The sequence below is a fragment of the Bos mutus genome, chromosome 1, assembly GCF_027580195.1.
Source record: "Bos mutus isolate GX-2022 chromosome 1, NWIPB_WYAK_1.1, whole genome shotgun sequence".
Lineage (NCBI taxonomy): Eukaryota > Metazoa > Chordata > Mammalia > Artiodactyla > Bovidae > Bos > Bos mutus.
The window spans coordinates 1-129,036 of record NC_091617.1 but is presented as its reverse complement, the minus strand read 5'-3'; the positions used below and the strand labels follow the sequence as shown (position 1 = coordinate 129,036).

Sequence of the window (129,036 nt, the reverse complement as noted above, 5' to 3'; positions counted from 1 at the left end):
CGTATATTGTCAGATATAGGCGCAATAAGGTATTGAACCAGACCCCGATTAACAATACCCTCCTTTTAGATTTTTAGCTTATTAGTCATTATATCATTGTTCACAGAAGTAGTCTTTGAATTACTGCTATGAACCGAGTTCCTGCGTGCGTGCTAAGTCGCTTCAGTGGTGTCTGACTGCATCCCTATGGACTGCCAGCCTCCTCTGTCCAAGGGATTGGCCAGGCAAGAATACCGGGAATACCGGAGTGAGTTGCCCTGCCCTCCTCCAGGGGACCTTCCCCAACCAGGGATGGAACCCAAATCTCTTTGCGTCTCCAGAATTGGCAGGCAGGTTCTTTACTGCTAGCGCCACCTGAGAAGCCAGGTGTACAGTAGGAGATAACAAAAGCAACAAAATCTTGGTCCTTGCCTTTGGGGAGTTTATGGACGCGGGAAAAAAAGGTCTTTAAATAAGTCTCTTTCTCCCTCTCCCCCCGCCCCCTCCCCCTTTATTACAAAATAGGTAGAATTTCTTCACCGTAAAGGGCAATGTGGTTCAGTGAAAATTTGGGTCTAAAGAAAATCCCATGGACGGAGGAGCCTGGGAGGCTGCAGTCCATGAGGTCGCTAAAAGTCGGACACGACTGAGCGACTTCACTTTGACTTTTCACTTTCGTGCATTGGAGAAGGAAATGGCAACCCACTCCAGTATTCTTGCCTGGAGAATCCCAGGGACGGCGGAGCCTGGTGGGCTGCCCTCTGTGGGGTTGCACAGAGTTGGACACGACTGAAGCGACTTAGTAGCAGCAGCAGCAGCAGCAAAGTCTAGCTTTGCCCTTAATTACTTGGAAGAGTAGCCTGGATTTCAGTTTCCTCATCTGAAAAATAAGATCATATATGGCAAGTATCCTGTAAGGGCGCAATAAGTGGGATTTCTGTCTAGAGGTCTTTGGAAGATGTGAAATTAGACCTGTACTTTCTCCTAAAGCAAGCCTACCCTCTAGTTTGAAACTGTAAGTGATTATAATAAAAAAAGTTCATCCAACTGACAAGTGAGATTTGTTCAGAACCTGGCCTGTGCTGTGATTGCTATTTTTACAGCCTCAGTGCAGTTCATGCCCTCTAGGAGTTTAAATCCAAGAGGAACAGTGATACACATGGCAGAGACAGCTTATAAAATAGAATGTCATTTGAAGGTCTCGAGAAATTGGACCGATCACATATTGCTGGTGAGAATGTAAAATGATGTAGCCATTTTAGAAAAAAAATTGGCAGTTACTCAAAAACTTAAACACACAGTTGTCACCTGACTGAGTAGTTGCTCTCTTGTGTATAGACCCATGAAAAATGGGAGTATGTGTCCACACAGAAGTTTACACAGGAAGGTTCATAGCCCTATTATTCACAATAGCAAAAAAAGTAGAAATAACCCGAATGTTCATCAAATGATGAATGGGTAAACCAGATGTAGATCCATGCAATGGAATATTATTCAACCATAAAAAGAGATGTACTGATTCATGTACATTCATGTACAACATGAATGAACATTGAAAACATGATAATGAAAGAAGCCAGTCACAAAAGTCCAGCTACTCTATGTTTCCCTTAATATGAAGTGTCCATGCATGCGTACTAAGTCACTTCAGTGGTGTCCAACTCTTTGTGACCCCGTGGACTGTGGCTCGCCAGGCTGCTCTGTCCATGGGATTCTCCAGGCAAGAATACTGGAATGGGTTGCCATTTCCTTCTCCAGGGGATTTTCCCAACCCAGGGATTGAACTCATGTTTCCTGCATTGGCAGGCAGATTCTTTACCACTAGCACCACCAGGGAAGCCCATAAAATGTCCAAAATAGCCTAACTGACAGAGACAGAAAGTACGTAGCAGTTGCCAGGGAATGGGAGAATAAAGAAGGGGAAGTGATAAATAGAATATTACCTGCCAGATTAGTAAACAAAGAATGTCACAGTCATCAGGAATGCAACCACCACCTGCAAGTGAATTGGTGAGTCCTGAGCAAAATAGAGGAAAACAACAGAATGGGAAAAACTAAAGATTTCTTCAAGAAAATTAGAGAGATCAAGGGAACTTTTCATGCAAAGATGGGCACAATAAAGGACAGAAATGGTATGAGCCTAACAAGCAGAAGATATTAACAACAGTAGCAAGAATACACAGAAGATCTTCATGAACCAGAATACAAAAAAGATCTTCATGACCCAGATAATCACAATGGTGTGATCACTCACCTAGAGCTAGACATCCTGGAATGCAAAGTCAAGTGGACCTTAGGGAGCATCACTATGAACAAAGCTAGTGGAGGTGATGGAATTCCAGTGGAGCTATTTCAAATCCTAAAAGATGATGCTGTGAAAGTGCTGCACTCAATATGCCAGCAAATTTGGAAAACTCAGCAGTGGCCAAAGGACTGGAAAAGGTCAGTTTTCATTCCAATCCCAAAGAAAGGCAATGCCAAAGAATGCTCAAACTACCACACAATTGCACTCATCTCACACACTAACAAAGGAATGCTCAAAATTCTCCAAACCAGGCTTCAGGAATACATGAACTGTGAACTTCCAGATGTTCAAGCTGGTTTTAGAACAGGCAGAGCAACCAGAAATCAAATTGCCAACATCCATTGGATCATCAAAAAAGCAAGAGATTTCCAGAAAACCATCTGATTCTGATTTATTCACTATGCCAAAGCCTTTGACTGTGTGGATCACAACAAACTGTGGAAAATTCTGAAAGAGATGGGAATACCAGACCACCTGACCTGCCTTTTGAGAAACCTATATGCAGGTCAGGAAGCAACAGTTAGAACTGGACATGGAACAACAGACTGGTTCCAAATTGAGAAAGAAGTACATCAAGGCTGTATATTGTCACCCTGCTTATTTAACTTCTATGCAGGGTACATCATGAGAAATGCTGGACTGGATGAAGCACAAGCTGGAATCAAGATTGCTGGGAGAGATATCAATAACCTCAGATATGCAGATGACACCACCCTTATGGCAGAAAGAGAAGAACTAACAGCCTCTTGATGAAAGTGAAAGAGGAGAGTGAAAAAGTTGGCTTAAAACTCAACATTCAGAAAACTAAGATCATGTCATCTGGTCCCATCACTTCATGGCAAATAGATGGAGAAACAATGGAAACAGTGACAGACTTTATTTTCTTGGGCTCCAAAATCACTGCAGATAGTGACTGCAGCCATGAAATTAAAAGACACTTCTCCTTGGAAGAAAAGTTATGACCAACCTAGAAAGCATATTAAAAAGCAGAGACATTACTTTGCCAATGAAGGTCCATCCAGTCAAAGCTATGGTTTTTTCCAGTAGTCATATATGGATGTGAGAGTTTGACTATAAAGAAAGCTGAGCACCAAAGAATTGATGCTTTTGAACTGTAGTGTTGGAGAAGACTCTTGAGAGTCCCTTGGACTGCAAGGAGATCCAACCAGTCCATCCTAAAGGAAATCAGTCCTGAATATTCATTGGAAGGACTGATGCTGAAGCTGAAACTCCAGTACTTTGGCCACCTGATGGGAAGAAGTGACTCATTGGAAAAGACCCTGATGCTGGGAAAGATTGAAGGTGGGAGAAGGGGATGACAAGGATGAGATGGTTGGATGGCATCACTGACTCAAAGGACATGAGTTTGAGTAAGCTCCAGGAGTTGGTGATGGAGGTAGGCCTGGCGTGCTGCAGGCCATGGGATCGCCAAGAGTGGAACACAACTGAGTGACTGAACTGAACTGAGGGAACTCAGAAAAGAAAGAATACCTGCCGTCTAACAGCCACCAGACTGCAGCCACTCCCTACACGGAGCCCTGAGGAAACTCAGGGTGTGAAAACACAAGGGGCTGGCCTCGGAGAATTGAAGTGCATGTCAGAGGAATGATTTCAGTGAGCCCAGACTCTTGGTCTTCTCATATATTAAAAAATGCTAAATTCCTTAACTTGATATATCTGGTTTTCTTTAATTAGCAGTAATGTTTTGATGTTTAGACTACCTACCCTTTGTTGCAAAACTCTGGCTTCCTGACTTCACCTCCTTGGATGAGTTCTCCAAGAAATACATGAGGTGCTGCCTCCCAGGCTTGAAGTTGTAAAAATTCCTGCTGTATAAAGATTCTCAACTTTTAGGCTGTGGATAACTTTCAGTTGTGAATATTTTTTAAGTCGACAGAAGTCTGCTAAAGGGCACAAGTTTTCTTTGTGGGGTGAAGAAAATGCTCTAGAGTTGGATTGTGATGATGTGTGTACAACTTCATGAATATACCACCCATCACTGAATTATACTTGAAAGGGAGAATTTTATGGTACATAAATTATATTTCAATAAAGCTGATATTTACAAAATGAGACTGTGATAAAGGCCATGAGGGAAGAGATGGAGTGTCACAGAGTGGGTGACATCACAGTGAAAAACCCACTGAAAACTCAGCCAGATATGAGGGAAAAGGTAACAAAGTGGCTGAGACACCAGTTTTGAAAAATTACACCCAGCTGAGTTGTGGTTAGGTCTGTGTGGTCATTACCCTTAGGACAGCAAGCTCCTTCAATCCTGCCTTACCTGGACCACTGACGGCAAGCAAACTGGACCTTCTGGACAACAAGTGCAAAGGAAAGAAACTAAAAGAGGAAACATTACTGAATTCAAGCTCTGACAGCTTACCACACAATAATCGAGAGATGAGATATTGAGGCAAGGAATAGCCACTTTATTTAGAAAGCCAGGTGTCTGAGAAGATGGCACTCTAGAGTACCATCTTATTGGGGTCTGGATACCAGTTTCTTTTATAGAACAGAGAGCAGGAGGAGGTGAGGAAGTAAAGTAAAAAGACCATTAGTCTTGCAAAATATCTCCTGGCTTGGCCAGCATTGGGATGAGGATCTGTTAATTCCTTCTTTTCTGTAGCCATTCACAGGTGGGCAGGTTCCCTCCCACCCACACAGGCCATTGTGAGTGTTTGCAGCTATAGACAGCATCCTTCCATTGATTATAATAAAAGCAAGGAAAAGCAAGGTTTAAAGTAAGAGAAATAGAACCAACCTGGAGTCAGATTTCACTCTTCCCTGTTACAAAAAGAGCAAGTTCCACCTCAGGCAAGTGGTGAAGACAAAGTTACCTGTAGTTGACTATGGAATGTGGTGAATCATCACTAAGATACGATGTCACCCAATCCTTCAGTGATTTTAGATTCCTGTCTTTCTCTCTCTCCTCTCCCTTGTAAAGAGGGTATCACTGTGGAGTTGTTTATATGACTCCAGTAATGACATCAATTTTATTTGGGTGGATCTTAAATAGTTAATGAGATGAACCTAAGCCAGTTCACCAGGTTCTCACAAACAGTTTTTATTACTCCAGGTTCGTAGAACTGGGGCTCAAAGAAATGGAATGACCTTCCCACAAGCAAACACACAGCAAATGGCAAATCAGGACATGAGCTTCTTTTCTCACATCCCAGCACTGCCTCTGCCTTTTGGGACTATCACTTCAGTTCAGTTGCTCAGTTGTGTCTGACTCTTTGCGACCCCATGGACTGCAGCACACCAGGCCTCCCTGTCCATCACCAACTCCCGGAGCTTGCTCAAACTCATGCCCTTTGAGTCAGTGATGCCGTCCAACCATCTGATCCTCTGTCGTCCCCTTCTCCTCCCACCTTCAATCTTTCCCAGCATCAGGGTCTTTTCCAATGAGTCACTTCTTCCCATCAGGTGGCCAAAGTACTGGAGTTTCAGCTTCAGCATCAGTCCTTCCAATGAATATTCAGGACTGATTTCCTTTAGGATGGATCTCCTTGCAGTCCAAGGGACTCTCAAGAGTCTTCTCCAACACCACAGTTCAAAAGCATCAATTCTTCAGCACTCAGCTTTCTTTATAGTTGAACTCTCACATCTATACATGACTACTGGAAAAACCAAAGCTTTGTCTAAATGGACCTTTGTTGGCAAAGTAGTGTCTCTGCTTTTTAATATGCTTTCTAGGTTGGTCATAACTGTTCTTCCAAGAAGAAATGTCTTTTAATTTCATGGCTGCGGTCACTATCTACAGTGATTTTGGAGCCCCCCAAAATAAAGTCTGTCACTGTTTCTATTGTTTCCCCGTGTATTTGCCATGAAGTGATGGGATCAGATGCCATGATCTTAATTATCTAAATGTTGAGTTTTAAGCCAACTTTTTCACTCTCCTCTTTCACTTTCATCAAAAGGCTCTTTAGTTCTTCTTCTCTTTCTGCCATAAGGGTGGCGTCATCTGCATGTCTGAAGTTATTGATATTTCTCCCGGCAATCTTGATTTCAGCTTGTGCTGTAGGGACTACAGAAAAAGGAAAGGAACCAAAGAAACATGGCAGAGAAAAGTAGAGGACATGGAAAATAAAGAGAAGGACAGAGAAAAAGAAGGGGAAAGAGAGAGGAAAGGAGGTTGAGAATAGAAAGTAAGAGGTGGTGTCAGTTCAAAGTAATGATGCCAGAGAGAGCTGGCCAGGCAGGGCCCATTCTCACAGATGCAGGGCCAGCACTGGGAGAGCTGGTTGAGGCAAGAAGTTGTTCTTATTGTTTTTCAGTCGCTAAGTCATGTCTGACCTCTTTGTGATCCCATGGACTGCAGCACACCAGGCTTCCCTGACCTTCACTATCTCCTGGAGTTTGCTCAAACTCATGTCCATTGAGAGAGCTGTCGATATATCAGTGAAATAATGGAAGGTCTGTGTTACTGGGCGGGGCAGGCGGGGGGAGGGGGCTGGCGGGAGGGAAGCACAGCCTAAAACTTGAGAATTACGTTTTATTCAGTGAACACACTAAGGATTTCAGCCAGGGAGACAGCCTCTCAGATTGCTCTGAGAGACTGTTTTGATGAGAGATAAGGGAGGAGCCAGAATATAAAGGAGTCTTTGAAAAAAAAGATCAGAGAGATATGATCTCAAGTGGCCTCCACTTGCAATGACTTGGAGCAGGGCTTGGGTTCCCAACCAGAGATTGAGCTGGGTCACAGTGGGGAAAGCACAGATTCAGGTTCTGGCCTTCAACTTCCACACTCTTATGTAAGCAGTGCTGTTGGCAGCTCACGTTTTCTGTTTTTTTCCCTCCTTGGGAGAGACCATTGATCACTGTTAATTTTTAGAGTTGGTGGTGAAGGGACAGGCACAGTGTCTACCTTTCTTAAAGATGTAAGATACTTTAAATTTTTATTTTCTAGTTTCCACAGAGAAGAGTTTCCACAAAGACAGAAAGTAGTGAAGCAGGTAAAGTATTCATTAAGAGGAAAAGAGTACAGTACATGTGGATAGACACATGGGCAGACTCAGAGGGCGAGTTCCTGAGTTGCTGAGTCTTGCCTTTGTGGCAGTTTGGGTTACTCTCATGGGGCATTTCCTCCGAGTTTTCCTTTGGTCAATCATTATAATTAACCTGGTTCACAGTCCATATTTGGTATGTCTCAGGGTCCTTCCATGTGTGCACACACGTCTCTTAGCCAAGATGGATTTTACCGAAAAGGCATCTGAATAGAACACCCCTTGACATAACTTCCCTTTGACCTGCAAGGAGGCTTTTCTGCCCATGTGTGGTCAGGGAGGTCTCCTGACTTCGAGAACAAGAAATAAGTGGTCCGAGTAGGGCCCAGCCTTCTCTCCTTAACTGTCCTACTATTCTCATCTTGGAGTTTTGATCCACAGGGAATGACTCTCCAATTGCTTTACCCTGGGTTGGGGGTGGGGGGCATCTACCTCCTTCCTCAGTTGAAACATCAAAAGATTACTGCTGTTGAAGAAAGAAAACCAGACCTCTTAAGTTAATGAGCTGAGCATTTTTCTGTGTATGAGAAGATGCAAGTGACTCTGGGCTCCCTAAGATCATACCTTTGATATGCACTTTAGCTATCTGGGGCCAGTGTACTGTGCTTTCTCATCCTGAGTCTCCTCAGGGCTCACCTTTGGGGTGGCTTGGTGGTTGCAGCATCCTTTGTTTACTGATATGACAGGCAACTTTTTTTCATTGACACTCTCCACAAATAGGATTACTGTCATGCCTTCCACATCTGGGTACCCAAGGTTCTTGCAGGTGACATCTTTAGTAATAAAAGGTCAAATACTTCTTTCTGTCTAGAAAATAAAAATTTATAGTATCTTACATCTTTAAGAAAGGTAGACACTGCCTGTCCCTTCACCACCAACTCTAAAAATTAACAGTGATCAATGGTCTCTCCCAAGGAGGGAAAAAACAGAAAACGTGAGCTGCCAACAGCACAGGGAGAAACTAAGCAAAACAGGCTGCTTACATATGAGTGTGGATGTTTATAAGGATGAAATCAATTAAATTTGAGAGTGATCTTTTAAAAGCTATTTCACCATAAAGCCAGTATGAAATTCCTAATGTATCCTTTGGGAATTCATTGCTGTGTCTCTTTTTTGAGCAGTGGCAGTGGAATCTAGGATCTATCCTTGCCTCCTGCTTTGGACTGTAACTAGGGAGACTTCCCTCCTCATTGGTTCAAAGTGTTAGGGCAAACACTGACTGAAACCACCCACCTTGACCATGTACCATGGTAACCATTCCCATGAGTTATTATACATCAGGAGGTCCTGATAATGAAAACAGAATGAATAAGCCACCATCAACTGGAGTAGTTCAGAAAATGTCAAATGGAGACACCAAGTGTCCTACCACCTCTCAGAATCCTCCTCACTGACATCCATTTTGGCTGAGCAATACACACACCACCAGGAGGGACCCTGAGTCAGAATGATTGGCCAGAGGCAGCCTAGAAACTAATCCTGTCACCATAAAAGCCAAGACTGTGAGCCACGTGGCACAGCAGTCCTCCTGGATGCCCTGACCCTCCTGCTCTCCCTCCTGCCCCTTCCCAATAATGTCTCTTGCTTTGTCAGCATGTGTGTCTCCTCAGGCAGTTCATTTCCGAGTGTTAATCAGGAGGCCCCCTTTGGGCCCTGGAAGAGGTTCCCCTTTCCTGCAACAGAAGGAGCAGATTTGATCTAAATCTTCAGATACCCAGAGAGGAAGGTGTCGACTAAAAAGTATTTTCACAACCGAAAAGTTGAGTTCTGTTTCATTTGGCAGGAATTTTTAGGACTTCAAGCCTGGGAGGCAGCATCTCAAGTAACCCTGAGAGAACTGCTCCGAGGATGTGAGGGAAGGAGCCAGGTTATATAGAATTTTTGCAACAAATGGCAGGTAGTCTGAGCATCAAAAGATGATTGTGAGTTAAAGAAAACCAGATATCCCAAGTTAAGGAATTGAGCAGTTTTCTATGTGTGGGCTCACTGAAATCCCCTTTGATAAGCACTTCAGCTCTCTAGGGCCAACATCCTGTGTTTTTACATCCTGAGTTTCATCAGAGCTCACCGTTGGGAGTGGCTGCAGTCTGATGGCTGCTAGATGGCAGGTATTCCTTCCTTCCTGAGTTCCCTCAGGGCTCACCAGCTCGTCCAGGGGTGGCTGCAATCACTGCTAACTGTGACGTCCTTTGTTTACTGATCTGGCAGGCAATATTCCATTTCTCAAGGAGAACCAACATGAGTAAAGAGTTGTTTTTAGTGATTTTTGTCTTTTTGAAATGGGTGCACGTTTCAATGAGTGTATCCCACCACCTCTCACTCATGTTTCTCCCCTCACACTTCCTTCATGTCAGCCTTCACAATTACAAAACACAGAGAAGATGAAGAGGTGCTGAGAAATCCACCTTTGGTTCTTTGTGTTCTTAGTACCTGTCTCTTATCTCTGATTGCAGACTGGTTACACAAAGATGCCTGTGTTTATAGGCAGATAGAGCAGCCTATTCATTTGCCATGTGGGAAAGTTTAGCTGTAGGACACTTGCTTGAGATGGCTTCTATACTGTTCTGGAAATTGAAGGGGGCTCTGTGCAGGAGGCACCTGCTGAATGCTTATTAAATGAACCAAAGGCATTTCTGCACATTCTGGGAAATTACATACAGGTACTTAAAAGAGTAAAGGTGAAAGTTGCTCCATAATGTCTGACTCTTGGCGACCCCATGGGCTATAGCCTGCCAGGCTCCTCTGTCCATGGAATTCTCTAGGCCAGAATACTGGAGTGGGTAGCTGTTCCCTTCTCCAGGGATCTTCTCAACTCAGGGATTGAATTCAGGTCTCCCACATTGCAGGCAGATTCTTTACCATGTGAGCCACCAGGAAAGCCCTTCAAAACTTAAGATAGAAGGCAAATAGCTGACTTTCTGAGTGTTTGCTTTTACAAAAAATACAATTTTCCAAAGACTGCTCAAACGAGTAAGCACTTTAAATAACCCAACTGAAAGTGTCTGTTTTATTATTATGTCTTGTCAAATGAATGAAAATACATATGTTGTTGTTGTTTATTTTAGAGAAATGAATGTTTTTCCTACTCAAGGTTCATTCTTAAAATCCCCTCTTAAAAATATGTTATTTTTTAAATTATTGGTTATGTGCACCTGGTTTGTACAATATATCCTTGTAGCTTATTTTGTACAAGATAGTTTGTACTTCTTAATCCCTTAAAAATCCTTATTTTTTAAATGGTCTTCTAAGTGCCTTTTAAATCAGAAAGCCAGAGTTATAAATCATGTTTTGGAGAAAGGAATTTGGTTACTTTGCCTTTCCAAGCTTAGAAAGAAATTTCAGTGGACTTTCAGTTCAATTCAGTTCAGTCGCTCAGTCATGTCTGACTCTTTGTGACCCCATGAATCGCAGCACGCCAGGCCTCCCTGTCCATCACCAACTCCTAGAGTTCACCCAGACTCTCGTTCATCGAGTCAGTGATGCCATCCAGCCATCTCATCCTCTGTTGTCCCCTTCTCCCCCTGCCCCCAATCCCTCCCAGCATCAGAGTCTTTTCCAATGAGTCAACTTTTCGCATGAGGTGGCCAAAGTACTGGAGTTTCAGCTTCAGCATCATTCCTTCCAAAGAAATCCCAGGGCTGATCTCCTTCAGAATGGACTGGTTGGATCTCCTTGCAGTCCAAGGGACTCTCAAGAGTCTAAGTTCTCTTTTAGAAGTACTGACACTCGTATGCCTTTTATGTGAATTAGGATTCTTGTGGTTGCAACTAACCAAAACCCATGGAGCTGGTTTAAATTCAGGATGTTGGGCATCTCAGGGTAGCCAAAGGCAAGAATGCAGCCAGGCCCTGGGAAGGTCCTGGAAACCAGACCTCAGTGGTTATCCAGTAACCAGGCTGCCATTGGGGGCCATCTTGAGGCCATCAGAGATGGGGGATGGACACTTAAGCAAATGTGTGTCCACTTTTGAAAGTTCACATGTTGTGTATTTTCAGTGAGCACTCATGGTTCAAAATGTCTCCCTTTGTGTTGATGTAAAATGACCACTCCTGTAATAATATCACACAGTCTCCTCTATAGCTCCAGACACCAGGTAGATCTGGTCTAAATTCCAGTTCTGTCCTTTATTTATTATCTCCATGGTGCTGGGGAAGTCACCTGACTTGTTGGAGTCTCTGAATTCTCTGGTATAGAAAAGCAATGGAAATTGCTTCCTTTCAGAAGTGTTGCATGGGTTAGATATCTTGTGCAGCCTCTTCCTGACACATGGAAAGATCATCGTTTTACCCTTGATCTCCCACTTGGAGACCCCTTTCTCTTCTGGGTTAAAATCTTTTAACAAAGGGCTAACAGGTAAATCACTCTTCCCCTCTGGCCAGCTTCTAGGGTATGAAATCAGGGCAGGGGCTGGGTCTAGGGACAAGTTACCTGTTATGATTGATATGAGTCCTTCTTTAGACCATGAACTGGATGGAACCGGATGGTACATTAACGATTTGTTCCACTTCATGCCCAGTCTATCGAGAGCCTGTCCTGGTGATCTTGGAGAGGCAGCTATGAGCCGTGGCTTGAAGTGAGATCTTAATTCCCTGCTTAGAAATTGAACCTGGGTAGCCTGGATGAAAACCAGGAATCCTAGCCACTAGACCACCAGGGGTTAGAGGCTAGAAGCAAACTCCCCCTGACCCTTGTCCTCATTGAAAAATGCATTTCTTAAGGAGGCAAAAACTGTAAAAGCAGGTACAAAGTTTATTATTAGAGACACAGCACAAGTGGGAGAGCACACAGAGAAACAGTTAAGACAGAAACAAGACAGAGATGCACACCCAGAGAGAAAGGGTATGGGCCTCCCCGCTAATGAGGAGAGCAGTAAAGAGGCGATTAAGTCGTTTATATAGGGCAGTTTTTCTGGCTCTTTGTTTACCTTTGGCCAATTCTGTGGTTTCTTTTTCCATACCTGCTGGCCCTAGGACCCTCCCCAACATGTGTGTACAACTTTTTCCTGAGATGAATGCCAGCCCAGAGGCCTATGGGATGGCCCTAGCATCACATATTATGGGATGGTGCCCCCTCCTTTTTGACCCCCAAGGAGCCTTTCCTGTACCTGTGCAGTGTCTCCCTTGCCCCAAGGAGGGGAAATATGTGACCACTTTATCTTCTACTCAGACAGGGTTTAGCCTCTCTGTCTCCGCTAAGACTGTTATCGTCAAGTGTCCTCAGGAGACAAAGCCTGGCTATTCACCCTGTTCCTGTTGTTATTTCTATTTTGAAATTCAAAACAGTTAGCTGATTGTAAACACCCAGCCTCGAGCCCACCTGCCTCCTTCCTCAGGAAATGTAAACAGGAGGCTGATTATAAATGCCTCGCCTGGAGCCCATCTGCCCCCTGCCTTACTGGGAAGCCACCTGTGTGCGCAAGCCTGTCCTGAGATCTAGCTGGCATCATCATTTTTTGTTTTAGCAGTGGGGGTAGGACATCACTGTTGTCTCTCCCAGTGCCCTTTCTCTGGGCTGGTCTGTTAGGTAGTTAGAATAAGAAAAAGAAGTTCAGAATGGCTTGGCTAAAAGACAAAGAAGGGAAAAGCCTGGGAGAATAGAACAAAGGAAGGTCCGAGGACTGGAGTGAGGACCTCAGGTAAAACATACAGCCTCCTGGCTAGCCCAATTTACATAGGGCAGGCCGAGGGAGAGAAGAAAAGAACATATAAGAAGAGGAGCCAAAATTGGGCTGGGGGGCTTCTCTTCTCTTCCCAGCTCTTGGGTCAGCCCCTCTCCCCTCACCACGAAAATGTATTTTCCTTTACTTTCTTTTTTTTTTTTTTAATTTTATTTTATTTTTAAACTTTACATAATTGTATTAGTTTTGCCAAATATCAAAATGAATCCACCACAGGTATACATGTGTTCCCCATCCTGAACCCTCCTCCCTCCTCCCTCCCCATACCATCCCTCTGGGTCGTCCCAGTGCACTAGCCCCAAGCGTCCAGTATCGTGCATCGAACCTGGACTGGCATCTCGTTTCATACATGATATTTTACATGTTTCAATGCCATTCTCCCAAATCTTCCCACCCTCTCCCTCTCCCACAGAGTCCATAAGACTGTTCTATACATCAGTGTCTCTTTTGCTGTCTCGTTCACAGGGTTATTGTTACCATCTTTCTAAATTCCATATATATGCGTTAGTATACTGTATTGGTGTTTTTCCTTCTGGCTTACTTCACTCTGTATAATAGGCTCCAGTTTCATCCACCTCATTAGAACTGATTCAAATGTATTCTTTTTAATGGCTGAGTAATACTCCATTGTGTATATGTACTACAGCTTTCTTATCCATTCATCTGCTGATGGGCATCTAGGTTGCTTCCATGTCCTGGCTATTATAAACAGTGCTGCGATGAACATTGGGGTACACGTATCTCTTTCCCTTCTGGTTTCCTCAGTGTGTATGCCTAGCAGTGGGATTGCTGGATCATAAGGCAGTTCTATTTCCAGTTTTTTAAGGAATCTCCACACTGTTCTCCATAGTGGCTGTACTAGTTTGCATTCCCACCAACAGTGTAAGAGGGTTCCCTTTTCTCCACACCCTCTCCAGCATTTATTATTTGTAGACTTTTGGATCGCAGCCATTCCGACTGGTGTGAAATGGTACCTCATAGTGGTTTTGATTTGCATTTCTCTGATAATGAGTGATGTTGAGCATCTTTTCATGTGTTTGTTAGCCATCTGTATGTCTTCTTTGGAGAAATGTCTATTTAGTTCTTTGGCCCATTTTTTGATTGGGTCATTTATTTTTCTGGAGTTGAGCTGTAGGAGTTGCTTGTATATTTTTGAGATTAGTTGTTTGTCAGTTGCTTCATTTGCTATTATTTTCTCCCATTCTGAAGGCTGTCTTTTCACCTTGCTAATAGTTTCCTTTGATGTGCAGAAGCTTTTAAGGTTAATTAGGTCCCATTTGTTTATTTTTGCTTTTATTTCCAATATTTTGGGAGGTGGGTCATAGAGGATCCTGCTGTGATGTATGTCAGAGTGTTTTGCCTATGTTCTCCTCTAGGAGTTTTATAGTTTCTGGTCTTACGTTTAGATCTTTAATCCATTTTGAGTTTATTTTTGTGTATGGTGTTAGAAAGTGTTCTAGTTTCATTCTTTTACAAGTGGTTGACCAGATTTCCCAGCACCACTTGTTAAAGAGGTTGTCTTTAATCCATTGTATATTCTTGCCTCCTTTGTCAAAGATAAGGTGTCCATATGTGCATGGATTTATCTCTGGGCTTTCAATTTTGTTCCATTGATTTATATTTCTGTCTTTGTGCCAGTACCATACTGTCTTGATAACTGTGGCTTTGTAGTAGAGCCTGAAGTCAGGTAGGTTGATTCCTCCAGTTCCATTCTTCTTTCTCAGGATCGCTTTGGCTATTCGAACTGATGAACATAGATGCAAAAATCCTTAACAAAATTCTAGCAATCAGAATCCAACAACATATTAAAAAGATCATACACCATGACCAAGTGGGCTTTATCCCAGGGGTGCAAGGATTCTTCAATATCCGCAAATCAATCAATGTAATACACCACATTAACAAATTGAAAAATAAAAACCATATGATTATCTCAATAGATGCAGAGAAAGCCTTTGACAAAATTCAACACCCATTTATGATAAAAACTCTCCAGAAAGCAGGAATAGAAGGAACATACCTCAACATAATAAAAGCTATATATGACAAACCCACAGCAAACATTATCCTCAATGGTGAAAAATTGAAAGCATTTCCTCTAAAGTCAGGAACAAGACAAGGGTGCCCACTTTCATCATTACTATTCAACATAGTTTTGGAAGTTTTGGCCACAGCAATCAGAGCAGAAAAAGAAATAAAAGGAATCCAAATTGGAAAAGAAGAAGTACAACTCTCACTATTTGCAGATGACATGATCCTCTACATAGAAAACCCTAAAGATTCCCCCAGAAAATTACTAGAACTAATCAATGACTATAGTAAAGTTGCAGGATATAAAATCAACACACAGAAATCCCTTGCATTCCTGTACACTAATAATGAGAAAACAGAAAGAGAAATTAAGGAAACAATTCCATTCACCATTGCAACGGAAAGAATTAAATACTTAGGAATATATCTACCTAAAGAAACTAAAGACCTATATATAGAAAACTATAAAACACTGGTGAAAGAAATCAAAGAGGACACTAATAGATGGAGAAATATACCATGTTCATGGATTGGAAGAATCAATATAGTGAAAATGAGTATACTACCCAAAGCAATTTATAGATTCAGTGCAATCCCTATCAAGCTACCAACAGTATTTTTCCTTAACTTTCTAAATAAAACTGAGCTGTAACACGGGGCTGTAACACTGCTCCGTCCATCACTTCAAATTTTTGTTGCGATGGGACAAAACCAAGGAAATTACAAACTTCCCCAACAGTTTTAACCACTGTGATGGGTTCCCTGTACTGTAGGAGCCATATGATATTTGCCTGTGACATCTAACAGTGCCTGGAGTGTAGCATAAAGCAACTGAGTGTTCAGGATTCAGGAGCTCACCAGGAGGAGGGCTAGAGGGACAGCACCAAGCCATCTTTGTTCAGGCCCAGTCCCACCCTTACTTTGACTCTGGGGGCTCCCATTCTCATTGGGGTGCACACAGCACAGACAAAAAACCCCTCTGCCCTCATGAAATGTACTTTCTAGTGGTGATCTTTTTTTTTTTAGGGGGAGGGGTGGGCAGTAAAGAAGATATGTAGAGAAAACATGTAGTTGTTGGTTATAAATATAACATGTAAGCCATCCAATGATAAGTACTAAGAAGCAAACAATGCAGCAGGAAGAGGGGTCAGAAACTGTGTGTAGAGATGGGGGACGGAGGAAAGGACCTCAGCTAGGTCAGCCAGGGAAAACCATGAGTAAAGAAAGGGAGAGGGTGTGTTGATGGCCGAAATCTTGGCTTTCTCTGCCTACTGAAGAGGAATAAAAAATTCAGAGAGAGTTTGGAGGAAATAGAAAGGTGACTTTAATTCTCAGCCAGCAGAGAGGGGAATACAGTAGGCTCATGCCTCAAGAACTGTGCCCCCCCCCCCCACACACACACACCGCCCATTAGGAGTCTACAGGCTTATTTAAGAAGAGGGCTCACAGTCAGGAGTCGGTGATAAGGAACAAAGGTGATAGGATCTTGATTTCTTCCTCTTGCATAGTTTCAAAGACAGTCATAGACTGGCATCAGCAACCCGGTCATGGAGTCTGGCAGTTCAGTGGCTCTGCAGCCTTCTTTCTGATCTGTAACTACAAGGAGAAGGGTAATGTAAGGGTAAACACCAGATAGGGGATGTATTTAGCATAGAGTCAAAGGAAAATAGGTGTGAAGTGTAGCTCCTGCAGAGTTAGGCGGCAGAAAAGTAAACTTCATTACAGACATGCTGAGTTAGGAGCAGTTAAAGTAAAAAAAAGTACAAAAAAGATCTTCATGACCAAGATAATCACAATGGTGTGATCACTCACCTAGAGCCAGACATCATGGAATGTGAAGTCAAGTGGGCCTTAAAAGCATCACTACAAACAAAGCTAGTGGAGGTGATGGAATTCCAGTTGAGCTATTTCAAATCCTGGAAGATGATGCTGTGAAAGTGACACACTCAATATGCCAGCAAATTTGGAAAACTCAGCAGTGGCCACAGGACTGGAAAAGGTCAGTTTTCATTCCAATCCCAAAGAAAGGCAATGCCAAAGAATGCTCAAACTATCACACAATTGCACTCATCTCACACACTAGTAAAGTAAATTTACTAGTTCAAAATTCTCCAAGCCAGGCTTCAGCAATATGTGAACCGTGAACTTCCAGATGTTCAAGCTGGTTTTAGAAAAGGCAGAGGAACCAGAGATCAAATTGCCAACATCCACTGGATCATTGAAAAAGCAAGAGAGTTCCAGAAAAACATCTATTTCTGCTTTATTGACTATGCCAAAGCCTTTGACTGTGTGAATCACAATAAACTGTGGAAACTTCTGAAAGAGATGGGAATACCAGACCACCTGACCTGCCTCTTGAGAAACCTATATGCAGGTCAGGAAGCAACAGTTAGAACTGGACATGGAACAACAGACTGGTTCCAAATTGAGAAAGGAGTACGTCAAGGCTGTATATTGTCACCCTGCTTATTTAACTTCTATGTCTACATACATCATGAGAAATGCTGGGCTGGAAGAAACATAAGCTGGAATCTCAGATATGCAGATGACACCACCCTTATGGCAGAAAGTGAAGAGGAACTCAAAAGCCTCTTGATGAAAGTGGAAGTGGAGAGTGAAAAAGTTGGCTTAAAGCTCAACATTCAGAAAACAAAGATCATGGCATCTGGTCCCATCACTTCATGGCAAATAGATGGGGAAACAGTGTCAGACTTTATTTTTCTGGGCTCCAAAATCACTGCAGGTGATGATTGCAGCCATGAAATTAAAAGATGTTTACTCCTTGGAAGGAAAGTTATGACCAACCTAGATAGCATATTCAAAAGCAGAGACATTACTTTGCCAACAAAGGTCCGTCTAGTCAAGGCTATGGTTTTTCCAGTGGTCGTGTATGGATGTGAGAGTTGGACTGTGAAGAAATCTGAGCACCAAAGAATTGATGCTTTTGAACTGTGGTGTTGGAGAAGACTCTTGAGAGTCCCTTGGACTGCAAGGAGATCCAACCAGTCTATTCTAAAGGAGACCAGTCCTGGGTGTTCTTTGGAAGGACTGATGCTGAAGCTGAAACTCCAATACTTTGGCCACCTCATGCAAAGAGTTGACTCATTGGAAAAGACTCTGATGCTGGGAGGGATTGGGGGCAGGAGGAGAAGGGGATGACAGAGGATGAGATGGCTGAATGGCATCACCGACTCGATGCACATGAGTTTGGGTGAACTCCGGAAGTTGGTGATGGACAGGGAGGCCTGGCATGCTGCAATTCATGGAGTCGCAAAGAGTCAGACATGACTGAGTGACTGAACTGAACTGAAAGTAAAAAAAAAAACTAGTAATATTCAGGCCAATTCACTGTTCACTTTGTCTTCTTTGTTCTTAGGAAAGGGAGAGAGAAAAACTCATTCTTTTTTTTTACTTTTCACTGCGACAGATGCCATGCCCACTTCTAGGAGAAAGCATGCCAGGCAGAGGGGCAAGTGCAAAGGCCCTGGGGCAGTGGCTGCTTAGGCTGTTGAAGGGATCATTCAAAGGCCAGTGTGGCTGGAGTGAGTGGTTGGGGCATGAGTAACGCTGAGGTCAGAGAGGTGGAAGGGTCTGATTCTAAAGGGCTTTGTTGCGCACAGTGAAGATTCTGGCTTTCACTCCCATTGAGAGAGAGAGCTGGTGAAGAGTTTGAACAGAAAACAACTAATGTGATCTGACTTTCTTTTGACTGTCAGAATGGCTCGCTCAGGAGTTACGTGCCCAGTTCCCTGTGTGGGGAGAATGGTGGAAGCTGGGGACTAGTCAGGAGGCTACTGCAATAATCCAGGTGAGAAGTGATAGGGATTTGGATAAGGGTAGGAGACCTGAAGTGGTGAAAAAGTAGTAAGATTCTTGCTTTATTTTAAAACTTCAGTTCAGTTCAGTCACTCAGTCATGTCCGATTCTTTGAGACCCCATGGATTGCAGCACGCCAGGCTTCCCTACACATCAGCATCTCCCAGAGTTTACTCTAACTCATGTCCATTGAGTCAGTGATGCCATCCAACCATCTCATCCTCTGTTGTCCCCTTCTCCTCCTGCCCTCAATCTTTCCCAGCGTCATGGTCTTTTCAAATAAGTCAGCTCTTTGCATCAGGTGTCCAAAGTATTGGAGTTTCAGCTTCAGCATCAGTCCTTCCAATGAACATTCAGGACTGATTTCCTTTAGGATGGACTGGTTGGATCTCCTTGCAGTCCAAGGGACTCTCAAGAGTCTTCTCCAACACCACAACAGAATTTCCTTAGTTTATTCCTTCCCTATTGATGCTGTAACAAAACACCACAAACTTGGTGGCTAAACAACACCCCCAAATTATTTTACCATTCTGGAGGTCAGACCTCTAAAATGAGTGCTTCTTCTGTAGGTTCTAGAAGGAAATCCATTTTCTTATCTTTTCCCAGTTCTAAAGGCGACCACACTTTTTGGCTTCTGACCCTGTGTCACTCCAAGTTCTGTATCTACCACCACATCTCCCACTCTGACCTTCACCCTTTGGTCTCTCTCTTACAAGGACCCTTGTGATAACATTGTGGTGTCCACCTGAATTATCTATACAGATCCTCTCCCAATTTTAATCGCATTTGCAAAGTCCTTGTTGTCTGAAAGGTAACATAGTCACAGGTTCTGGGTTTGTGCATCTGGAAATCTTTTTGGGGGACCGTTATTATATCTACCACACTAGGAGAAAGGAAGGAGTCAAGGTCAACCATAAGACTTGTGGATTGCCCAACCATCAGGAAGGAACTAGCTCTAGCCCTCGAGTGTGTTAGTTTCTCAGTCCTGTCCAACTCTTTGCAACCCTATGGACTGTAGCCCATCAAGCTGCTCTGTCCATGGGATTTCCCAGTCAAGAATATTGGAGTGGGTTGCCATGCCTTCCTCCAGGGGATCTTCCCAACCCAGGGATCGAACCCAGATCTCCCACATTGCAGGTGGATTCTTTACCAGCTGAGCCACAAGGGAAGCTCAAGAATACTGGAGTGGGTTGCCATTTCCTTCTTCAGGGGATCTTCCCAACACAGGGATTGAACCCAGATCTCCTGCATTGCAGGCAGATTCTTTACCATCTGAGCCACCAGTGAACCAGCCAACCTTAGGGAGGGAAACATTTATCAGGAGCTCACAATGGGGCAACTTAGCCTTGAGAGACCACTTAGACCTGAAAGGGAAGGTTGTCAAGGAGGCAGTTGGGTAATGAGTCTGGAGTTCAGCAGGAAAGGCTGAGGTCTTGCACTGGGGAATGCAACTCTAGGTGGAAGGTAAAAGGATGAGGCTGTCCAGAGAGACTGCCTCAGAGTGAGGCTAGAAGTGAGAGCTCAGTCATCAGTCAGCAGGTGCCCAGGGAGGCTGGTCAGAGATACAGGAACCACCCACAGGTGGGGTGTCCTGGCAACCAAGCCAGAGAGGGCTTCAAGCAGAGAAAGGTCCTCCGTGTCCAAAGCTGGCTTGCTGGCTGACCTTGAGAACCCCTGGGAAGTGAGTGAGCTTTGGATTTCACAGTTTGGAAGTCATTACTGACCTCAGCAAGAGAAATTTTGGCAAAATAGTGGGAAGTAAATGCCCTAAAGAGTGGAAAGTAAATGGGCTTCCCTGGTTGCTCAGTCAGTAAAGAATCCGCCTGCAAGGTAGGAGATGCAGGAGAAGAGGGTTCGATCCCTGGGTCTAGAAGATCCTCTGGAGAAGGAAATGGCAACTCACTCCAGTATTCATGCCTGGAGAGTTCCATGGACAGAGGAGCCTGGCAGGCTACAGTCCATGGGGTCACAAACAGTTGGACATGACTGAAGCGACCGAGCATGCATGCACAAATGCCCTAGAGAAGAAGAGTTGGAGGCAATGACTTTAAGTGACTCAAGAGGTTGTGCTGTTGAGGGGCACAGAGAAATGGGACAGAAGCTGGAAGAAGTGGGAGGAGGGGAAGAGGCTTTGGTTGTACGTTTACACATGGGAGAAGAAACCCCAGGTTTGTACACTGACTGGGTGGCATGGGATGGGAGGGTTTCTGAAGCTTTCTCTGTGCAGATAGGAGGGGAGGGCACCTGGAACAGGAGTGTAGAGGCAGGCCCTGGATGGAAGACTTGCTTCTGTTCACTGTTGTGGAAAGAAGGCAGCAAGCTCAGCACAGATGCCTGGTGGCTGGTGGCTGGTGATGTGATATGGTGAGGATGATGGGGATGGTGAGGGTTCTCTGTGGATGCTTTGATCTCTGTGAAATAGGAAGCAATGCCATCAGCTGAGAGTGAGGATGAGGATGAGGCATGGAGAGTTTAAGGCATGTTAAGAAAAGGTGGAGAATTCTTCTAGGTGGGAGAATGAATGGACTGGGAAAATGTAGGAGGATTGCACATACACACAGATGTAGTATAATGTAAATTACAGTATGTAAATACATATGGACAATTATAATATGTGTTAATATAAAGAAATGTAGTATTTATATCTAATATATAATGTAGCATGTAATATAAAATTATCACAATCAATATCTAGTATATATTATATGAAATACTGTATGTGAATATATGTTCCTTCTTCATCTATGCATATAGAAACACATGCAGATAATGTGCATAATAATGTGTTACTGAGCTGTGTATGGACTTCCCAGGTGGCGCTGGTGGTAAAGAACCCACCTGCCAACAGAGGAGATGCAGGAGATGCAGATTCGATCCCCTGAGTCAGGAAGATCCCCTGGAGGAGGGCATGGCAAACCCACTCCAGGATTGTTGCCTGGAGAATCCTCATGGACAGAGGAGCCTGACGGGCTGCAGTCCATGGGGTCGCAAGAGTCAGACATGATATAGTAACTAAACAACAACAAAGCTGTATGTTATATACATTTAAAAACATTTATTTGTGAATTATCTGTCTCCCCAACTCTATCCATGATACATGTTATGCATATCATAAAATATACACAGAAATAGAAATTTTAAAAGTATGAAAAAAGGAGTAATAAACACAGGTTTAAATGTCTATTATATTTTTTTCATCTTCATCTCCTCTAGTTTGGAAGATAAACGAAGGCAAAGCCTTTACCAACAATCAAAATGATTTTGTTTTTTCAAAAATCTTCTATTACTTTCAGTTACTTTTAATAATGTCTAAGAGATGGGCACCAAAATCTGTTACCAAAAGGATTGTGTGGGTCAGGCTGCTTGCTGCTCAAAAGCCCATAAAGAGGCCAGGTTGGTGGAAAGGAAGGTTTGCTTTATTTCAGACGCTGGCAACTGAGGCAGGGGGATGTCTGTCCAAAGGCCCACTCCCCCATCCTGACAAGCAGGAGGCGAGAGCTCCTATAGACAGAGGGGGCAGGGGGCTACGTGCAGAAACACACAGTCGTCTCTAGCAGTCATCTTTAAATCGGTCATCAGTGGTCTCACCAGCATCAGCTCGTTTCAGGTACAGCTAATCTTCAGTTCCAGGGTGCACTTCCCCCCATTTCTTTACGATGCGATCAGTTCTCGGAATTGCGGCAGCTCGTCTCCTGGGTACCGTCTGGTCGTCATGTAGTTAGCTTCCCCACCCGGTGTTTTGGTGTCTATAAGACAGCTCCCAGGATGTGGCGCAGAATATTATCTACAGCCCTTGAGAGGGAACTAAAGGTCCTTGACTGCGCTTAATGACTACATTGTTATCATTTAGTCTCTTTTGACTGTTTCGTTTCTGCATTTCTCACTCCTCTGATCAAACTTGCTCTGTGACTAAAGCTTTGCACAGACAAAAGGCAGGCAGGAGACATGGTTGGGGTCAAGGACCACAGGGCCCTGCTTCATTTCAGTGTGATTGAACATGCTTCATCCTTTTGGAAAACCATAGTGGGTATTGTGTGCTCTGCTTGTTAACTCAGAATATTCAGTTTTCAACCCCATCTCCCAAGTATGCAAAAGTTTATTATTATTATTGTTGTTGAGGTGCAGTTAGTATATTTCCATGCTCTTTGCTATCAGAGAATGGTTCTTGCAAATTAATAGGAAACTCTGTTTTTATATGTTTCACAAATGGGTTTTAAAACCCAGAGAATCCCTCAGAAGCTTTTTAACATATTAGAAAGTCGTGTTTCCAAGTTTTAAAATGTGAGATATGAGAGTTTTTATAGATTCACACTTCGTTTGTCTGCAATAAAATCACTTAATGATAGAAACCTTTCCCAATTTCTTTTTCAGAGTATTCTCATCCTAGCACATGTTTCTGGCAGTGGTTACTTTCTCACTCACAGTGAAGTGTCACCTTGACCTTGAATGTATGGGTTAAACCTGTTCATTTATTTAAAACTCCTGTCAAGGTTCAGACTTTCTAAGTTGGCTGGCGGTGGCTCATCCCTGGAGTAGAAAAGTGCCAGCCCTCCCCCTTCTTGTCCACCTCTGCGTGCTGCCTTAGCAATGCCTTCACGCCCTTGTTCAGTGGACATCTTTGTCCATTTTCATGAGGATTCATTTAGTTAAAAGCTAGATAATACAATCTGCACATTCTCTTCATGGGAATTTGGAATCTTCAATAACAGCAAAATTCTGGAACAAGGAAGGTTTGAGAAGTGGCATCAATGCACACCACCTGGAGCTCCCATCCAGGTGCCTGGCGCACCCCATGACACCTGCCAGTCTGGCTCCTGCAGTGAGAATGTGCGCCTCGGTCAACCCACATGGCAGATGGACAGAGCACACTTTTCTTTTTCTCTCCTTTCTTCCTTGCTCTTTCCTCCCTCTCTCTCCTTCCTTCCTTCTTCTCTTTCTTTCAAGATAGAAACCAACAGAACAAAAGTTCTAACACTTTTCATTCAGCCCTGGGAGTTGTCTTGAACCAGCAGGGCAAGTCAGCACAATGGACAAGACCCCTTCCACCTGGACCGTCTCCCTGTCTCTGTGACCCAGGACCTGTGACTTTTGATCATGGGGCTTACTGGGCTTTACTGCTGAGTTCTGCTCCCTTCACCCTCACCCCTCTTCCCAGCTCATCACCGAGGGTCAGAAACAGGCTAGTCTTCAAAACACTTCAAATTCAAAAGGCCAAAACTTAAGTCCTCCCCTTTCTCATCGAACATGATCATCCTACTCTGCTCTAATTTGCATCCTGCATGCAATCTTCCTGGTGACCAGGGAGGAAGTCAGGAATCCCACAGGCTGCCTGCTCTGTGTTACACACACACACACACACACACACACACACATCCCTAACCCATCCCTCACTCCAGATGACCAATCACCAAGTCCTGTCTGCTTTTCCTGTTGAAATCATCATGTTAAATTAATCATCATATTAATGTTGATTAATTTATAATGTTGATTAATTAACATATAATGTTAATCATCATATTAAATTTAGTTAATAATAATGTGTCAATATTGACTTGTCAATAGCAACAAATGTACCTCACCAGCGCAAGATGTTAGCAATAGGGGGACTGGGCTGTGTGGAGGTGATTTTAAGTGATAAGAGAGAACTCTCTGTCCTTTCTGATCAGCTTTTCTATAAAGGTAAAACTGATCTTAAAATAACATTTTTTTTTAATTGCCTAATAATATGGACACAAAGCACCTGATTTAAAGCAAGAATGTCAAGTAAACTTGCCAAAACACAAGTTGCAAATTGTACTTCTCTGGGATAATATTGGAAAACATAGGTCAAAGGAATCATCTGGTTTTAGAGTAGCTAATTGTGAGGGGGGGGTCTCTCCCTCCTTAAATACCTGAAAACAACCTCCTGTGTCTGTGGGAGCGTTTCTAGCAAGTTTCAAGGTGAAGGGGGCTTCCCTGGTGTCTCAAAAGGTAAAGAATCTGCCTGCAGTGCGGGAGGCCTAGGTTCAGTCCCTGGGTCAAGAAGATCCCTTGGAGAAGGGAATGTCAACCCACTCCAGTCTTCTTGCCTAGGGAATCCCAGGGACAGAGGACCCTGGCTGGGTAAGGGACAGCAAGCCGTGGAAACACTGCCACCTAGTGTTATGTTATGGACTTGCAAAAACGTGGCCAAGGGCTTTGCACAGGTCAGATTCTGCCATGATATTACTAACATTGACTGGGCAAGGGCCCACACCCCTTTATAAAAACTGGGAGAGAGAAGAAATGGGGGAAGGGAGAGTGCAAATGTGAGGGAGAAAGCAAATGTAAAGGACAAAGAGGCCCTCCGGGACTGCCCACCTGGTCAGGTACCTAGCGTTTTCCATCAGACTGATCAAGCCTGGCAGAAGGATCAGTTCTGGGGAACCCAGAGGCTCCTGCACAGATATCAAAAGTGTTAGTCAGCCATGTCCAACTCTTTATGACCCCATGGACCGTAGCCCGCCACGCTCCTCAGTCCATGGGATTCTCCAGGTAAGAATACTGGAGTAGGTTGCCATGCCCTCCTCCAGGGGATCTTCCCGACTCAGGGATCGAACCCAGGTCTCCTGCATTGTGGGCGGATTCTTTACCATCTGAACCACCAGGGAAGCCCTACACAGATAAGAGTGATTTAAAAGGCACTGCAGGATCTGCTTGCTTAAAAACATCTCTGCCACTTAGTCCTGGCTGTCTGCACCTCTTGATGTTGATGCCCACAGGGTGCAGAAGTCCAAGAGGCAGGGCTACCCTTCATTCAGTAGGTCTCTGTGTGCGTGCTAAGTCGCTTCAGTTGTGTCTGACTCTTTGCAACCCCATGGACTGTAGCCCACCAGGCTCCTCTGTCCATGGAGTTCTCCAGGCAAGAATACTGGAGTGGGTTGCCATGCCCTCCTCCAGCAGATCTTCCCAACCCAGGGATCAAACCTGCATCTCTAGAGCACCTATTCTGGGCCAGGTACTCTTGTGGGCTTGTTGGGGGTGGCGATGTTAAACTCAGATGTCCCGTGTCATCTGAGAGCAGGTACCTTTCTGGTGCCAAGAGATGTGTCCCTTTGACTACCAAAGGGGGTGTAGGAATGGAGACTTTGGTGGGATGTTCTGGAGCTGGGCTTCCCGATGGCTCAGTGGTAAAGAATCTGGCTGCAATGCAGAAGACTCAGGAGACCCAGGTTCCATCCCTGGGTCGGGACGATTCCCATGGAGGAAAAAATGGCCACCCAACTCCAGTATTCTTGCCTAGAGAATCCCATGGACAGAGGAGCCTGGTGGGCTACAGTCCAGGGGGTTGCCAAGAGTCAGACACGACTGAGCACCCCCTGGACCAGACTCTGAAGCTAGATGAAGGGGAACCAGGACTTCTGGCCAAGAGGAAGTGTAGAGGGACCCCAGTTACCAGGGGCAGGGGAGACCCACACAGTAAGAAGCAGGAAGACAGTGCGAATACGAGTCAGCCACTCCCTGGCTTTGCTTCCAGGCAGCAGAGTTCAGCAGCCCCAGTGAAACGTTTTAGCTGGTGAATGGGAGGCTGATTCTAGGCAACCTGGCTTTTAGTGGAGGAAAACTCCTGTTATGAAGGGACTGCAGGAAGAGTGTCATCTTTTGTTGCTCTTTTCCAGGTTGCCCTGTGTATCCATTTCCAAGGGCTGCTGACACGAAGGCTTATGACACCAGCAATGTGCTTTCTCACCATTCTGGAGGCCAGAAATCAGGCTGTCGTAGGACCGTGTTTGTTTTGAAAGCTCTAAGGGCACGGTCTTCCCTGCCTCTTCCAGCTACCGGTGACTCCAGACGCTCCTTGGTGACTGCCCGTGTCTCTCCAGCCTCTGCCTCCGTCTTCACCTGGCCTTCTCTTCTGAGTGTCTGTCTCTGCATCTCCCTTTTGGAGCAGCATGGAAACATACAGTCCCATGTGTAGAGTAGCCAGTGGGCGTTTGCTGTATGATGCAGGGAGCTCACCGCGGGGCTCTGGGATAACCTAGGGGTGGGGGATGGACTGGGAGGTGGGAGGGTGGTTCAAGAGAGAGGGGATGTATGTACACCTGTGGCTGATTCATGTTCTGTATGGCGGAAACCAACACAATACTGTAAAAAAATGTCATTGCATTGTTGTTGCTGTTCAACAGTTGCTAAGTCATGTCCGACCCCATGTGTGCCAGGCTCCCCTGTCCTTGACTCTCTCTCAGAGTTTGTTCAGATTCACGTCCACTGAGTTGGTGATGCTATCTAACAGTCTCATCCTCTGCTGCCCCTTCTCCTTTTGCCTTCCGTCTTTCCTGGCATCAGGGTCTTTCCCAGTAAGTCAGCTCTTCACATCAGGTGGCCCAAGTATTGGAGCTTCAGTTCAGCATCAGTCATTGCATTCAGTTCAGTTCAGTCACTCAGTCGTGTCTGACTCTTTGTGACTCCATGGACTGCACCATGCCAGGCCTCCCTGTCCATAACCAACTCCTGGAGTTTGCTCAAACTCATGTCCATTGAGTCGGTGATGCCATCCAACCATCTCATCCTTTGTCGTCCCCTTATCCCACCTTCAATCTTTCCCAGCATTTTCAAATGAGTCAGTTCTTCATCAGGTGGCCAAAGTATTGGAGTTTCAGCTTCAATATCAGTCTTTCCAATGAACATTCAGGATTTATTTCCTTTAGGATGGACTGGGTGGATCTCCTTGCAGTCCAAGGGACTCTCAAGAGTCTTCTCCAACATCACAGTTCAAAAGCATCAATTCTTCAGTGCTCAGCTTTCTTTATAGTCCAACTCTCACATCCATACATGACTAATGGAAAAACCATAGCCTTGACTAGTCATTGCGTTCGGAGCCCCTAATCCCATATGACCTTGCCTTAACTCGATTACACCTGCAAAATGTGACCCTACTTCCGAATATAAGATCACATTCACAGGGAAGGAGACTTAGAACTTCAACCTGCGCTTTTTGGGAACAGGTCATCTTTCAGTCCACAGCACTCTGCCTGAGTTGCTTTATAGAACAGTCCATCAGGAATGATATCCTTGCCCTGTGCACTAGAGCTGCATTTGGTCCGGTGTGTCTGTGACTTTGGGCTCCATTAAGTTAGGGAGGGTCTCTGCTCAGTTGTTTCTGCCCCAATCAAGGGCCAGCTGCTGAAAGTCTGCTTGTCTGCAGCCTGTTGTACAGTTTTCCCGTTACATCATTGATAACCAGAATGGTTGTCCCCCTCAGTCTGGGGAAAAAGAGGTGGCTGGATCATGCTATCTGACTCTGGAAAGTTAGGGCTCTATTCTCATGACCTCATTTTACTTTGTGCTCAGTCGCTCAGTCATGTCTGACTCTTTGAGGCCCCAGGGACTGTAGCCCACCAGGCTCCTCTGTCCATGGGATTTTCCAGGCAAGGATACTGGAGCAGATTGCCATTTCCTTTGACCCAGGGATCGAACTTACGTTTCTTATGTCTTCTGCATCAGCAGGTGGATTCTTTACCACTGAGCCACCTGGGAAGCTCATATTCTACAATCAGATCAGATCAGATCAGATCAGTCACTCAGTCGTGTCTGATTCTTTGTGACCCCATGAATCGCAGCATGCCAGGCCTCCCTGTCCATCACCAACTCCCGGAGTTCACTCAGACTCACGTCCATCGAGTCAGTGATGCCATCCAGCCATCTCATCCTCTGTCGTCCCCTTCTCCTCCTGCCCCCAATCCCTCCCAGCATCAGAGTCTTTTCCAATGAGTCAACTCTTCACATGAGGTGGCCAAGTATTGGAGTTTCAGCCTCAGCATCAGTCCTTCCAATGAACACCCAGGACTGATTTCCTTTAGGATGGACTGATTGGGACTCCTTGCAGTCCAAGGGACTCTCAAGAGTCTTCTCCAGCACCACAGTTCAAAAGCATCAATTCTTTGGCACTCAGTCCAACTCTCATATCCATACATGACCACTGGAAAAACCATAGCCTTGACTAGATGGACCTTTTTTGGCAAAGTAATGTCTCTGCTTTTGAATATGCTATCTAGGTTGGTCATAACTTGCCTTCCAAGGAGTAAGTGTCTTTTAATTTCATGGCTGCAATCACCATCTGCAGTGATTTTGGAGCCCCCCAAAATAAAGTCTGTCACTGTTTCCACTGTTTCCCCATCTATTTCCCATGAAGTGATGGGACCAGATGCCATGATCTTTGTTTTTTGAATGTATAGCTTTAAGTCAACTTTTTCACTCTCCTCTTTCACTTTCATCAAGAGGCTTTTGAGTTCCTCTTCACTTTCTGCCATAAGGGTGGTGTCATCTGCATATCTGAGGTTATTGATATTTCTCCCGGCAATCTTGATTCCAGCTTGCGCTTCTTCCAGCCCAGCATTTCTCATAATGTACTCTGCATATAAGTTAAATAAGCAGGGTGACAGTATACAGCCTTGACATACTCCTTTTCCTATTTGGAACCAATCTGTTGTTCCATGTCCAGTCCTAACTGTTGCTTCCTGACCTGCATATAGGTTTCTCAAGAGGCAGGTCAGGTGGTCTGGCATTCCCATCTCTTCCAGAATTTTCCACAGTTTATTGTGATCCACACAGTCAAAGGCTTTGGCATAGTCAATAAAGCAGAAATAGATGTTTTTCTGGAACTCTCTTGCTTTTTCAATGATCCAGTGGATGTTGGCAATTTGATCTCTGGTTCCTCTGCCTTTTCTAAAACCGGCTTGAACATCTGGAAGTTCACGGTTCACATATTGCTGAAGCCTGGCTTGGAGAATTTTGAGCATTACTTTACTAGTGTGTGAAGTGAGTGCAATTGTGTGGTAGTTTGAACACTCTTTGGCATTGCCTTTCTTTAGGATTGGAGTGAAAGTTGCTTCAGTTGTGTCCAACTCTGCAATCTATGGACTGTAGCCCACCAGGCTCCTCTGTCCATGGGATTCTCTAGGCAAGAATACTGGAGTGGGTTGCCATGCCCTCCTCCAGGGGATCTTCCCAACTGAGGGATCAAAACCATGGCTCCTGCATTGGCAGGCAAGTTCTTTACCACTAGCACCACCTAGGAAGCCCTCCCTTGGTACAATAAATGGCAATAAATAATGAATGAAATGATGAGGATGTCAGGATATGCTGGCTAGACTGCCCCCAACACCTCCATGAAGTGGTGTGGCAGGTGTGATCTTATTCTTTCATCCCACCCTGCTTCCACTGGGCTTTTCTTTTCTGCAGAGGCTGCAGAGGCTAAAGCTGCCTTTGCCAGCCTGCCTTGCCAACAGGCCTATGAACATGATTCATGAGGTGCAGATTAGATGGGGCTGGGAGAGAGTTGAATTTTGAAGAGGACTAAAGGCACAGAGAGGCAGCAGTCGGGTGCACCTGTTTATTTATCTATTGGGTGCTCTGTCCCTGGAGGCGGAGGTTCCCATACTGAGAAGCCTCCTGATTCTGGGACTTCTGCTGGATGCCAAAGAGGCCGCTCCCTTGGTGGGTTAGTTCTCTGAGTCATTCCTGGGAACCTCACCTGCTGCCTCTTCTGTAGCCGTTCTGAAAGTTCTACAAGCACATGAATCGGCTAATAGATCTATCTCTGCATAAAATAGCTAGCCTGGTTCCTACCACTGCAAGGGGACGCTGCCTGAAACAGATGGGGATTCTCACACCACTTGCCCAAAAGACATCTGGGAAGATGAACAGCTACCCAAGACCTAGAGGTCTCAAAGGCCTTCCCCGGGTGTCTTAACCTGGGCATGGCCCAGTGAAGGAGGGGGAGGATGGAGCAGAGGGGCATGTTTACACAGTGCTGTGGTCCCTGAAGACTCAGTGGCAGAGAGGATGAGTCAGTGAAGGGAAGACAGCGGCATGTGGAAGAGAACGTCTTATCTATCCCATATCTTAGAGGAAGTGATATGCATGTATTTACACCCCACTTTCTTCCAATGGGATTTAAGATGTTGGCTCTATCACAGTAGATTGTATACAAAAAAAAGGGAAAGTGTAAGTCACTCTGTCGTGTCTGACTCTTTGCGACCCCAGGAACAGTAGCCCACCAGGCTCCTCTATCCATAGAGTTCTCCAGGCAAGAATACTGGAGTAGGTAGCCATTCCCTTCTCCAGGGAATCTTCTTGATCCAGGGATCGAACCTGGGCCTCTCTCATTGCAGGCAGATTCTTTACTGTCTGAGCCATCAGGGAAGTAGATTATATAAACTTCACTAAAAAAGTAAAATTTCTCACCTACTTTTTTCCCTTATTTTTCCCCCTCAATACCTTCATTTTGGATTTCTAGCCTCCAGAATTCTGAAAGAATCTATTTCTGTGTGTTTATAACTGCAGTCAAATATCCGTAGCATTTATCACTTTAACAATGGATAGGTAAGCAATGGAAAAGACCCTGATGCTGGGAAAGACTGAAGGCGAAAGGAGAAGACGACAACAGAGGTCGAGTTGGTTGGATGGCATCACCAACTCAATGGACATGAATCTGAGCAAACTCCAGGAGATAGTGGAGGACAGAGGAGCCTGGTGAGCTACAGTCCATGGGGAAAGAGTTGGACATGACTTAGTGACTGAACAGCAACAACTATACAACCCATTGGCAGTACGTGATTGCACAGTGTTGTATCACCAGCAGCATCGTCTACACCTAAACGTTTTCATCACCCCAACATAAACTCTGTATTCATTAAACAGCAAATCACTCTCTCTCTCTCCCCCCAGACCCCGGTAACCCTTCTTGTCCTTTCTGTCTCTGTGAATTTGACTATTCTACGTATTTCACATGGGCTTCCAGGTAGTGCTAGTGGTTAAGAACCTGCCTGCCAAAGCAGGAGAAAAGAAGAGATGCAATTTCATCCCGGTGGGGAAGATCCCCTGGAGAAGGGCATGGCAACCCACGCCAGTATTCTTGTCTGGAGAATCCCATGGACAGAGGAGCCTGGCAGGCTACAGTCCATGGGGTCGTGAAGAGTCAGACACAATTGAACAATTTAGCACTCACACATGCACGGTACCTCACATAGGTGGAATCCCACAATACTCCCAGCTGAGGCAACCAGGCATGTTGGCTCCTTCCTCCACCTTCTGTTCTATTCAGGCACTCAGTGGACCCGGTGATGTCCACCCACACTGGGGAGGACTGTTTGCTGGGACTGGGTGAGGTCCACCCACTGAAATGCTAATCTCATCCAGGAACCCCCTCACAGACACACCCTGAAATAATGTTTGAGCTGGTCACCCCATGGGGAGTCAACCCACACATAAGATTAACCATCAGAAGGACTCAAATTTCTCCATCACTTAAGAAGAAACTTTCCTATTGATGTATAGTTGACTTAAAATGTTTCAGATGCAGAGCCAAGTGACTCAGTTCTATCTGCACATGTATATTCTTTTCCACGTACCATGATTATAAGACACAGAATATTGTTTCCGATGCCAAGGGTCCCCAACGAGGTGAGCGTCCCACCATTGAACTCAGTCCTGACACCATCTACTAAAGACAGTTTAAAATCCCACAGGTTAAGGACTCAGTGTTGCAAGACTCCCCTCCCCCTGCCCTAGCTCAGATGCTAATAACAAGTCTAGGTTGTTACCAGCGCCTCTGAACTATCAGTTAATTTGTTAGAGTTGCTCACAGAACTCAGGAAAAGTCTACTTACATTTGTTGTTGTTTAGTCAATAAGTTGTGTCAGACTCTTTGGTGACCCCATGGACTGTAGCCCGCCAGGCTCCTCTGTCCATGGGATTTCCCAGGCAAGAATCCTGGAGTGGGTTGCCATGTCCTCCTCCAGGGGATCTTCCCCACCCAGGGATCAAACCTGAGTCTCCTGCTTGGCAGGCAGATTCTTTACCACTGAGCCACCCGGGAAGCCCTTACTTACATGCACTGGTTCATTATAAAAAGGATATGATAAGGGATATAGATGAGCATTTGGATGGAAGAGGTTCATAGAGAAAGCTGTGTGAGGGGAGGGGGTCTCGGGGTCCCTGCCCTCTCCCAGTACCTCCACGTGCTCACCAGCTCAGGTGCTCTCTAAACCTCCTACCATTGGGATTTCATGAAGCTGCATCATATGGGGATGATTAATCATTAATTTCACTTTCAGCCCTTCTCCCTTCCAAAGAGAATGGAAAGTGGTGCTGAAAATTCCAAGCTTCTCATCATGGCTTGTTTTTTTTTTTTTTTTTTTGTGATGACCATCAGTCACCCAGGAGCCTCCAGGAGCCCACTTAGAGTTGCTTCATTAGAACAAAAGACACTTTTAGCACCCAGGAAATTACAAGGGTTTCAGGAGCTCCGAGGCAGGAACCAGGGTGAACGACCAGTATTTTTGTATTATTTCACACCCTTTAATGAAAAAAAAAAATTACGCGATGGAAGTAAGCTTTCAGTTTCCATTACAGGTTTTTTTCAGCATGTCTGTGAAATTGTTGTGGTTGTTATCGTTGAGTTGCTCAGTTGTGTCTGATTCTTTGCGACCTCATGGACTGCAGCACACCAGACTCCTGGGTCTTCCACTATCTCCTGGAGTTTGCTCAAACTCATGTCCATTGAATCGTCTTTGTTGTTGTTTAGTCGTGTCCGACTCTTGGCGATCCCATGGACTATAGCCCACCTGACTCTTCTGTCCATGGGACTCTCCAGGCAATAGGACTGGAGTGAGTTACCATTTCCTTCTCCAGGGGATCTTTCTGACCCAGGGATTGAACCTGCATCTTCTGCATTGGCAGGCAGACTGTCTACCACTGAGCCACCAGGGAAGCCCTTTGAATTGTCTTTACTAGGCATGAAAACAAGCCAATTTGGCTACTCCCTGGTTAGGTACTTACAAAGGTGCCCTAATGCCATATCTCCAGTATTAGTGGCTGATAGTCTCAGCATCATAAAAACTATCACACTCTGAAATTATTTCAACAAAAAAAGTTCATGCTGTCTTCAGGGGGAAGGATACTGGTGCTAGAGTGTCCCCTAGTCACCTTATGTGTCCCTCAGGTCCTACACAAAAAGGAGATGCTCTCCTGCTCTGGACACTGAACTCCCTTCTGCATCAGGTCCCCTCTGTGCTTATTTCCATGGGTCCAGCCAGCACGCTGAATCCTCCTCGATCACATCACCTCCAAAGACAGCCAGCTGAGGTCCAGCCAGCTGAAACTGTGGGAAGGGTTTTGATTCCTTTTATCTGGGTGTGGTGGAGGCATGCCTGCCTGTCTGATACAGACTGGTGCGTCATAAGTTCCATGGGCTGCCCCTCCACATCAGGGAGTTGGGCCCCTTGATCTGGGACTTCGGATAGCAAGTAGAGGCTTCAAATTCCTTTGGGGAGTTGATCACCTGCCAAAATCCCCTTTACAGGTAAACGTGTCCTGAAAGGAGGGCTTACACAGCTCAGATACGTGATCCACCTTCCTAATGAGCCAGCGGCCTCTAAAAAGGCGTAGGAAGGGACAGAGGCAAGTGGAGGAAAACAGGGAGCCTTGAGCTCTCAGCTGCCTGTGGGTACCAGGAGGGATCAGGTGATTGATTCATTCAGAAGCTTCCCAGGAGGGATCCGGTGATTGATTCATTTAAAAGCTTCCCTGTAGAATAAATGTGTTTCACAGGTTAGTCCTGAAACAAAAGAAGATTCACTGAAACCAGACTATTTGGCTTAAGGAAAGATTGAGCCAAAGGTTGAGTCTTTTACAGGAAATTTGGAGCACATGCACTGTGTAAATTTCACAGGGAGGGAATATCAGCCCGCGTGATATTTTGAGAAAGATGCCACCGATTTATTAAAAGAAAAACGGTCTTCAGAGAAACCTGGCTTTTACAAATAAAGTCCAGAGGGATAGAAATTTGGCAATCTGAATTGCTTATCTCTATTTAAAAAACTAATTTAAAATCTCTGAATTGGCAACAATAATTTTTAATATTTTCAATTTTAAACATAATAAATTGAACATAGAGGAGTCAATAGTCAAAACCACGCGTGCATGCTCAGTCACGTCCGACTCTTTGCTGACCCTGTGGACTGTAGCCTGCCAGGCTCCTCTGTCCATGCGGATTCTCCAGGAAAGAATACTGGAGTAGGTTGCCATGCCCTCCTCCAGGGAATCTTCCCAACCCAGGAATCGAACTCATATTTCCGGGGTCTCCTGCATTGCAGGCAAGTTCTTTAACTACTGAGCCACTGGGAAGTCCAGGCAAAGCCATACCAAGCAAGTATTCAGAGAAACAACTCACTTCCACCCTGACGCTCTCATCTAGTAACTGTCTATTGCTATTTTTCCTGCACTGAGACACCAGCCAGCCCTGGGAATGTGGGAAAGCAAAGAAGAGAAGAACTTGATGAACTAACGATCCTTTCCATCTCTGGCCAGGAGACAGCATCTTTAACCCAGGCTCCCTTCCACTGGTGGGGGCACAGGGTTCCCCTCACTGTCTGCCGAGCAGACTCCAGCCGAAGTAGAGTGAGTCCCTAAGGCCGTGATGGAGGCGGACCCAGGCTGATTGTTGGAAACCTACCTTCTATGCACAGCCGCTTCGAACCCTCTTTACCGAAAAAGTTCCCAAGAGAAGAACTTCAATCTGGGGAGAGTAGAAACCTTTGGTCTAAAAAAAATGTTAAAGATTTCCCAGGCAGACCAGTAGTTCAGAATCTGCCTCCCTATACTATTTTTGTTTAGGTTTATGAAGGAAATCATGCCTCACCACAGTTATATAGTTAGAGAAGGGAGGAATAATTTCATACACTTTTTACTGTGGATATTCTTCTTTGACACTAAACCCAAATTTGACAGAAAGTAGTTTTTCTAAAGGTCATTACAAAGTGGAGTCTGAAACCATGTGAATGAAATTTTGTGTTCTGTTTAGGTTAAGAAAAAAAAAATTGCCTTCCAGTGCAGGGAGCATGGTTTCAATCCCTGTTTGGGGAACTAAGATCCCATGTGCTACAAGGCATGGCTAAAAATTAAAAAGAAATTAATTAATTTAAAAACTTTTAAAACATTGAAAGAAAAAGAGCAACTTCCCAAGTCACCCCATTTCAGAGTCCATGCTAACAAATAGACCATAGCCAAAGCAAAAGTGTTCGATGATGCACCTCAAACATTTTATGAGCTTTTGTACTCCCAATATCCTAATTCATGTAAGCATATTAACTTAAAAATAGCCATGCATTTGCATATTTATTTTATTAAAAAATTCCTTTTTATTGAAGTATAGTTAATATGCCACGTTGAGTTAGTTTCTGCTGTACAGAAAAGTGGATCAGTTATACATACACATTTTGTTGTTAATCAGTCACTCAGTCGTGTCTGACTCTGCGACCCCATGAACTGCAGCAGGCCAGACTTCCCTGTCCTTCACCACATATCTACTCTTTTTTTAAGATTATTTTCCATATAGGTGATTTCAGAGTATTGAGTAAAATTACCTGTGCTGTACTGTAGGTCCTTATCATTTATCTGTTTTGTATATAGTAGGGTCTCTATGTCAATCCCAATCTCCAAATTTATCCCTTCTCCCCCTTACCCTCTGGTAACTATAGTTTGTTTTCCAAGTCTGTGAGTCTGTTTTGTAAATAAGTTCATTTGAACCCATTTTTTTAGATTCCACCTATAAACAATATCATACGATATTTGTCCTTCTGCCATTTCTGATTCTTTGTGACCCCATGGACAGTAACCCATCAGACTCTTCTGTCCACTGGGATTCTCCAGACCAGAATACTGGAGTGGGTTGCCAAGCCCTCCTCCAGGGGATCTTCCCAACCCAGGGATCAAACCCAGGTCTCCAGCACTGCAGACAGATTCTTTACCAGCTGAGGCACCAGGGGAGCCCAAGAACAATGGGATACAATTATGTTTTTGATTATGGTTTTTCTCTGGATATAAGCCACGTATTTGCATATTTGCTTTACTAATAAATTTTATATATTAGTTATAAAATATTACACTCTAAAACATACACAAAAAGCAGGTATTAAGAGTGTTAATACCAAAAAACTCTGAATATGTGCTTTTATTTATTCCTTTGTCTCTGGGGTGTAGACACCCTACCCTCTTGCGGACCACTGGTCCTGGAGGGAGAAAGGGAGTTAGATGAGAGATCCCCATCTCAGATGCCTTCATCTCCCATCCCAGACTCATGGAGCAAGGGAAGTGGGGAAGGGCTGAAGCTGACCAGCCATCATTGGTCAGCACACAATCAGCTCATTTCATCCTGGATCCAGGGATCAGCCTCTCATATATCAGACTAGGCTCCCTGGTGGGTGCAGGATCACCCAGTCTGCACGGGCTGGACCAGGGTGTGACCCCACCCCTATGCAGACCTACTCCAGGGAGTTAGGAAACTGAACCCAGGACTTAGAGCCTGGCACAGGGGCTTCCTAACATTTTATTTTCTTTATTTTTTTAAAGCACTGTTGGAATTTCTTAAAACCCTTGTTTCATTTCCTATTGAAGTTAGCCACTTCAGAGAGCCCTGTTTCTCCATCTTTGTCCCATGGGACACTTGTGAACTGCTCACGGGTTGCTTTGTGTGGGTCATCTCTTTGGCCTGTGGTTTCTCATTGTGGGCACATTTGCAGTCTCTGGCCTGGGATGCTGTCCTGTGTCTTGTAGGATGTCTAGCAGCACCCCTTGGGGTTCATCCACTAGATGCCAGTGGTACTCCCCTAAGCTTTCACAACCAAAATACCTCCAGATTTGGCCAAATGTCCCCCTCAGTGGAGAACTACTGCTTGGAAAGTCACAACCCTACAGTTGGGTGGTTCCTTTTCAGGAACCACACCCCTGCCCGGTGACTCTTTGCTGTGGAGCCTGGGGCTGCCATCAGAGTCCTGCATTTCATGAGGTCGGACCCTCCACTTTCCAGGAAGCAGTTGCATGAGATATAGAGAGTGAGAGCCAGGGCCTTCCCCTGGGCCTCAGCCATGTCCTTCACACTCACTCACCTCCTGCAAGTGACACCTCCCTCCTTTCTTTTTTCCCTTTGCTTTTCTCTTCTCTTCATTTTTTTTTCTTTGCTTTTGCCAGTTAAACTTCTGTTCTTTTTTCTGGTGAATCTTACACCTGGCCAAGCCTCCAGTTCAGTTCAGTTCAGTCGCTCAGTTGTGTCTGACTCTTTGTGACCCCATGGACTGCAGTATGCCAGGCCTCCCTGTCCCTCACCAACTCCCGGGGCGTACTCAAACTCATGTCCATTGAGTTGGTGATGCCATCCAACCATTTCATCCTCTGTCATCTCCTCTTCCTGCCCTCAATCTTTCCCAGCATCAGGGTCTTTTCCAATGAGTCAGTTCTTCACATCAGGTGCCAAAGTATTGGAATTTTAGCTTCAGCATCAGTCTTTCCAATGAATATTCAGGACTGATTTCCTTTAGGATGAACTGGATGGATCTCTTTGCAGTCCAAGGGACTCTCAAGAGTCTTCTCCAACACCACAACTCAAAAGCATCAATTCTTCGGTGCTCAACTTTCTTTATAGTCCAACTCTCCATACGTGACTACTGGAAAAACCATACCTTTGACTAGATGGACCTGTGTTGGCTAAGTAATGTCTCTGTTTTTTAATATGCTGTCTAGGTTGGTCATAACTTTTCTTCCAAGGAGCAAGCGTCTTTTAATTTCGTGGCTGCATTCACCATCTGCAGTGGTTTTGGAACCCCCCAAACATAAAATCTGTCACTGTTTCCATTGTTTCCCCAACTATTTGCCAAGCCTTACTCCACATCTATTCAGCCCCAAGTAAGGGTCGGGTACTGCTCATACATGCTCCTAGATGGGCTGCCCTCTCCTAATACAACATTCACTGCCTCCCTCCCCGACTCTGCTCTTGCCATTACTGGGCTAACAGTCTGAGACCTCCCAGGAGTGTGGCTCCTTCAGGGCTAAAGCTGTGTGGCTTTGTCAGCCCTGTGTTCCAGCTCCAGCACAGTGACTGGCACGCCGGCAAGTCTTAGGGCATATCTCCTCAATACATACAGGTGACTGGCACCAGGTCCATGCCTCCCAAGTATTAGGAAGGGTCAGGTTCATAGGATTAAGTTCACTGACTGGAGCCAGGCTGTCTAGGTGCGTCGCTGAGTTGTGCTGCTTTCCAACTGGGTGCCTTTGGGCAAAATACTTACCCTCTCTATTCCTTCCTCTTGACTAGATGGACCTTTGTTGGCTAAATAATGTCTCTGTTTTTTTTTTTTTTTTTCTATATGATTCATTCTTTTTTTTTTTTTTTTTTAATTTTTTTATTTTTAAAATTAAAAAATTTCAGGTACACACGTGCTCCCCATCCTGAACCCTCCTCCCTCCCCCTCCCCATACCATCCCCTGGGCCGTCCCAGCGCACCAGCCCCAAGCATCCAGCATCGTGCACTGAACCTGGACTGGCATCTCATTTCATACATGACATTTCACATGTTTCAATGCCATTCTCCCAAATCTTCCCACCCTCTCCCTCTCCCACAGAGTCCATAAGACTGTTCTATACATCAGTGTCTCTTTTGCTGTCTCGTATACAGGGTTATCGTTACCATCTTTCTAAATTGCATATATATGTGTTAGTATACTGTATTTATGTTTTTCCTTCTGGCTTACTTCACTCTGTATAATAGGCTCCAGTTTCATCCACCTCATTAGAACTGATTCAAATGTATTCTTTTTAATGGCTGAGTAATACTCCATTGTGTATATGTACCACAGCTTTCTTATCCATTCATCTGCTGATGGACATCTAGGTTGCTTCCATGTCCTGGCTATTATAAACAGTGCTGCGATGAACATTGGGGTACACGTGTCTCTTTCCCTTCTGGTTTCCTCAGTGTGTAATATGCTGTCTAGGTTGGTCAAAACTTTTCTTCCAAGGAGCAAGCGTCTTTTAATTTCATGGCTGCAGGAGTGTGGCTAGTGTGGCTGACAAAGCCACACAGCTTTAGCCCTGAAGGAGCCACACTCCTAGTCTCTTCCTCTTTTGTGCAAGGTAGTAATAACAGTATTTATCTTAAGAATTATTATAAGCACCATATACCTGGTAGGTCAGACAGTAAAGAATCTGCCTGCAGTGTGGGAAACCCAGGTTGGATTCCTGGATAGGAAGATTCCTGGAGAAGGGAATGGCAACCCACTTCAGTATACTTGCCTGGAGAATCCCATGGACAAAGGAGTCTGGCAGGCTTCAGTCCATGGGGTTGCAAGAGTCAGACATGACTGAGCAACTAACACTGTTACTACTACTACTGCTGCTGCTGCTAAGTCGATTCAGTCGTGTCTGACTCTGTGCGACCCCATAGACAGCAGCCCACCAGGTTCCCCCATCCCTGGGATTCTCAAGGCAAGAACACTGTAGTGGGTTGCCATTTCCTTCTCCAATGCATACGACTACTACTACTGCTATGAGTTAATATGGAGCTTCCCTGGTGGCTCAGGGGGTAAAGAATCGGCCCACAATGCAGGAGAACCATGGGGTCGATCCCTGGGTTGGGAAGACCCTCTGGAGAAGGGAATGGCAACCCAGTCCAGTATTCTTGCCTGGATAATTCTGTGCACAGAGGAGCCTGGAGGGATACAGTCCATGGGGGTGTTGCAAGAGTCAGACACGACTTAGCAAGTAAATCACCACCACCAGCAGCAGCAGCAGACGGTTAGCACTAAATAAGAGCTTGCTGTTAGTGTTTCTGAACACTTATTAGAAATCACTCACACTAAGGGGGATAAGATTTTGCTTTGAAGGAGATGTAGCTGATTGGAATGAAGATAGAGGCAGAGACATAGAGGCTCTGGAGTCCCTCATGTCAATAAAGGAGGAAACCAAGAATCTGGAATTGTCAGGAATGACACTAGGACCTCAGAGAGGAAGCAGAAGAGGTGGTGAGGATTCCAGAAACTCACTCATTTTGTGAGAATGGATGGCCTATTGGTTTTTGGTCCAGGAAAGAAGAATGTAACTTTCTTAACTTGTTCCTCTGGTGTTCAGCTCTCCCACCCCCGGACTCACAGGAGGAACTGTCTCTGGATACCTAATTGCCATTTATCACAACGTGTCCATGAGAAAAATGCTTCTAAAACTCCTCCCTTTGGCTTGTCAACACATCCATTAGAAAAGATGGGGCTACCGATTATGTAAAACCATGGCAGTTTCTTGTTATCAAACATTTGGTTGAAATGGAAATTTCCTGTCTGTGTTGGGGGATATTTCTAATGTTTTGTATTTATGCCATGGGTTAGTTAACCAAAATCTGAATCTTTATTTTTTAAAAATTGAACTGTAGTTGATGTACAATAGGTGGCTTGGTGGGTAAAGAATCTGCTTGCAATGCAGGAGATGTAGGAGACAAGGGTTCGATCCCTGGTTTGGGAAGATCCCCTGGAGCAGGAAATGACAACCCACTCCAATATTCTTGCCTGGAGAATCCCATGGACAGAGGAGTATGGTGAGCTACAGTCCATGGGGTTGCAAAGACTTAGACATGACCAATGGGACTCAGCACAGCTGTATGTAGTTGACTTACAATATTACAAAGCATGAATTCTTCATCCATATTTTCAGTTTTACGTTCACAGGTGTAAAGTCATAGAGAAGTCACCTGGTGTGGTGTTAAGTCTGGGTCTTGGTGTCTAAAGGGGAAATGACTTTGAACTTCTGAACAAGGTTATCTCCACTTGAGGAGAAGTCAAGAACAGGAGCATTTTCTTGACCCTCGATTGTGCAGCCCATCAGCTCACGCTGACCTTTACTGACTATTTGAGCTCAAGCAGCTTGAGAATGCGGTGGGAGCTGTTGAGTTAATTTGGTTGTTTAAACAATTACATCAGACAGGCAGGCAGCCAGGCAGACAGCAAATATTTGCCTGACCACTGTGCTAGGCACCTGGGACAAGGCAAGGCTGACGGTGACCCGCTGTAGCGGTCCCCAGGGTTGCCCACGTGTCTGAGGGATCCGGCTTGGATCATTGGCTCCATTGCTTTCCAGATTTATTTGATACCCTGAATCTCAATCTGCCTATCTTTAAAGTGGGCATCATAATTTCAGTTACCTCATAAGGCTCTGACAGGATGGAGCGAGATAAGCCACCCGCAGAGTTTAGCTCATTCACGTGTCATTATTCATGTTACTGCCCCTGTTTCATTCTCCAGCAGATGGGATGATCCTATCAGGGGAGAGAACTGATTAGCAAAAGCACCCCCGATGAGCCATTTGGGTTGGAACAATAGCTCTCAGGACATAGGCAGATTGGGTGAGGAATGAAACAGGAGGATGGCTAAATCACTGTGTGAGCAGTTAAGGTGGAGACGGAGAGTGGGACCCCTGTTACAGGAGTAATTCTTGGGACCAGGAATTGCTAAGGGCCTTAAGAATCTATATGTCTAATCTTCAGTTTTTGTCATTTATTTCCTTCTTGTGGTTCTGATGTAACCAACTGCATATGATGAGCCGTACAACTTAAGTAGACATCTCCCACACCATGGAGCCAGATTGCCAGGACAATCTCATGGTTTATACCTGTTCAGTTCAGTTCAGTTTAGTTGCTTAGTTGTGTCTGACTCTTTGTGACCCCATGGACTGCAGCGAGCTTACTCAAACTTATGTCCATTGAGTCTGTGATGCCATCCAACCATCTCATCCTCTGTTTTCCCTTTCTCCTCCTGCCCTCAATCTTTCCCAGCATCAGGGTCTTTCCCAATGAGTCAGTTCTTTGCATCAGGTGGCCAAATAGTGGAGTTTCAGATTCAGCATCAGTCCTTCCAAAGAACATCCAGGACTGATTTCCTTTAGGATGGATCAGTTGGATCTCCTTGCAGTCCAAGGGACTCAAGAGTCTTTTCCAACACCACAGCTCAAAAGCATCAATTCTTTGGTGCTCAGCTTTCTTTATAGTCCAACTCTCACATCCATACATGACTATTGGAAAAACCATAGCTTTGACTAGATGGACCTTTGTTGGCAAAGTAATGTCTCTGCTTTTTAATATGCTGTCTAGGGTGGTCGTAACTTTTCTTCCAAGGAGCCATATACCTGTAGCCATAGCATAAAAACTTCGTTTTCAAAAGTATCCAAGTTTGGGCTATAAATTATGTCCCAGTTATGCCAACTACTTTCTGTGAGTTGCTATGTTTGAAAAAACCAAGGGAAAGAGGCTGGGCTGAGATGAGGAAATGATGGGAAAGCAGCAGGTAGAAATGGGATGGACGTGGGACAGACACAGGCACTCAGAGCCAGAAGGGACCATGTGCAACTGGGGCAGAGACAGAGGAAGAGATGCTGGCTTGCACTCTGTGATTATGGGGTATCCAGCCACCCACCTCTTTGGGGGGAGTTGGAAGATAGAGATATTCATGAAACTAGCTTTAGGTTATATTTGCAGCACTATTAATTGCAGGTAAATTAACATGCATTGAATTACAAAAATTCCATCAGCCCTTGAAAATCTCCTGTGCCCTTTGTCAGCAATTCTAGACTCTGTTCCCTACCCTTAGCCAACCACTAATCTGTTTTGTGTTTGTCTGTTTTTGACTTGGACATAGTGTCATGTAAATGGAATCACGGAGTCTGTGGCCTTTTTAAGTTTGGCTTCTTCCAAATTTCACCATGCATTCGAGATTCATCCATGTTGCTGCATGTTTCAGTAGCTTATTTCAGTAGCTTCGGAAGTATTCCATTGTATGGATGTACTAGTTTCTTTGGGGTTTCCCAGGTGGCTCAGATGGTAAAGAATCTGCCTGCAGTGCAGGAGACCCAGGTTTGTTCCCCGGGTCGGGAAGATCCCCTGGAGGAGGGCATGGCAACCCACTCCAGTATTCTTGCCTGGAGAATTCCATGGACAGAGGAGCCTGGAGGGGCTACAATCCACGGGGTTGCAAAAGAGTCAGACACGACTAAGCATGTACACACCAGTTTCTTTATCCATTCCCTAGTTAAAGCACATTTAAGTTGTTTTCATTCACTATAATTTTGACAAATTAAATACACCTGTGTAACTCATATCCCTGTTGAAGAGAATTCAAGAATAAGAACATTTTAGGATGTATAGGTTTCATGTGAAATAAATTCTAATTCAAGGGTTCTTAACCATTACTGAGCTATGGATCCCTTCGCTGGTCAGGCGAACTCTTCTCTGAATACTGTTGTTAATGTATTGATATAGAATAAAATGCATAGGATTATCAAAGAAAGCCAGTTATCAAACTGAAATACAGTTATCAATTATTACAAAGAAATATGTGATTAAGAAGAAATATTAAGAAGCAATGAAGTAATATCTGTATTCCTTTATGGACACATCAAATAAAGCCCAGAAACAGATCTAAGAACTACTGAAAGTTTGAAGTTGTGAGGAGCACATGTGACACTTTGAGCTCAGTTACACCTGGTGGCTCTAGTGGTAAAGAACCCGCCTGCCACTGCAGGAGACGTGAGACGCAAGTTTGATCCCTGAGTCGGGAAGATCCCGTGGAGGGGGGCACAGTACTCCACTCCAGTACTCTTGCCTGGAGAATCCTATGGACAGAGGAACCTGGTGGTTACAGTCCATGGGGTCACAAAGAGTCAGACACGACTGAAGCAACTTAGCTCGCACATGCACAACTGGAATGAGATGTAAAAATATTTGTGATTTTAACTGGGGACACAGTCACAGATACAATCATTACCATTTCCCCTTCATTCACAATTGAAGGAAATGCAAATTTCAATCTGAGTTTCATGAATATAAAAATAGGAATTTTCCCCAGGAATCTCTTGAACTCCATCTTTGAGGACTTGGATTGCATGTGTGTGTGTGTGTGCGTGTGCGCGCGCGCGTGCACATGCATGTGGTCAGTTGTGTCTGACTCTTTGTGAACCCACGACTGTGCTAAGCTCCTTTGTCCATAGGATTTTCCCACTGGAGTGGGTAGCCATTTCTTTCTCCAGGAGATCTTCCCAACCCAAATATTGAACCCTCGTCTCCTGCATTGGCAGGTGGATTCTTTACCACTGAGCCACTTAGTAAGGTCCCATGCTGTAATTAGACCATTCATCCAACTCAATTTTGTTGCTGACACCTAGTCCCACCTAGGTTAAAAGGGTAGGTGGGAACTCATTTTTGCCAACTTTCACATCCACCAAGATAGATCCAGGTCTTTTTCTCTGCTGACTCACAGCTGTTAATTAGTGCATAACCTGCCTATTTCCAGCAGGTATGTGATCCTTGGTCTTTTCCTGTGACTTCAGAAACTTCTCAGCTTACTTCCAGCCATCTAACAATTATGCCTTCAAATCCCGTGGCAGAAACTTGAACAAAGCCCCCAAAGTCCTCAGTCAGGTGAAATGTCTGGCTTTATCCCAACCTAGGAGAACTACCACCTGAATTTATAGCAACGTGACACACTTAGAGTGAAAGGAGGGGGGGAAAGGGCAAGACAAGTCTTAGCCAGGAATAGAAAAATACAGCCAGTATTTTGCAAGCTCTGAGTTTCTGTTGAAACATGAGCCAGTTTGATTCTGGGAAAATTCAACTTCCTGGTTTGAAGACAGGCTTACAAAAGAGCTTTCAAGTTTTTACATATATCAAATGTAATATGATTTCTACACTCACCCAACAGGATTTATTTTCAAATGGAGTGGATATAAGTGCACCAGAGACATACAGACCAGTAATGCCTTAAAAATCAATTAGATTTATAAGGAGAAAAAATCTATATATTTAAAAAATCTCCAAATAAGTTTGCTTTGGAGTCTTTTCGTCACACTTCCATTAATAAAAATAGGACTTTCCCCCTTGCTACTGTGTGCCCAAATTGTTTTTAGACCTACCAATTTCCTTATTGCTCCTTCACTATGAAAACACATATGATTCTTTATTTTTCTTTCACTGTCTGACTTACTTCCTTTAAATGTGGAATATAAAAAGAAATGATACAAATGAATGTATTTGTAAAACAGAGAGTGTTGTTAGTTCTCAGTCCTGTCAGTCTCTTTGCTATCCCATGGACTGTAGCCCTCCAGGCTCCTCTGTCTATTGGATTTCCCAGGCAAGAATACTGGAGTGGGTAGCCATTCCCTTCTCCAGGGGATCTTCCCCATCCAGGGATTGAACCCAGATCTCTTACAGTGCTGGCAGATTCTTTACCACTGAGCCACCAGGTATAAAAAGAAATGATACAGCTGAACTTACTTATAAAACAGAGATTCACAGACTTTGAGAATGAATTTATAGTTGCCAGGGGGAAGGATGAGGGGAAGGGATAGTTAGGGAGTTTGGGAGGGACATGTGCACACTGCTGTATTTAAAATGGATTAACAACAAGGACCTATTGTATAGCAAAATAAATAAAATAAAATAGTAATGAAACCAATGAAAAGATATCTGGTTCAAATATAACATTATATTCTTTTGACAAAAGTCCCACCTAGGTTAATTTCAGGGAACTACCTGAAAAAATAGCTTTCTCACTGAGTTGTGGGTATAGACAAAATGACAGTGAGCATAAAGCTTTTATTTCTCAAATAGAGATAGGACTTCATGTACAAATATTCTTTGGAGTGGTATCTCATTGATCCAAGTTCCCATGAAAGTATGATGCTTCATCTTTGAGCCTGGATCTTTCAAAACCTGGAAGAGCATGAGATATCCCTTCAGCATCTATGGAACAGACACCAGGACTTCAAGTCTGATGGACATAAAAAATCCTTTCTGGAGATAGAACTTGTTGTTGTTCAGTCCCTGTGTCATGTCCGACTCTTTGCAGCCCCGTGGACTATAGCACACCAGGCCCCTCTGTCCTCCACTGTCTCCTGGAGTTCTCCCCTGTCATTCTGATGCACGCTGGGGTCCGACTCCACTGCCTTCATGGACCGAAGGTCTAATGAAGATGCATTACCTTTGTGTGTCCACGGTTTATGGGTTCCATTCACACAGACGCCTTGTTCAGTCCTTAGATACCCTTGTAAGAACAGGACAGGGATCACTTCCCAAAAGTACAGCTTGGGAAACCAAGGACTGAAAGTGTTAGGGGACATATCCAAAGACACCCAGACACCAAGGGCAAGGAAAAGAGACAGATGGAAGGGCTGGACCTCCCCTTGGCTTGTTTTAAAATTTTATTGAAGTCAGTCCTCTATATTCATAAACGTCATGAGTGGCATCTGTGAAATCAGGGATGTAAGTATGAAACGGAGTTTTTTTTTTTTTTTTTAATTTGACTGTATTTAGTGTTAGTTGCAGCTACATGTGGAATCTTCTGGGACCAGGGATTGAACCCGGGTCCCCTGCACTGTAAGGTGGATACTTTACCACTGAGCCACCAGGCTACTCTGAAATGGAGGGTTTTTTTTTTTTTTTAAGTTTTCATTTACAAATGTGGTTGGGAGCCTTCCAGAGGGGTGTCACAATGGAAATTAAAGTGTGCTTCTTTTATTTTTCTTGGTGAGAGAAGCCACCATCTACCTGTCAGAAGACATAGGGCTGGTCAGTCTGGTCAATTGTTTTTGACTCATCAAAAGCCAGGTGCAGGCGGGGTTGCCCTGGGTTACCAGGGAAGGAGTAGAGTTGGCATGTTTCTGTTTTGAGGCTAAAGAAGAAGTTACCCCACACTAGCGAGGCAGGGTGGAACTGAACAGTGTCCCAACCTCAGGCTCTTGGGGGCAACTTGGGAAGCTCCCCAGATGGGAGCTGGGAGTGAAACCCGCTGGGGGTGAACCTGTTGGGGACTACCTGTGAGCTGGGATGTACGAACTCATCCGGGAGAACTCGGGGTCTTGGAGTTGTCTCCTCTCCAAGCTTTAGCCCCTGGGGCTGTGTGGGAACTGGGATGAGGCCTCCCTGAAGAGAGAAGAAGGGCCTCTGGCTTGACCATCAGCACCGGGTGAAGGTGGGAAACCGGAGATGCTTTTGCCCCCAGTTGGCAAGAAGAAATGTCTGGGGTTCTGGGCAAATCAAAAGAAGCAGATAGTCTCAAGAGGAAGACACTTGGCTTCCTTTTAATGAGGCAAATGAGTCTGTGGGAAGAAAAATGAGGTGGTTACATTTCAATCTTGACTTTGTAGACAGTTCACCAAGTTACTAGTTCACCTCTACCTGAAACTCCAGCACTTTGGCCACCTCATGCGAAGAGTTGACTCATTGGAAAAGACTCTGATGCTGGGAGGGATTGGGGGCAGGAGGAGAAGGGGATGACAGAGGATGAGATGGCTGGATGGCATCACTGACTCGATGGACATGGATCTGAGTGAACTCCGGGAGTTGGTGATGGACAGGGAGGCCTGGCGTGCTGCAGTTCATGGGGTCACAAAGAGTCGGACACGACTGAGCGACTGAACTGAACTGAACTGAACTGAACCTGAGCAGGAACTACAGAGTAACTCTGCCAAGTAAACCATGTTTGAGGGACCTCCCTGGAGGTCCAGCGACTAAGACTCCACACTTGAGGTCCCACTTCAGGAGGCTTGAGTTCCATCCCTGGTTGGGAAACTAAAACCTACTTGACGCGACTAAGAGTGCCCTCAGCGCAACAAAGGTTGAAGATCCCGTGTGCCAAGATCTGAGATCCTGCGTGCTACAACTAAGATCCTGTGCAACAAAATAAATTTTTCTAAAAATCTATTAAAAAACATATCTGATGGCTGGCTGACTGAGTAGGACATTTATTCCCCTAGAAAAAGCCCTGGCTGTGCAAACAGTCCAAAACCATCCAGTCAACTTGGATAGCAAGTCAAGTCAATTCAGTCAAAGTAGCATTCGTTCACCTAACACAGGATGATCAAGATCGTCCTGGACTCCAGGCGCCATTCCGGGTGCTGATGAAACACTAAGGAACAAGAGGCAGGCTCCTTGCCCTCCTGGAGCTTCTGTCTTGGGGGGGTCAGAAATCAGACAAATAGAACAGAGCTGAGGAAGAGGATGGAGAAGAAGGGAGTGAAGCTGTTTTGCACAGGACAATCAGGGGAGATGGGCTTGAGGAGGTGACTTCAGCAGGGACCTTACCGAAGTCAGAGTGTGAGCTATGTGAGTTGAAGGCAGAGTGTTTCATGTGGGGGTCCTGGTTTAGATTCGTGTGGTGAGGCAGGAGACGGAGGTTGGAGAAGGAGTGGAGATGACTGTACATACACCGTCAGAGTTTCCAGAAGAGCTTCAGATCTGTTCTAGGTGTAAAGTGAAGCCAGTGGAAGGATTTGAAGGGAGTGGTATTATTCAGCTAACATTTTTAAAAAAGATGACTTAAATTGCCAAATTGAGAATCTATCCAAGGGGATGAGGGGGAAGAGTCAGGATGCTACTGCAGTGCTCCAGGATAGAGATGGAGGTGGCGCCATTCACTACATGATGAAAGTGAATCAAGGCAATCTTTAGATGATGTGTAGACAGTACATTTCTATGGGGTTTTTACAGCTGACAATCTCTGTTAACCCAGTAACGCTGACTACAAGAATTTACAAATAACAATCAATTTTTAGGTCTTCCCCACTGGCTTGGCAGTAAAGAATCCTCCTGCAATGCAGGAGATGCAGGTTTGATCCCTGGGTCAAGAATATCCCGTGGAGAAGGAACTGGCAACTTACTGTAGTATTCTTGCCTGGGAGATCCCATAGACAGAGGACTCTGGTGGGCTACCATCCATGGGGTCTTGGGAGTTGGACATGACTTAGTGACTAAACAACAACAACAATAATTTTGAATTATTTACAATTAATTTACAAGTATTAGTTTACAAATAATAATGATTAAATGGTGATACTCCCAGGGCATTATGCTATGTCAGGTATCCTTCTAAGTATAGCTGATTCTTACTTTTCATGATAGTTCTATAAAGTTTCCATGAATACTGAATTAGAAAATACAGAACAACTAACACTGGAGAAATACAGGGTTGAGTTCGGTTCAGATCAGTTCAGTCGCTCAGTCGTGTTCAACTCTTTGTGACCCCATGGACTGCAGCACTCCAGGCCTCCTTGTCCATCACCAACTCCCAGAGCTTACTCAAACTCACGTCCGTTGGGTCAGTGATGCCATCCAACCATCTTATCTTCTGCCGTCCCCTTCTCCTCCCACCTTCAATCTTTCCCAGCATCAGGGTCTTTTCCAGTGAGTCAGTTCTTCGAATCAGGTGGCCAAAGTATTTGAGTTTCAGCTTCAGCATCAGTCCTTCCAATGAATATTCAGGACTGATCTCCTTTAGGATGGACTGGTTGGATCTTCTTGCTGTCCAAGGGACTCTCAAGAGTCTTCTCCAGCACCACAGTTCAAAAGCATCAATTACTCAGTGCTCAGCTTTCTTTATAGTCCAACTCTCACATCCATACCTGACTACTGGAAAAACTATAGCTTTGACTAGATGGACCTTTGTTGGCAAAGTAATGTCTCTGCGTTTAAATATGCTTTCTAGGTTGGTCATAACTATTCTTCCAAGGAGCAAGCATCTTTTAATTTCATGGCTGCAGTCACCATCTGCAGTGATTTTGGGGCCCCCCAAAATAAAGCCTCTCACTGTTTCCACTGTTTTCCCATCTATTTGCCATGAAGTGATAGGACCAGATGCCATAGTTCCTACAAGTCTTTGGTCACAACTTTTTCATAGGCTAATCAAATAAATAACCTTGTTTTAAGTGTGTTTCTTTCTCTGTGTGTGCTTAGTCACTCAGTCATATCCAACTCGTTGCAACCCCAGAGCCTGCCAGGCTCCTTTGTCTATGGGGATTCTCCAGGCAAGAGTACTGGAGTGGGTTGCCATGCCCTCCTCCAGGGGATCTTCCCGACCCAGGGATTGAACCCAAGCCTCCCACATTGCAGGCAGATTCTTTACTGTCTGAGCTACCAAAGACATTATTTCACATATATTGTGCCTCAACAAATCTTAACACATGTATTTTCTCTAGCACATCTGAACCTTCTTGTGCAAAGGAACACTAGACGGTAGGTCAGCACTGTACTTGGGTGCATTTTGAACAGTAAAATCAACAAAAAGCACAAAAACCTTGGCGTTGAATAGACTATCAAAAGGACACTTGTTTATAGCATGAGACTTGGAATAAGAAGGCAGAGTCATAGCCTTATACAACCTCAGTTGGAAACATGTACATTGGGCGACTAATTTTTTGCTGCCCTATGTATATATCTGAGGATGACCACAAAAGTCCTGTGGAATGAAATCCCCTGGTGGTCCAGTGGTTAAGGATTGTCTTGCCAATGCAGGGGACACGGGTTCGAACCCTGGTCCAGGAAGATCCCATATGCCATGGGGCAACTAAGCCCACGTGCCACAACTCCTGAGCCCACATTCCTGGAGCCTCTGCCCCACAACAAAGAGTAGCACCCGCCCATAGCTGTTCTGTATTTCCTAATTCAGTATTCATGGCAACTTTATAGAACTATCGTGAAAGCTCGCAGGTAGCAACAAAGACCCAGTGCAGCCAAAAATTAAATAAATAAAAATGTTTTAAAACCCCACTAGTGTGTGTTGATTTGGGGTTACAAATAATTACAATGTAAGTGGGACTGTAAGTGTACAGAAATAAAAAGATTTTTTATCAAGTCTTCAAAAATTCGAAGAACGAAGTTGACTATATTTTATACCCATTGACTCATAACATCCCTCTTGTGGGGTGGGAAGATGAGTCCAAGGCACAGAGGGGTGAATTGAGTTGCCCCAAGTTATACAGCTGGTAAGAAGGCAGCCAGATCACACACCAGAGCCAGTGTTCCTCAGAACCCCACCTGCTGCTCTTCTGACAGGTAAAGAGTGCAGACACCACGGAGACCTTCACATCCCTTGGTTTTCAAATTCTCCTGCCAGGAACACCTCTGGCATGGGCATCTTTCCACAGCATTTTTTTGTTGTTTTTAGTGCTGCAGTATGGGGAGTGGGGAAAACCCTGGAGCCTCTCATCACTGCTCTGTGTGGGGCAACTGTTACCAAGCTTGAAGAACAGGGCCTCAGATTCTGGGGCTACCAGTAGACCCTGTTTTCAAGAAGAAAAAAATAACAACAAAAGAAAAGCCAATTTAAAGGAGAACAAAATTTAGCAGCAGTATTGGGAAGATGGCAGGGGTGGGGGTGGGACTGGGGCTGTAGCCATCAAGGTGAACCTGGGTGATGGAGGCTGTGACCCAAAGCCAGCCTCCTGCACAGAGGGAGCCAGGCTTCCAGGATAGAGTTCTACGTAAAAGTGGACCCCAGTAACTTCTATATGTAATCCAAAAAAGTAAGCTCATAGAAACAGTAGGATGGTGGCTGTCATGGGCTGGGGTGAAGGAAACAGGAGATGTTGGTCAACGGGTACTGGTTTTCAGTTACAAGATGAAAGTGTTCCTCAGGGCTAATGTACAACGTGGTGACTATAATGAACAAAACCGGATTGTTATACTTGAAAGTTCCCAAGGGAGTAGATCCTAAATATTCCCAACATACCCAAAATGGAAATTATATGAGAGGATAGCAGGATTAAGTAACTTCCTTGTGGTAATCATTTTGCAATGTGCATGTGTTCCAGATCATCGTAACTGAACACCTGAAAGTTACATGTTGTTATACGTCAATCATACTCAATAAAATAGGGAAGGAAGTGGAGCATGAAAACTTATTTCATGATTGTCAGAGATTATTACTATAAGCATTTTATCATAAGGTCCAAAAGTGATCAAGCTGTCTTCATGGGAAATATTTCAGGAAAAAATCATGTTAAAAGAGTCAGTTTTTCACAACTCAATTTATTGTTGTTGTTCAGTCGCCTAGTCCTGTCTGAATCTTTGCAACTCCATGGACTGCAGCATGCCAGGCTTTCCTGTCCTTCACTGTCTCCCAGATTTTGCTCAGATTTATGTCCATTGAGTCAGTGGTGGCATCCAACCATCTCATCCTCTGTCGTCCCCTTCTTCTCTTGCCTTCAATCTTTCCCAGCATCAGGGTCTTTTCCAATGAGTCACTCCTTTGCATCAGGTAGCCAAAGTATTAGAACTTCAGCTTCAGCATTAGTCCCTCCAATATATATTCAGGGTTGGTTTCCTTTAGGATTAACTGGTTTGATCTCCTTGCAGTCCAAGGGATTCTCAAGAGTCTTCTCTAGCACCACAGTTCAAAAGCATCAATCCTTTTGTTGCAGGAAGGGGGACCCCTTCCAGGGCCCGAAACTGGGCTCTTGTCTAACACTCGGAAATGAATTGTCTGAGGAGACACGTGTGCTGACAAAGCAAGAGATTTTACTGGGAAAGGGCACCCTGGTGGAGAGCAGTAGGGTAAGGGAACCCAGGAGAACAGCTCTGCCACGTGGCTTGCAGTCTCAGGTTTTACGGTGATGGGATTCGTTTCCGGGTGGTCTCTGGCCAATCATTCTAATTCAGAGTCTTTCCTGGTGGCGCACGCATCGCTCAGCCAAGATGGATGCTAGCGAGAGGCATTCTGGGAAGTGGATGGACACGGTGTCTCCTTTCGACCTTTTCCGAACTCTTCTGGTTGGTGGTGGCTTATTAGTTCCATATTCCTTATCAGGATCTCCTGTCATAAAACAACTCATGCAAATGGTTATTATGGTGCCTGGCCAGGGTGGGCAGATTCAATCAGTGTGCTTCCCTTAACACTTTGGCGCACAGTCTTCTTTATTGTCCAGTTCTCACATGACTACTGGAAAAAGCACAGCTTTGACTAGATGGACCTTTGTCGGGAAAGTGATGCCTCTGCTTTTTAATACGCTGAATCCAGTTCAACTCCATGCTGTTTCACTCTATGGCATCCCCCACTTTTGCTGCAGGGCAGTGACCACCTCCCAGGATTAAAGAGAACATTAAATGATTTAAAAATAATACCTGTGTGTAAGAACTTTATAGTGGCAAAATGCAAAACATTCTATTTACAAGAGGGAGCTAGATGGAGTACTCTTTAAGGTCTTTTCAAGATTTGTGTTCTAAGCGGGTGTGAGATCTTTACTGTGCGCTTGTTATACATATAGCATGTGCTTGGCCATTAGAACACACCTGCCTGGAAAGCGGCAGGCAAAAGTTTAAGTGCTATCCCTGGGGACAGGGGGCCTCTTCCCCTCCAGCACCTTCAGCGCTGGGATCTATTCATTGCGTTTTTTCTGTTTAACTCCACTGACAAGGAGTCAGCTCCCTGCCATTCCTGCAAAACTAACTTTAAATGAACAAGAACTTTATTATTATTTCTGGAAACCACACCAGGAAAAAAAAATTATGAAAGAATTGAAACCTACTTTAGACTTCAATAAAGAAGAGAAATTATAGGACCACATAAATTTCTAGTTGATGCAGTTATGCCTTATATGGGCTTCTCTGGTGGATGAGACAGTAAAGAATCTACTTGCAATGCTGGAAACCTGGGTTCAATCCCTGGCTCAGGAAGCTCCCCTTGAGAAGGGAATGGCTAACCACTCCAGTATTCTTGCCTGGAGAATTCCATGGACAGAGGAGGCTGGCAGGCTACAGTCCATGGGGTCACAAACAGTCAGACATGGCACACACATGTGCCTTATTTGCAATATGGGTAGTTGTAATATATAATAAATAGTTATATATAATTCATTTGTATTAAATTATTCCACCTGAAATATTCACATATGGGGCTTTGCCTCAATATTATTGTGCTAATTCATAAGTAAATGTAATAAAATAAAGCAAAATATTTTTGTTGTTTTCCTCCCAATATTCACAGTCACCAGTTTGCTTTTAAGATTTTTGCTTGTTGTGTGCCACACATATAGAGGCTCTTTCTTTTCTTCCTTCCTTCCTATTTCCCTTTCTTTTTCTCTGTCCTTCTTTCCTCTCTCTTCTTCTTTCAACGAATAAGTCATTTTCTTGGCTCATTTGAAATAAAGGAGTAAACCTTATCAATACCTGATGCTCTACCCACTAGAAGCCAGTAGCACCCTCCTATCTACGACAACCAAAAAAATGTGTTCCAGACATTATCAAATGTCCCACGACAAAACTGCCCCCAGTTAAAACTCAGTGATCAAGATCAAGCTCTGTTTCTTCAGATCACATCCGTCACCATTGATTACAGGGTTCTGAAGTTCTGGAGACAGGAGATCACAAACGCAGGGTTCGAAAGAGTTAAAAGAAACTCAAGTTTCTAAAAGAGTGAAAAGTGAAAGTGGCTCTATTATAACCCCGAAATAGAATGTGATTGCGGGTGTGTATGTTACTTGCTCAGTCCTGTCCAACTCTTTAGTCCATGGAATTCTCCAGGCCAGCATGCAGGATTGGTAGATCTTCCCAAACCCAGGGATCGAATCCAGGTCTCCCACATTGCAGGTGGATTCTTTACCAGCTGAGCCACCAGGGAAGCCCAAGAATACTGGAGTGGGTAGCCTAATCCTTCTCCAGCGGATCTTCCTGACCCACTGAGAGGGTAACAGGCAGGAAGGCCAGGGGTCTCCAAATGGAGGAAATAGCCTGCAAGTGTCAGACATTTTTATCTCTCTTAAGCGGCAGGAGGAAACAAACTAGCTATATTTTTTCCTTCTCTATACAAATTTAAAAGAAGGTTTCTCTTAAAATACTGTGTTGCCATAATGACACCTGGTTTCACCTTAAGTTAACTATTCTCAAACCTTGAGTTAACCAATGCATTTTTCTTATGGAAATGTTTGTTTTAAGCTATGTTAATATACTATGCATTTACCCCAGACTCTGTCTTCAAGTCGGTTCTGCCTAATGGCTCAGAACCTACTTGACAAATCAGTATGTTACACTCAGACATTGTTCCCCTAACCTATGTAAACAAAACTATTTGTATAGTAATCTGCCCTTCTACAAGATTCAAGCCAATCGTTTTATGGCCCGGGATGAATCATCTGGTGCCAAGATTACCCCAAAATGCATCTTATGGGTGAGGGGCCTGGTGCCATTCTGAGTTTTAAGACATTCCTTTCTTTCTCTGACAGACTGCTAGTGACTATATAATATCCAGCTGAAGACTAGCAGGGGGGTACTCTTTCTGCCTCCTTCTGATGCCTATGTCGGAAGCTTTCTCTATCTCCTTTATACTTTAATAAAACTTTATTACACAAAAGCTCTGAGCGATCGACCAAAATTCTAAGAGAAACTGTACAGATAGAGGTGGGAGATTTTGAACCGACTTTTGTTCTTAAATTCTAGTACTATTTCCATCTCCACCAAGATTGTTACTGCTCCTTCTGGTGTTAGAAGTAAAGGTGACGAGAATGAGAGGTTCAAACTACAGTCACCAGGACCCAGAAGCTAGCTCAGCAGAAGGTTTCTGTACCTTTTCTCCCCTGCCCTCCCCTTGGGCTGAACGTGTTTCTACCAATCATCCTTCCAGGTTATGAACTAACTTTGCAGCAAGACTTTCAGCAGGTGGTTTGTAATAAAAATTGGAGTGCTTCCCCCTCCTCTCCCTCCCCTTCTTCCTTTGCTTCTCCTACCTCCTCTTCTCCCTTTTTAAAATCTTTTATATCATCCAATAAGTATTTGCTCAGAATCTAGTTTGTTTTAAAAATAGTGCAAAATCACATGGAAAGAAAACAGAGGAAACTCCCAGCAGTTAGAAAAGTTCAGGGTGAAAGTCAAAAGTGTTAGTTGCTCAGTCTTGTCTGACTCTTTGTGACCCAAGGACTGTAGCCTGCCAGGCTCCCTGTCCATGAAATTCTCCAGGCAAGAATACTGGAGTGGGTTGCCATTCCCTTCTCCAGGGGATCTTCCTGACCCAGAGATCAAACCCCAGTCTCCCGCACTGCAGGTGGATTCTTTGCTGTCTGAGCCACCAGGGAAGCCCTCAAACCAAGACACTTCCTGTGTGGGGGGTGGGGGGAATCCTCTCATCGTCTTGGTGGAAAGAGCAGACATAACCTGGACCATCACAGGCTAAGTGGGATGAAGTGTCATCCTAGTTTTCCATGGCTCTTCTTGCCCTGTAATACACCGTTCTGTCCAGATGTGACAGCTCTATCTCCTGAGACAAGTACAACAAGGAAATTGTAGTGTTTACAAGAATCAGTGCTGTGCTGAGTATCACACATACTTCCTCTGATTCGAAGCTCACAATGACAATAATCCTCTTATGCCCACTGTTCTAGATGAAAAACATCCTCAAGATCACACAGTTAACAGGTGATAAGGTGGGATTTAAGTCAGGCAAAGTGATCAGAGAAACTACCTGTTTCACGTGACACAATTCGTGTTGGTTTGTGTGATGTTTTCACTGGCTTACAGGATGCTCTACCTGTGCTTAAATTCCTGCCTCCTAGGTGAGGATGATTTGGTGGCAATATCCTTCCTTTTTTTGTTTTTTTGGCTGGGCCACATGACTTGATCAGGCTTGAATCCAGCCTGTCACAGTGGAAGTGTGGAGTCTTAACCACTAGATTACCAGGGATATCCTGAGATACCCTTCTCTAAACTGAAGTAGGAGAAGGAAATGGCAACCCACTCCAGGCTTCTTGCCTGGAGAATCCCACGGACAGATGAGCCTGGCGGACTACAGTCCATGGGATCTCGCAGAGTCGGACACGACTGAGTGACTAACGACAGCAACAAACTGAAATATACCTATCTAAGTGATGGAGCACAGCCAGGCTTGGGGCCATTCTTAGGTGAGGAGGAGGAGGTCTTTGAGGAGAAATCAACCCAAGGGGGACGTCTTGTTTGGCCACAGTGTAGCCTGTGGCCTGAATGTTCTAGATACACCATCTTCCCAAGGGCTCTTCTGAAAGGAGCAGAGACCTGCTGGAGAAAGAGAGGGTCTCTGTGGAAATGAGTCTGCTCGTTCTGAGAAAACAGTAAAAACAACAAACCTTTATATTATTTATTTATAAGCCCTTGAGATTGTTTTTGTAATCCCTGAGTTACCCTGCTTCGTGTTTCCTCATAAAAGATGGTAGGAAAACTCTAAAATTACTAAAAATCGACTTAATTATCAGCACTTTTGCCTTTTCCCTCCCATCCCTGAATTCCTCACCTCTGTTTAACCCTCCTTGGTATTTAAATAGCTAATCTGGTGCTGGCCAACGGAGTCAACACTGCACAAATCTCTAAGTGACTTCACAGTGACCTTCACAGCTCGATTTATTTGGCATTTCCTTTGTGTTCCTTTATACCAACTGATTGACCTTTGCTAGTAATTAAAAGTATTTACTGAAGTACTCACCAAAGTCAGTAGATAAGATTTTCTGTGTATAGCCTGTCTCATGACATTAGCTTATCCCCCAAAGTATAAAACCAACTGAAAAAAGTGTATTTGAAAACTGGCTCAGATTGGGGACTTCCTTGGCACTCCAGGGGTTAAGACTCTGCGCTTCGAATGCAAGGGGCAGAGGTTTCATCCTGGTCAGGGAACTAAGATCCCAAATGCCATGTGGCATGACCAAAAAAAATTATATATATATGTGTGTATGTGTTTGTATACAGGTTGATATATATGAAAGCATGCATGCATTCACTAATTCAGCATTTATTTACTGAGTGCCTATTATGTGCCCAGCTTCACAGAACCACCATCCCGGTGGGGTGGGATGAAGGAGACAGATAATGAGTAAGTAGAATACCTTATGTCACAAGGAGATAACTGCTATGGAGAAAAACAAGGCAGAAAAGGGCGACTGAGAGTAGAGGCTGTGTTTGAAAATAGACTTATCCTTGTTCACTGCAGCTGTACTTACAATGGTCAAGATATGGAAACAATCTGAATGTTCTTCCATGGGTGAATGGATAAAGCAAATATGGTAGATACAGACAATGGGATGTTATTCAGTCTTATTAAAAAAAAAAAAAGAGGAAAATCCTGCCGTTTGTAACAATTTGGATAAACCTGGAGGGCCTTATGCTAAGTAAGATAAGCTGGAAAAACAAAAACAAGTACTGCATCAGCTCACTGATAGGTAGAATCTAAAATAGTCATAGAAAGAGAATAGAATGGTGGTTGTCAGGGACTGGGGCGAGGGGGAATTGGAAAGGTGTTGGTCACGGGTACCACGTTTCACTTATGCAAAAGATGAGTAAGTTCTGAAGATTTAACGTACAACAATGTGATGATGGTGAACAATATTGTATATTGCTAAGAGGGTAGGTCTTAAGGATTATTCCCATAAAAATAAAATTAAAACATAAAGTAAAATAAGTGCTTTGAGAAAAGAGCTTGTGAAAGATCTCAAAAGGTAAAGAGTGATCACTGAGGATACGGGGAGCATTCCTGGCAGAGGGTTGCCCGGCAAGTTCCAGGAAATAGCAGAGAGGTTGGTGTGTTAGAAGCCGGTGAGGCCAGAAGAGATTAAGGTGCCTGGTTTTATGGAATCTCATACTTGATGTGTAAGGACTTGGCTTTTTCTTGACATGAGACAGGAAGTCTTTGAAAGGTTTCAAGCATAAAAGTGGCATGGTGGACTGGTGATTTCAAATGAGGATCAACTGACTGTGGAGAACAGCCGATATAAGGGTGAGGGAAAAGCAGGAGAACCAGTTAGGAGGTGATGGCTGCTTGGACCAGTCTGGTAGCAATGAGGGTAGAGAGAAGAGGTTGCATTCTGGATATACTTAAAAAAAAAAACAAACAAAAAAACAGATAATAGGATTTCCTGGCAGGTTGGATATGGGGGTGTGAGATACAGGAGCTAAGGTTTTCTATATGTTCATGTGTTTGTGTGTGCTTAGTCGCTCAGTCGTGTCCAACTCTATGTGACCCCATGGACTGTGGCCCGCCAGGCTCCTCTGTCCATGAGATTCTCCAGGCAAGAACACTGGAGTGGGTTGCCATTCCCTTCTCCAGGGGATCTTCCCAACCCAGGGACTGAACCCAAGTCTCCAGCACTGCAGGCGGATTCTTGACCGTCTGAGCCACCAGGAAAGCCCTATTCCAGTATATATGTCTATATAAAACTCCAAAGGTATCTGGTTTGATTATTTTTTGTTGCTGTTGTTCCACCTCAAAGCTCTGATAATGGGAGGAAACTTCTCAGTCTTGTTCACTGCTGTATACTCAAAGTCTTGCTCTGGCCTCCTAGCACCCAGCCCCCAGGCCACCCCACCTCCTTATTTCTCTCTAAAATAAAGTGTTTATTGTGGGTGTCGACTAAAAAATATGTATAACTTGAGACTTGTGAGTTCAGTTTTATTTGGGGCAAAGGGAAGACTGCAGCCCTGGAGACAGCACCTTACTTAAATCTGAGAGACTGCTCCAAGGAGGCCGGAGGGGAAGTCAGGCTATGAACAAGTTTAACAAAGGGACTAGGCAGTCTGAGCATCAAAGATCAGGTATCAAATTCAGGAATTTAGCATTCTAAGTCTGGGAAGATGCAAGCCTCTGGGCTTACAGAATTCATTCCTTTCATATGCACCTCAACTATCTGGGGCCAAATCCAGTTTCCTCGTTCTGCTTAAACAGAGGTAGATGGCTGCTTTTTGTAATTCCCCCAGCTCCTCAGCAGTCATCATGGAGTGTGGTGGCATCCCCTGGATTGCAGTTTTGGGAACCCTCAATCACATTTGGAGGCCAGAAGTCACTGATGGCTGTGACATTTCTTGTTTACTGACATGGCAGGAGATATCTTCATTTAACATGGGTAATGAGATTACAGAAAATTTTTCAAGAGCTGTTATTTTCTAGCTACCCTATTTTCAGCATTGAGCCTGTATTCATTGTAAAATGTGTGTTTTAGTCGCGCTCAGACTCTTTGCAACCCCATGGACTGTAGCCCGCCAGGTTCTTGGTCCATGGTATTCTCTAGGCAAGAACACTAGAGTGGATTGCCATTTCCTTCTCCTGGGGAATCTTCCCAACCCAGGGATCAAACCCTGGTGTCTCACATTCCACGCAGATTCTTTACCATCTGAACCACCGGAGCTAGAAATAATGCATTTTAAATTACAGAAAATCAAAGAAAGATGCAGAATTATACGATAGATTACATGATACAGCTCCTCTCCTTCTATATCGGGGCCTCTGGAACTTCTCAATAGGCCCCTGCAGAAATCAGAAGGAAAGGGTGCTGCCCTGCCTTCCTTCTTCCAGGATGTATCCACCTGACTCGTAGGCACTGAGGCATTTCAGGGGCACCTGCAGTTGCGCAGCTGCTGAAGTTTAACACTTGACTCCTGGGAAAGTGGGGATTAGGTGTTTGGGCGTCTGGGGGTGATTTTAATGGCTCTGGAACTTGAAGCTGTTCCAGAAAGCTCCCAAGCTGCCGGCAGGATCAGGATCTTTTCACTGAAATCCACAAGGGCCGCAAGAAAGGCTGTCGTCATTGGCCAGGCTCTCAGGCCACCCACGTAGGGGGAACCGAGGGGGATGCAAACCCCGCCCAAGCCCCAGCGGGGATGGAGGTGGCACCGGGCACTCCTGGTCAACCTCCGAACGCCGAGCCAGGCACCTCCACGGGTGCAGGCGCTAAGCGGCCCTCCCCAGCCGCGCACTGCACCCCCGCGGGCGCCATTCCAGGGAACCAAGGTCGGAATTAGGGGTACAGGTGGGAAGCAGACGCGGAACCAGGGAGAAACAGGAGCGGTGAAAGAACCCAGAGAGCTTAAGCCCGGGGGAAGGGGCGCGGCGTCTTCTGACTAGAGGATTTCGCCCCGCGCGCCCAGCGCACCGCTCAGGCGCCGCTAGAGCCCGGAGCAGGGGTGTGTTCTCCGAGGGGGTGCAACGGTCCCCCGCGCCGTGCCCTTCGCCTATCGCCAACCGGCTCCTCAGCAGAGTCCAGGAAGGGTCTCCGGTTCAAGACAGGGATCTACGGCCATGGCCGGGGTCGCGGAGCTGGAGGGGGGCGCCCCGCGTCCTCGGAGCCCGTCCGGGGGCCCGGCGCTTCAGGCGGAGAGGCGGGACGAGCCGGAGGCCGCCTGCCCGAAGGCTCAGCGAGAGGAGGCTAGAGAGGGCCCCGCGGAGGCGCCGGGGGGCGAAGGGGCGGGCGCAGCCGCGACGGCCGCGGGGCCCGAGGGAGAAGGCCCGGGACCGGCCGGAGGGCGAGCGGGCGGGCTGGAACCTGGCTCCGGCGGGGGCCCAGGAGCCGAGACGCGGGGCGGGAGCGGGGCGCAGGGCCAGGCCGAGGCAGGGGAGGACGCCCGCGAGGGAGAGGGGCCGACAAGCGGCGCGGAGCCGGAGAAGGAGGCGAGCCCCGGGCCAGGCGCGCAGGGCGAGGAGCCGGGGGAGGTTCAGGCGGGGGCCAGGGATCCCGCTGCCTTGAACGCGAAGGAAGAGGCGGGGAACGGGCCGGGGGAGCCGGCCGGCAGCGCGCCTGGGGCGTCCGGGGCGCTCGTGGACGCCCCGGAGTCGGTGGGGGAAAGCGTGGTAGCCGAGGGGTCGATGGGGGCCCTCGTGGACGCCCCGGAGTCGGTGGGGGAAAGCGTGGTAGCCGAGGGGTCGATGGAGGCCCTCGTGGACGCCCCGGAGTCGGTGGGGAACAGCGTGGACTCCGAGGGGTCGGTGGGGGCCCGCGTGGACGCAGAGGGGCCGGCGGGGGAGAGTGTGGGAGCCGAGGAATCGATGGCGGATAGCACAGATGTCGGGGGGCCAACGGGGGCCAGTACGGATGTCGGGGTGCCGACGGCAGGAGCGCAGGGCTCCGAGGGTGAGTCCCGGGACGGAGGGGACCGCAAATCCCAGTCCCAGGCAGAGGCGATTGAGGCCCCAGCGCCGGAGAGCGCGGAGTGCACCCCCGGGGAGCTTGCGCGGGGGCCTCGGGGCTCAGCGGAGGAGACGGGCGACCCCGAGGGAGAAGAGGCGGGGGAAGCGGCCCCAGGGGACGCAAGGGCAGAGGCCAGTGAGGACGCGGACCAGGGTGGGTCCTTGGGGCAGGAGGAGGAGGCCGAAGAGGAGAGGCCGGAGCAGTGTCTCCAGGGGCCAGGCGAGGAGGCCACGGCCGGGGGCGAGGAGGAGTCCCCCGACGGCACCGCGGCTGGAGAGGCGATCCAGCCGGCGGAGGTCGGGGAGCCCCAGGCCGACCTGAGCAACCACCTGGCGGACGAGCGCAGCGCTAAACGCGGCGGCGGGATAGTGCCAGAGAACGGCGGCCAGGAGGGCGGCGAGGCGTCCGAGGAGGGGGCCCCGGGGCAGGACCACGACATCACCCTCTTCGTTAAGGTAAACCTGGCTTCCCGCAACTCCCGGGAAGCCCCCTCCCAGCACCCTCAGTCGTGTCTTTTCAGATCTGATCCCAGAGGGACGCTCAGGGATCATGCTCTCGGCGCCCAATGGTCACCGAGCCCTCTGTCCGCGGGAGCCAGGCAGGACAGCCTGCGTTTCAACGAGAAGAGTTAAAGGAGCGTGGTTGTTAAGTCGCTCAGTTGTGTCCGAGTCTTTGCGACCCCATAGACTCTAGCCCTCCAGGGTCCTCTGTCCATGGGATGTCCCAGGGAAGACTCCTGGAGTGGGTTGCTATTGCCTTCTCCAGGTGATCTTCCCCACCCAGGGATCCAACCCGCGTCTCCTGCTTTGGCAGGCGGAATTTTTTTTTTCCCACCGAGTCGGGGAAATCCAAAGGAATGTGACGGGGAAGAATTGAGGGTTTGGAAACAAAGAGGTTGGGATGGGGATGGTGGGAGGTAGGTTCAGCATTCCACCGGCCTTTGTCCTGAAAATCCTAACTGGCCCTTCTAGTCTGGAGGTTCTCAAAGAACCTACAGAACAAAAGCAAAACCCCGACAAGCCCTATTGATGTTCCGAACAATTTCTGCCAAAGGAAACGCTAATACTTAAAGTGAAAAAATGCTAACAGATAGGTTGTAAAGTGAAACTGTATACTAGGACTCAAATCTCAGAGGCCCAGACCTGGCCCAAATTTTCAACTCCCAAAACCTCTTTCGTTTTGGGAGAATCAATAACGTATGTTTGGGAGGAAAATGGAAGTTTATTTAAATATGGTAATATTTATGGAACATTTTAGCATTTTTTTTAAGAGGCATGCAATATGCTGATAACCATTGTTTGCTTCTTTGTCTTATTTTCAGCCTTACTTCAAAGAGTCAAAGAGGACAAAGATTCTGTAGAGATACAAGTGAGGTAGTTTTGAGTTTAAATAGGGATTCCTATAAGGCATCACAAATAAGGACCAAGGTCCAGGAGCAGGTTTTTTGTTGAAAAAGTTCTTCCCAAAGACCTTTGGCCAGACCGGGAAAGCAGCAGATAATAAGGTCAAGAATGTGCATTGTATGTTAAATCATAATCCTTGCAAAATATTTCCAGGCTTATAGAGGCCAGTTATGACCCAACCTCCTTGAGAGAAATGTAAGCAAATTTTAATAACTGGAAAAAAAAAAGGAAATAAGGAAAAAAAAAGTTCCCAACATGATTAAGATCAGAATTTCAAGAATTCTTTGAGTGGCAAGAGAGTTTGGGAAGGATGGGCTTGCTTTTATTCATTGTGTTGTTCGGGGCAATTTTTAAGATGCTGAGACTTTTCAGATCGTGTATTGGGACATAATCTGAGGGTACAAACCCCAAGGAGGGTTCCTGGAGCACGAAGACTTCAGGGGAGTTAAGGGAGGGGGAACCTGAACACGGCACTGCTGTGCGTGTTCCAGCTCTGCTCCTTGGTTTAAGAAATTTCCCCCTGGCTCTGGTTTCTGGGCTATAGGATACCAGTCTCTCATTACAGCTTGGAAACAGTTTCCTAACTGGACTCTGCTTCCATCCTTGGTTTTCTCCAGTCTAGTCCTTCGTCATAGCCAGTGAGCTAAGGAAGAAAAGATCTGATCATTTTGTTTCCTAGTATAAAATTCCTCAGTTGTTTATGGCAGATAAATCCCCACTCCTTAGCCAGATCACGAGGCTCTCTGGGATGTGATTCCTGTCTCCTTGGCATTGCCTGGGTGCCCCCTCACCCCCACCTCTTGATACCACTGTGCCGCCAAATTAAACTACTTACTGGTCCTTGGGAGAACCACATTCTTTTCTGCCTTGAAATTTTCCATGTGCTCTACCCGAATCAAGTTTCTTCCCCTTCATCCCTCTCGCCCTCCCTTGCCTGGTTATCTGCTTGTGTCCAAGGTTCAGCGTGGCCATCGTCTCCTCCGGGGAGGCTTTCCCAACCCTGATTTGGCTTGGGTACCCCCTCTCAAAGCTCCACTCACACCACCCTCTGTATGCTGTCTCCAGTGTGGAGCACAGGTCTGGAAATGCATGGTGTGTGTGAACCGGTGGCTGCCTGTAGGAGGTGGTATATTGTAATGATCAGTAGCACAGATTTTAGAGCCAGTGAGCTGGGGCCAAATCCTGGCTTTGTTTCTTTCTTGCTGTGTGACCTTGGGCAAGTTACTTAGCCTTTTTGTGCCTTCGTTGCTTATGGATAAAACAGGAACAACAATAGTACTTACTCTATGAGGTTGCTGGGATTCAAGATAAGATTCTACTTAGAACAGTACCTGACTTGAAAGAAGCCTGGTATAAGTGTGAATTCTTGTTACATCTGCTAGTTCTGATCAACTTTCATTGATTTTTGCATGGGGATAGTCCCTTTTCCATCCCATCCCTGCCATTTTATTTTATTTTAGGGAAAATACCTCTAGATACCCAATTACTTCCATTCTCTGGGGGAGAAGAATATTATGAAAAGTAAAAACAAGTTGTTTTCTCAGATTCTGCTTAGAGTAGTGTGGGTAGGCAGAGGCAAGGGGGCATGTCCTGAGTGGCTTAGCCAGAATGTTTGACTCTGATGATTGGCAGGGTGCTCAGTCCTTTTCCTTTTGTTAAAGTAACAAATGGACCTCCAAACAGTGAAACTGGTTTTGAAGCAACTACTGCCTGATGCAGCTTCTAAGGGTCTCTTGGGATGTGTCCCATAGGATTGTTAAGGCATCTCACTTTCTTCTCTTGCTTCTAATAATCATTGTCCTGAAAAACAAAAGAATCCCAAAGCAAAACTCAAGCAAAAGCCCTTTAGCCTGTTTTATCTCTTGACTTTGTGATACTTGATTTAGAATCCTTAAATTAGTTCAGAATAGGATTTCTTTGCCAAATTTAACTGCAATGGCACCCCACTCCAGTACTCTTGCCTGGAAAATCCCATGGATGGAGGAGCCTGGTAGGCTGCAGTCCATGGGGTCGCTGAGAGTCGGACACGACTGAGCGACTTCACTTTCACTTTTCACTTTCATACATTGGAGAAGGAAATGGCAACCCACCCCAGCGTTCTTGCCTGGAGAATCCCAGGGACGGGGGAGCCTGGTGGGCTGCCGTCTATGGGGTCGCACAGAGTCGGACACGACTGAAGTGACTTAGCAGCTTAGCAAGCTCCTTATTTGGGCTGTACTTTATCTGGACGCTGTATTCCATAGTGGACATCTGACCATCTAGGTTTTGTAAACATGTCAGGGGCCAGTGTGTCTTGGTGGGTTTTTGATGCCATGACTGGAGTGTAAATTTCACAGAGCTGTTCTTTAAGGATAATACTACAATGTTCCTCTAACCATTCACCTAGCCTTCATGACAGCCTAGTAAACACAGTTTTTTTTTTTTCTTTTAAACAAAGTTTTAAGTTAATTAGGTCTCATTCTATTTGGGAAATTTTTTATATTTATTCCTATTTTTAAAATGTATAGGTGACAAATGTATTGGTTATCAGAAAGTAATGACATACGACACAGTGAAATGTAATAATAAGATGTGCTTCTAAATTTAGTCACCTGGTAGTTTATATTACCTATCTTGGTAAGAATTGTCATTCTATTACTTTGTCATTTTATTTTATTCTGTACCTATGCAAGAATGTATTCTTGGTTGTAAAAGAGCCATGAATGTATAAAGCAGGCCACTGGAAAGCCTCCTTGAATTATTGTGTGGTAAATGAATTGCTGATCATGTAATTTTTAGTTTTGTTTTCTCAAAGAAGTGATAATTATTTATCAAATTATAGGGTAACCCTGGCAATGTCTTTAGAAACAAAAATTCATCTCTTCGTTACAAAGGAAAGGATGACAACATAATAACACACCAAGAACAAATGACAAACAAGATACTAACACCATGGAGTAAAGTAAGGACTTTAGACACAAGGATTTAGTAGCTAAGGAAGTCTTGCTCACAGGTTTGGTTCTTCTAATACTTTCAGGCAGGGTCCAGGGGTGGGATAGGTCTTCCCAGGTGGCACATTGATGAAAGATCTGCCTGCCAATGCAGGAGATACGGGTTTGATCCCTGGGTTGGGAAGATCCCCTGGAGAAGGAAACAGCAACCCACTCCGGTATTCTTGCCTGGAGAATCCCATGGACAGAGGAGCCTGACAGGCTACAGTCTATGGGATCTCAAAGAGTCGGACATGACTGAGCACACATGCAGCAGGGGTGGGATAGTCTAAAAAATGGATTTCCTAGCAGATTTCACCTGACTTAATTAAAAAAACCTTAATGTACATGACAAGTGACTAATCCTGGACCAGAATCTAAGAATTTCTTAAACTATGTTTTGGACACCATACATTTAACCACTAATACACAGCTACTGCTGAGCTCGGAAACTTGTATTTGCCATTATATTTAGATTCTCCCGGGAGGTGAAACTGAGTGCAACAGAGTAGAACTCAAGTCATGGCCTTTGAATAAGCATTGTCTACAAGAGATGCTGCCCCCCTAAATAGATAAGTAAATTAACTGAGTTGTCCTAACATTGTCACATTGAATGGGGGTTGGGAGTGGCAAAGGGGTCTGTTGGGACCAACATCTGGTGGACTCTGTGCATCTTTCTCCAGGAGCAAGCAGGCTGAGACCTCTTTGGTTTGGTGTCCGAAAAGCTTAAAATGGAGATGCTATTTCCATAACCAAATATGAATTTTGTGTTCAAAAGGGAAATGAGCAAAAATGCAGTTCTGTAACTTTAATTTTTCCCCCCAAATGACATTTCTTTTGTCATTATTTTCTGAGTGTCTATGCCACTTGCTTACAAATTTTGTGATTGTTCAGTCGCTCAGTTGTGTCCGACTCTTTGGGACCTCATGTACTGCAGCACGCCAGGCTTGCCTGTCCTTCACTGTCTCCCAGGATTTGCTCAAACTCATGTCCATTGAGTCATCAATGGATGCTATCAACCATCTTATCCTTTGTCGTCCCCTTACACATTACGTTTGTGAAATCATACAGGGTTAGTTGGGGTGGGAACAGAGGTGCTTTGCTAACCTCTTACACACACGTGCACACACAGCACAGCACATGCCCTTGAGTGAGATTCATGGGATGTCCTCACCACCTGGCACGGCAGAGGGATTGTGGGAGGCCCTCCATCTGTTCTTGGTTCAGTTCAGTTGCTCAGTCGTGTCCAACTCTTTGTGACCCCATAGACCACAGTACACCAGGCTTCCCTGTCCATCACCAACTCCCAGAGTTTACTCAAACTTATGTCCATTGAGTCAGTGATGCCACCCAACCATCTCATCCTCTGTCATCCCCTTCTCTTCCCACATTCAATCTTTCCCAGCATCAGGGTCTTTTCAAATGAGTCAGTTCTTCGCATCAGGTGGCCAAGTATTGGAGTTTCAGCTTTAGCATCAGTCCTTCCAATGAATATTCAGGACTGATTTCCTTTAGGATGGATCAGTTGGATCTCCTTGCAGTCCAAGGGACTCTCAAGAGTCTTCTTCAACACCACAGTTCAAAAGCATCAATTCTTTGGTGCTCAGATTTCTTCTTGGTAATGGAAGGTAAATAAGTCAGATGGATGGATGATTGGTTCAAGGTGCCTTGCTGGATTCAAATTCTGTTCCCCACTGCTCAGTCTAGGGTCCCTTGCTCAAGGGCCAGAGTTAGTCTTCTCCATGAAGGCACTATAGTCTGGCACATAATGGTCACCTGGGGAGGAAGGGACAGTGGGATCCTGTTGAGTGGGGGCTATACAAGCATGTACAGAGGACCTGCATGTAGAGTGGTCCCTAAAGAGTTATGGACTTAATTGTATTTGAGGAGACACAGAGAGTGGGACCCTTGGATAATCCCTAGCACAAATTCTTCAAGATTTTCTAAAATAGGCTGGTTTTGCCCTAACCATTCTCTGAGCTCCTGTGATATTCAGCCAAGAAAAGTTTTCTCTGAGAATCAGGGAGGTGGATATTTAAATCTCTTAAGCTTCTCTTTTTTCATCATTAATTTTCTCTGCTCTTTTTCTGACAGAGTACTGATTTATAAAGTAGGCTCTGTATCTGGGCAGAGTTGGGGGGAGATATTTTCTAAAATATTTCAACTTGTATTTTACTATTTACTTCAGTTTTATTTCACAAGTGGAACAAATTAAATTTTTTAAGAGTTAAAATAGGGAGATTAAAGATATTTATGCACAATTCAGTCATTCATGGAATCTATGAGGTTCTTTTGTTAAATGTATCTTTTTAAAGAAAAGATAATACATTAGGAAAATAAAAACATAAATATAAAAAGATACAGTACGATAAAAAATGTTTTCTTCCACCCCTGAGGCCCAGTCTCTTAGTTTTCTCCTTAGAGATATTCTGCAAATATTCAAGCATATATGTGAATATCTTCACTGCATTGGTTACTGAGTGCTGTGTAACATATTACTCTAAGACTTAGCACCTTAAAACAACAAACATTTACTATTTAAGGTTTCTGTGTGTCAAAAGCTTGAGAGTGGCTTAAGCTGGGTAGTTCTCGTTCATGAGGTTGTAGCCAGGATGTTGGCCAAGACCGTGGTCTCATCTGAAGGACCGACTGGGGCTGGAGGATCCACTTCCGTGGGGGTGGTTGACTCATGTCTGTTGTCAAGAGGTTCACTTGTCCGTCACCTGGACTCTCCACAGTGCTGCTTTAGTGTCCTGGTCACATGGCATTTGGCTCTCCCCAGAGCACAGATCCAAGAGAGGAAGCCTTTTATGACATTGTCTCAGAAGCCAGTGCAGGAGATGAAACAGATGCGAGTTCAGTCCTTGGGTCAGGAAGATCCCCTGGAGATGGGAATGGCAGCCCACTCTGGTATTCTTGCCTGGGAAAATCGCATGGACAGAGGATCCTGGCAGGCTGCAGTCCAGGGGGTCACAAAGAGCTGACCATGACTGACTGACTGAGCACAGCAACTGAGAAATCACACGCTGTAATTTCTGTCTTATACTGTAGTCTAGCCTTCAAGGAGAGTGGAATTCAACTTTACTTTTTATTATTTATTTATTTATTTTTTAGAAGCTATTTTTTTGCCCACACCACATGTGGGATCTTAGTTCCCCAACCAGGGGTCAAACCCACATCCCCTTCATTGGAAGCACAGTCTTAACTGCTGGACCACCAGGGAAGTACCTCAACTCCACTTGTTAAAGAGAAGGCCAAAAACGTTTTTAAAATACCACACCTTTGTTGTTGTTGTTGTTTTTTTTTCCACAAAAAGTTCAGTTCAGTTGCTCAGTCATGTCCGACTCTGCGACGCCATGGACTGCAGCATGCCAGCCCTCCCTGTCCATCACCAACTCCCGGAGTTTACTCAGACTCATGCCCATTGTGTCGATGATGCCATCCAACCATCTCATCCTCTGTCGTCCCCTTCTCCTCCTGCCCTCAATCTTTCGCAGCATCAGGGTCTTTTCAAATGAGTCAGCTCTTCGCATCAGGTGGCCAAAGGATTGGAGTTTCAGCTTCAGCATCAGTCCTTCCAATGAATATTCAGGACTGATTTCCTTTAGGATGGACTGATTGGATCTCTTTGCAGTCCAAGGGACTCTCAAGAATCTTCTCCAACACCACAGTTTGAAAGCATCAATTCTTCGGCACTCAGCTTTCTTTATAGTCCAACTCTCACATCCATGCATGACTACTGGAAATACCATAGCTTTGACTAGATGGACTTTGTTGGCAAAGTAATGTCTCTGCTTTTTAATATGCTGTCTAGGTTGCTCATAACTTTTCTTCCAAGGAGCAAGTATCTTTTAATTTCATGGCTGCAGTCACCATCTGCAGTGATTTTGGAGCCCAAAAATATAGTCAGTTACTGTTTCCCCATCTATTTGCCATGAAGTGATGGGACCAGATGCCATGAAAGGTAGTACACTGGAAATACATTTGGTTGCATCTTGCTGTCTTTACTTAACATTGTGTCTTGGAAATCATTCCCCATTGGTGCCTGTAGCTCCCTCACATTCTTGTTAACATTTTGCATTTTTCTCGTAGTGGGTGTATTCTACTATCAGTTGGCACTGTTGGATATTTAGGTAGTTTCCCCTTTCTCATGTGATAAGCAGTGCTGTAGTGAAAATGCATCCAAAGATGTATACTCGTATATGGAACCTAAACTCTTGGAAATGATATTGCTAAGAGGAAGGATGTGCATATTTAAGATTCTGATAACGTGTATTAAATTTGCTCTCCAAAGAGGTTATGCCAAACAGTGCTCCCCTGACCCTCCATGAGTGTTGTGTCTGCTTCCTCATCCTTGCCTGCTCAGTGTGTTCCCTACCTTTTGAATCTGAGAAGTGAAAAATGAGATCCATTGTCATTTAACGCACATTTCTTTTAGTATACATGAGACTGAGTTTAATTTTACATATTTAAATATTTAGCATCTATTCTGTGATCTATCCTTTGTTGTTTATGTCCTTTGCTCATTTTTCAAATTGCCTTTGAAATTTGTTCTTGTTCTTCCTGATTTTTATATTAAGGAAGTTAGACCCCTGTCTGTTTTGACTATTTGTGCTGGAGTAATGTATCCTCTTTGCTTTAGTAATTTCTTGTAATGGATACTTGGGAAAACAAAGCATCGGCTGTGACAGCACTCTTAGAAAATGCATTTCCTGAAAAGTTTAAATGCTCTGTTTTGCTTTTTATTTTCTAACTTCTTAAGTCCTGAAGGATTAGGTATTTCAAATTTTGCCTTTCTCCCTTTCTTTTTAATTAGTAGGTTACATTTTATCAAGCACACATCCTTTCAGGATCAAACTCTTGCCTACATTATTAGAATTCCTGTTCAAACAAAGTTTAAAATGTATAGATAGCAGCATCATTTCACACCCACACTGCTCCACCTGAAAATGTAAAGGTATATCCCTTTGATCTTGCCATCTCCTGAAATGAATTCATGACAAATAATTATCTGTGGTGAAGTACTGTTTCTAACATTGTGCCTCCTAGCCAGGTGTTCTTTTTTGGATTCCATCTGTTGAAAGAATTGACCACAATGTATAGAGATGGATGACGAGTCCTATTTGCAGAGGACCAGGGAATTGCGGAAGCCTACCCGTGGCTTATGTCAGATGAGAGAGAGGATGGAAATACACAAATACCAAAGATTGTTTGAAAAGATAATTTTGAAGCTTCTGAAAGTGTAGCTCTGTGAAGAAATGCAGACCATGTGGGCACATACTTACTCAGTCTGCAAGGGAAGTCTGATCTTAAATATCCCTGCATGGTCATGAGATTAAAAATATTCTCCATTTTTTGAAGGGGTTTTGGGGGATACACATACATGTATGGCTGAGTCCCTTTGCTGTTCACCTGAAACTACCACAACTTGTTAATTGACTATTCCCTAATATGAAATAAAAAGTTGAAAGCCAGGAAAAAAAAAAACAAAAATTCTCCATTTTTACTAGTTTTATGGGCTCTATTTCAACTCTTTTCTTCTGTAGTTGGTCATCTGTGTGAAAGCTGAGTCTTGATGTAGGGCAACGTAAAAGCTGCTTTTCAGTCTAACTACCAAGTGGTATTTTAGACCCAAGTAAAGAGCCAACTCACTAGAAAAGACCCTGATGCGGGGAAGGATTGAAAGCAAAAGGAGAGCAGGGCTGCAGAGTATGAGATGGTTGGATGGCATCACGGACTCAATGGACATGAGTTTGAGCAAACTCCGGGAGATGGTGAAGGACAGGGAAGCCTGGCGTGCTGCAGTCCATGGGGTCGTAAAGAGTTGGACATGACTTAGTGACTGATCAACAAGAAGTCTATTTAAAGTTGAATCAGGAGTACACACCATGTAACACTGCTTGAGGCCAGTGTTGATGAACACAGAACCTTCTTTTTTGGAGCTTTCAGCCTTAGAGGGTGATCTGGGAGGAAATAACTTCGATGTTTTATGAGGCAGGAGAGCACTGGGGCCGGAGTTAGCTGGGACAGGTGGGACGAGCAGAATGGGAGGCTGGGCGGCGACCAACAGAAAGGAGATGTGTGGTCTCTAGATCTCAAACAGTGAGGGCTCCGCCTTTGTGTTGAAAAGTAAAAGTGAAAGTCGCTCATTTGTGTCCGATTCGTTTTGACCCCAAGGAGTGTAGCCCGCCAGGCTCCACTGTCCGTGGGATTGTCCAGGCAAGAATTGCTGGAGTGGGTAGCCATGCCCTTCTCCAGGGGATCTTCCCGACCCAGGGATCGAACCTGGGCCTCCTGCATTGCAGGAGGTTTCTTGACCGTCTCAGCCACCAGCTGTGCTCAGTGGATGGATGAATGACAAACATGGCTGTTACATCATGTGGAAAAAATTGGGTGGGCCACTCCATATGCCCTTTACAAAATACTTATTTTATTTATCTACTTATTTTGGTAGCACTGGGCCTTAGCCATGGCCCAAGAGACCCCCCCTGTGGCATGTGAACTTCTTAGGTGTGGCGGGCACGTGGGATCGTGTTCCCCAGTCAGGGGCTGAACCTCCGTACCCCCTGCATTGGGAGCATGGAGCCCCACCCACTGGGCCACCAGGGAAGTCCCCATAGGCCCTTTTTACAGTCACTTCTTTGTCATGTCTAAGTGGCAGCCATTTATTCTTATCCAGGAGAAGCAGTATGTGCTGGTTAAGGAGCTACTAGCCTCAGTGCACCCTTTTCACTTAGAGTGTGCAAGTTTAGGGCTATTCTGGGAAGCCAGAGATTGGGTTCCCTTTTTTGAACCTGCGGGACTCTGCCTCTGGCCTGTGAGGCTCTTGGTGATCCAGTAGGAAGACCCTCGCTGTGCACCCCTAGCCACCCACAGTTCCTCAGTCCACCTCCAACCACCCTGCGCTGTGGGGATGAGAAATCAGGACAGGGAAGCACCCTGGGTGGGCGCACCAGGGAGTCGGATGGGGCCCTTAGGACAATGGCCACGGGTGTGGCCAAGACACCCAGCACAGCTCAGCTGCCAAGTGCTGTGAAGGTCATCCAGCATGAAGGTGAGAATGGAGAGCCAGAGACTTCAGGCTTTCTCCCTAAATGAGGACAATTAACACTTTGTGTTTTCGGTGGGTGTCAGGTCCTCGGATGCGGTGGATTCAAAGAATCTCTGAAAGCCTTTATCTCTCCTCTACTTTGTCCCTTTCATTTGAACTTCATCCAGGCTGGATGCCTTCAACTCTCTTCCCATAAATTACCCGACAAGATGAAGTTTGGGTTGCACTCAGTGGCTTTTTGCTATCATTTAACTCTCTGAGCAGAGAATTCCATGCTTAACAAAACTTAGAGGTCTGGAGTAGGAAATGGCAACCCGCTCCAGTATTCTTGCCTGGAAAATTCCATGGACTGAGGAACCCGATGGGCTATAGTAGTCCATGGGGTCCCAAAGGGTTGGACACAGCTAAGTGACTTGAGTGCATGCCCGTGCACACACACATACACGTTTGTCTCTGTGTTAGACATCTACTCTGTTAATCAAAACTTGTCTGTAAGAACCCTTTGTATGCAGCAAGTAGAGTGCTTTTATTGGTCTTTCATCACATTATTCAAAAAGAATTGGATGTTTTGTTTTCTTTCCCCCAATTGCTTGCCTTTGTGTGTGTATAGACATATTTGTGAGAATGTTTGACAATATAAAAAGTTTGTTTGGTCAGTCATACGATGTTCTGTCCACCGCTTTTTAAATTTTTTTAATTGAAAGAATTGAGCTTTTACTTAATATTCTCCACTTGAAATTACTTGGTTTAAAAAAATGACAGTGAATGTATTCCTGCATACTTTTTAGTGCTTAATTAATCACCTGTGATACATATTTCTAACCCTTAATCTTAATCTTTCTCCTTTATTGTGTGTGTGTGTGTGTTTGTCTTTCATGGAAAAAATGTATTTCTAAAATTCATATCACCTTTGGACGTCATGCAGAAAGCATTCTTTTTTACCATTTGAATAAAGGTCACCTTTGCTTTCCATGGGAAAAAAAGAGAAAACTTAGAGGTATTGACACATCAGAAATGGAGGAGGATGATTTTTGGTTAATGTCATTTTAACCAGTATGTTATGGTTATTTGCATCGTGAGCAGCAACAAGAAAGGAAGGTTGGTCTGTCACTCTCCAGCTAGTGAGACTTGCTGTAAAAAGTAGTACAGGTACAGTGCCCTGCTCATCACTGGATAATATGAAACAACAACATTGCTTTTATGCCCGGCTAAAAAAATTTTTTTAAATTGGTTCAAGTTAGTAAAGCCCTGGACTTCCCTGGTGGCTCAGATGGTAAAAGTGTCTGCCTACAATGCTGGAGACCCGGGTTCAATCACTGGGTCGGGAAGATCCCCTGGAGAAGGAAATGGCAACCTACTCCAGTACTCTTGCCTGGAAAATCCCATGGACAGGGGAGCCTGGTGGGCTACAGTCCATGGGGTCACAGGGGTCTGACATGATTGAGCAACTTCAGTAAAGACCTGAATCTATAAGTAAATGGTTTGAGCATTTCAGCACACTCTGAAATCAGATAGTGTGGTGAATTCAAGATGGCTGCAAATTCTTTGACCCTCCTCCCGGACCTCCCATCAGACCCTTGGGAAGTGGGCTCTGATTCCCCTCCCTCTGAATATGGCCTGACCTTGGTGACTACTTGGTAACCAAGAAAATGTGGCAGGAGTGATGCTGTGTGGCTCTCACTTCAAAGGGCCATGCAGCTTCCGCCTTGTCCACTGACCCCCCCTGAGGCCAGCACGCTGGGGGCTGCCTGTAGGTACCCACTTGACAGTCCCAGCTGAGGACGGCCTTCTGGCCATTCTGCCAAAACACCTGACAGGTGTGTGACGCTGTCATGCACCTGGTTCACCAGCTGAACACCACTGAGTGACCTTGTCAATGTCACATGAAACAGAAGCATCATTCAGGCAAGCCTTCCCCAAATTCCTGACTCACCAAATCATGATATATAATAAAACAGACAATTGAGGCTGTTAAATGTGGAGTGATGTTTTCCTGGACAGTTGGTAACTGGGACATGCAACTTCAGTTCAGTTCAGTCGTTCAGTTGTGTCCAGCTCTTTGCGACCCCATGGACTGCAGCACGTCAGGCTTCCCTGTCCATCACCAACTCCCATAGTTAACTCAAACTCATGTCCATTGAGTCGGTGATGCCATCCAACCAACTCATCCTCTGTCGTCCCCTTCTCCTGCCTTCAATCCCTCCCAGCATCAGGGTCTTTTCCAGTGAGTCAGCTCTTCACATCAGGTGGCCAAAGTATTTGAGTTTCAGCTTCAGCATCAGTCCTTCCAATGAATATTCAGGACTGATCTCCTTTAAGATGGACTGGTTGGATCTCCTTGCAGTCCAAGAGACTCTCAACAGTCTTCTCCAACACCACAGTTGAAAAGCATCAATTTTTCGGCGCTCAGCTTTCTTCATAGTCCAACTCTCTTTTCAACTGTAGTAACAATCAATGTCTTATTAGGTGGAGTAGGTGGGTGACCACCTTGATCCACATAACTTAATCACTGAACCCAGTTGCTCTTAGCTTTAAATTCTGACCAAAGGCTAGGTTGTGTGTCAGTCTTTATGGTCACAGCGGGTGGAATCAACTCATAAGAAGTATGTGGACCAACACAATGAAACTCGCTATTTATCCTCCTATAGGAATTATGCTTTAAAAACTCCAGGGCTATTTTTAATCCTTATTTAATAATATGGCCTGATACCAACTGAAGCTTTCACATAGAGATGAAAAGCCTATTTCCTTGTAAAATTCTCACAAGGAATTATTACAACAAAGGAACCTCTTGTTCTGGAAAGCCAGCTTCATAATGCAGCCCATTTTGCTATCCCCTGGGGGTTTACTTTCTTGAATGACTGAGCGTATTCCGTTGCTTAGAGTGACTCAAAGGGGAAACGCAGGCACCAAACAGAAGACCTGGCCACATACAGCCCTCCTGTCATCTCTTCTGCCCCCCCGCCCCTCGGAACTGCTCTTACCCGCTCTGGACCTCTCCCCTTGGCCATCTTTTCACCCGCTCAGATTTTACCAGCTTAGGAGAGTGCTAAGTCGCATGTCCTAAGTTGGCATCCGGTCCCATCACTTCATTGGAAGGACTGATGTTGAAGCTGAAACTCCAATCCTTTGGCCACCTCATGTGAAAAGCTGACTCATTTGAAAAGACCCTGATGCTGGGAAAGATTGAGGGCAGGAGGAGAAGGGGACGACAGAGGATGAGATGGTGGGATGGCATCACTGACTCGATGGACATGAGTTTGAGTAAACTCCAGGAGTTGGTGATGGACAGGGAGACCTGGCTTGCTGTGGGCCATGGGGTTGCAAAGAGTTGAACACGACTGAGCAAGAACTGAACTGATACTTGGGGATGCATTTAGGGTTCAGATCTGTTTTCAGATCTTAGAATCTAAAATAGATTTCTTAAAATCTAAGTGTGAAGAGGAATGAAGCCATCCCTATGTTCTAAGATTATGGAGGAGTGAGGACCATGCTTTAAAATAGGGCATAGTCCCCTTGGTGACGTGGATCGAGGACTCTAATGAACAATTTTACTGATAAAGTACAGACAGACCATGAGCAAAGCCTTCCCCTCCACTGGGCACAGATGACTCCAGCCACTGGTGGGTGTACAAAGTCATCTAGAAAGTGCTAGCAACTGTGCAGATGTTTATTTCTTTAAAGAAAAAACTTGTTTCTGGCAGTAGGTGTTTTCTTAGTTGTTGCTGTCCTCACGGTCCTGTTTTGTTGCTCCACTAGAGGGCAGAAAAGGGACGAGACGGGACCAAGGTCCAGAGGGCCAACTGGGTGGTTTCCTGTCTTATTAGCACTCTCTCTGCCCTACAGAAAAGTTAAAGAAGAGAAGAAGGGCACAACTGGAACCACTGGTCTTTGACCTGTGAGCAGCAGGTAGTTTTTTCATTTTCTTTGGATAAATACCCAGGAATGAAATTGCTGGATCTAATGGTAGTTCTATTTTTAATTTTTTGAGAAAATTGCGTACTGTTTTCTATAGGGCTGCTCCATCTTACGTTCTCACCTACAGAGCACTAGGGTTCCCTTTTCTCCACATCCTCTACAACACTTGTTATATTTTTGTCTATAATGTGACGTATGGGCTCAGTCACTCAGTGGTGTCCGACTCTTGGCAACCCCTTGGACTGCAGCCTGCCAGGGTCCTCTGTTCCTGGACTTTTCCAGGCAAGAATACTGGAGTGGGTTGCTATTTCCTACTCTAGGGGATCTTCCCCACCCAGGGATCGAAGCTGTGTCTCTTGTGTCTCCTGCATTGGCAGGTGGATCCTTTACCTCTGTGCCACCTGGGAAGCCCTTTTTGATAATAGCTATTCTAAAACAGGTGTGAGGTGATAGCTCATGGTGGTTTTGATCTCATGTGTCTCTGATGAGGGATGTTGAGCATCTTTTCATGTGCCTGTTGGCCATCTATATGCCTTCTTTGGAAAATGTCTGTTCAGAACCTCTGCTCGTTTAAAAATCAGATTGTTGGTTTTTTGCTGTTAGTTGGTACATGTTTTTTTAATGCATTTTGGATATTAGTCCCTTATCAGTATATGATTAGAAAATATTTTCTGCCATTTAGTAAATTGTTTCTTTATTTTGGTGATGGTTTCCTTTGCTGGTCAGAAGCTATTCAGTTTGATGTAATCCTACTTGTTTATTTTTGCCTTTGTTGCCTTTTGGTGTCAAGTAGGAAAAAAGTTGTCACCAAGACTGATGTCAAGGAGCTTACTGCATATATTTTCTTCTAGGAGTTTCGTGGTTTCAGGTCTTGCATTCAAGTCTTTAATCCATTTTGAATACTTTTTTTGTGTAATGTAATAGTGATCTGGTTTCATCCTTTCGTATGTTGCTGTCCAGTTTAAGAAACATCATTTATTGAAGAGACTGTCCTTTCCCTCATTGTATATTCTTGGCTCCTCTGTTGTGAATTAATTGACTATAAATACATGCATGGGTTTATTTCTGGATTCTCTATTTGGTTCCATTGATCTATGTGCCCATTTTTATGCCAATACCATACTATTTGATTACTATATCTTTGTAATGTAGTTTGAAATCAGGAAGTGTGAGCTTCCAATGTTAATGTTCTTTCTCAAGATTTCTTTGGCTATTCAAAGTCTTTGGGATTTAGTTTTACATTTTGAATATATTTCATCACTATAGTGACCAGCGATAGTAATTAATGTGGCTTCTCAAAAGTGCCTTGAATCTTTTAGAATAAGATCTGACAAGCATACCTTTACAAAAAGAATTTAATGGCTTTGCCACTTCATCAAACACCTGTAAGAAGATGTAGAAAATGTCACCAAAATGGACCCTTTCATGTAAATAGACAAACAGTGTCAGCTTGTGGAAAGGTTAGAGGTTTCTGGGACTGGTGTCTTTTCCTGTGTTAGTCCTGGGGAAGATAACCACTGCCACTTCTTAACAGACAGTGGCTTTTTCTAGACAGTTCTTTGAGATTCAGGCTTTCACGGAGGGCTGGTGTGGGCATTTTTAGACATGTGGATTCTTCCAGAACTCACATATCATACCACACAGGTGATTCCTCCTTTCTACCTGAAAAAATTAAGCGTAAAGCCTCTGATTTCTGCCATCTTTAAGCATTAAAGGGAACACATTCTAAAATCTTAAAAGCGTTGGTCACAAGAATTCTCTCAGTAACCTTTAAGTTGTTTCTGATTAACTGACTAGTTTCAGTTAGAACAAAATATATGAAATTTCCATTCCCCTCCCTTCCTGACTCTAATCCAAACAATTTTCATAAGTTGGTCATCAAACTACTGTGTCTTTAAGGCAATAGACTTTCATCTTTGTAAATAGATAGTTTCAGACCTTTGGTCTCTTTAAAACTTACAGACATTACAAAGAAAAATAGAGAGGGATTTTTTTTTTTTAAGTGTTCAGGAGGCTGACTGTTTCTAAGTTGTTGTTGTGTGGTGGCCAAGTTCTGTCTGACTCTTTGCGACCCCATACAACTGTGTGTAGCCTACCAGGCTCCTCTGTCCATGGGATTTCCCAGGCAAGAATACTGGATTGGGTTGCCATTTCCTCCTCCAGGGATCTTTGACCCAGGGATTGAACTCATGTCTCCTACATTGGCAGGTGGATTCTTTACCACTGAGCCACTGGGGAAGCCCTTGTTTCTAAATAATTATGCAAACGAGCTAGAGACTTCTGAACACATTTAATCTGAATACTTTTGGAGAAAATCAGAGTTTCTTTTTCGTGATCGGTTCTGCCTAGCACATGGGGTGACCCTACTCTACCACTCTTCACACTTCCTCTCTCCTAAGTAGTTTACAAATCTTCAGTTGCTATTTTCCTATCACGAACAAAGTGTGCACACATCAGCTGCTGATCTCAACTTGAAATGCATCAGTAAAGCCACTACTGTTGGGGTCACAACTGTGTTTCAGTCAGTTCAGTTCAGATCAGTCGTCCCCTTCAACTCCTGCCTTCACTCTTTCCCAGCATCAGGGTCTTTTCCAATGAGTCGGTTCTTTGCATCAGGTGGCCAAAGGATTGGAGTTTCAGCTTCAGCATCAGTCCTTCCAACGAATCTTCAGGACTGATTTCCTATAGGATGGACTGTATGGATATGTCTAAAGGGAAGGTGATAAGCCAGAAAGTGCATCTCAGGACCACTAGGGAGCGCCAGGTCTATTGAACACGTTCCATGGCTTGAAGCCATAAAGCTCTTTTTTGAGAAGGCAGATTCTAGAAAAACCACTGGGAGGAAACAAGAATAAAAAGAGCAGAATATCACAGTGGACCTCCTCATCCTCTTGAGAGGATGATCTGGGACTATGCCTTCTTAGGTTTTGGCCAGATGGATCCTCGGATCGCTTTTACCAGGTTAAGAAATTAGAGCAAAGTATATAGCCTGCAGAGTCAAGTAGAAAGCTCTTTGAGGAGCTGGTCTGCTAGACCATGTGGCCCTAAAGGGTGGTGTGAAGGAATGAGCAAGCCTCCCGATATTTCAAAGGGGTCATTGTATCCTCAAGCCCACACAGAGGGGCTGTGGTCTTAGCTTGGCTGTTTGTCAACCTTGCAAATCCTTGGCCTTGAGGAGAGGCTCGTGCAGGAAGTTTCCAGAAATAGGCCACATACTGCCTGCTTCAGGGTCCTTCTGCGTGACTGGGGTGCAGTTGATCCACTGAATCGTCTTAGAAAAAGGTTCAGGATTCCCGTATGGAATCATCATCAGTTGTGTTAGTTTCCTATTTCTGCTGTAACAAATGACCATACACTCAGTGGCTTTAACCAACTCAGATGTATTATTTGACAGTTCCATTGGTCAAAAGTTTGACACACATCTCCCTGGGCTACAACTAAGGCACCACTAAGAAGGTGGTGCCTTCTAGACCTCCTTTCTGGAGGCTCAGGGGAGAATCCACATCTGTGCTTTTTCCAGTTTCTGCAGGTCTCCTGCCTTCCTCAACTCAGGGCCCCCTTCCTCCGTCTTCAAAGCCAGCAGGTTTATCTCTCTGACCACTGTTCCCTAGTCAAATCTTCGCTGACTGCAGCTGGAAAAGGTTCTCACTTTTAAGGATGGATGTGGTCAGAGTGGGCCCACTTACCTGACAGCTCAGGGAAACCTCCCCATCTCAAATTCATAACCTTGTTGCCATTCACTGGTTCTGAGTGTTACGATGTGGACATCTTTGAGGGGTCATTGTCCAGCTTACTGAAGCAGCAGATAGTCTTTAAATTTGTTCTTTCATATTCCACTATTGTCACCACAGGCCATGGCTGGGATGACTTGTGGTCAGGCATAGACCTACTTGGGTTTCCCTTGTGTCTCAGTGGTAAAGAATCCGCCTGCCAATGCAGGAGACACACGCTCAATCCTTGAACTGGGAAGATCACCTGGAGAAGGAAATGACAACCCACTCCAGTATTCTTGCCTGGGAAATCCTGTGGATGGAGGAGCCTAGCAGACTGCAGTCCATGGGGCTGCAAAAGAGCTGGACATGACTTTGTGACTAAACAACAAACAACAATAACAGCAACAACAGCAAAAGACCTACTTGGAAAGTGAACTGGTGGTTATTTTCCTGCCTTTTTCTGCGATTGCCCACTGGTTCTCCTTAACCAGTGCCTTCTTGGACTCTGACATGAGAAAGACAAGTCTAAAAAATCATTTTTCTACAGTAGGCAGTGTCAAGCTTTGTGTTCAACACTTTCTTTTGTGTTTTAGTTCAGTTCAGTCACTCAGTCATGTCCAACTCTTTGCCCATGGACTGCAGCACGCCAGGCCTCCCTGTCCATCACTAACTCCCAGAGTTTACTCAAACTCATGTCCATTGAATCGGTGATGCCATCCAACCATCTCATCCTCTGTTGTCTCCTCCTCCTGCCCTCAATCTTTCCCAGCATCAGGCTCTTTTCCAGTGAGTCAGTTCTGTGCATCAGGTGGTTACAGTATTGGAGTTTCAGCTTCAGCATCAGTCCTTCCAATGAACACTCAGGACTGATCTCCTTTAGGATGGACTGGTGGGTTTACAGAAAGCTATTTATGGCCAAGAATAGACATTTGGTTTTACTTGCCTTAAAAATCCCAGACCCAAACTCTTTTGGCCACCTGACATGAAACGTGCTGCAGGGACTGTGATGAGCTGGGTTAGAGTCGATTCAACAAGGGTTTTTCAAGGAACACCTTGGCTCTGCCTGCCCTGCTGGAAGAAGGGCTTCGCAGCACAGCTTTGCAGGACTTGACTCCTCAGTTTTCGCAGGTCGATGCCAGCCCTGCATGGCTGTGCATGTCCAAGGAGGGAGACCTGTCGTTCATCGGGCAGAAGGACGGTTTGCGCTCCACGTGTGGGCCGGAGCACGCAGTGTGAACCCACTGTCACGGTGACTTCTTGCAGAAGTTTCCTGGAGAGGGTTGTAGCACACAGCCAGAGGTTTCTCCAGCACCCAGCCCACTTGGCCACCAAAGTTGTCCCCCCAGGACTGTCCAGTGTCCCAACACTATTTGCCCTCTGCACTTTCCACTTGCTTTTGCTGTGTGTTTTTAAGACTTTATGTATTTATTTAATCTTTGGCTGTGCTGGGTCTTTGTTACGCAGGCTTTTTCTCTGGTTGTGGTCCCTGGGTTTTTCATTGCGGTGACTTCTCTTGTGGAGCACGGGCTCTAGGGCGTGAGGGCTTCAGTACTTGTGGCCCCTGAGCTCAATTGTTGGGGTCCCCTCCTGGGTTCTAGAGCTCAGGCTCAGCTGTTGTGCATGGGCTTAGTTGCCCTGAGGCATGTGGGATCTTCCCGGACCAGGGATCGAATTCCTGCACTGGCAGGCAGGTACCAGGAGCCACCAGGGAAGCCCTCTGCTGTGTGTTTTATAATGGGTTCATGGGGTCGCAGAGTCGGACACGACTGAGCAACTGATCTGATCTGATCTGATCCTGCAAATTACCTTACTGAAAGGAAGTGGGTTAAGATAAACAAGCAGATAACCCAGCCAGAGCCCTAGAGGCATTAATTCTGAGGAGGGATCTTGCTGGAGCTGGAAAGAAAAAAAGCTGGAAAGAAAGTGAAAGTGTTAGTTGCTCAGTTGTGTCTCTTTATGACCCCATGGACTGTAGCCCACCAGTCTCCTCTGTCCATGGGATTCTCCAGGCAGGAATACTGGAGTCGGTTGTCATTTCCTTCTCCAGGGGGATCTTGCCCACCCAGGGAGCTAGAGCCTCTCCATTTGGACATGAGCCAGTGTCTAGAATGGGATGAAAAGGATGGACTCTAGATGACTCTTGGGTTCAAGGCCTGCTATGTGACCTTAGACAGGTTACGCTAACCTTTCTGTATCTCAATTTTCACACCAGCAAATGGAGATAGTAATAGTGTATGCATCTATAGAGTTGCTGTCAGGATGTATTGAGTTAATATCAGTAGAGTGTTTAGAACTAGGACTTGCAAAGAGTAAAGGCTCTGTGTTAGTTGCTATCGTCATCACCATTACCATCAACATCATCATTTCATAACACAGCTATTTTGTTTGTAATGACATTGGCAAAAGACAGATTGGGAATCTGCAAATCTCTTAGGGCCTTGGATGAACTATTTTGAGAAGATGCCTCTACTTATATGTCTTCTTTTTTACAATGAAAGATGGGAGCTGAGTTCCAAGCTGCCACTTACTAATTATACTGATCTTTTCAGCCCTAGAGGCTTCCCTGGTAACTCAGATGGTAAAGAATCTGCCTGCAATGCAGGAGACCCGGGTTTGATCCCTAGGTCGGAAAGATTCCCTGGAGAAGGGAATGCCAACCCACTCCAGTATCTTGCCTGGAGAATTCCCCAGACCAGGGGGTCACAAAGAGTTGGACATGACAGAGTGATGAACACTTCAGCCCCAAGTTCCCCAGGGGAGGTGGACATTCAGGTTTGCCAGGGTTTCTTCCAGCTGCTGACCTGAGGCGGGTGGGGTACCTAGACTTTCCTGTTAGGGACAGAAGTTTTTGCTGTTCTTTTTGACCCAAAGGGTCATATGGAGGGTCAAAGAGAAATCATGGCCTTTGCTGAGCTTAATTTAAGGATTTAAGAATGAGCAGGTGATGGTTTCTGGCTCCTCTGTGTGGTGCCCTTTAGTCTGGAGTGTCTGTCACACCCAGAGATGGGCTATTCTGGGGTAGGTTTGTCACCTGAATTGCACTACCTGTTTAAAGTGGTTTTCATTATTATATTTCTTAGATCTCAGTGATACTCCACCCACTTCCCTCTCTTTGTGCACCTGGTGGTTATGATTGTTAATCTTAAGAAACCACTATGCCAATATAAATATATCTGCTCTACAGTTTTTTGTTTTTTAAATCTCAACTCTTTACTGATGATTCTCAAATAAGGTAGGTCATCTTATAAGAAAAAAGAAGAAAAGAAATAAGCCCTCAATTAAGCAAGAATATTGAAAATAATTCAAGGTTTTCATCCTCTAATTTAAGAGGAAGGAACAGCACCTTTTGCTAGTGTCCAGTCTCTCAGAGGCCCCTCAGTTTTCTTCTTCTTCTTCTTTTTTTTAAGTACTTCACTAGGCCCAAGACCTGCTGGCACATTTTTTTTTTTAAATAATTTTTTATGATTTTTTGGCTCCATCGAGTGGCATGCAGGGTCTTCCTCTCTCAACCAGGGGTCAAACCTGTGCCCCCTGAAGCTGAAGCACTGAGTCTTAACCAATGGACTGCCAGCGAAGTTCCCTTTGGTTCAGTCTACTGAACCAAGCGCCGTTAGAAGGAAATAGGAGATTGACGCATAGTAATATGTCATGCTGTGGAAAGGTGAGTCTTAGCATCCCCATGTTGGGAGTGTTCTGATTTCATTTCAATTTGCTATTTCCTCAGTTACCTGGAACTTCAGAGGCTAAACCTGAGAGTCTGGAAGATCTTGACTGAAATGCTGAATGAACGACTCTTCCAGGGGCTGTGGTTTAATGCAGGCTTAACTCAGTATCCAGGGTGTCCCTGATGGAGGGCAGTTTTTTCAATTATCCATTGATTTAATAACTTTTTAGTTTAATTTCTTAAATTTTAAAAAATTGAGATATAATTGACATACATGATATAGCTTCAGGTGTACAACATCATGATATGATATTTGTGTATGTTTTAAAGTGATCACCCCAATAAGTGTAGTTAACATAAATCACACAGAGTTACAACAATTTTTTTTCTTTCTTGTGGTGAGAACTTTTAAGATCTGCTCTCTTAACAACTTTCAAATATTCAATACAGTATCATTAACCATAATTGCCATGCTGTTCATTACATTCCCATGACTTATTTAATACATGAAGTTTGTGCTGTTCGACCTCATTCACCCATTTCACCTCCCTCCCTCCTCATCTCTGGCAGCCACCAATCTATGAAGTTTTTCTTTTTTAGATCCCATGTAGAAATGAGATCTTATGGTGTTTGTCTTCTTGTGTCCTCAAAAACCCTCAAGGTCTCTCCTTTGTCTGTAATGGCAAGTATCTCCATTGTCACTAATGGCAAGATTTCAAACTTTTTTATAGATTAATAATATTCAATTTTGTGTGTGTGTATATATATATATATATAGAGAGAGAGAGAGAGAGAGAGAGGGTAGTGGTGGTATAGTCGTTCAATTGTGTCCGACTCTTGTGACCCCATGGATTGTATGTAGCCGCCCAGGCTCCTTTGTCCATGGGATTTTCCAGGCAAGAATACTGGAGTGGGCTGCCATTTCCTTCTCTAGATATACATACCTAAAGATATATACACACATACCTGATGATATATGTAGCTGGAGAAGGGAATGTATCTGGAGTCCATGGGGTTGCAAAGAGTTGGACACAACTGAGCACGATATATACATATCATATTACTTTATCCATTCATCCGTCAATGGACACTTGGTTGTCTCCATATTTTGGTTAACATGGGGGTGCATATATCTTTTTCTAGTTAGTGTTTCTGCACTGATCACATTCAGAGATGGGCAGTTCTGGGGAACATTTGTTAACTGCACTGCACTACTGATTTTTAACTGCTTCTCTTTCCCAAAGGTGGTCTGACAGCTGGGAGGAAGAAGGCCCTTTCTTTAATAGCTGACCCTGAGCTACTGAGGAGTTTGCCAAGATTGTCTTAAATTCCCACTTCTTTCCCCACCCCTCATGGACTTCAACCTCTGTTCATCTGTTCTCTCTTCCAGGGACCTATAGTCCTGGATCCTCAGCTTTCAAGGATCAGCTACCTAATCTGATCAATGGGTTACGTTCATCTGTGCTGAAGTTTTTCTGGTTCGGGGGGAGCAAAGCCCCACTTCTAGGTTACTCAGTTCAGTTGTGTCCAGCTCTTTGTGATGCCATGGACTGCAGCACACTAGGCTTCCCTGTCCATCACCAACTCCCAGAACTTGCTCAAACTCATGTCCACCCAGTCAGTGATACCACCCAACCATCTCATCCTCTGTCATCCCCTTCTCCTCCTTTCCTCCTTCTAGGTTACTCGGAAGTTGTTACTAATGCTTTTTTATGACCCTCTCAAAAAACAAAGCTGTCATCTGAGTGGACAGTGGGGTGACCAGCCATCCTAGCACGCCTGAGACTTAGTGAGGGGGCTGATGAGGGATTTCCAACTTTAAATCATCACAGTCCCAAACAAACCAGATCACCCAGGCCTTGTCCTTTTGGGTGGGAGGAGAAAGGAGCGCCAGGACAGACGGCCTGGGGAGAGAACTGGGGGCGATGAGGCTGGGCTTGCTGATAACCCTTTCCGGGGGTGAGACTGGTTCCCCTGTATTTCAATGAACTCCTCGTGATAAGGAGCTTCCTAGAAGTTCTGAGTACAGTGATCATTGGCTCCTCAACGTGAGTTTTCCTGGAATGGTTCCATAGCCTGGCCGTGTGCAGTGGATGCTGTCAGTGGTGGGTGGGAAGAACCTGTCCCAGGCACTGCCGTTAATCATTGGTTCCATGGAGTCTGGCATGGTTTTCCCTGAAAGGAATGGAACCAATAGGAAATAATCAAGGAACAGTTTGGTGCAACACCAGGCAGAGCCGAGGATAGTATGGTCAGCGGACTTCAGAAAAGGCAAAAAGAGATACTGACCAGAGAGTCACAGAAAAGGGTCCAGAGCTTGGGAGAACTTACTGACCTGACTTGAGGGGGAGTGAGGTGGTAGCGGGGTGGACAGGAAGGTGACATGGGATATTGAAGGACAGCATTTAAGGGGAGTGATTGGCTCCACTGGCCGGCATCTATTAGACCATGGAGAGGAGGAGGGAGAAGGGGAGGAAGGCGAAGGAGGAAAGGAGGGGAGGCATAACAGATTATTGAGTGTTTCCTCATGTCCAGCACCGTCCTGTGTATTCTGTATAACATCTGTTTCATTCTCACCCTACATGGAGGGGCAGGCGCAATTAACCTTCTGTTGTAAATGAGCAAAGAGCTGCCCTGGGAGGTCAGGTACCTTGCCCATGTCACACACAACTGAGAGCAACATAACTGGAATCTGCACTTGGGGAACATTCCGGCAGAATGAGCTCAGACAGTGGCATTTTATCTGGGTTCGTCTTGTCCAGGATACAGGAAAGATCAGAGGGGCTAGAAATCCCAGGAAGGAGAGACCCATCTGGAGACTGCTGCAGGAATCTGGGTGGGAAGCTAGGAGACCTGGGCAAAAAGAATTTTGAAGGAGAAAGCTGTGTTGGGGTCTGAGTGATGTTCAGGAAAAGGGTGGTGGTGAGGAGTCTGGTTTCCATCTTGAAGGCTTGGAGAGGAGTTGCGATCATTAACTGGATCCAGTTTACAAGAACATGAGTGATCTTTATTCACCTAATCATGTTTGGGTCTTTGGGCAGGTTGTTTATTAGTCCCCCTGAGCCTTGGTTTCTTCATCTGTGAAATGGGAGTAGAAATAGGACATCTTACAAGAGTTTGAGAGGATCTGTTGTTGTTCAGTTGCTAATTTGTGTCCAACTCTTTGTGACCCCATGGACTGCAGCACGCCAGGCTTCCCTGTCCTTCACCATCTCTTGGAGTTTGCTCAAACTCATGTCCATTGAGTTGGTGATGCCATCCAAGCATCTCATCTTCTGTCATTCTTTTCTCTTGCCCTCAATCTTTCCCAGCATCAAGGTCTTTTCTAATGAGTTGGCCCTTAGTATCAGGTGGCCAAAGTATTGAAGCTTCAGCTTCACCATCAGTCCTTCCAATGAATAGATTTCCTTTAGCATTGACTGATTTGATCTTACAGTCCAAGGGACTCTCAGGAGTCTTCTCCAGCACCACGGTTTGGAAGCATCAGTTTTTTGGTGCTCAGCCTTCTTTATATTCTAACACGTACATCTGTACATGACTTCTGGAAAAACCATAGCTTTGACTAGACGTACCTTTGTCTGCAGAGTGACATCTCTGCTTTTTAATACGCTTATCTAGGTTTGTCATAGCCTTTCTTCCAAGGAGCAAGCATCTTCTAATTTCATGGCTGCAGTCACTATCCACAGTGATTTTAGAGCCCAAGAAAATAATATTTGTCACTGTTTCCATTGAGAGGAGAGGCCCATGTCTATAAATAGTTTGGAAAGACTTGAAGACAGAACAGGGCTTTAAGAAGTTACTTTTTAGAGATCACCTTCAAAATTGCTGATTTGGGGGGGGCATTTGCTTCCAAAGGGCTTCCCTGGTGGCTCAGATGGTAGAGTGTCTGCCGGCAATGCTGGAGACCTGGGTTCGATCCCTGGGTTGTGAAGATCCCCTGGAGAAGAAAATGGCAACCCACTCTAGTATTCTTGCCTGGAAAATCCCATGGACAGAGGAACCTGGTGGGCTACAGTCCCTGGGGTTGCAAAGAGTCGGACACGTTTGAGTGACTTTACTTACTTACCTACTTACTTTTTGCTTCCAAAACATTCTAGTTTGACAAGGAAGAGATGGGCTTCCTTGTTTATCCTCTGCTTGGTTAAAATAGCCTTTCTCCACGTGGATCTGCAGTTCCAGCATGTTGAACACCAAGTCCTGATGGGGAAGGGATTGCCTTCTTCCCTCATTATATGAAACTCACCCTCCCTCAGATGAAAGTGTTAGTTGCTCAGTGGTGTCTCACTCTTTGCGACCCCATGGGCTGTAGCCCGCCAGGCTCCTCTGTCCATGAGATTCTCCAGGCAAGAATACTGGAGTGGGTTGCCATTTCCTTTTCCAGGGGATCTTCTGGACCCAGGGATCGAACCCAGGTCTTGTGCATGGCAGGCAGATTCCTTACCCTCTGAGCCACCAGGGAAGCCCAGATGATGGTGGACAAATGACGGAGGCCTGTGGCATCATTTCTTGAAAAGAAAGCAGTTTCCCTGGGCTCCTCAGCCCTGCTGTCGGTCAGGTGTCCCCAGCTTTCCAGATGCCCTTTCCTCTGGACTTTTCCCCAAGAGGCTGGGGTAACTCCCAGATACAAATGCCAGGCTGGGGCTCTGCTGTTTTGCCTCCTGGCTGAGGATCTGTTTGCTTTTGCAATTAAGAAAGCTACTTATGTTGTTAATTTTCACTTGGAATAGATACAGGAGGCGTTAGGTTTTGGGGCGCAAAAAAAAAAATCAGTATTTCTTTAAGGCCTACATAATTTGGCATGAAAATCACACTAATTGAGCCTTGTTAAAAAGTATCCTAAATTCCCTAATTGTTCTGGGCCCTGCAGATTTAGAAGAGGAATGATGATGCTAATGACAATTTTAATAGCCGCCTTTATTGGGTGCCCAGGAGACTCCAGTGTGTATTACCTAGAGATCCTCTGAGGTGTAGGGATTCTCATCCCTGGCTTTTAAATGGAGAAAATGAGGCTTGGGGAGAACAAATGGTTTGCCCGAGGCCACTTGATTAGTAAGGAGTGGGACCCAAGTTCACACTGGCCCTCCCTGGCCCCGCACCCATCCTCCTGGACTGCGTTGCCTCCGAGAGATCTCATGTTGCTCAAAACAGAAACTTCAAGGTGTCTGGCAAACAGGAAGAATTGTATAGATGTTTTGTCAAACGTACAGATTATTCAAAACCAGGAAGTTTCAGATTGATTTAAATTTTGCATTTTAAGTCAAACCTCAAATCCAAGAGGCTTTGGGAAGACTTTGCTGCCCATGACCTGAGTGCCTCGTGTTCTGATCCCCTCCCACTTCCCTCCCCTGTCCTTTTCCTTCTTTCTCCCCCACCCCTCCCTCCCCTCCGTCTCCCCTCCCCCTCCCGCCTCGCTGCCATTTCTTCTGTTCCACTCCCATTGAATGCTGCTCTCCTTGGGTGATCTCTTAGTTGTGAGACACTGTGAGCTTTTTTTCTTTTTTTAATTTTTATTTCCAGTACATTAAATTTACTCATACAAACATTCTAAAAATGTACAACTTTTCCTTTTTTAACAAATTATAATAAAACATAACCCCCCCAAAACAGAATATTTGACATCTGTAATTCAAAATCAAACAAGTGGAATATTTGTAATATATGTACATACAAATATTTACAAAACTGTATCTTTTAAAATATAAAGTTACATGCAATTTTGTAGAATTGTCATAAAAGTATGGCTCAAAAATGGGAGAGATTTCCTCCATTCTTAAGAAGAAAATATGTCCCTTAGGAAGCTCTGAAGATTCGTGAGTACACGAGGTCTTCCATTTCAGCACCTTATCTTTGTGAGCTTTTAAAAAAATCAAGAGTTTATGGACATTGGCCTTGAGAAGAGAGAGGAAGGCGGGCCTGGGAGGCACTTTGTGAAGTGGACCAGGCTTCAGGTGCCTGGAGCCATGGGATTCAGGCCCTTAGTGTTTCACACATGGAGTGCTTACCGTGGGCCTGGAACTCCACCATGTCCTGTGGGACCCTTGGCTGAAGGAAGACGGGTCCCTGGCTCTAGACACTGGCTGTGTGGATGGTTAGGGAGATCCTGGAGCTCCCACCTGCTTCCCTGGGAGCAGGGAAAGACCTAGGAGGAGCATCTCCCACCTGTCGCTCCTAGGGGCAGGTGGACATGGTGGGTTCAGGCTGTGCTCTAGGGGTGCACATGCAGAACTGCACCCACATTTCTCTTTACCAGCACCCCGAGCTCACCCTCCCACCCTCCTGGAGTTGAGTTTATAGCTCCCACCTTCCAGGACGGGTGCTCAGCCACCCCTGGAGTCAGTCATAAGATGGTGTGTGTGCAGGAACCGTGGACACGGGAGGGCTGCCTGTCTAGCTCTGAGGCAGGATCTCTGCCATTGGCCTTGCAAGGTGGGTTTGATCGCCAGGCCCCAAAGTACATGAGGGCATCAGGCTTCCTGCAGAGGACCTTGGAGGAGTTCATGGGAGTGTGCAGGCAGGTCTTGGAGTGGAGAGTCGGCTCCCATCCGGCTGGCTGCAGCTGTTCCTCTCTGGCTGTGCTGTCTCCAGCCTTCCACGGGGGCAGCTGCCAACAGAGGAGAGTCCTGACCAGCCCTTTGACCACATCGTTCTTCTTGGGGGAGTGCTGTTCTTCGTGGCTGCCTGTGGCCTCCCACATCAAACTGTCTTCTGACCTTCACCTCCTCAGATCAGCAACTCTTTTATTCAGCCTGGTGGGTTATAGTCCATGGGTCGCAAAGAGTTGAGCATGACTGAGCAACTAAACAGCAGCAAGTCCTCCCCAGAATGTTGGGAACACCGTCCATCATTACTCACTGATTTTCTCTGGATCCCTGGGATGGAGTTGACTACATTAGCTGTTTGACCCCCGAATCCCTCCTGTGTTTCTACAGGACACTTTCCTGCACACGAGATGAAAATTCTATTCTTGCCTGGAGAACTCCATGGACAGAGGAACCAGGTGGGCTAACTCTCTCCACAGAGAGTTAGACATGATGAAGCAACTAACACTTTTCACTCTCATCTTCTTGGTTGAAAACCAGTTGTCAGAAAGGGGACAGAGTACTTCCAGTTTATTGCCTCTTCCTTTATCTTCCCTCCACCCTTGAACGATTTTTTTTTTTAATAGTTAATTTATTTTGGCTGCACTCTTTGTTGTAGAGCACAGTGCTAGGTGCACGGGCTTCAGTAGTTGCTGCATACGAGCTGAGTTGCTCTGAAGCAGGTGGGATCTTCCCGAACCAGGGGTCAAACCCATGTCCCCCTTCACTGGCAGGTGGATTCTCATCCATTGTCCCACCAGGGAAGTCCCCTCCAATTGTTTTTTCATGACCTTTACGTGGAGTAAGGAAAAATGCTTCCTTTGCAGAATGTGTTTACCTTTTAGGCCCTCATGGAATTTTCTAGAAAGAGACCCTGAAGGTGGGATTCAGCTGGAGGGTCAGGTAGTGTGATCTGGAGCCACCAGAGGGTCATCATCCATTTGTCAGGTGGGGTGGGGGACAGTCCCTCACAGGCCGTGGGGAGTAGGAGTGACTTTAGTGGCAGGTGGGGGTGACTGGTGCTCCTTATGTGTCCCTCCAGCCCAGCCTTGGAAAGGCCGTTGGCTGGAAGCAAAAAGCACTGAAAGGAAATTTACCAAAATGCTCCTCCGCAAACTCTAAATGGAGTTAAGTGTGTAAAGAGTAGGTGAGAGTAGGTTCTGGTCTGAAGACCTGCTGACCTTTGTAGCGACATTTGAACCTTTACAGCTCGGGCTGGGAGGTGGGATGTGGGCCCAGGCCAGGACTCAGTAGAATTACCAACATCCTCCAATGCTGCAAACGGGCTCTGGGGCAGACGAGATTTCTCAGAACATGTCAGAGGCACCAATGCTTTTCTTTTGAGAATGACCATCGTCGTAGGCACTCAGAAATGTTCCATTTCGAAAGGCGGACCTACGAATCTGGGTTATCCAAGTGCTTGGGTCTTAACTGGAAACAAAAAGACACTCTGATCTCTCAAACTGCCTAATTTGATTTTATCAGAAATTTATACATACAAAAATTTCCCTGTAGACTGAGAACTCTGCTGAGAAACCTTAGCCCAGAGTGTAAAAATATCAGCATCGGAAAATAAAACTGCATATGATGTCTTAATTATGGCAGCCGTGTCAGTTATTCACCCCTAATGCCTGTGTGTTTATCCCATCATCTCGTCTGATAATGAGCATGACCAGGGCGATACTCCCTTGGTGTTGCCCAATAATGGGCAGTGGAGATGGTGTATCTTTGCCTTTATTTTTGCTGGCACATCCTGGCATTGAAGCACATTAAAGTAATAAAATCAGGCAGCAAGGCATCCTAATCAGTCCTGCCATGTTCCCATAACCCCCTCATTTACAACAGACTGAGACAGAAAACTTTTTTTTTGTTTTTTAGAACAATTTAAGGTGAGGCAACACTGGATATGCAAAAATCTTTTATGGGCAGTCGTGGCAGCTGGCTGATTCTTCTAAAATGCCTGACAGCCTTCAGACCAGCGCCCGAGCTGGGTCAGAACAATTCTGTTTGATGATCACATGGGTGGGCAATGTACAAAGGCAGCTTTCATCACCACCTTCTGGGCTGTGGGCATTGTGCCTTGCAGACCATCATTCCACCTTCCAGGTCCTGTGTTAATTCCCAGTTCCAGTTCTGGGAAGGAACCTGTTAAGAAGGTGAAGTGTTTACCTGGCTGGATGACACAGGCCATTTTTAGGTTTTAAAAGATGAGTTGCTCCTCCCTCCCTTTTTGTTTCTCCTTAAGAAGGAGCTTCCAGGGTTCAGGAAAAGCTGAGAACAATTTCAAGGGAAAACACTGGCTTGAGTTTGAGACCATGAAAGAGACAGAGCAGCCAGGCAGAGAGACCTATTCAGGGTAGCTGTTCTCCAGATGCCGTAGAAAGCGGCTGGTCCCAGGCACAGAGCTCCTGGTCAAAGTGCATTTCCTCGAGGATCTTGCCCCGTTCAGCATAGAGTTATAAGAGGATTCCAGAGGGCAGAGACACAAGAGAGAAGGAGAAACAAAATGGCCTGACTATGCAGAACTTACCTTAGGCTTGACTGAGCTTAGTGTAACCACCATAAAAATAAGAGGTTTAGAAGCTGTGGAACAAGTCAGCACTGGCCCAAATATGTGCCTTTGTGTCCCTGAACTTTCATCTCCTCCTTCGCCCCCTTTTCTGGTGTGACTCTGCCCAAACCTGCAGTGGTTAAGAAAGCACCATGATTCAGGAGGGATCTCCAGCAACAAGCTGCTCAGAGTTTTATGTAGCTGAGCTCTGTGCTGATGCCTGCTCCAGGACACAGCCTATAGGAGACTGGGCAGCCTTCAAAATGGCCATGAGGCTATGGGGCCCCCCCGGCGGGGTATAGCCTCAGGCAGCCACAGGGCCATCTGCAGGGGTCCTAACTGTCACACCCCTAATCTGTCACAGACACCAGGCTGTTCAGTCGTTCAGTCATGTCCGACTCTTTGCTACTCCAAGGATTGCAGCACACCAGGCTTCCCTGTCCTTCACTATCTCCCAGAGTTTGCTCAAACTCATGTCCAGTGAGTTGGTGATGCCATCCAACCATCTCATCCTCTGTCACCTCCTTTTCCTCCTGCCTTCAATCTTTCCCAGCATCAGGGTCTTTTCCAGTGAGTTGGCTCTTTGCATTGGGTGGCCAAAATATTGGAGCTTCAGCTTCAGCATCAGTCCTTCCAGTGACTATTCAGGGTTGATTACCTTTAGGATGGACTGGTGTGATCTTGCGGTCCAAGGGACTCTCAAGCATCTTCTCTAGCACTACAGCTCGAAAGCATCAATTCTTCGGTGCTCAGCCTTCTTTATGGTCCAACTTCCGTACATGACTACTGGAAACACCAGGTGGACCTGCCCATAAATGCTAGAAGCGGGAAGGGAGAGCTGGAGGAGTTGGAGCCTGTGAATCCAGTGCTTAGGGAACTCTGAGGCCACTTACCTGAGTCTATTGGTGCCTCTTCATGTATATTAAGTTCACCCATTATCTTTACACTTACGCAGCTGGATTTATCAGCTAGAAGTTCTTGTAAGAACCTTCTCATCAACAGATCATCCATTGGGGTGTCGTTCAAACCATTCTGTCTTATGCCTTAACCATAGCACTGGACCAGCCTTATCTCTTGTCCAAGGTGGGGTTGAGGCCCTGGACTGCCAGCATTATGTTACCTTGGCAAACTTTGTTAAAAATTCAGATCTCTGGACCCCATACAATACCTCTTGAATCAGACTCTCTATTTTTAAAATTAATACTTTTGCTTCTTCTTTTTTTTTTATTGGAGTAAAACCTGCAGTAAAGGAAACAAACCTTAGTTAAGACTTTGTCAAGGTGAGTATACCCACCATGTTGCCACCACCCCACTCAAGCTATAGAATATTTCCACCACCCTAAGGGCTCCTTCCACCCTTTCCAGACAATACCCAGCTTCCAAAGGCAGCTCTTCTTCTGACTCCTGTCACACAGTTTTCCTGTATTTGAACCTCACCTACATTGGACTCTCCTAAAGGACTCTGTTTCTTTCCCTCCACATTATGTGTGTGAGATTTATCCACATTGCAGTTTGTAGTAATAGCTGCTTTTTCCCACTGTGGTGTGAGTGTATGGTGTAGTGTATGTGGTGTAGTGTGGGATAGTATATGAGTTTGCATGCTAAGTTGCTTCAGTCGTGTCTGACCCTTTGTGACGCTATGGACTGTAGCCCGCAAGGCTCCTCTGTCCACGGGATTCTCCAGGCAAGAAGACTGGAGTGGGTTGCCATGCCCTCCTCCAGGGGGTCTTCCCAACCTAGGGATTGAAGCCACATCTCTTACATCTCCTGCATTGGCAGGCAGGTTCTTTACCACTAGTGCCATCTGGGAAGCCCGTATATGAGTATACTACTGAAAAGTTGTTGCTGAATCACGGAAAGACGCCAGGATCCTTGGCCTCTGGAGGAGGATTCAATCCAGGGTCAGAGATGAGGCTTCATCACTCAGAGCTTTTGTGTCAGTCAGTCAGTCAGTTCGGTCACTCAGTCGTGTCCGACTCTTTGTGACCCCATGAATCGCAGCACACCAGGCCTCCCTGTCCATCACCAACTCCCGGAGTTCACCCAGACTCCTGTCCATCGAGTTGGTGATGCTAGCCAGCCATCTCATTCTCTGTTGTCCCCTTTTCCTCCTGCCCCCAATCCCTCCCAGCATCAGAATCTTTTCCAGTGATCAACTCTTCACATGAGGTGGCCAAAGTACTGGAGTTTCAGCTTTAGCGTCATTCCTTCCAAAGAAATCCCAGGGCTGATCTCCTTTAGAATGGACTGGTTGTTTCTCCTTGCAGTCCAAGGGACTCTCAACAGTCTTCTTCAACACCACAGTTCAAAAGCATCAATTCTTCAGCTCTAAGCTTTCTTCACAGCCCAACTCTCACATCCATACATGACCACTGGAAAAACCATAGCCTTGACTAGACGGATGTTTGTCAGCAAAGTAATGTCTCTGCTTTTGAATATGCTATCTAGGATGGTCATAACTTTTCTTCCAAGGAGTAAGCGTCTTTCAATTTCATGGCTGCAGTCACCATCTGCAGTGATTTTGGAGTCTCCCCCCAAAAAGTCTGACACTGTTTCCACTGTTTCCCCATCTATTTGCCATGAAGTGATGGGACCAGATGCCATGATCTTCGTTTTCTGAATGTTGAGCTTTAACCCAACTTTTTCACTGTCCTCTTTCACTTTCATCAAGAGGCTTTTTAGTTCCTCTTCACTTTCTGACTTCCCTTGTGGCTCAGCTGGTAAAGCGTCTGCCTACAATGAGGGAGACCCAGGTTCAGTCCCTGGGTTGGGAAGATCCTCTGGAGAAGGAAATGGCAACCCACTCCAGTACTCTTGCCTGGAAAATCCTATGGACAAAGGAGCGTGGTAGGCTACAGTCCATGGGATCACAAAGAGTCAGACACGACTAAGTGACTTCACTTCACTTCACTTTCTGCCATAAGGGTGGTGTCATCTGCATATCTGAGGTTATTGCTATTTCTCCCGGCAATCTTGATTCCAGCCTGTGCTTCTTCCAGCCCAGGGTTTCTCATGATGTACTCTGCATAGAAGTTAAACAAACAGGGTGGCAATATACAACCTTGACGTACTCCTTTTCCTATTTGGAACCAGTCTGTTGTTCCATGTCCAGTTCTAACTGTTGCTTCCTGACCTGCATACAGGTTTCTCAAGAGGCAAGTCAGGTGGTCTGGTATTCCCATCTCTTTCAGAATTTTCCACAGTTTATTGTGATACACACAGTCAATATATCCATACATGACCACTGGCAAAACCAGTGATCATGTATGGATGACCATATGGATGAAAAAAACTAGAGAAGGAAACGGCAACCCACTCCAGTGTTCTTTCCTAGAGAATCCCAGGGACGGGGAAGCCTGGTGGGCTGCCGTCTATGGGATCACACACAGTCAGACATGACTGAAGCAACTTAGCACACAGTCTAAGGCTTTGGCATAGTCAATAAAGCAGAAATAGATGTTTTTCTGGCACTTTCTTGCTTTCTTGATAATCCAGCGGACCTTGGCAACTTGATCTCTGGTTCCTCTGCCTTTTCTAAAACCAGCTTGAACATCTGGAAGTTCACGGTTCACATATTGCTGAAGCCTGGCTTGGAGAATTTTGAGCATTACTTTACTAGCGTGTGAGATGAGTGCAATTGTGCAGTAGTTTGAGCATTCTTTAGCATTGCCTATCTTTGGGATTGGAATGAAAACTGCCCTTTTCCAGTCCTGTGGCCACTGCTGAGTTCCCCAAATTTGCTGGCATATTGAGTGCAGCACTTTCACAGCATCATCTTTCAGGATTTGAAATAGCTCAACTGGAATTCCATCACCTCCACTAGCTTTGTTCGTAGTGATGCTTTCAAAGGCCCACTTGACTTCACATTCCAGGATGTCTGGCTCTAGGTCAGTGATCACACCATCATGATTATCTGGGTCGTGAAGATCTTTTTTGTACAGTTCTTCTGTGTATTCTTGCCACCTCTTCTAAATATCTACTGCTTCTGTTAGGTCCATACCATTTCTGTCCTTTATCGAGCCCATCTTTGCATGAAATGTTCCCTTGGTATCTCTAATTTTCTTGAAGAGATCTCTAGTCTTTCCCATTTTGTTGTTTTCCTCTATTCCTTTGCATTGATCGCTGAGGAAGGCTTTCTTATCTCTTCTTGCTATTCTTTGGAACTCTGCATTCAGATGCTTATATCTTTCCTTTTCTCCTTTGCTTTTTGCTTCTCTTCTTTTCACAGCTATTTGTAAGGCTTCCCCAGACAGCCATTTTGCTTTTTTGCATTTCTTTTCCATGGGGATGGTCTTGATTCCTGTCTCCTGTACAGTGTCATGAACCTCCGTCCATAGTTCATCAGACAGTCTATCCATCAGATCTAGTCCCTTAAATCTATTTCTCACTTCCACTGTATAATCATAAGGGATTTGATTTAGGTCATACCTGAATGGTCTAGTGGTTTTCCCTACTTTCTTTAAGTCTGAATTTGGCAATAAGGAGTTCATGATCTGAGCCACAGTCAGCTCCTGGTCTTGTTTTTGCTGACTGTATAGAGCTTCTCCATCTTTGGCTGCAAAGAATATCATCAATCTGATTTTGGTGTTGACCATCTGGTGATGTCCATGTGTAGAGTCTTCTCTTGTGTTGTTGTAAGAGGGTGTTTGTTATGACCAGTGCATTCTCTTGGCAAAACTCTATTAGTCTTTGCCCTGCTTCATTCCGTATTCCAAGGCCAAAGTTGCCTGTTACTCCAGGTGTTTCTTGACTTCCTACTTTTGCATTCCAGTCCCCTATAATGAAAAAGACATCTTTTTTGGGTGTTAGTTCTAAAAGGTCTTGTAGGTCTTCATAGAACCGTTTGACTTCAGCTTCTTCAGCGTTACTCGTTGGGGCATAAACATGGATTACTGTGATACTGAATGGTTTGCCTTGGAAATGAACAGAGATCATTCTGTTGTTTTTGAGATTGCATCCAAGTACTGCATTTCGGACTCTTTTGTTGACCATGATGGCTACTCCATTTCTTCTAAGGGATTCCTGCCCACAGTAGTAGATATAATGTTCATCTGAGTTAAATTCACCCATTCCAGTCCATTTTAGTTCGCTGATTCCTAGAATGTCGATGTTCACTCTTGCCATCTCCTGTTTGACCACTTCCAATTTGCCTTGATCCATGGACCTGACATTCCAGGTTCCTATGCAATATTGCTCTTTACAGCATCGGACCTTGCTTCTATCACCAGTCACATCCACAACTGGGTATTGTTTTTTCTTTGGCTCCATCCCTTCATTCTTTCTGGAGTTATTTCTCCACTAATGTCCAGTAGCATATTGGGCACCTACTGACCTGGGGAGTTCCTCTTTCAGTATCCTATCATTTTGCCTTTTCATACTGTTCATGGGGTTCTCAAGGCAAGAATACTGAAGTGGTTTGCCATTCCCTCTCCAGTGGACCACATTCTGTCAGACCTCTCCACCATGACCTGCCTGTCTTGGGTGGCCCCACAGGGCATGGCTTAGTTTCACTGAGTTAGACAAGGTTGTGGTCCTAGTGTGACTAGATTGACTAGTTTTCTGTGATTATGGTTTCAGTGTGTCTTCCCTCTGATGCCCTCTTGCAGCACCTACCGTCTTATTTGGGTTTCTCTTACCTTGGGCGTGGGGTATCTCTTCAAGGCTGCTGCAGCAAAGCACAGCTGCTGCTCCTTACCTTGGACGAGGTGTATCTCCTCGCTGGCCTCCCCACCTGACCTTGAACGTGGAGTACCTCCTCTAGGCCCTCATGCGCCCGCACAGCCACTGCTCCTTGGACGTGGGATTGCCCCTCTCAGCTGCTGCCCCTGACCTCTCGCGTGGGGTAGCTCCTCTCGGCCGTTCCTGTGCCGTTGCAGCTTGGCACTCTCGGCCACTGCCCCGACCTCGGACATGGGGTAGCTCCTCTTGGCTGCCGCCCCTGGGCTATGGGGTCCTTTTGTGTAATAAAATTTTATTAAAGTATAAAGTAGTTAGAGAAACCTTCTGACATAGACATCAGAAAAGGGTAGAAAGAGTACCCACTTGCTAATGTTAGCAATGGAGTTATATACTCTCCAGTGAATCCAAAGAATGTCTGGAGGTTGTAAAGATCTCACCAGACCTACTCCCATAATTTACATTTTAAGATAACAGAGTTAGCCAGAAGGTTTAATCCAGTGACTGCCTTCAGGCAGGATACATTATTGTTATATAATCCTTGTAAAGACCAGACCTACTCCCATAATTTACATTTTAAGATAACAGGATTAGCCAGAACGATTAATCCAGAGACTGTCCTCAGGCAGGATACATAATCGTAAGGAATGTGGAGGAAAAAAGAAAGTTTGTCCTTTCTTACTCCTTGAGAATTCCAGACCCTTGGGGACCCCTAGACTTCTTATCAACCTGCCTAGGAAATGACTCTCTCACTACCATTTATTTATTCATTCTACTCTTGGCGGTGTCTCAGTTGTTTCCAGGTTTTGGCTATGACACTAAAGCTGTTAGGAATATTCATTTAAGTGCTTTTTGTGCCCCTAACACTCATTTCTGTTGGGAGTGTAATTGCTATGTCATAGCATAAATGCATGTTTATTTTGGGTAAATAATTGCCATAGCATAAATGCATGTTTATTTTGGGTAAATAACTGCCAAACAGTTTTCCAGAGTGGTTGCACCAATTTGCACTCTCACCAACAGTGGATGGGGAGTCCGCTGCTCTACCTTCCTGTCCACACTTCATATTGTCTGAGCTTTTCATTTTAGCCATTCTGGTAGGTGTGTCGTCGAATCTATTTACGGTTATAACTTGCGTTGCCCTGTTAGCTAATGATGTTAAGAACCTTATCATGTGCTTGTTGGCCATCTGGGCTTTGTCTTTGTGAAGAGGCGGATCGAGTGTTTTTTAATACTGAGTTTGGGGTCTCTTATCAACTCATCATTTGTAGGAACAGCTTGTTATGAACAGCCTCTCCAGGTGACTTAAGAACTTCATGCCAGAGAACCACCTCTGAAGAATTTAAGATGCCCGATTTTCTTGAAGCATCTTTTTTCCTTTCTGCAATTCTCAAACCAGCAGTTGACTTTCTCCCTTTCTGTTATTCAGGTTATAGATTCAGTGCTTTCCTCTCAATTCCGTTTGGACTGCAGGTGGAATAAATGGACTTCCTGGCCTAAATATGGCCGTTTCTGTCATCAGAGCCTGGCTGAGTCTTCTGGTCTTTCCGGCAGCATTTTGTTAGTGCTATAACTTTGTTGGGAAGAGAAAGAAGAGATTGGGAACTGCCCCAGGAGGATGAAGTCTATGGCTCCCCTCTCTTCTCTAACATCTGCCTTTCTTTTCTCCCGTAAGCCCCAGAAGGGAGGATGTCTGCTCAGTGTTCTGTGCCTGCGTCCGGGTACCTGTGTGTGGATGTGACCCGCTAAGGTTATCAGGAAGACATTGTTTCTACCTGCTTTCCTACCCTCCATATCAACTGTGAACAATCTGCCATCTAAGTACAAATGCTCCCCAGTGGAGGAGGGGACCTAAACATTTTAGTGTCCTGGGGTTCTAGAACTCATAGGAACTAGTCCTCATTCCAGAGATGGAAACAGTAGAGAATGCTGGGCATTGTGTCCTGGTGAGAGAGCCTGCTGGTCTTTTTCACAAATGATCATCCTGGCAAGAGAGGTGTGTCTCTAAAGAGGATCAAGAGATGGAGGGAGGGGAAGAGTATGTCTTTCTTTTTTGCCTTTAGTAATAAAGGGGGTTCCCTCTGGCTGCTCTTTTCCCTCTGAGAACCGCTTTTCAGAGGCCCCGAATGGCAGGAAGTAAGTGGTGAGGAGATGGAAGGAAGGCAGAAGGCTCAGCGAGTGCGTGTGTCCTCCCCGCCCACATCTCCCACTTGTAGGCTGGGGGAAGGGACCTCAGAAGGCTACTTACAGTATCATCACTGTTAACAAACATTCACCATGATTTTGTGTGCGTGCAGAGTGGAGTCTGGCACTTGTAATTGTGAGACTAGTTCTGATGAAGGTCTCGTCTTCCATTTGCAGGCTGGCTGTGATGGTGAGAGTATTGGAAATTGCCCATTTTCTCAGCGTCTCTTTATGATTCTCTGGCTAAAGGGTGTTATATTTAATGTGACAACAGTGGACTTGAAAAGGTAAGACCAGATTTCTACAGTATTGAAATAACTATCCCCAATTCCCTATACACACAGGCACACAGAGAGACACCCAGGCAGACACATACAGACACACAGGCACAGGCACACACACAGAGATGGAGACACACATACACACAGACTACAGACACAGGCACATACACAGACCCAAATACAGACACAAACACACAGACACACACACACAAACACTGAGACAAAGACACGCACAGAGGCACACAGAAACACATACACACAGGCGTGCACACACACACACAGATGGAGACATACAGACATAGGCACATACACAGACACAACACACAGACACACATACACACACAGAGACAGACAGGCACAGAGGCACACAGACACACAGGTGCACATGCATAGATGGAGACATACAGACACAGGCGCATACACAGACACACACACACACATACACACACAGACGGAGACACACAGAGACAGAAACACACGGGTACACGCATGCACACTCCTAGGACCCGTGGGCCCTGTCCCGGGCATATCCACCCTGGGTCAGGACCCTGGATTGGAGCGGGAGTACGTGGGCCACAGAGTCATTACAGGATGGGGTCAGATGTAACCTGGAAGGAGTAGGAGGAGGGGAACCGGGAGGAGCCTGCCCACCCCGTGACTGGTCAGCCGTGACTCTCTCTGGAGCCTGCCTGAGCCCCGCTCCTGGCTGATAACACTGGGAGGGTTAACTTTTCAGCCTCGTCTCCAGATGAAGGGCCACACTTTCCTTGCCAGTAGGACAGTTTGTAAACTCCCAGTTGCCTTTGAAATTCTCAAGGGTGGTTTCTCTTGCACTGTTGTGTGTGTGTGTGTGTCGGGGGGCCTGGTTAAGCCTTGGCAATGATCCCAACCCTGGCACTGCCCTTCCCCCCTGCCCAGGAAACCTGCGGACCTGCAGAACTTGGCTCCCGGCACCAACCCACCTTTCATGACTTTTGACGGCGAAGTCAAGACAGATGTGAATAAGATCGAGGAGTTCTTAGAGGAGAAATTGGCTCCCCCAAGGTGGGCCTCATCAAAACCTTCCCTGTCCACAGACACTTCTAAAGCTCTTGGTGCTGTGTGTTGGTTTTCTATGGCCATGGCGCTTACCTCCTGAGCTGTACCTGTGATGTGCCACAGGAAACACAGCGAGATTAGAAGCCCTGAGTCTAGGTGGCTGGGAATTCTCTACTCTGCCATTTGGCAATTAGGGTTTGATGGCAGGAAGTGGGCTGATGTCACGTGGGTGGCCCGTTTTGATGGCCCGTTGGGAATGTGTGTTACATGCAACATCGCAGCAGGCTGGGCCTGCAAGGGAGCCTTCTAGTTCATCATCTTTATTTTAGGAGGGAGAGAACCGAGACCAGCAAGGCCAGGGGGCCCTCCGTCCCAGGATGAGAACAGTCCATCCAGTGCTTTACTCCTGGCTGGTGTTGCTCCCAACTTTGAAGATGGATAGATTAGGAAAACACTTAAGGAGCAGTTTTCATTTTTATATCTGCTCAAAGAAAGGCATTTCTTCCCCTCCTGCTTTCTATTCTCCTAACTCAAACATTGCTGATCTGTGATACTCTCACTTTGAACTTTTCAAGGTACCCTAAGCTGGGAACCCAACACCCTGAATCTAACTCTGCTGGAAATGACGTGTTTGCCAAGTTCTCAGCATTTATAAAAAACACCAAGAAGGATGCAAATGAGAGTGAGTCCCTCCCATCTTCCTGTTTTCTGTTTTCTGCATGGACCTCTATTCCGCCTCTGGCGTGGCTTCTTATAAGATTCGGGGAATTCTGACTCACTGCACAGGGGGAGGGACCTGTGTATAGAAATAAGGGAAAAGTACCTCCGACTCTGAGCCTGCACGTGGGTTTCAGGGACTGAGTGCTTTTCTAGAGATTGTCCAGAAAAGGACATTTTTAGGAGAAGATCATCACCACCAGTAATTCCTTGCTCTCCCATGGAATTCAGGGTGAATGAAACTTCTTTTGATGCTTCCTTCATTATATGATTTCCATAAAGATTTTTTTTTTAATTTTTAATTTTTAAAAAATGTTTTGGTCACATGGTGTGGTGTGTGGGATCTTAGTTCCTTGTCCCTGCATTGGAAATGCAGAGTCTTTTTTAGTTTATTTATTTTTAGTTGGAATATAATTCCTTTAGCATATTATGTTGGTTTTTGCCATACATCAACATGAATCAGCCATGGGTATACACCCATCTCCTCCCTCTTGAGCCTCCCTCCCACCTCCCATCCCACCTGGAAAGCAGAGTCTTAACCATTCAGTTCAGTTCAGTCGCTCAGTCATGTCTGACTCTTTGCAATCCCATGGACCACAGCACGCCAGTCCTCCCTGTCCATCACCAACTCCCGGAGTTTACCCAAACTTATGTACATTGAGTCGGTGATGCCCACCATGAAAGTTTTTCCATATAGATTTTTGAATAAATGAATGAGTTCTAGAAGCAGCAGTGTTGTTTAAAGAGCAGAATTATTTTCCGAGGAGAAGTGAGTCTTTTATTTAGATCTCATAAACCCACCTGTCTCCTTCCTGAGTCTCTAACATTCACTGGCCGTGTCTCAGGAGGGAAGGGACAGACTCTTTTTTTTTTGATATCTGGAGAGAGGAGGGCAGGAGGAGAAGGGGATAACAGAGGATGAGATGATTGGATGGCATCATCAACCCAATGGACATGAGTTTGAGCAAGCTCTGAGAGTTGGTGAAGGACAGGGAAGCCTGGTGTGCTGCAGTCCACGGGGTCGCAAAGAGCTGGACATGACTGAGCAGCTGAACAATGACAAAGACAGAGGAGACATGGATTTCCATGGCTCCTCTTAGTTGTTTTCTGCCTTCCTATTTCAGTTTATGAAAGGAACCTGTTAAAGGCCCTGAAGAAGCTAGACAGTTATCTGAACAGTCCCCTGCCTGATGAGATAGATGCCTACAGCACTGAGGAAGCTGCTATTTCTGGGCGGAAGTTCCTGGATGGCAATGAGCTCACGCTGGCTGACTGCAACCTCTTACCCAAGCTCCACATTATTAAGGTTTGTCCTTCCTCCTATGTCGGGTGCTGAATACATGAATGGGGCTTTGTTCCATTTTGTTTTGACTTGTGGGTTTTTTCCCAAGACAATCTAAAACACCAGCTCTTGAATTTAAAAGTCTAGCTCGTTTCTGTTTGCGGCAGCCAAGCCCCAAGTCTGAGATCTGTGGATGCTATTATCAGGTGTTCCTTGGTGGCTCTCATGAAGCATCTGAGAGCTTGGTTCTCATCCCTCCATCCTCACAGCTTCTTTTTTCCAGTCTTAACCCCCACAGCCTAAAGACAAGCTCTGTGAAAGCAATTTGAGGGAATACATTGATTATAGCTGGTATTTCACACTCCAGTCTTGGAGATGGTGTGTGGAATCTACAAGGATTAAAATGTGAACTCTAGAAATTCCCTGGTGGTGGTCCAGTGGTTGGGACTCAGCGCTTTCACCCGGGTGGCCTGGGTTCAATCCTTGGGTGGGGAACTAAGATCCTGCAAGCTGAGCAGTGCAGTCCAAAAGCAAAAACAACAACCAAAAAACTGAGCCAACCTTGAAAAAAAAAATGTGAACTCAGTCAATTGTTGGTGATGGGAAGAGTAAGCCTAACCCTGGGATAAAGGAGGAGGTTGGCTCTTAACACAGACCCCTTAACAGCTGGTGAGCAGCTGACAGCTCCTCGGCTGGACCACATGCAGCCTGTTTTCCCAGGTGACTGAGCATGAAATAAGGGTCACTGGTCATGTATAATTAGGGTTTAAAGATTCCCTAGACCAGTGGTTCTCCAACATTTGTTGGCATAAGAATTATGCCTTCTAATTTAGAAATGTGCCTGCTCAGGCCTCCAGTTGTGTCTGACTCTTTCTGACCTCATGGACTGCAGCCCACCAGACTCTTCTGTCCATGGGATTTTCCCAGCAAGTTTACTGGAGTGGGTTACCATGCCCTCCTCCAGGGAGTCTTCTTGACCTGGGGATTGAACCCACATCTCCTGCAATGCAGGCAGATTCTTTACCACTGAGGCACCAGGGAAGCCCTTTTAGAAATGTAAACCCATCAGTTCAGCCCCTGACTTACTAAAAGCAGAACTTCTGGGGGTGACTCTGAAATTCAGAAGCAGATGACCCCACCCTTGGTCTCCGTATTTATGGCTGCTCTCCAAAGTGCCCGAGTCTGGCTGTTACTCACCGCTGTTAGCTGTTGTATCATTATCACTGTTGCTATGCCCTTGGTCCTCAGTAGCCCTAGATGCCCCAGGAAGAAGCCCAACCCTTGTTCTGGGGCATCCTTATTATTTAGATCATACCAGGTCCAGAACTAGGTCCTTGGTATAAGGATAGGGAGATTGGAGAGAAGACATGGGGAAATACAAGTCAACGACCTTGTGTTCTAATAATGCGTTTATTTGACATTTTAGTTCAGTTTAGTCGCTCAGTGGTGTCCGACTCTTTGCGACCCCATGGACTGCAGGTTCATGGGGTCGCAAAGAGTTGGACGTGACGGAGTGACTGAACTGAACTGAACTGGACTGCATGATGCTAGGCTTCCCTGTCCATCACCAACTCCCAGAGCTTACTCAAACTCATGTTTATCAAATCAGTGATGCCATCCAACCATCTCATCCTCTGTTGTCCCCTTCTCCTCCCGCCTTCAATCTTTCCCAGCATCAGGGTCTTTTCCAAGGAATTGGCTCTTCGAATCAGGTGGCCAAAGTATTGGAGTTTCAGCTTCAGCATCAATCCTTTCAATGAATATTCAGGACTGATTTCCTTTAGGACGGACTGGTTGAATCTTCTTGCAGTCCATGGGACTCTCAAGAGTCTTCTTCAACACCACAGTTCAAAAGCATCAATTCTTCAGTGCTCAGCTTTATAGTCCAACTCTCACATCTATACATGACTAATTTGGCATTTAGAAATTTACAAATTAGGTTCCCACAGTCTGTGGCATGGCTGTCCTGTGGGTGACTGGCCACCCCGTTACTCCAGTCATTCTTTGCCTTTCTTTTCCTTCCCTACTCCATTCCCAGCCTTGCTCCATTCATCTTCTTTCTTCTCTCTTCCCTGATGTGTTCAAGGGGCACCAACCTGAAAGCTAAGCCTTGAGGATGCTGCTGATCCTCCAAGTGAATTTTCTTTTTAATAAATGCCAGTGTTCTGACATAAAATTTCATGACGGCAAATCAGTCCTTCAAACCTGCCACATTGGTGATTATCCAAACCGGACATTTGGGAGCCATTTTCCAATAGATTATTTATGTCATTGTGTCTGGTTTAGTCCCTTTATTAAACATATTCTCATCATTGCTCTGACTAGTATAACATCACAGAAGCACATGGAGTTTAGGGAAGGCAAGAAAAAGACACGTATGTACACATATGCATACATACACAGATCAGTTGCCACTTGTTTAGCTCCTATAAAAAAAGAATGTTTAAAATGGCAGTAGAGGGTATAAACTTCAGAGTAAAATAAAGCAGTCCACGGTTCCAATGGAAGACCTAACTGCAAAATCTTCAAAGCCACTTAGCACTCAAAATACCCAGCAGCTTAATAATCTTCCAGGATGGAGCACTTCTGAAAGGCAATGAGAATCAATCTACAGGAATTTATGGTAAGACAATGAGAAAATAGAGGACTTTATAATCTATTCCTATCCTGAAACCAGCACAAGCATTCTGAAAATCTAAAGCATTATCTCCACCTTTAATTTCTTTTTGGCTGCGTTGGGTAGCACCTGGGACCTTGGTTCCCCATCCAAGGATTGAATATGCACCTCCTGCATTGGAAGCTCAGAGTGTTAGCCACTGGACCACCAGGGAAATCCCCCTCCACCTTTTGTAAAATTAGAGAAGGATGGACCACCAACTCAAAGACTTAGACACTAGCTTCTCTAGATCTTCAGTAAAGTTCGGATGTCTGTAAAAGTAGATAATACAGCCTTGAAGTGCCCAACCTAAGCTTCTTTGTTTGAGGACAGAGCACCGAGTGGGCCAAGAGGGGCAGGGACCAGCCCTACGGAGATGAGATCTCTGTGGAGGCAGAGCTGAAGGTGAAACTGTTCAGAGGTGTCATCTGTGTGTTCTGCCACTGTCCCCTGAGCCAAAGGAACAGGGAGGGGAGATGGAGGGGAGGAGAGAAGGAAAGAGGCATTCTGCTTTGTGACTGCTGAGCAGAGAAAAGAAATAAGCTTGGAATCACTCAGAAGAGAGACTGTAGATGACCTCAGCATGACTTTTAGCCAGGGCGACCTCCTCCTAATCCATGAGCTTCAGAGTGGAGGAGGCACTAGACCCTCATGTGTCCCTGGGGCAGAGTATAGAGCAGTGTTTGAAGAGCAGGTGAAAAAAGTTAGAGTGTTAGTCGCTCAGTTGTGTCTGATTCTGCCACCCATGGAATCTAGCCCACCAGGCTCCTCCGTCCACGGAATTCTCCAGGCAAGACTGTTGGAGTGGGCTGTCATTTTCTTCTCCAGGAGATCTTCCTGACCAGGAGTTGAACCTGGGTCTTCTGCAATGCAGGCAGTTTCTTTACCATTTGAGCCACCAGGGAAGCCCCTTGATGAACAGGTGTTTGAGGATAAATATCCAAATTGGTCTGCCTGTTGCCTGGCCTTCCTCCCATTGCTCTCCACCTTGTTTTTAAGCAAATAGTAGGTCCAATGGGTCTGCCCATTAAAGGATGGTTAGTAACCAAGAGGAATCTAAGTGGGACCTCTATGTGGATAGAGATGATCACAAAGAAGAGGGGGAAGGGTTAAATAGAACAAAAGAGAAAAAGGCAGATGAGAAACACCTCTCTGGTTAAGATTGGTTTCAGTAACTGAAAAGTATTTGAACTTTTCAGACAGATACTTCTCTACAGCCTCAAAGAAATGAAAGAGAATATGAATCCTTCCCTATGGCTTAGTGGGTAAAAAACCCAAGTGCAATGCAGAAGACACAGGAGATGTGGGTTTGATCCCTGAGTTGGGAAGATGCCCTGGAATAGGAAATAACAACTCATTCCAGTATTCTTAGGTGAAAAATCCCATAGACAGAGAAGCCTGGTGGGCTACAGTCCATGGGGTCTCAAAAGAGTTGGACATGACTGAGCTACTCAGCATAACACATGAACCTTTGGAGAAAGTGCTCGAAGACAAGTAACAAAGTGTCAAAAAATATAATCTCATAAAGAGTATGAAAATGAAACTGGTGGAACTGAAAAAAACCTTAAAGACAAAACAATTTCAGAAATTGTTTAGAAGTTGTATTAGGAGTAGCAAGAGGTGGAAAATGACATTGCAGAAATTCATCAAGGATTTGGAAGACAGCCTGAGGAAATGATCTCAAATCGAATGGAGAAGAAGCAAAGGTAAAGGTGAACCTCCAGGAAAAAGAACAGGAAAGAAAAAAAGAGGCAAAAGAAGAGTCAGAGGTAAAGTGTTTTGAATTAAAGGATGACCTGAACATTGACTTTAAATAGCCATCCATGATTAGAAAAATATTGTCCTGGACAGTCAACACACTGTGATATAGCTGGTAAATTATATTTGAACTTTGATGATAAAAAAAACCCCTTTGGGTGCCCAGATGATGATGATAATAGTAATAATAAAAGGTAAGTGCACCTACCCAACAAAGAAATTCAGACTAGCCTCATAGGTCTCTAAACTGAGGTGACAGTGTTAGCAGCTCAGTTGTGTTTGACTCTGTGCAACCCCTGTCAGGCTCCTCTGGAATTCTCCAGGCAAGAATACTGGAGTGGCACTGACATAAATCAAAGGAAGATCCTCTATGACCCACCTCCTAGAGTAACAGAAATAAAAACAAAAGTAAACAAGTGAGATCTTATTAAACTTAAAAGCTTTTCACAGCAAAGAAAGCTATAAGCAAGGTGAAAAGACAACCCTCAGAATGGGAGAAACTAATAGCAAATGAAACAATTGAAAAAGGATTAATTTCCAAAATATATAAGCAGCTCATACGACTCAATACCAGAGAAACAAACAAGCCAGTCAAAAAGTGGGAAAAAGACCTAAACTGACATTTCTCCAAAGAAGGCATATAGATGGCTAACAAACACATGAAAAGATGCTCAATATTGCTCATTATCAGAGAAATGCAAATCAAAACTACAATGAAGTATCACACCACACAGGTCAGAATGGCCATCATCAAAAAGTCTATAAACAATAAATGCTGAAGAGGGTGTGGAGAGAAGGGAACACTCTTGTACTGTTGGTGGGAATATGAACTGGTATAGCCACTGTGGAAGATGGTATGGAGATTCCTTAAAAAAACTAGGAATAAAAGCACCATGAGTTCAGTTCAGTTCAGTCACTCAGTCGTGTCTCACTCTTTGTGACCCCATGAATTGCAGGACGCCAGGCCTCCCTGTCCATCACCAACTCCCGGAGTTCACTCAAACTGACGTCCATCGAGTCGGGGATGCCATCCAGCCATCTCAACCTCTGTCGTCCCCTTATCCCCCTGCCCCCAATCCCTCCTAGCACCAGAGTCTTTTCCAATGAGTCAACTCTTCGCATGAGGTGGCCAAAGTAGTGGAGTTTCAGCTTTAGCATCATTCCTTCCAAAGAAATCCCAGGGCTGATCTCCTTCAGAATGGACTGGTTGGATCTCCTTGCAGTCCAAGGGACTCTCAAGAGTCTTCTCCAGCACCACAGTTCAAAAGCATCAGTTCTTCAGCACTCAGCTTTCTTCACAGTCCAACTCTCACATCCATACATGATCACAGGAAAAACCATAGCCTTGACTAGACGAACCTTTGTTGGCAAAGTAATGTCTCTGCTTTTGAATATGCTATCTAGGTTGGTCATAACTTGCCTTCCAAGGAGTAAGCATCTTTTAATTTCATGGCTGCAGTCACCATCTGCAGTGATTTTGGAGCCCAAAAATAAAGTCTGACACTGTTTCCACTGTTTCCCCGTCTATTTCCCATGAAGTGATGGGACCAGATGCCATGATCTTCGTTTTCTGAATGTTGAGCTTTAAGCCAACTTTTTCACTCTCCACTTTCACCTTCATCAAGAGGCTTTTTAGTTCCTCTTCACTTTCTGCTATAAGGGTGGTGTCATCTGCATATCTGAGGTTATTGATATTTCTCCTGGGAATCTTGATTCCAGCTTGTGCTTCTTCCAATCCCACTCCTATACATATACCCTCAGGAAACCAAAATCAAAAAAGACACATGTATCCCATTGTTCAGTGCAGCACTATTTGTAATACCTAGAGTATGAAAACAACCTAGATGTCCATCGACAGATGAATGGATAAAGAAGTTGTGGTACATATACACAATGGAATATTACTCAGCCATAAATGAATACATTTGAGTCAGTTCTCATGAGGTGGATGAACCTAGAACCTATTTTACAGAGTGAAGTAAGTCAGAAATAGAAAGATAAATATTGTATTCTAATGCATATATATGGAATCCTGGTACTGAAGAATTTATTTACAGGGCAGCAATGGAGAAACAGACATAGAGAATAGACTTACAGACATGGGAGAGGGGAGGAGAAGGTGAGATGTATGGAAAGGGTAACATGGAAACTTATATTACCCTATGTAAAATAGATAGCCAATGGGAATTTGCTGTATGTCTCAGAAAACTCATACAGGGGCTCTGTATCAACCTAGAGGAGTGGGATGGGGCAGGAGATGGGAGGGAGGTTCAAAAGGGAGGGGATATATGCATACCTATGGCAATAAATTAAAAGACGCTTACTCCTTGTAAGCAAAGTTATGACCAACCTAGACAGCATATTAAAAAGCAGAGACATTACTTTGTCAACAAAGGTCCATCTAGTCAAGGCTATGGTTTTCTCGGTGGTCATTTATGGATGTGAGAGTTGGACTATAAAGAAAGCTGAGCTCAGAAGAATTGATGCTTTTGAACTGTGGTGTTGGAGAAGACTCTTGAGAGTCCCTTGGACTGCAAGGAGATCCAACCAATCCATCCTAAAGGAGATCAGTCCTGAGTGTTCATTGGAAGGACTGATGTTGAAGCTGAAACTCCAATATTTTGGCCACCTGATGCAAAGAGCTGACTCATTTGAAAAGACCCTGATGTTGGGAAAGATTGAAGGCAGGAGGAGAAGGGGACAACAGAGGATGCGATGCTTAGATGGCATCACTGACTCAATGGACATGAGTTTGGGTAAACTCTGGGAGTTGGTGATGGACAGGGAGGCCTGGTGTGCTGCAGTTCATGGAGTCGCAAAAAGTCGGACAGGACTGAGCGACTGAACTGAACTGATGGCTGATTCATATTGAGGTTTGACAGAAAACAACAAAATTCTGTAAACATTTATCCTTTGATTAAAAAAATAAATTAATTAAAAAAGGAAAAGAATACTGGAGTGGGTTGCCATTCCCTTCTCCGTGGGATTCTAGGATCACATTAAAAGCCAGAAAACAGTGGTTTAATAGTTAAGGGATTGGGGACTTCCCTGGTGGCCTAGTGGTTAAGAATCTGCCTTCCAGTGCAGGGGATGCAAGTTCTATGCCTGGTCGGAAAATTAAGAGCCCATATGCTTTGGGGCAACTAAGCCCATGCACCACAACTAGAGAAAATGCGTGCCGCAGCGAAGACCCAGCACAGCCAATAGTTAAAGGATTAAAGGAAAGGATGTGTGATGTAAGAATTTTATATCCAAGTAAATTGTTGCTTTCACCTAGACTTCTGGTCTTGATGGAATAAGCATCCCTGAGCCATTTTGTAAAAATAAAATTTCTATATGATGACATAATAAAAAAGGATAAAACAAGAATCCAGGAACAGAGAAGGTGTGTGGTATAAAAGGATTAGTGACAGACATAGAACCTCTTTAGATCTGAAACCAGAACTAAAACTCAAGAGCAATGGGAATTACAGATACAGGACTGAATCAAATATAGTAAACTTCTATTTTCACACCATTGGAAGGAGTATAATAGATCAGAAATGAAAAGAAATGTAAGTATACTAATTTCCTTGCTTATTGTCAGGAGTAAGTAGAGATCAGTCAAAGAATAGTTGATAGTCAGGAAATAAAGAATTCCTATTTTTTTTAAGTTATATAGGAAACCACCGGACCCACTCCAGTATTCTTGCCTAGGAAATCCCATGAACAGAGGAGCCTGGCAGGTTATAGTCCATGCAGCCACAAAGAGTCAGACATGACTTAGCAACTAAACAACCACCACCACTGGAGGAGTTAAAACAGACCATAAACCTTCCAAACCACCAGAGAGGGAAATGCACACATACACAAATGCAAAAATATTTACAGGAAGTGGGAAAACAAAGTATAACATTAGTAAGATAGGATATAAAACAAGTTTACATTTATGAGAGGCACATATGTAATAAATTTACCCAGAATGTTTGGGTAAAGCAAAAGCAGGCAAATGCAAATAAAAGAAAAGCAGGAGTCTTGACAGTAATCTCTTGCTGCTGCTGCTGCTAAGTCGCTTCAGTCATGTCCGACTCTGTGCGACCCCATAGACAGCAGCCCACCAGGCTCCTCCGTCCCTGGGATTCTCCAGGCAAGAACATTGGAGTGGGTTGCCATTTCCTTCTCCAATGCATCTAGTAAGATTGAATTCAAGTAAAAGATATTAATTTAGGAGGTTCTTTGGAAAGTTATGTGGTCTTGTCTTGCTGCATCATTAGCTCGCAGCTTCCAAAATCTGAGAAATAAGTCATTAAGATCTTCTAACTGGTGACAAATTCCACGCTCTTGTCATCCAAACATCCCAGGAGGCAATACAATGGGAAATATTAGTCCTTCCAAGTATTGTTGTTCAGTTGCTCAGTAGTGTCTGACTCTTTGGGACCCCATGGACTACAGAATGCCAGGCTTCCCTGTCCAGCACCAACTCCCAGAGCTTGCTCAAACTTATGTCCATTGAGTCTGTGATGCCATCCAACCATCTCATCCTCTGTCGTCCCCTTTCCTCCCGCCTTCAATCTTTCCCAGCATCAGGGTCTTTTCCATTGAGTCGGCTCTTTGCATCACGTGGTCAAAGTATTGGAACTTTAGTATCAGTTCTCCTAATGAATATTCGGGGTTCATTTCCTTTAGGATTGACTGGTTTGATCTTGCAGTCCAAGGGACTCTCAAGAGTCTTCTCCAGTACCATAGTTCAAAAGCATCAATTCTTTGGTGCTCAGCCTTCTTTACGGTCCAACTCTCACATCCATATATGACTACTGGAAAAACCACAGCTTTGACTATATGCACATTTGTTGGCAAAGGGATGTCTGGTTTTTATTAAACTGTCTAGGTTTGTCATAGCTTTCCAAATATTTGTCCCCCCAAATTCGTATCTAAGTTAGACCCAACTCCTAACTCCAATATCTCAAAACTGACCTTATTTAGAAATAGAGTTTTTGCAGATATAATTAGTTAAGATGAGGTCATGTTAATTGATTAGGAGCAGTGGAGTGGGCCCCTAATCCAACATGACAGATGTTCCTATAAAAGGGAGTTTGGATCCAGAGATGCCAACACGGGGAAAATGCCAGGTGAAGACTGCTGTACTCCCATGAGCCAGAGACAGGGAGACACCTGGAACGGATCCTTCGCCGGAGGCTTCAGAGGGAACCTGGCCCTGCTAACACCATGATCTTGGACTCTGGGCCTCCCAGACTGTGGGAGAAGACATTTCTGTTGTTTAAGCCACCCATGACTGTAGTGCTTTATTAAGGCAACCGCAGGGAACCCATACCATCTGCAAAGAGGATACACTGTCCTTTGTGATGAATTCCCAGTGACACCCTCCAGCCAGAGGAGACATCTCACACCACTGTGTTTTCATGATATTCATTCTCAGCTACCCCATCCTTATATCCACTGTTTCCTTGAGGATAAGGATTTTTCAGTTCATGAATCTGCCCTCTGCACACGGTAGACCCACAGTGAAATGATACTCTTGGGCAGAATGATGGAAATCCACAGGTGTAACATACATGGTTGCTTGGGGTTTCAGGAGGTGAGGCTCAGCAAATTGGAAAAAGAGAGGGCACTACAAAGTGATCCTAGCACAATCTAAACTGAAAATCCATCCCGAACCCTTGAAAGTGAAATTGTTAGTTGCTTAGTCATGTCCGAATCTATGCGATCCCATGAGTTGTCTACTCTGTTTATGGGATTCTCTAGGCAAGAATAATGGAAAGAGTTGCCATTTCCTTCTCCAGGGGATCTTCCTGACCCAGGGATTGAGCCTGGGTCTCCTGTATTGCAGGCAGACTCTTTATCATCTGAGCCATCTGAATCTTTAGGCACCAAATAACTCAGCAGCAGAACACAGGGAGAGAAAACTACTAGAAGCACAAAGAGAAATCCACCAGATTACAGAGCAAGCTCAGGGCTTCCCTGGTGGCTCAGATGGTAAAGAATCTGCCTGCTAGTGCAGGAGATTTGGGTTCAATCTCTGGGTCAGGAAGATCCCCTGAAGAAGGAAATGGTGGCCCACTCCAGTATTCTGCCAGGGAAATCTCATGGACAGAGGAGCCTGGTGGGCCACAGTCCATGGGGTCACAAAAGAGCTGGACACGACTGAGCGACTAGACAATAGAGCAAATTCATGCCAGCGGGTCACGAAGACCATCTGTGATGAATGGGTGGGCACAGTTGTGTAGCACCTGTGTTTTGAGTCCCACACTCAGTGTGCCCCCTGCAAACTCATATCGCAATTTGGGCAGCTTGAAAGGCTGTAGAATGCCATGGGAACTTGAGAAAGAATATAGTACACGCCTCAGAAGAATGGATTGTCTGAAGAAACTGCCTATGTTTGTGGGTTTTCCCTTCTTGACTGTTTCCTTTTCATTTTCAGATCGTGGCCAAGAGATACAGAGATTTTGAATTTCCTTCTGAAATGACTGGCATCTGGAGGTACTTGAACAATGCATATGCTCGGGATGAATTCACAAACACATGTCCTGCCGACCAGGAGATTGAACACGCATATTCAGATGTTGCCAAAAGAATGAAGTGAACCTGGGCTGTTTTCTGTCTCATTTCTCAGCTATGTGAGCTAGACTATGAAAAAGAGTGTCTCCTTTGTGTTTTCCTCCCAGTAACCATTCTTTGCAAAATAATGCCCATACTTTAGCAATGGGGATACCATAGCATGATCCACTCAACAGGAAATGATTCCTAGCCTTGTAATTTGTCAGCTCACTTGTGTATCTGAATAATACCAGTATCTGTTGTTATACACTCCAATTGTCTGGTTTATGTTCGTTTATATCTTTGGCATTCTGGGACCTTGTAATCCATGATATTTAGGGCATGTGTTGTGCAGTTTACGTTTCAAAGCAAATAAGGTTTGGATTCAAACCTTATTTATTATTAACCTCCTTTATTTTTAAAAAAATGTGTTTTTCTCTGATAGTTTTCATAATCATGCATAACCTATTTTTCTGCTCTAAAATGGTAGTTCAACTTTTTTAGAACAAAATAATTTTTATAATTACAAAGTGATACTCGCTTATCTTAATACTTGAAACAAAGTCAGAAGGTATAAAAAGAAAGACAAAAGTCACCTAGAATTTCCCTACACTTAGATAACTACTGATAGTGTATCGGTGAGTATCTTCCGAGTCTTCAGACTCTTTGACACACACGCATTCACACCACATATAATTTCCTGCCTCTGTGGTATTGTGTTAGTTTATTTTCAAGGACTGGTGAAGGGACTGCCCCCCTTGGTAACACCTTGATGGTCAGCCCTAGAGGACCTAAAACAGAGATTCGGCACCACAGACCTCGAGTGAACGCTTGTGGCCAAGTTTCAGAGGGATGGAGAACCTCAGGGTCCACAGAGATGTGAGGACGTACGAAGACCAGCGGGGACCGGCAGCAGTGGGAGGGTGGCGGGGACCGGAAACTGTGGGAGGGCCCCACCGCCGCCTACCTTGTTCCTGTCTCCATGATGCCTCTGTCCCTGATTCCAGGGAAGGCACGGAGGAGGGTGCCTCTCTTTGTCTCTCCTTCTGGCTCCCTTTCAGAGGCCTTCTCTTGCTCCCTCCCTCTCAGACACCAGGCCTGCGGGAGGACTCTTAACGTCATCTGTGTTGCAGAATCTCCTTGCCCCCTGTTTCAACTTTGACCAAGCACATCTCGGTTCTTCAGATGGCGTAACACTGCACCTCTTCGGCCATGATGTCGTGTTGGGCTGGCCTGTATCCTGCTGGATCTTTGCGCTCTCTAGCATCATTTCAAGGTCGGGCAGGGAAAATCCAGGGAGATTAAATTCTTGGTGACTCATCTTGGGCAGTTGTGGTAAATAGGCAAGATGGGGAGGAAGTGGAAAGTACTGAGTCAAAAGAGTGTTCTGGTTCATCTATGCCTTCCCCTCCCCCACCCCTGAGCCGGCCTCACGGCGGCAGCCGTGTGTGGGGGCTGGGTTCCTACTCAAGGCTTGGAGGACAGAATGGGAGACTCCTTCCATGCTCATCTAGACTCCCAGGGTTCCAGCGTTATCCGCCAGGCTGTGTCCTTTTGACATTGGCCCACACCTTCCAGAAAACTCGCTTGTGGAGTTGGAGACAGCATTCTGAGGTTTCTGGGATTTAGAAAAAGATGTCTAGTAAGAGGAACAAAGCCCTTCATACGATGGCCACTTTCTCTTCCCTCGTACTGGATGCTGTGGTTTAACCAGGGGCAGCCAAACTCCCAGCCGTCCACTTGCTTTGTTAGCCATTTATTTTAGGAAGTTGTCTCTGGCATGAGTCCTGGTGATTCCTGTTTCACATCTGTTTAGGAATCAGATTCTGAAGATGAGTTTTACCATGTTACATTTAAATTTAGTAAATGAAAAAAAAAATAAATTTAGTAAATGAATTGACTACCTGATGTCACTAGTGCCAAGTTTGTATTTTTAGAGGTTAAAGCAATCTACGAAAACCCTTTGTGCCTTAGAAATTAAACAAATTATGAAAATATTTATTTGGAACCAATATCTTTAATTTTTCTTTATTTTACTTTGCATCCTCCACTGAGACAGTGTGTGTGTGTGTGTGTGTGTGTGTGCATGTGTATGTATGTATTGCTTCACCCGATCCTTGCCTGATGGAGAAAGACGGGAAGTCAGTCACAAGATGTGATTTGCCCCAGGACACCACTAAAATGACCGGGACCCACATTATCCTAGGGATAACCCTACATTACACTATTTTTTAAAATAAAAAGGTAGGATCGGATTTCCCTGGTGGTCCAGTGGTTAAGAGGCTGCCTTCCAATACAGGGGACACGGGTTTGATCCCTGGTTGGGGAGCTAAGATCCCACAAGCTGCCAGGCAACTAGACCCATGCAACACAACTACTGAGCCAGAGTGCCACAACTGGAGAAGCCCAAGAACCTCAAAATGACACAGGGCAGCCAAAGTAATAATAATAATGTTAGATAAGATGGGGTAGGAGTTAATGCTTACAGAAACTTGAGAAGGGGACCCTCCCCTGAGAAAGTGAACTGAAGTGGGCTTCCTTTAAAATGATGAGAGTGTGACTTCCCTGGTGGTCCAGTAGTTAACACTGTGCTTTTACTGCAGGGCATGCAGATTCCATCCCTGGTTGGGGAACTGGCATCCCACATGCAGTGTGGTCAAAGAAATAATAATAGTAAAATTGCAAGAGCATCTTTGAACTAGAAAGTATTGCTGTTGTTGTTCAGTCACTAAGTCGTGTCTGAATCTGTGACCCCATGGACTGCAGCACACCAGGCTCCCCTGTCCTTCACCAGCTCCCAGAGCTTGCTCAAGCTCATGTCTGTTGAGTCAGTGACACCATCCAACTGACTCATCCTTTGCCTCCCTCTTCTCCTGCCCTCAATCTTTCCCAGCATCAGGGTCTTTTCCAATGAGTTGGCTCTTTGTATCAGGTGGCCAAAATACTGGAGCTTCAGCTTCAGCATTAGTCCTTCGAATGAATGTTCAGGGTTGACTTCCTTTAGGATTGACTGGTTATCATTAGTTAAATTAGAAATTATCTGTATTAGAATTGTGACATGCAAAGACATTTTAACAGAGCCTTAAAGAGGTCTGAAAAAATGCACATCGCCTGTCCTTGCCCAGGTGGCTGACATACAGGTCTTGCAGGTAGCTCCATTTTTAAGTGTAGTTGGAAATCTCTTGGTTCCTGGCAGCCTTCCCCTCCCAGGGACCCCACACCCACTTCGCAGGCCCCTCAAAAGCTGTTCTTGTGCTGGCAGGTGAGAAGTATCCCAGGGCTGTTCACCTGCCTTAAAGTCTTCTCCAGGCGTGCATTTTTGAAACTAAATGCATTTGTTCTTCCAAACATACCATATGTGTGTGTTAGTTGCTCAGTCATGTTCAACTCTGTGACCCCATGGACTATAGGCCACCAGGCTCCTCTGTCCATGGAATTCTCCAGGCAAGAATACTAGAGTGGGTTGCAATTCCTTCTCCAGGGGACCTTCCCCACCGAGGGTCAAACACAGGTCTCCTGCATTGTAGGCAGACTCTACCCTGTCACCAGGGATGCAAATAAAAGTCGTGAGAGCAGCTCTCCTTTGAGGCTGATCCTGGGGAGGTTCTTGGGCTAAGGAGATTCTGTTCTTGCTTTCAGTTGCCCAAGAGGCTGGACGATTCAGAAAAAATTAGCTTTACTTCTGAACACAGAATCTCCAAGTGTAGGCTGAAAAAGAATATGAGTGCCACAAAGGTGTACTTTCTGGGCATGGTCCAGCAAACAGGGGTGCAACCTGTTTAGCCCAGGAACCAACCTTCTGAGACCAGAGGTCTCAACAGGTTACCTGTGAACTACAGGACTATCCCCAGGAATTGAGTATATGCCCAAGCCCCCACAGACAGACACAAATGCACATACACACACACACACATGTACATACACACTCACATACGTTCATGCACACAGCATGGTCACAGAACTCTTTCACACCTGTTCAAATGTTAGGAGAAACACACTGACTGAAACCATCCCCCTTGACCAGGTATCACAGTAACCATCTGATTGAGATATTTTATGAGAGGACGTCCTGGTGAGGAATACAGAACTAATAAGCCACCACCCATCGGAAGAATTCAGGCAGGGTCAAAAGGAAATGCCACATGTCTGACCACCTACTAGAATCCTTTTCACTGGTGTCCATGTTGGCTGAGCAATGTGTGCACCTCCAGGAAGGACTCTGAGTCAGAATGATTGGCCAAAGACAACCCAGAAACTAATCCCATCACCATAAAACCCGAGACTGCAAGCCATGTGGCAGCGCAGTTCTGGGTTCCTTTACCCTTCTGCTCTCCACTGGAGCACCCCTTCCCAATAAAATCTCTTGCTTAGTCAGCACATGTGTTCTCCTTGGACAATTCATTTCTGAGTGTCAGACTCAGAAATGCAAATGAGAGCCCACTCTCATGCCCTGAAAGGGATCCCCCTTCCTGCAACACAAACACACAAACATTCACACACGTCCCCATAGACACACACAAGCATACTTACTCATGCAATACAGTCACACACACTCATTCACTCATGTACCCACATATGTGCACACACACACACACAACCTGTACAGTGAGGTCCAGGTTCCTTCCTTCCCTGACCAGATAATTGACCAGAAACACACTCTTGGCAACATTCCACCCAGGTCTCCTTCCCCACCTCCAGGGGCTCACTATTAGGCTTTGGGAAAAAAAAACCAATCTTTCTTTTACAGTTAAGAGAACCAAGGTGTGCATCGTCCTAAGAACATGTAATTCACAAAACCCTGGCTACTTAAGGTGGATCAGTTAGAGGATGTTTGTTCACGTTATAGTTCTGAATTCTTTCTGGAAGCCCACAGAACTGACACAAAAACTGAGTTTAGCTGCAACTAGGGCTTCCCTGGTAACTCAAACAGTAAAGAATCTGCCTGCAATGTGGGAGACTTGAGTTTGATCCCTGGGTTGGAAAGATCCCCTGAAGAAGGGAATGATGACTACCCACTTTAATATTCTGGCCCGGAGAATTCAATGGACAGAGGAGCCAGGCAGGCTACAATCCATGGGGTCACAAAGAGTCAGACATGACTGAGTGACTTTCACAAACACAAAATGCCCAGGATTGAGGTTTGTGACCTGGGGGGAGGCCCAGAGCCTAGACCTGCTGCTGAGCCCTGGGCAGTGTTGTCCCATCTGGCTGTTTCTGGTCATGTGCGTGTGTGCTAAGTTGCTTCAGTTGCGTCCAGCTCTGCGACCCTAAGACTGCAACTCGCCAGGCTCCTCTGTCTGTGGAATTCTCCAGGCAAGAATACTGAAGTGGTTGCCATGCTTTCCTCCAGGGGATCTTCCCAACCCTGGGATCAAACCTGCATCTCTTATGACTCCTGCCTTGGCAGGCAGGTTCTTTACAACTAGTGCCACCTGGAAAGCCCTGTTTCTGGTCATACCATATGCCAAAGTATTTGAAAGGTACATTGGAGTCTCTGAAACACTTGCACATAATTTCCCAACAGTGTGGACTACACTTAAAAGCAAAAAGGAGCACACAGGTTATTCTACTAAGGTTATTTGCTTCCTGATTTTTAAATCTTTGACAAGGCAAAGGTGTTAGAGGCCTGTTTGTGGGGTTCCTTTTCCTGCTGATCTTGGGCTCCCTCAAGATTGGAGACAAGAGGAAGGAGAAATGGATTAGGGAGGTGCCTAGAATTCTAGGAGAGACAGAGCAGTAGAACCTGTTTTGCCTCCATCATAATTGTTCAACTTTTGTTTGCAGCTCTGGTCCCAAAAGAGAGTGCTGTTTGAAAGAAAATCTTAGGGTTATTTGGTGGTGGTTCAGGTGTTGAGCTGGCCATTTTGGTGTGTATTTTGGCTTTTTTTTTCTGGCTAAAGCAAGGGAAAAAGAATTTGTTGTATTGGGTGTGATACCAGAATATACAAAAATTAAAAAGAAGTAAGAAAAATGTGTCTTGCTTTTATAAACTGTGCAGTGATAATGACAAAATAGAACAGCACCAGAAAGATGCCTAAGAACATGTGTAATAGGAAGCAAATGGGTGAGTGGGCAAAGTGCACACTTTTACCAGGTTCCTGAGGTGATGCTACCACGAATGATGTAATAGAGTGACCAAGTGCATTTGGGTAGCACTTTACAAAGCCTGGGCCAGTTTGTGGTTCCATAGGTCATGGGTGTGCATTGGAAATTGAGGTGGATATGATGACCACAGCGAGGTGGCTGCCATCTTGCCTCATGGTCCTTGAGGGGCTTTACTGGATTCTCTTCCAGGTGGCACTAGTGGTAAAGAACCCGGCTGCCAGTGCAGGAGACATAAGAGACTTGAGTTTGATTCCTGGTTTGGGAAGATCCCTTGGGGGAGGGCATGGCAACCCACTCCAGTATTCTTATCTAGGGAATCCCATGGACAGAGGAGCCTGGTGGACTATAGTCCATGGGGTCTCAGAGTCCGACATGACTGAAGAGACTTAGCATGCACACACACACTCTCATGAGTGGGCATGCTGGCCACCATGGTGATATTGTTCTGTCAACTCTGGGGGCCTTGTACAATCTGGATAGAGTGAGACGTTCCAGTCAGAGAATCAGAAGCTGGACAGTAGCAATGAATGGATGGGATTGGGAAGCAGAGGGGAGTGGCTAAGGTTTGTCTGCCTCAAGTCTCTCATCTGAAAACTAAGTGGTGGGCTTGATTGGTGGGTTTCAACCTTGACAGCATATTAGAATCAACTGAGTAGCCTTGATTATTATAAATGCCCAAAGCATGCCTCAGATCAACTGAATCAGAATCTCTGGGTTTGAGCTTGGACATTGGTGTTTTCAAAACTCTCCTGGGAAGATTCTCTTATGCAACAGAGATTAACAGCCACGGGTCAGATGGTCTCAGAAGTTATTTCCAACATTAACTGCTCAATGTTTGGGTCCTGGGTTACACAGTCCTGGTGTAGGGGAGGGGTGAGGGGGAGGAGGATGGAGGGGATTGCCCATACTCAATACAGTAGCGTATGCTCTACACTCAGGGCAGTTGGCTGAGCCAGCCACAGGAAAATTGAAACTGAAAGTCTCAGTCATGTCTGACTCTTTGCGACCCCATGGACTATACAATCCATGGAATTCTCCAGGCCAGAATACTGGAGTAGGTAGCCTTTCCCTTCTCCAGGGGATCTTCCCAACCCAGGGATTGAACCCAGGTCTCCTGCATTGCAGGTGGATTCTTTACCAGCTGAGCCACAAGGGAAGCCCAGTGTACTATTCACCCAGTGGTTGAATGGTGACCTCTCCAAACTGGTCCACTCAGGGTCTCGGAACTCAAACTCACTTGGAAATAGATTCTTTGTAGATGTAATTACTTACATTACGATCAGGTCATATTGGATTAGGAAGAGCTCTAAATCCAAAGTGGCTAATGTTATTTTAAGAGGAGAAGAAGATGCAGAAGGGAGGCCATGTGAAGATGAAGGAAGATGCTGTAGAGGGTTTGCAACAAGCCAGGGGAAATCAAAGATGGCTGGAGACACCTAGAAGCCAGAAGAGGCAAGGAGGGGTCTCTCCATAAAACCTTCAGAGGGAGCATGGCTCTGCCCACACCTTGATTTCAGATTTTCAACCTTCAGAGAATACATTTCCATCTGCTCTTCTAAGCCACCCACTTGGCAGTATTCTGACTTCTGCCACAGGAAACCTATCCACCTGGTGAGTTTTGGATCTCAGAATGGCTGAGCCATGTCGTCATGGCTTAGGTACTCTAAAGCTGATGGCACAGCTAAGCAGAGAGGCAGTTGGGCTTCTCGGGAGAGCTGATGTCACTCTCCCAGCTGAGAAAGAGAGCCAGATACAGACAGTGCAGTGCGGTGCAGTCACTCAGTCGTGACCAACTCTTTGAGACCCCACGGACTGCAGCACGCCAGGCTTCTCTGTCCATCACCAACTCCCAGAACTTGCTCAAACTCATGTCCATAGAGTCGGTGATGCCACCCAACCATCTCATCTTCTGTCATCCCCTTCTCCTCCTGCCTTCAATCCTTTCCCAGCGTCTTTTCCAATGAGTCAGCTCTTTGCATCAGGTGGCCAAAGTATTGGAGCTTCAGCTTCAGCATCATTCCTTCCAATGAATATTCAGGACTGATCTCCTTTAGGATGGACTGGTTTGATCTCCTTGCAGTCCAAGGGACTCTCAAGAGTCCAACACCACAGTTTGAAAGCATCAGTTCTTCAGTACTCAGCTTTCTTTACGGTCCAACTCTCACATCCGTACACGACTACTGGAGAAGCCATAGCTTTGACTAGATGGACCTTTGTGCAGACAGAGACAGGTCTATTTTGAGAGAGATGGCAATTTAACCAACAGGCAACACCATGGTCGTTTTGCTCTAAAGCAGAGGTGACAAGGTGGGAAATTGTTGAAAGTCTTGAGTTTTGGTCCTGCCCCTGCTAATTCTGGATGCGGGACTTGGGGAAAGGCATTTAACCTCCCTGCACCTCCATTTCCTTATCTGTCAAAGGCAGGGATTGGATGACATAATCTTCCAGGTCCTTTCCAACTATTGACTTGTAAACCCTGAGCCAGGAAGGTGGTTAAGTACCAGTCATAATGCTTGGGAACTGCCCCCCAGCTCAGACCAGTGTCATGCTCCCTACAGCCCTTGCCCCAGATCTGGGTTTCAAGTTCAGATCCATGTAGCTTCTTGCCTTATAGGGATTTTTGGTGAACATTTGCTTTCTGGTGGAGCCTTTCCCCCGAATATAAGATATCTGTGTGGTCTGACTGAATTAGCAATATCTAGCAGTTGCATTGAGAAGCGCACCGGCTGTGACGGACCGTGAAGTAAAATGCCGGCTGCAACTGACCCAGCAGAAGCGTGGCGGACAGGAGCTACCCCACGTCCAAGGTCCGGGTGGCAGCCGAGAGTGCCAGGCTGCGATGGCGCAGGAGCAGCCGAGAGGAGCTAATCCATGTTCAAGGTCAGGAGGGGAGGCCAGCGAGGAGATACACCTCGTCCAAGGTAAGGAGCAGTGGCTGCACTTTGCTGTAGCAGCCGTGAAGAGATACCCCACGTTCAAGGTAAGAGAAACCCAAGTAAGATGGTAGGTGTTGTGAGAGGGCATCAGAGGGCAGACACACTGAAACCATACTCACAGAAAACTAGTCAATCTAATCACACGGACCACAGCCTTGTCTAACTCAGTGAAACTAAGCCATGCCCTGTGGAGCCACCCAAGACAGGCGGGTCATGGTGGAGAGGTTTGACAGAATGTGGTCCACTGGAGAAGGGAATGGAAAACCACTTCAGTATTCTTGCCTTGAGAACCCCATGAACAGTATGAAAAGGCAAAATGATAGGATACTGAAAGAGGAACTCCCCAGGTCAGTAGGTGCCCAATATGCTACTGGACATCAGTGGAGAAATAACTCCATAAAGAATGAAGGGATGGAGCCAAAGCAAAAACAATACCCAGTTGTAGATTTTGCATAGGAACCTGCAATGTCAGGTCCGTGAATCAAGGCAAATTGGAAGTGGTCAAACAAGAGATGGCAAGAGTGAACGTCAACATTCTAGGAATCAGCGAACTAAGATGGACTGGAATGGGTGAATTTAACTCAGATGAACATTATATCTACTACTGTGGGCAGGAATCCCTCAGAAGAAATGGAGTGGCCATCGTGGTCAACAAAAGAGTTTGAAATGCAGTACTTGGATGGAATCTCAAAAACGACAGAATGATCTGTTCGTTTCCAAGGCAAACCATTCAATATCACAGTAATCCAAGTCTATGCCCCAACCAGTAATGCTGAAGAAGCTGAAGTTGAACGGTTCTATGAAGACCTACAGGACCTTTTAGAACTAACACCCAAAAAAGATGTCCTTTTCATTATAGGGGACTGGAATGCAAAAGTAGGAAGTCAAGAAACACCTGGAGTCAAAGGCAAATTTGGCCTTGGAATACGGAATGAAGCAGGGCAAAGACTAATAGAGTTTTGCCAAGAAAATGCACTGGTTATAGCAAAACACCCTCTTCCAACAACACAAGAGAAGACTCTTCTTCAGCACCACATTTCTAAAGCATCAATTTGGTACTCAACCTTCTTTATAGTCCAACTGTCACATCCATACGTGGCTTCTGGAAAAACTACAGCCTTGACTGTACAGACCTTTGTCGACAAAGTGAAGTCTCTGCTTTTTAACATACTGTCTAGACCGTCTGTCTAGTATGAGGGAGACCTGGGTTTGATTCCTGGGTTTGATCCCTGAAGAAGGAAATGGCAACCCACTCTAGTACTCTTGCCTGGGAAATCCATGGACAGAGGATCCTGGTTGGCTACAGTCCATGGGGTCACACAGAGTCAGACACGACTGAGTGACTTCACTTTACTTTCACTTTGTAGGTTTGTCATAGCTTTTCTTCCAAGAAGCAAGCATATTTTAGTTTCATACTTTATTCATTGTCCACACTGATTTTGGAGCCCAAGAAAATAAACTCTACCACTGTTTCCATTTTTGCCCCATTTTCGTGTGCTCATAGCATTATTCTTCTTAAAATTAGGGGAAAGAAAAAAAAAGAAAACCTGGTTAATACAGTTGCAGTTGTAAAGGAATGGTTATTAAAAAATTTGTGTTCAGTGGGGGAAAAAGTAGTATTTGCATTAGTATTCCATTTGTGAGTACTTATATTCACTCTCTGTATATTTGTGAAATAAACAGGAACTGTATTCTTAACAGTTTAAGTAGTGGTGATTGCCAAGTAGATGGATATTAAGTAATCCTCACTTTGTAACACTAAATTAAGTACTAAGGTTGTTCTCACAGTAATAAATTAGCAGTAATCCATTTATGAAAAAAATAACATTATATCAGGTTGTCATGACCACTCATTTTATTTTACATCATCAAAAATGAACATGGAGTCACTCTTTTCTGATTCCAGGAGGATGGGATAATGAGTTATACAAGGTTTTCAATTTAATTTCTTTTCTAATTCTGTATATCTCCAGTCCAGGTTCGATGCATGATTGGATGCTTGGGGCTGGTGCAGGCATAAAGGGAGGAGGAGGAGGAGGGTGCTGAATATTATTTTGATATTTTAAAATATCATAAGAATAAAGCAAAAAAAAAAAAAAATAAAAATAAAATGCACAGTAAAAAAAAAAAAAAAAAAAAAAAGAACATTAAAACATAATTATCAGCAGGTTATTTGCTTTCAATTACTGATTGAATTGAGTTTTAACACAAAAAAGTATATATTACTCTAAAATATTTTATTTTATATTCCAGATAATATATTTTCTGTTCATAGAATATTTCACATATCAGGAAATTAATTACAGTCCAACTCCTTCCACACTCAATTTACTTTAATAAAAACATACTTAACATATTTATGTTTATAAAATTAAACCTTTTGTGTTGCATAAAATTAGATTCAATGACTATCTTTCACATATATGTTTAAGATAAAGAGACATCCCTTAACCTCTTTACCCTTGTTTTTTTTAAACTCTTTTCTTTAAAGACTGCTTTAATAGGATTTGTTGGTTCTGTTTGTGTTTAATTTTAAGAAAATTATCAAGCAGTAAACACTCAATGTTCTGTCTGATCAAGTATAATGTAATTTTCTAAAGACTATTTGGATGACGTTTTTAAAGTATGAAAATATAGTGTGTATATCTGTGCCTGTGTATGTGTGATAATTCTGCTGTGTGTATTAGTACTCACTACATCAATGTGTGTGGCTTGATCTTAAGAGGCAGCAGACTTAGCCTAGTTTGAAGTCATCTTCTTCAGCATTCTGTGAACTGAAGAAACAATAATGGAATTGGGTCTGAATTTGTGTTTCAGCTCACTAGCAATGTGACCTCCAACAAGTCACTTTTTCTCTTTGGGACATAGTGTCTACTCTGCTAAAAGATGGGGTTAGACAGAATAATCTTTCTTGTCTATTCCTGCTACCACATTCTGTAGCTACATTAGTATGAACCTATCAAGGCAATAGCCAATTATATTGGTGTGCCTGTTTTTTTTTCTCTTTAAGCATATTCATAACAATAGAATATGTGATATCTCTAGGTCAGTTAGACCTTGGATGAAAGTGGCAATCATAAGATAGTTAGCATGTGTTTCAGGAGTCCTAATGCCATCAAGCTGGACCCATTAAACTACTATTTCATTCTGCATTTTTTTTAAATGGGTAACTGGACATGGAACAACAGACTGGTTCCAAATAGGAAAAGGAGTACGTCAAGGTTGTATATTGTACCCTGCTTATTTAACTTATATGCAGAGTACATCATGAGAAATGCTGGGCTGGAAGAAACACAAGCTGGAATCAAGATTGCCGGGAGAAATATTGATAACCTCAGATATGCAGATGACACCACCCTTATGGCAGAAAGTGAAGAGGAACTAAAAAGCTTCTTGATGAAAGTAAAAGTGGAGAGTGAAAAAGTTGGCTTAAAGCTCAACATTCAGAAAATGAAGATCATGGCATCTGGTCCCATCACTTCATGGGAAATAGATGGGGAAACAGTGGAAACAGTGTCAGACTATTTTTTTGGGGCTCCAAAATCACTGCAGATGGTGATTGCAGCCATGAAATTAAAAGATGCTTACTCTTTGGAAGGCAAGTTATGACCAACCTAGATAGCATATTCAAAAGCAGAGACATTACTTTGCCAACAAAGGTTCGTCTAGTCAAGGCTATGGTTTTTCCAGTGGCCATGTATGGA

At 45.0% G+C, this 129,036-nt stretch overlaps 1 protein-coding gene across 1 annotated transcript; it reads left to right on the top strand.

Moving 5' to 3' along the window:
- The first annotated feature begins 61,015 nt into the window (after nucleotides 1-61,015).
- Nucleotides 61,016-118,255, top strand: CLIC6 (chloride intracellular channel 6). The gene is made up of 6 exons (XM_070384669.1): nucleotides 61,016-62,773; nucleotides 102,203-102,312; nucleotides 103,225-103,350; nucleotides 103,920-104,026; nucleotides 105,186-105,367; nucleotides 116,176-118,255. Exons 1-6 carry the CDS (start codon nucleotides 61,433-61,435, stop codon nucleotides 116,335-116,337), a joined length of 2,028 nt encoding a protein of 675 aa, XP_070240770.1. The 5' UTR covers nucleotides 61,016-61,432; the 3' UTR covers nucleotides 116,338-118,255.
- Nucleotides 118,256-129,036: the final 10,781 nt, after the last annotated feature.

Bases quoted from the DNA above. Each gene is read 5' to 3' on its own strand.
- CLIC6 (XM_070384669.1), top strand. From the start codon at position 61,433: ATGGCCGGGGTCGCGGAGCTGGAGGGGGGCGCCCCGCGTCCTCGGAGC. The intron at 62,774-102,202 runs GTAAACCTGGCT...TTCCATTTGCAG, and splicing joins ACATCACCCTCTTCGTTAAG to GCTGGCTGTGATGGTGAGAG. The intron at 104,027-105,185 runs GTGAGTCCCTCC...TTCCTATTTCAG, and splicing joins CAAGAAGGATGCAAATGAGA to TTTATGAAAGGAACCTGTTA.